The following is a 143,166-nucleotide window of genomic DNA, read 5'->3' as shown; positions in this document are numbered from 1 at the left end:
GAACTCATGCAAGACCTGTTTAAAATGCAGTTAATGGAGATGGTTAAGGAGACTGGGCTACAGATAAGAATGGGAGATGTAGAACCTGCAGACGGTGAACAGGAACTAGCTGAGGAAACAGATTTATGGCTGCTGGAAAGGTGGGAGCTGATGATGGAATCTGCAGCAAGAAGAGCACAAGACAGATCAAAGCATAGTTGTTTTTTACATTGAATGTGCTTTCAAAGCTGTATCTGATGAGATTTGTGGAATAATGAATATACAAACAGAAAAAGTCCCCCATCTTCTAGAGACTGAAATGATCAAAGATTGGGAAAAAAGAAAAATGAAAATGATTTAATAATTTTACAGGCAAACAAATATGGATTATTATGTTTCTGAGCTTTGTTGGAACCAATGAAGAGAAACTCGCCACAAGGAACTGGAAAAATATTATTTTGGACATTTGAAGGTAACAGTAGTTAATGAAGAACTACATTGAGAAAAGAAGAATTTTGGATGCCTGAGACGAAAATTTGGGATTACCATCTTTTTTTAAAAAAAATTAACAACTTCAACATAACAAATTATCAAAACAAATAATCTTCATTATTCCCCCCCCCCTCCCCAGCAAACCCTCCCTCCCCCCTAAGACTTCCCTCAGCTCCTCTCTGATTTCTAAACACGTTAACCTCTGCATATTGTAAAATTGTATACATCCTTATATTATATCTGTCTACTATGTTAATCCTCAATAAATCCTGTGTTGATTCAAAACCTGCCAAGGAGTCCAGTTCATTTTGTTGTCTTCTTAAATAATTTAAATAATTTATAAAAGGCTCCCATTCTTCTTTAAAGTCACAGTTGTCCTTGTCTTGCAATTTGCATGTCAATTTCGCCATTTCTGCATAGTTCATCAATTTCTCTTGCGACTGTTCTTTTGTCGGGGTTTCCTCATTCTTCCATCCTTGTGCAATCAAGACTCTTGCCGCTGTTGTAGCATACATAATTTTTTTTTCCTTGGCAGTTCTTGTCCTACAATCCCTAAACATAAATGCTTCTGGTTTTTTTTATAAATGTCATTTTAAACATTTTCTTCAACTCATTGTATACCATTTCCCAATTTTTTAAAATTTCTCTGCATTCCCTCCTCATATGGTAGAAGGTCCCTTCCTTTTCTTTACATTTCCAACATATGTTTGACCCAGTTTTATACATTTTTGCTATCTGTACTGGTGTTATATACCATCTATACATCATTTTCATATAATTTTCTTTCAGAAGAGAACAATCTGTAAATTTATAAATCTGTTTTCCAGTTTTTCCCAATCTTCAAATTGTATGTTATGTCCTATATCTTGTGCCCATTTGATCATGACCGATCTCACCTCCTCATTTGTTTCCCATTCTAGCAGAATACTATATGCACCCTTCAGCAACTTCACTTTCCCTTCTATGACTTCCTTTTGAAATCTAGAAGTGGTGTAACTAAATCCTTCCTTGTTATCTTCTTTATACATCTCATGTAATTGCCTATAATGTAACCAACTCTGAAAATGATCTTTTATTTCCTCATACTCTTTTGAAAATTTGGGATTACCATCTAGCAGAATGGAAAAAAGCTGGATATTTCTAGAGTGTGTATGTTAAATATTTTGAGTAATTGATATACAAATAATTGGCAGATGGAAAAGTGGAAGCCTATTTTTTTCTTTTAATTTCCTGCCTCCCTCTCCTTTACTTTGTTTTACGATTGTTAATATTAGATAGCACTCTATTAACTTGGTTCTTATGTGTTTTGATTTCTGAAGATTTATATTTGGGATAAATGAAGATATACATACAGCGAGGTGATGGATCGAAGAGAGGGAGCTGTGTGAGAGACAGGCCAGAATGAATTTTCCTCAGGGTGTGAGGCTGAGGAAGGGGGAAGCGATCCCTGCTGAGAGCTGGGAAAACTCACTTCTTTGTATGTGGATTGAAGATTCAGCTATAATTATGATGGAGGACTATATACACATAATTCTGTGCTTTATTATGTGTCTTTTCTTGTTCTTCTCTCTCATCTCTTTGATTCTATTTGTTCTAGATAATATTTTATTGTATTGTGAAAACTAATTAAAATCTTTGTGTGTGGGGGGGGGGAGAATTCCCTCAAAACAGAGCTCTGTCCTCTGCAAAACAGGATACCTGGCCACCCTAGCTGCTGCCCAGTCACATTCAGTTTGCCCTGGTTTCTATGAGCAGGCCATCCAGAAGGCTGGAGTGGGGTGTCCCTCTTTAAAGACGGCTGGCACCTGTCCATGTGATGATGGGTTCACCACTCTCGGTCCAACTTCTCTTCAGTTAGCTTTCACCAGCCAGGAAAGGCAAAGTTCCAGGCAATGCGGTTGAATAATCCACATAATCAGGCTGCATTAACTAGAAACGGCCCCATAACACTGGACCACGCATTGCATTAGACACCTTGGCTGGATTTACTGTAATAGCATCTTAAGTCACTATGAGGTCAAGCAATAGTCCTCAGAATGCCTTGCAAGCTGCTTGCAAATCATCACCATGTGCTCCTGGTGCCCATCATTTCCAGACCACTTGCAACAACTCTGCCTAGACAACTCCTTGGTGATGCATGCTATGATTCCTTCACTGCATCCTTAGCTTAATTTGTATACAGCCCTTCATACATGGATCTCAGGGCAGCTCACAGGATAAAAACATGATAAAACCAAAAATACGTAATAAAAACATCAACAAAACACACTAGTAACCCCCCTCCCCACGCCCCATTGAGGTGCTAAAGATGTGGGATATAGGGGTGATGAAAGCTTTTGTTTTGATTATTTTGTACATTTTCTTCTATTAACAGGTGTTTTGGGGGAGATTTGAGCTGAAAAGCAGCACAGTATATAAAAACCCCATAATAATAATGTTCCAATAGATATCAAATTTTAATAGGTCACAAAAAACTCAAATTCAGTGAGGCAGTCTAGAAAACCCATTGATTTTTCAAAGCAACTGCTGATAACGTATCTGTTATTTCAGACTGGGTTTCATGTGAGTTTAGAAAATATAAAACATACTGACATTTTATGTATCTTGAGAATTTTTGCTCAGAATCATTTATTTTTCTGATCTAGTAGTATCATCAAAATATGACTGTATGTAATTATGCAGGCGAGTTGACAGTGGCACAAAGTTTGGTTTGTAAGTTGTCGTCATGTTGAAAGTAAAGCCTTTCTCTGCTGTTCTAAACATAACAACTTTCCTCCGTCCATCTTCTGAAACATATTTGGTCAATCCAGTTGCATTCTCTAAATGCAGAAAAAAGAAAAGAAAAGGCAAAAGTCCCACTTCATAAGCGTTCCTAAGAGAAAAAACTATTTGTTTTTTGCTATTTATCATTTTTTGAAGCATCGTGATGGATGAGACAATATATTTAAAATATGAATGGATTATTTTACACATATTTAACTTACACAAGGACACTTCAAAGTGCATTGCCAAAGCACTAATGATTGCTGCCATCAAGTTCTGCACAAAAACCTTACTTTGAAATATAGGGAGTTATCACTAAGTTGGTCCCAGACAATAAACAATTCAAAAATAAATAATTCAAGCGCATTTAATTTGACACCCATTAGCTAGTGTGGCAATGGGCAGAAGTTCTGCACAACTTCAGAGCTTGCAGACCTTTACCTTTAGGTGTACCCCGCCCCCTGCCCCAGTCAAACAGCTTGGGGAAGCTGCTTCTCCTGTTATAGAAGAAAGCATTAGGACATTTACAACATCAATATTTGAAGAAAGCAAGGCTCATCCGTAAAGCACCTATGGGTCTCCAGATGTTCCTGGACTGCAACTACCGTCAAGGGCGCTAACTTGAATAAAATATTGGGGGCTCCGGGTAAGCCCTGCCCCACATAATTGGGACCTCAACTCTACAATCTTATTATTCTAAGATTGGAAAACGGGGCGGGGGGAATAAGGGCTTTTAGAAAGCGGTGGGGGGGGGGGCGCGCGCTTCTTTTGGTGGGAAGAGGAAGGGGATAAGAAGAAAAGGGGCACTCTACACATGCTCAGAGGCGCTCCGGGGGCAAGCGGCCCCCGTCCCCATACGAAGGCGAAGGGTCCTACCGAGCACCCGCTCCTCCTCGGTCTTCTCCCTCTCCTCCTTCGCCTCCTTCTCCTTCGCCACGCGGGAATACGTGTAGATGTAGATGGAGCCCAGGATCGTCCACACGCCGAAGGTGTACACCATGGCGGGCCGGCTGCTCACGGCCTTCCAGGCCTGCCACAGATTCATCCTGCGCGACCTCTCCTTCTTGGAAGGGCTCCGGAACTCGAGAGACAGAGATGAGGGCAGGGGGGAGGACCAGGCCCGCGCTCCCCGCGACGCACTTCCGCTCCCACTTCCTGTCCTTTTATTCGCCCGTCTGGCCTCCCTCGCTCGTTGGTCCCTCGGACTTGACTCCGCCCCTTCGCGTGCCGGGCGAAATGCTTCATTCCCATTGGCCGCGCCTGGAGCCAATCCCTGCTCGCCTTTCCCTGCGACCCGGACGCGGCCGAGATGATGCTCTGATGCTTCTTTGATCACCAGCGATCATAATTTTTCTTATTCTCTTATATCGCCATTTATCCGAAAATTTCAAGGCGGTTCCCAGCATAAAATACAGAATGAAACCGCAAAGTACATAATAAAAACACAAACCAACCAAACCAGTAACTCCTCCTCCTGCAAATACATTTGACAGGACACAGAGGCGCTTCTGAACGCTCGTTGTTTTTTCAATAAACCTATTGACGGGGCTGCGTGGGGGAATTTTTGGTTGTAAGCCGTTTTGGGTTGCCTTGGGCAAGAGAAAAAGCGGCCAACGAATTTAATAGTAGTAATAAATGTCGGCGCGGAAGGTTTTAATGGCAGCTGCGGTTAAGCAGCACCGCGCCCGGCCCCAAATGGTAGAAGCAAAAACAAAATAAAACTGCAGATAAGGGTCTAGTTTTCTGGGGAGAATATAGTTGTCATGGAATAAAAATTCTAAAAGCATTTCTAAGAAAACTAATCCAAATGTTGTCCGCACCTAAAGTAGATTAAAGGACTCCGTCACGGCTGCCACCACACCCATGTTGCATGGTAGCCTGTTGTGGTTGGAGGAGGCACATTTTTAAAAAGAAAACACACAAACAAAACCCCCTGCGTTTATGCAGCCTACTGTTTTTATTACAGGCAGTGGCAGTCCATCACATTTCAGTGCCTGAGGTGAAATAGGAAGTATCTTTTCCTCACCCATCCACACACTGTTGTTTCCACCCCACTTAAGCCTCGCTTATTGGGGTCATGCGAAAACATCTGGGTTAGGGTGGGCCCTCACAGGGCTCTTGCAAGACTTGCCAGCTGCTGCCTCATCTTACTTCTCTGCTGCTGCAGGTGCTGTCCACCCACCCCGCTGCTGGAGAAGTGAGAAGGAGCTGCAGAAGCAGCTTTGGGGTTCCAGCAAGATCTTGCGGGGCTCTACAAGATCTCACTGGAAGCCACAGCTGTTGCTTCTTGCTTCTGTTGAGAGCAGGTGGGGCACCCATGGGGTGCTGCTCCTGGAACTTTGCCGCCCAAGGCAGCTGCCTCAGTCTGCCTCATGGACAGGCTGGCCATATTACAGGTGTGCACTGGGGTCAAGGCAGCTCAAACAAACTTACAGTGGAGGAAAGTGTTTTGCAGCAAACTGTGGAGGCAGTGGAAAAGAGGACTGTGAAAGCAGCTGAGGAGAGAGAGGATCAACATCAGGGCAATCTTAACCAGTCTATTCAGAAAAAAGTCAATGGGGTTTCTCTTAAAGCAGCAATCCTCACTCAAGTTGCTTCTTTGTGTAGCCAGTTTTGGGACTGAAATGCTAACAAGCAGCTGCCTCCCAATCAAGTAAATAAATAAAAATACATAACAGACTTACCAATTGTGATGAAGATAACTCGGTCCTGACCCGCTAAAATAAATCCTGGCTATGCCCGTGCCCACCCCCCTTTTTTTCTTCTTTCACTCCCAAGTAGGAAATCAGTTGGGTTGCACAAGATTGTGCAGTTGGGTTGTGCAACAACAACTTTCAAGGACAGGTCTATTCTCCCCCACTCCCTTAAAATACATACAGAGTGATGCAGTTTGAACTTTAGGGTTGTTAAGTAATCACTAATCACTCCCTCACATTGTCATATTCTGGCAGCAGTTCTAGGAGAAAGTGGGGCAGGAGAAGGTTAGAGTCTACTGACACGTCTGTTGCCTGAGCAGCCTCTTTTTCCGCTGCATCCTGCACACCTTCCTTCTTTTCAGAGTGCCTGACTCTCCCTCCTCCCAAGCCCTGGTTCCTGCCTTGTGGGTGGCATGACAACCCATAAATTGCTGGTCCCCTCTCCTGGGTCACTCCCCCGGTCCCCTGTCTTTGCCACACACACTTCAGAGCCCTGCCAGTCCCTGACACCAGTCCTGAAAGTTCAGACTCAAGGAGAAATTATTTGGAATATCTGAGCCAAATTCCTCCCAACATTCCCATTAAAGTTCAGACATGCCTTAAGTGTGACTGCTTGAACAATTATAAGAAAATTGATTAAATATGATACTGAACAAAACTAACATAAAAAACCTCACCACATAGGAGCTCAGGAATGACAATTTTGCACTCAGTAGTGACTCTTAACGAAGGGTGGGAACACAGAAGGAAAAGTATCATCAGTTCCATCCACTGAGTAATTTACTGCCTTATGCAGAAAGTCCAGTAGGAACCTGTCAGTTTTAGTGGGTGATAACTGTAGACAATTTGCTGCCCTTTAATAGTATCTGAAAATCTTTTGACTGCAGAAAGTGTTTCACATTGCCTAACTGTAGGGCTAGCCTTGCCCCTGTACCAGGTTTTGAAAGTTCCTACATTTAGCGGAATCTTTTTATATTGATTTGTCAGCCAATAGATTCTGTGAAGGAATCCAGGGCCCATTCTAAACAATACAGTTTGTATGGGGTGCTAGTCAGCCAGACTTACAGGACCTAACACTCTCTAATTGTATATTTCAGGGGGAAACTGGTAGCTGTAGAGAAAATAGTTGTCAGTTGCTTTCATCAAGTTTAGTAATAGCAAGGAATTCATTTTCCAGAATTCATTGGAGCATTGTCAGAACACCCTCCCCCTCAAAAAGGGAAAGCAAGCAAGCGCTGCACACTTTCCATAGATCACTGAATTACAGATTGCTATTGGCTTTTCTAGTGGAGATATTGTAGATGGATGTGAAGCACCATTTTAAAATAGGAGGTGCAGCTTCCATTCTGGTAATGAACAGGCAAGTGCATACTTGAATAACAAAAACTACAATAGCAAAAATGCATATTCATCTTCCTGTTTGTGTTCTGTCCTGCATTACACATTCAACCCAAAATATAGCAAGAAAAGCTCAATGGCATTTTTTTCTTCTATCCTGTGAAAACAGAAAAATAGCACAGTCAGATGCCGCCTGTAAATTTACTGCTATTTTTGGCACATAATACTCACATTCTTTATCTTCCTGTTCATACAACTAAGCTTTCTTAGCTCCCCATGGAAAACTCTGTGCCTTATTATAGTTGATTCAGATATATCACGTAACTAAATATGCTGAACACACAAATAAAAATGACACCTTACAGAAAGAAATAAGCAATTTATCAGGGATTTAATAGATTTAGTATTATTACTGTGGTTCACAATAGAAAAAGGTTAAAAATATCAGGAGCTGTCACATTGTCTCAAGAAATACTAAGTTGACTCACACTGAAAGATCAAGAGAATAAGAAGGCTGAACAGCTAAATGTTCATAATGAAACAACTCTTCCTCTTTTCTCCCTCACCAGCCACCAGCTAACATCATCAGCCTCTCAAGCCAGGGCTTCAGTAGCACCTCAGCCCACTCCACCAGTTAGAAAAGGTAAAGACTACATCCACAACTATAGAATGGCATAGGTGAATTCCCTTTGATTCTGGGGGCACAGCTCAGGGATTGTTCACATGAGTCAATGCCTGACATCCTTCGTGGCACGATCACAAGGCTTGAGGGCTGTTGCCAGTTCTAGTAGGCAGTTTCAAACTAGATGGATTAATGATTTCTCAACTCTAAAGCAGCTCCAGGTAGCCCTTCCTTCCCCTTCTAGCCTCCTAATTCACTGCACCTACTTAATTGTAGGCAATACTCTTGTGGGTAAGATATATTTTCAAAGGTAAAGTAAGAACAGGGGCTTTCCCCCAGAAGCTATTGGCCCCTTATACAGTATCCAGAGTATGTGCCCAGATTTGAAATTTACAGCTACACTAAACAGCTCATAAAAGCAGAAAAAAATCTTAATACCAATTTGGCAATGTTGGGTGTTTCTTAAGTAAAACTGTTTAGAACTTCTATTCAGTTCCTTTTAACATGCTCATGCCAAAGTTTAACTGCATTTATGCAATTAAGAAGTTAGCTAGTGACAGTGCCAAGCATCAATACCTTCCTCAGTTATTGTTATTACTATTGTTAAGTACAAGTAAAAAAAGGTGAGTTATAGGAGACAACAGGTGAGATAATTCATCATTTTGTAATAATGACATGAAGGAAAAGGTAGAATTGGCAGAACACAAACAAATGGAATACAAATAAGTTAACTCTAAAATAAAAAACTCCCTCACATCTTTGTTATGTAGAATCAATAAGAAAAATCAATTGAAGAGAGGGGTAGGAATGTTATCAGTTTCTTGGCAGGTTGAAATCAGTAGCATGATTCACTTAGTTCAATGATTTTTTGAGATTTCTTCAGCAGGTCAAAATTATGATGCACTTGAAACAGCCAGTTTCTTCAGATGATCCATGAATACCTGCAGACTAACATCATCTGTTAGGATTGGAGCACCAGATTCCTGGAAGAAGAAGAAGAAGAAGATACATTTTAACACCAAAACCAAAGCTAATGTAACCAGTCGGGGCAAGGGTGGTGGTAACTGGACAGATTAAGTGCAATTAACCATAGAATGCAAAGCTATCTAATTTAGCTCTACTAATCTATGCTACAATTTTTATTCTAATTTCTCACAGGCCTTATACTAGACAGACTTAACTAAACTTTTCTGGAAGGTTAGCTATGTTTACTGTTTTGCTACAACACAGACTAAATTTTGCAGCAACTTAAAGACTACATTAATTACGGCATAAGCTTTTGTCAACTAGAATCCACTGCAGATGTATTCAATATAATTCTGTTGCAGGTATATACACACAGATGGAATGGATGGTATAAATGCACCAGGATGGATAAAAATCAATGATTTTTTTTAAAAAATGTAAATCTGATTTTTAAAATTTAAATTGAATTTTTTAAAAAAACTAAAAATGATTTTTTAAAAAAATTAAATCAGATTTTTAAAAATAAAATGTTTTTGGAGGAAAAATCTTTCTAAAGATAGTTTTCTATTTAGGTTACATTATAGTCCAAAGGATGGGAGACGCGGGTGGCACTGTGGGTTAAACCACAGAGCCTAGGATTTGCTGATCAGAAAGTCGGCGGTTTGAATCCCCGCGACGGGGTGAGCTTTAGTCCTAAGAAAGCCAATTGGTATCCCTATATACTATCATCATCTACAATTCTGAAAGGGTCCACTTCTGGCCTTAATACTTACACACTGATACTAAGCATTTTTACTTGGAAGTGCTAACAAATTCAACAGAACTAACTGTAGATCTACTCGACTCCAACCCCATTAGCCCCAATAGTATGTCCAATAGCCAATGATGATTTAAGCTGGAGTCAGTTATCATCTAGAGGACCACTGGTTCCTCATGACTGATGTACACTATATTTGATTCCTGCCCCCTCAAAACATGGCAGAATATCCTAGTTCCAATTTGTGCATTTTTATGTCACACTTCTTACAGCATATTGGCTGTCCCACAGCCACTGGAAGACTGGATGAAAGGGGATGAAAACCAAGCCTCCTGAATACCAAAAACAATGCCCACATCCCTACTCCCTAATTCTGATGTAGTAAATTAAACTGTGAATACATATACAGAATAAAAATATACACTTTAAACACAGGAGTAGGTATTTCATTACTTACTTGTCCCCATGCATAGAGATTATTATGAGTCTGCGAAGGATTCACTTTAGACAAGAGAAAACGTGCCTATAAAAGCCAAAATGAGAAAGTTGGTTAGACATAATACAAAATGAAATCTCAAGCTTATCACTATATCCTAAATGTCCACGTGAATTTGTCAAGTGATTGCATGTACAGTGGTACCTCTGGTTACGTGCTTAATTCATTCCGGAGGTCCGTTCTTGACCTGAAACTGTTCTTAACCTGAAGCACCACTTTAGCTAATGGGGCCTCCCGCTGCTGCCGTGCCCCGCAATTTGTGTTCTCATCCTGAAGCAAAGTTCTTAACCCGAGGTACTATTTCTGGGTTAGCGGAGTCTGTAACCTGAAGCATATGTAACCCAAGGTACCACTGTATACTGCTCTTCTCAGCTCAAGATAAATAAAAAACAGGGAACTTTCACAGAAGAGGAACTTGGAAGGAAGGAAGAATTCTGCCACTACAAAAAACTAGTCTGCTGATTTTAATACTTCAAATGGTTACTGGCATATTTCAAGTCAATGATTAGAAAGAAGTAATACACATTTGTTTGGGCGATGACATCTCTCAAGTATGAAATCAGAGTTAAAATGATACATGCCTTCAACTGTAGATGACTGTAATGTGCTCAAGATGTTTGGGCGTTTCTCTTAGCTCAAAAGGCAGCAGTCTGCTTACTGAAGAAGCAAGCTAATGGCTGCCTTTCGAGCTAAGAGAAACTCCCAAGCATCTTGAGCACATTACAAAGCAGCACACCAAGCCAGCCCAGCTGTTTACTCTGAGATTCCCTGTTGCAGTGGGCAGGATACAACTTACTGATGAGCTTGTGTTTTTGGATCGTCCAATAAATATTTCTGTTGGTTGGTTGGTTGGTTGGTTGGTTGATTGATTGATTGTGTGCTACCTTGAGGGCTCTGCACACCCATGTTTGGACAGAAACCTTAAAATAAATTATATCCCAATGAAAAATGTAGAAGTTCACAGGATAAGAACTTGAGAGAATACTTGTTATTTTATTTAACCTCAACACTGGATAGCTCAGTCAGGTAGGACATGAGACTCTTGATCTCAGGGTTGTGGATTCGAGTCCCACATTGGGCAAAGATTCCTGCACTGCATATTTGGCATATGAGATTACATTATGAGGCATCCTGCCTTTGTTGGTTGAAGGAATGGATGACCTTAGAGAATTCCCATATTTTAGACTTAGAAGGTCATAAATAATATTTTTGGCTGGCACCCTTATTTATGGTACTAAAAGGTGAAAGTTCATAAAGGATTTACAAACCATATAATTATGAAAAATTTGTATAGAGTATGGGATAAAATTTATTAGAGGTAAGAACACCATTATGGCTCTCACTTCTGGAAGCTATAGCGGTAAAGAAAAAGAATATGGTAGAAGTGTGGACAACTTATAGAAATTTATTAAAACAAGAGCGAGGAGAGCATAAATTAAAGTAATTAAAAAAATTATCTGGGAAATTAACAACACGGTTACAATATCATCATCTGAATAAAGTATTTTTAAAAGATTGGAGTGTAATGTAAAAGTGTTGTCTAAAATGTATAAAACATTGGAATGGGAGACAAAGGATGAGCAAAATCCTCAATGATACACTGGGCACAGATATTGGTCATAGATATGGAAACATGGGAACGATTGTGGAATTTGGATATAAAATTTGCAGCATGTCATGGTTTAAGAGGAAAATTATATGAAAATTATATATCGTTGATATCTAATACCAAGTAAACTGGCAAAAATGTATAAATTTAAATCAAACAAATGTTGGAAATGTAAAGAGAAAGACGGTTCTTTTTATCATATGTGGTGGTATTGTAGTAAGGTTAAAGCTTACTGGGGAATGATATAAAGCGAATTGAAAAAGATGTTCAAAATAACTTTTATTAAAAAAAACCCAGAAGCTTTTCTTTTGGGAATTATAGGGACAGAACTACCTAACTTGTATAAAAATTTATTTATGTATGCTACTACAGCAGCAAGAATGTTACTTGCCCAAAAATGCAGAAGTCCCAGTAAAGGAAGAATGGCTACAAAAACTTATGGAATATACAGAAATGGCGAAACTTACCAGAAGAATAAGAAATCAAGATAACAAACTTTTTATAAAAAGAATGGAAATGGTTTATTGAATATTTACAGATAAATTGTAGACAGATAAAAACATTAGCAGGATTACTGTAATAACCTGCAGATTTATAAGAGTATATATTTATAGTAGATAATTAAAAGAGTAAGTTAAATGAATTTGGATACACAGAAGATATTTGGAATGTTAAACTGATTGTAAAACTAATGAAATGTATAAATTTGAAAAGTATGAATAAAAAACTAAAATAATAATAATAAAAAAGATTCCTGCATTGCAGAGGGCTGGACTATATGACCCCCCATGGTCCTTTCAAACTCTATGGTTTTATGTAGGCTCAGAGTGGGGAGGAAAGATAGTAGAATGTAAACATCTGGTACTAAATGAAGATGCAGAGGCTCCATTTAAGCAGTGGGGAATGCATAGTCAATTCCTTATTAAGCTATGAAGCAGACTTGGGCAGGTCTTCAGCTTTGATACAGTCATACCTCATGTTACATCTGCTTCATGTTACGTTCTTTCAGGTCCCGCGGCAACCCGGAAGTACCAGAAAGGGTTACTTCTGGGTTTCGCCGCTCGCGCATGCGCAGAAGCGCAAAATGACACCATGCGCAGAAGCAGCGAATCGCAACCCGCGCGTGCCGGTTAGCTGTATAGGATAGCTGCACTACAGGGTAGCTGTATAGAATCAGTGTTCTAAGGTTCCTGGAGGAATCTTAAAATAATCAACAGAACAGCCTCAGAGAATCAACAGATGAGCAAGTGGTACAAACTGTATCGAAACAGGCAACTCCCAGGAGTTGACATCCTAAGTACAGTACAGTATGACCAGTACAGTAACCTTTAGTGCAAGAAAGAAACATACATTTTATAGCGTTGCTGTGGTATTAATATAGCTGAAGATAAAACAAAATGCTTTCGGACTCTAAATAAAGACTAGGTATCGGGACCTGTTCAAAATCCACTTCTGCATATATTTCTGTTAAATTTCATCACAGACCTTTGTAATGCTCTGCCTTACCTGACTGCTTCCATGCTCCGTGTTAATGTAACGTGGCATTGGGAATCTTGTCTGCAGAATTTCTTGAGCATCATCCAGTGGAGCTTGCAGTAAGTGCTTGAAGTTTTCATATTCAGGCATATCTTGATAGCCAGCTTTACGCCACTGGGCAATAGTCTGAAAGGAAAGAGAATGAGGGATTAATCAAAGTATTTCAACTTTTATTATTAGCTACTGACAGACAAGCCTGTTTTTGCTTCATAATCTATGATTTGTGTTAGTGCAGAATCTTCATCTCACCTTGTTCAGACATAAAGGAGAAGTAAGATGTTTGGAATGGGGCCCTGTGCAGTCCCAGGCCTACATGATTCACATGGGAGCACAATCCAGAAGTGGCATGTCTGAGTTTTGCGATGGGACATGTTGGAGAGTATGGTGGCACCATTCACGTAACAAAAACTACCACAAAGATATCAACATTTTCAAAGGTAGGGGGTCCGTGGCTTGGCTTTTGAAAAACAGGAGGTCCACTTCCGGTGCAGCCGCCATGGTGAACAGTGGATCCCACGATAGTGGATGCCAGCCGTGCAGTTAATTAAGGATAATCTGGGAGTAATTATCCTTGCAAGCCCCACACCAGGGCCGGGGAGGGGGGGGGGAGCTTTCACTCGCGGATCATCCAATAACTGCCTCTTGTGCCGATAGATGCAGAGTGCATAGCACTGCACGTATTAGAAACTCCCCAATTCCATGAGCGGAGGCACTTCTGTTTCTATTAAGATGGATCTGAATTTGGACTTAAGAAACAGACGTGTTCTGGATGAAGGAGAAAGATAACTTGCTAAATGAATCAGCCACTAAGTGCCAAGGTTTTGATCTGGAGAGGACTCTCATCGTAACTGGAATGCTATGTAAGTGAAGGGGAGCCTTTGTTCTCTTTTTACATTATATTTACATTATATTTGCTGGGCTATGATTCAACAAGGCTTCACTGAAGAAGAATCAATTAATTACTAATGGAATGAAATTATTAATGGATTATAACTATATATGGAATGCAAGAGGGATTCAACAAGAAATTATAATTTTTTTTACGGAGAACTTGAAAGAATAGACTGTGTGAAATACTGTGATGACTTGTGACTTTGCCTACTAAAGAGGGCTCTAATTCTGATTTATTATGGTTTTGGCAAGACACCAGCTTGTTAGAAGGTTGGAAAGGTTCAAAGGAGACAATGCTGGAAGTAAGCCAGGAGTCACGGCTGGACACTGGAGTGCTTTTTGTTTTGTAGAGGCAAAATGGAGAAACTGTGACGTAATAAGAAATAAGTCCTCAAAGGAGGGGCAATGGTGAAGAGGACTGATTACAACACAAAGGAAAAGAAGAATGTAAACAAATATTTCACACACAAAAATACAAGATATAAATTCCCTCTGCAACTTAATGGATATGGATTTGTTAAATACAAGCAAAAGTCATCACACCAGTGGCTGCTAAAACAACGGATTAAGATCGGAATTGTGGCATTTGGACAAATTAAGAGAATTGGAGCAGGACCAAGGAATAACATCAGCTCCTGATAGCTGGAACACGGGAAGTCATCCAAAAACATTGAATTCAGGACTGATTAATTGGCTCTTTTGATTGTATTATGATTTGGTATGATTTGGTATTGTATTAATGTGGCCTCTATTGGACTGTTATTAATGAAAAAGTAATTATTATTATTTTTTTAAAAAACACACACGAAAAACAGGAGGTCCACAGTACTTGGCTAACCACTGCTATAGAAGATATTTCCTTTTCATAAAGGTCTGCTTTAACTGTGGTTTGGCATTATGCCTAAAGCCAAGAACATTGATTAAACACACACCCCACTCACCAAATTATAAAGGCACAAGGCAAGAGCATCTGGGAAAACAAACAAGAATATGGATCCCAGAATAATTATCCAATACAGTCGTACCTTGGAAATCAAACAGAATCCATTCTGGAAGTCCATTCAACTTCCAAAACATTCAGAAACCAAAGTGTGGCTTCTGATTGGCTGCAGGAAGATCCTGCAGCCAATCAGAAGCTGCAGAAGCCCAGTTGGACGTTCGGCTTCCAAAAATAGTTCGCAAACCACAACAGTCACTTCCGGGTTTGCAGCATTCAGGAGCCAAAACGTTTGAGAACTAAGCCGTTCAAAAACCAAGGTATGACTGTACATAAAAGATAATAAAATAGACAATATATTTTCAGGAGCTTGTTAAACTTTTTAGCACCTCACAGGAAGCATTCAGTTTCAACAAAAGGTTATCAGTACATTACCTCACCAAGGTAGATAACGATCTGGAAAAAAGAATCCATCAGGAGGATCCTGTCGGCAAGAATGCTGCTGCTATCCAAAAGTACAGGCTAGAAGCAGAAGAAAAGGAAAAAAATAATCACATTAATTTTATTACAAAAGTGAAGTGGAATATAGCTTTTGTAAAACCTCAACTTTCAAACAACAAAACTAAACAGAAAATAGGCAGATTCTCAAACAACTCATCTCCACCCAAAGAGGAAATCAAATACATATTTTTTAACATAGCATCTTTTACTTCTACCAAATATTAATAGCTACCATATTTTTCGCTCCATAAGACGCACCTGACCATAATACGCACCTAGTTTTGAGAGGGGGAATGCAAGAAAAAAATATTTTTTAAAGGGAGTGCTGAGCACAGCCTGTATGCGTCCCAGGCTCTGCTCAGCGCTCCCTTTCACGAGCCGCATGGAGCGTGTGTGCGGCATTTGCGGGCTTTTCCCCGAGTCCCTTCTCCCTCCTTGGGGAAAAGCCCCCAAGAGCCACACACACGCTGCACACGGCTCTTTAAAGGGAGCGCTAAGCAGAGCCTCCCACCTTCATTCACTCCATAAGACGCACGAACATTTCCCCTTACTTTTTAGGAGGGAAAAAGTGCGTCTTATGGAGCGAAAAATACGGCACTTCTCAATATTATGCTGGTATCTTCAACTCAAATCAAGATATATAACTTCAGCACACTTATCAACTGTTAGTAGATAGCAAAACCTCTGGACCCCACTATTAGTAAAGGGTAAAGGGACCCCTGACCATTAGGTCCAGTCGTGACCGACTCTGGGGTTGCGGCGCTCATCTCGGTTTATTGCCCGAGGGAGCCGGCATACAGCTTCCGGGTCATGTGGCCAGCATGACTAAGCCGCTTCTGGCGAACCAGAGCAGCGCACGGAAACGCCGTTTACCTTCCCGCCAGAGCGGTACCTATTGATCTACTTGCACTTTGAGGTGCTTTCAAACTGCTAGGTTAGCAGGAGCAGGGGAGCTCACCCCATCGCGGGGATTCGAACCACCGACCTTCTGATTGGCAAGTCCTAGGCTCTGTGGTTTAACCCACAGCGCCACCCGCGTCCCGGACCCCACTATTTGAGGGGCGCAAATTCCTCACCCTGTCTTTTAAATACTGTAACACAGATTTCATTTCATTAGGGTTTTTTTATTCTTCAGTAACTAAGAACAGAGAACAAATATTTTAGATCTTCTAACAATTTGGGATGCACATTTTCACCAAAATATACGCACAGTAAGATTCTAAAAACAAACATTTTGATATTTTGGGGTCTTTACTCCTAGCTTAACATGTGTCCCAAAATATACAGCTATATCTACTACAACTTTGGTTTGAACAAAAGCAAATCACCTCAGGTGGTCCATGGAATGAATAAGAATAGAGTATAGGCTGGATCATGATGAGAGACTGAGTCAGATCCTGTCTGGCAAAGTTATGGCGGTAATAGGAAGATTCATCTGGGCTGTTATTGAACACTTGAAGAAATGGAGATCGCCGCAAATGGAACATGAACTACATGGGATACAGAAAATGGTAGAGATTTTCAGTAGAATACCAATCAAAACTACTACCACAACATTTCCTCCTCTTTGTTTGCATTCAACTCTCTGAATTAAGTCAGTGAATGTCACACAAACACAGAACGCATCATTGTTTTAAGAATTTGTTTAATCATCATAAGAGCCTTGGAACCCCACTGTTATCTCCTATCAATTTTTTTAAAGTTCCAAAAAATATCCTCTTACCTGGGGATACAAAGAGAATGAATCAGACAATCTGAAAGAATTTGGATCATCTTTGTTGTATTGGCCAAACTTCTGACACTGTTGGAGATATATAGTAATAAAACCTTAAATGTTTTAAACAGTATAATGTAACATAACATAACAAGAAAAGGAATAGATTACATCATATTACCAAGAAATTTGAAAAAACATGTTTATGCTTTTTCACATAATAGAATAAAATTTGTCACAGATGGATTTACTAAAGCAGTTTAGTTTAAAATTACTAATGGAGAATCTGATCCTTAGATAATCGAGTGTTTATATCACATCAACTGCATAACACCAGGAGTGGGAAACCTGTGGCCCTCCAGATGTTGCTGGATTATACCTCTCCTCACCCCCAACCATTGACCAGGATGGCTGGGGCTGGTGATAGCTAGAATCCAATAACATCTGGAGGGCCACAGGTTCCCCAACCATGCTCTTCTGCACACTCCTGGAAACTGTCACTCATTCTACAATAACAAAACACACAAGCTCAATTTAGACACCTGAGAACTTTACTTAGTGGCCTGGCTTTGAACTACCATCTCAGCTAGCAAGGCAAGATATGAACAAGCATTTTGCCTGTACTCAGTGCCCCTTTGCTCTTCCCTTTGTGAGAGCCACAATTAAGTCAAGAAATCTCCAGTTAACCACACTTTCTTGTTTCCTTTGAATCAAAAAACTATAGTTCCTAGTTTTGGACAAGCCGGGATGTTAAACAATGGTTTGAAGCTTGTTAAGATCAGAAGTTGGGGGAACTTGGGTTAATTTAAATTATTATTAGTTCATATAAGCCAAGACCATACCATGGTTTAAATTCCTGGCTTGTTCATTGATCAAAGTTTACTTTACACGTACCGATTTATCACTGAGTTCAGATGTAATAGGAAATGCTGAATAGTTTAAAGGGGAAGGCCATTTATTTTGCTCTCTTTGTGGCCATGCCAGAGGAAAAGAGGTGAGGGGAGTATGCAAGCCTCTGAGTTGTGTAGGCTTGTTCTTGTAATGTTAAAATAGAGTTCAGAATTGTTTGAACTAGCCCAATGTTTTGGATTTAGCCAATGGATTTGGAATGGATTATTCAAATTTTGTTTCATACCAGCTGGGCTTTAAAAAAACCCCACAATCTGAAACATTCCCACCAGAATGCAGTCCAGTCAGCTTAAACAATAATTGAGTCCTAAGATTACACAGGCTTACAATTAATTATACTCACAAGTCTGATTAGCTGCCTATCCAGCCATCGTAGGACATCAGGCCCTTCCTCTGATTCAGCTCTATAGACACCGAGTCGAGCCATCAGGACAGCAGCTGCTTCTTGGTCAAATGCAGCTTCTATGTGCTGCAGCTGACTCTGTGCATCTGCCCAACTAATAACAGCAACAATTGGTACACTTAGATTTTTGAAGATTAAAGGACACACCGAACTCCCTCCCAAATTCCTGAAAAAGCATGCACACCCTGTATGAAGCAGCAACGCAATCTAAACAATATAAACATGAAGCCAATACCCAGCCAAACATCACCAAGTTGTTCTCACTTTCTAGCAACTGTAGTCACACGAATGCGCCTCTGTGTGCTGGAATGCTGATAATGTGTAACAAACTGGACAGCCCCTCTGCCACCCTGAGGTATTGGTGCATTGTGCTGAAAACCAGACAAACAGAAGTTTCCTTTAGGATATTTTAAGGGCAGGTTGAAAATATCATACAGTTACAAAATGAAAACAAAATAAAAGCAGTATGGCATACTCAAAATCAACAGTTTCTTGGAGCCACCAAAAAACAACAACACTGTTGTGCAGTGCCAAACTAATGAGAAATAGACTGCCAGTGTGATCTTATGAATGTTTATTCAGAAGTAAGACTCACTGAGCTCAATGAAACTCACTTCTAATAAGTGTTTAGGATTGCAGCTTAATCAAGTCTAATTAAGTACATTATGAGAAATAGTTAGAACAGGGTGGTGGCAACCCCCATGCAAAGAAAATAAGGATGCAGCTTGGAATCATACCTTCTTAAACTTGAAGCATTGCTCAAAAAAGAGCAGCTATAATTTCTGGATGAATAATTTGCTTGACTTGAGTAGCACAGTAAAAAATGTTTCATAATGCACATACAACGTTAAAGGCAAATAAACAAATAGGTGGGCTCACCTGGTTTACTACTTCAAAATAAATGGCAAGAGTTGTGGTGGGGTCAAGGCTACAAATCTTCCACTGGCTTGTGCCACCAATCCCAAGTTCCTATAAGAGAATCCAAAATATTCAGATCTACTCTGAAACCTGAAACATCTGTTTACATTATGGCTACAAATATGAACCATAGCTCATCTTTGTTCTTGCAGATTCATATGCCAGTTTAACCCCAATGAATTCAGTAGAGCTTGCTTATGAGTAGACATCCATTTGCTTGGACTGCTTACCGACAAACACCCCCCCCCCAATCATTCTCACATAGTACCAACTTCCCATTTCAGCATAAGACAGCCTGCTAAATCTTCTTCTCCCCACTTACAGAAGGCTCCCCCCAAAGCCCTCCAGCTGAGGGAGCCCCAATGCTTCTCTGGCTTGTGTGTTTGCCTCCTCGCAAGCAGGAGGGGTGGCCAATCTCTTTCCTCCCAGTAGATCATTCAGGAGGAAAGAGACCTGCTGCCCATCCCACTTGCTTGTGTGGAGCCAAACAAGCAGCCAGCCAGGCAGATGTGAGAGACTCCCTCTGCCTGGCTGACTGCATGTTGCTGAGCATGCCCCACAGCCCTCCTGTTGACACATGAGCCAGAGGGATGTGGCGCTTCTGTGTGCTTCTCAGTCAATGGGCAAGCCACCTTATCCGTGCCTTGTGGAGCTGGGCCGCCTGAGGCTGCTGATGAGCGCTGGGCCCGGCAGCAGCATTAAGGAGACTCTGCACTGCCTAGCTGACTTCACTGGGAGGGGAGGGCTCTGTCTTCCCTCCTGGGTGCACGGAGCCTGCCAGGCTCCCTCTGAGAGGCTTCCTCTACCTTGCACAGGCGGGCTACCTCTTTCTGCAGGGAGAAAGTGGTAGTCTGCCCGACTCCTGTGCCAAGGTGGTGGCAGATGAGGCAAGCACGCTAAACCGCTGCTGCCCTGGCAAGGGGGCAGGGGTGTGTGTGTCTAACAGAACCCCCACCCTATCTCTGGCTTGCGACGGAGGTGAGTTGGGGGCACCTTTAAACTTCTCTGTTGAGGGGCGCACACCCACACCTCTCAACAGAGAAGTCTAAGGGAGTCCCAGCCCCATCTCCACCTTGCAAGGAGAAGGCTGTCCCTTAGAATGAGTGAGTGAGTGAGTGAATGAATGTGAGTGAGTGAATTATTTGTGTCAGCCATTGGCCATAGTAATATAACATCAATACGATATACAAAGAATAGAAATAAAAAGTCAATTATATAAAATACATTTTAGGGTTTTGAATCAATAGTCAAATAGTGGATCTTATTCCAATTGCCCCAGCTAAAAACCTTGAAAGCTGACAAATTGTGGCACTGCATTCAACAGTCTCCATTTCCTGCCTGACCTCCGAAAGCAGCAGTGCGAAACTGGGTAAGATCAGTCAGCGGCTCCCATCAAACAGGTAGGTGGACGTGATGTCAGGTGACCTGTTTTGCCTAGAGGGGCCTTCAGAAGCCCGTTTCAAAGCACTAGCTTGCCCAGTACTTTGAAAAGAACTTCTCAAGATCCAATAATCAACTGATTATAAGTGCCTGAATGTCCTCATTGGCTGAGACAGGCCATCTACCTGCTCCACACCTGACTTCATATATGATGTCAGATGTAGGACTGGTGGGTATGGCTTGGCTGAAATGAACCTGTGGGTCAAATGGGAAGACCTGCAGGCCGGAGGCTCTCCATCCCTGTCCTAAAGAATAAGATAAATTATACTGGGTAACAAATGCAGAGTATTGGCAACAAACACACAATGTAGTATTAAAACACCACATGAAGGAAAGTGCAAAAAAAAAAAAAAAAAAAAAAAAAAACCCTGATAAAGAAATCAGCCAACTCTTTTCAATGAACTTATGCAAAAAAAAAGTCAACACACCTAATTTTATAAGGGAACTCAGCTCTCAAATCTGAGGCAACATAAACATACTTTTCCCTTCTGGAAAAGAGGAACACACACACACACACACACACACAGCGCATTCCTGGGAAAAAAGCAAAAGTAGGTATCATCCACATGCACCTAGGACCCTCGTACCTACGGGACCGCCTCTCCCGGTATGCGCCATGGAGGACCTTAAGGTCGATAAAAAGCAACACCCTAGAGGTCCTGGGCCCTAAGGAAGTCAGATTAGCCTCAACCAGAGCCAGGGCCTTTTCAACACTGGCTCCGGCCTGGTGGAATGCTCTGTCTCATGAGACCAGGGCCCTGCAGGATCTGATTTCTTTCCACAGGGCCTGTAAGACAGAGTTGTTCCGCCTGGCCTTTGGCTTGGAATTTGATTCCCTCCCCCTCTTTCTTTTTTCCTTTCTTCCTCCTGTGATGAGGCTGCATTTTAATGTTTTAATGTTGTATTTTAATCTTGTTTTTTAAGTTGCATTTCAATCAACTTGTTTTTATTATTGGTTGTTAGCCACCCTGAGCTTGGTCTTGGCTGGGGAGGGCAGGGTATAATTAATTTATTATTATTATTATTATTATTATTATTATTATTATTATTATTATTCCACCTGAAGCAAAAATCCAAGGTGTAATGTGGCAGGCTGCAGTTTTGGGGGGGAGGTTCTCCCACCCCCAGAATTGGATGCCAAGAACCTGCTTAGCAGCTGAACATCCTATATCCTTTCAATGAAAGCCTTCTTCATATGGCACAAGATCAAACCACATGGCAGACCTGATTTCAACTCTGCTACTCACAGCAACAAAAAGGCGGACACCTCCCCAACTCTCTATATCATTTTCTGTTGTACCTATAAGATAGCTACTCACTAGAAACTGAGCTGCTAATCTCCACAAGACTATTTAAGCAATACAGTGGTACCTCAGGTTACATACGCTTCAGGTTACATACGCTTCAGGTTACAGACTCCACTAACCCAGAAATAGTGCTTCAGGTTAAGAACTTTGCTTCAGGATGAGAACAGAAATCGTGCTCCAGCGGCACGGCGGCAGCAGGAGGCCCCATTAGCTAAAGTGGTGCTTCAGGTTAAGAACAGTTTCAGGTTAAGAACGGACCTCCGGAACGAATTAAGTACTTAACCCGAGGTACCACTGTATTTTATGTATGATAGCATTTGTGCCATTGACATGTCATCTAAATAACTTAAACAAACAGTAACCATACACACACTTACATTTTCAGAAACGCATGGCCCTTTTGCGTTTAGGGATACACATGGTCCAATTGCTCCACCAATCTTTAGCTCCCTAGAGGTCTAAAGTGAAAAGAAGGTTGAAGTAATCCTAAAGTAATAACAATTGTCCCCTGGGTCCCTTGAAGTCCCCTTAGCAACCACCCTAACCACAGCCTGATAAATCCTCCCCACAACACTCCTTGTTTTCAAATTGTGAATTCTGCAAAGTACGGAAAGAGAAAGTGGAATTTTGAGAAAAAAATTGAATAAAACAAGACAATGTCAAGATATAGAGAACCTCTCTGTTAAGTAGGGCCATTACCCACTATTATGTGAAAATGTTGTACACCACCCCACTGTGAATAAGGGATCTTGAGTGAAGTTGGCAACTATATTATCAATTCCTCCAAAGTTAGGAGAGTGTAGCAGTAATACCTAACAAACTGCCCTGCAACTTCAAAATACAGCTGGTGTCTGCCACACTCACCTTCACTTCTAAAGAGGCCCCAAAAGCCATTTGGAATGCTCCACTGGGATCTTTGTTAAACACTCTCTGGAAAGTCTGCTTGAAAAGAGAGGTGTTGAAGGAGTCACCCATCGCCATATGACCCCTGAGAAAAGAAGGTGTTACAATGAAATGCTGCTGCTGGGTTACAAAACCTAAACCAGCCATCCTTCTCACTCTCCCACTGAATTCAAACTCTTAAGTATATAGGTGTGTGGCCTTAGTTACAGTTGAGTGTAATACTATAGTATGCAAAAGAAGAGGAACCCAGAAATTGGATTTATATACATGATAATGACTGAAGTAAATAACTGCAATTATTTCCGTTCTCCCACTCAAAAAACCCTAGACTGAAAACCTGTCCCTCCTAGTCATCTAAAGAAACTGTGGACCAATCCAGAAATTTATCCCTTCTCTATGATGTGAAAACAGAGAAAGGCACACCCTCCCGTTGAGGACTGAGAACATACCCAGTAAGATTTGCACAACATTTCATCTCCAGAAGTCCAGTCTGATCAAGAGCACAGGCGTAAATATCAATGCAGTGCCCATTGGTAGCTGCGCGATTAGCCAATGTCTCATAGTGCTAAGAAAACATAACAAACATTTTGAAGATATATTTTATTACCAATATGATTAAATATTATAATCCTAGAGCAACATGATGTCCTCCAGCTGTGTTGGACCACAACTCCCATCGGGAATTTGATGGAATATGTAGTCCAACAAAAAGTTGTCCAAATTCAACAGGTAAACAATAGCATAGGAAACTATGGGATTCAGAGTGCCAAACCCATTAAACCACGGGTGTCAAACTGATATGTAACAACTACTGAGTTCCAAAGCTTTACATGAATATGAGCATGCATATGTTAGTACATAGATTCATGGAGTTGGAAGGTACCCCTGCAATGCAGGAATCTAGTCCAACCCCTGCAATGCAGGAATATGCAGCTGTCCCTTATGGAGATCAAACCTGCAACACCACACTCTAACCAAGTGAGCTGCATGTGGCATAGCAAACCTGGAGGTCAGTTACCCCTAATTACTTTTGTCTGGGTATAACTGATTACCCGCAAGTACAAAAATTTGTGAAACAACCATTGAGGCAGGACTGAAAACTACAGTCTTAGCAAAAACAACTAGGGGGAAGAGAAAGCAGCAAAAATCATGGTCTAAAAAGGAGCAGCTGGTACAACAGACATATGAAAATTTTTCATCCAGGAACTTTATTAGAGATTTTAGCCACTTCAGCTTGCATTAAAAAACGATTTAGAAGATTATTCAAGAAGCAGCATGCACCTGACTGTTAGAACCCAAGGTGAACATTTCCATTCTGTTCAGAATGTTCATTCCATTCCATTCAGAAAAGTTCCTGAAACTACATATTTTGCTGGAAAGCCAGAATCTAGCAGAACCTAACAGAGAGAGAGTTTAAAGCAGAGACCAACTCTTACCTTCATAGCTTTTTTCATAAACCTGGCATTGTCTTTCTCTATATCATGCCAGGAACGGATGGGAGTTTTCAGCTCATCTCCTACCACCATGCCTGGCCCTTGAGTTGGTGGACCTCCTGTAAACAACATTATTCTGGCCCCAGTATTCGGAAATGTTCCCTTGGAGATGGGAAGAGAAGAAAATACACATGAAATATCAGCAGGCAATGTAGTCCGCAAAGGCAGTACAGTATACATCAACCACACTGGGGATTTTAGTTATTTTATTAAGAAAAAAAGAAATCCATTGAGCCTGACATTTTCATTAGGAAGAATAAGGACTGCTCATGCTCTTTTATCACTTTTCCAGCCTTATATTAAAATGGTGGAGAAGGTATCGCATACAGAAAGGATGCACTTTCAACACATCATTGTCAGATAGCAATCGCAAGTTATTACTTTTCATATATCACTATAAGCAATTCTAAAATATCTCATTTCCAAAGCAGTACAGTGGTGCCCCGCAAGACGAATGCCTCCGAAGACGAAAAACTCGCAAGACGAAAGGGTTTTTCGTTTTCTGAGCTGCTTCGCAAGATGGATTTCCCTATGGGCTTGCTTCGCAAGACAAAACGTCTTGCGCCTTTTTTTTTTTAAACCGCCAATGCATTCCTATGGGAAACCGTCAATACACATTGGTGCTTCGCAAGACGAAAAAACTCGTAGAACGAAAAAACTCGCAGAACGAATTAATTTCATCTTGCGGGGCACCACTGTATTGAAGGAACACCATACAGCATTTTTTAAAAATTTAGGCACGTTCAACAATATAAGTTTCAGATACTGAATGCAGTAAATAATTTTCACTTCCTTCCTCCACTAGCATAACAAAGATACCTCCAGTAATCCAACAGCAATCGACAAAGCTACTCCAGTGGATCGCAGGGGTCGCTTTCCCTGAGTTACTGGCCATGGGTCCCTTTGCAGTTGCCCTAGGAGATCTGTCAGGTTCATGTCAATTTTGTGAACGGGCTGCAAAAATCTACAGAAGTTCAGAATAAAAGTACACTGTGTTTTATTTTACAGAGAACAAACTTGATGTGTAAAGTTCTCAGGCTACTTGCATTCCTATCTTACTACTCAAATATCAGTAAATACTAGCAGAAGCAAGCTGGGCACTACAGGATACAAACTGTGCATATCAACCCAGACAGAACATACAAGATCACTTTTACACCCACACCTGCTCTAGCCTATGAAAGCTCATGCGTATCTGTTTGCTGGAGGACCCCAAGGGGATCAGCATGAGAACACAACAGCATATAAAAATTCACATAATTTAGGGGGGGGGGGGAGAGACACATCCAACTGCACCACAATATATGAATCAGGTATCATTTTCAAATGAATCCATATGCCCTCAAAGTGTTAAATTATTGATCCTACTTTAATATAACATTTCATATGGTGATTTCCCATCTTTTCAAACTGAAGGTGCAAATTGGATAAAATTGCTAAAAGCTATTTTGACCATAGCTTTGCCCATCATAGCTCAATCAGTGGAGCATAAGACTCTCAATCTCAGGGTTGGGAGTTTGAGCCCCACATTGGGCATTGCAGGGGACTGGACTAGATGACCCTCATAGACCTCCCAACTCTACAATTCTAAGATTCTGTAAATGCCACTTCTCTCCTAAATATATAGGAAAAGCAGCTGCTTCACAATAGCCAAAAATAGACAAATTTGATCCATGCAAAGGAATCTATAGAGACAAGGATCTTTAGAAGTTCCATGCAAGCCAATCAACTACATCCTTTTAAATACAGTTTGCTTTGCAAAACTATATACCTGCTTGAAATAAGAGGCTGCTCCTGAGGCTGGTGAGGTCTTCCTTGTTGAACAGGCGCTGCAGGCCTTGTAAGACCCAACATATCCTGACAATCAAAACACATATCAGAATTGGAGGAACCCAGAAGGCTGCACTTTAAAATAATTTTTGAGGGGCAGACAAGGTTGGGTTAGGGGTTTTTATATAAAAGTTAAAGCAAAGCATACCTGTATTTGTTTTGAAGTTAGATCCTTAGTGCCTCTGAAAACATAACTTTTGGAAATGCCTTCACAGCTCAGTTCATGAACCTGTACCATTCTGCCGAAAGTTATCAACCCCACAAGAGCATCAGGAGGCAGCAAACTCAGAGACATCTGTAGGGACTCCTTCAAAGCTTGCAAGTCCTCCTCTTCCAAACATGTGTCCACCACATAAAGAAAGATCAGGGGTGTCTGAGGACCACGCTTGTGTGGGAGGAAAAACATTTATTTACCACATAGAAGTATATACAATAGAATACTTCCTTTTTTCCTTACAGAAAACCATAGTCTAAACACTTTAAGATTACTGTCAAAGAGATACTAAAGTAAACACAGTGGAGTTTCAAACACAGCATACAAAGGCTTACCTGAACTATATATTCAATTGTGGAAAACTGTGGCATAAGCTCTGCTGGTTGATTCACTTCAGATATCCCTGCATATGCTGGAGGAAACTGGAGAAACACACCAAAGATTAGGACATACATCAAAATATGTCAAAGCTCACTTGTAATGCAACGTATATACAAGCAATTATATTTCAATAAAAAATGAGAATTTAATACACATTCTACAAAAATGACAGCGGCCAATTTGGGATGAATTTCTGATTAAACTGGAAATCAGGCTACAGGATTTGCAAACTAGCTCAAGTGGTTGGTCAAGGTAACTTACAAACTCAATTCAGACATCACACCAAATCATTATTAACACCAAACGTATGTATGGTTTAACAGGACATCTGACTGACATGATTTGGAATGTGTTTGCAAATTATGGTTTGTGCAAACTCCTGGTCTGGCATGATGTATGAATTGACTATTGGAGATCAACGCTTCTTGAGCCCAGTGTGCTGAGCAGCTGGAAAATGAAAGCAGTCAAGCACCTCTAAAACACAGTTTTCCTATTGTAGGTTTAGAAGCTCAAGCTTCAGTTAAGGTTCTAAACTATGATTCTAAACTATGAACCAGAATTTGGTGCTATGTCTGAATTGAGCCACTGTCATCTGACTAATAAAGGCAACATATAATGATGCACCTGGTTCATAAAGACAACCAAATGCATGGCAAATACTGATGACAGCTCAATAACAGAAACTAAAAGTTTTTATGCCGCATTTTTGTCAATGTCACTGGTCAAAGTTGTACATTCGCAGTACACATTAAAAAGGTATACTGATCTGGGCAAATGGGAGAGTTAAGTTAGTGAAGATGTAACCCACCTGGTTTCGCTGAAAGCAGAAGTTACAAGCCCAAAGCTTGGCGCGGTAATCAACTTGACTGTAAAAAAGAAATAAGGTTGTTAAAATCCTTGTGATATATCAAACTTGCGCTTTAAGGGAATATATGTCAGGGTGCTCCATTTCTCTCTCAAATAATTGGTATTAGGTCTTTGATACATAGCCTCAAGGTAAACATATGACACAACGAAACTAATGATATTAAGAGAAAATTCCTACTACTGGCATTACCTCATAAAAGCTAACTTTAATCTCTTCATTTCAGTTGCTAGTAGCCAATAAGAGTACTTTCAATTAGTGCCAATTAGGCAAATGTACATTTTTCCAGCAAGGAGAGCTATTTTGACTGGCAAGTATCAAGGCATCTGTGTGTCCCTTCCTGGAGTGGGACACTTTTTCAGGCTTGCTGTTTGCCCTTTCATTTAACCTGTTAGCCTTTGGACAAGAGTAAGTACTGCCAGACCTGTTTCCTTACATTTGCTTTGTCTTAGAAAATAAATAGTATCCTTGTGACTCCAATGCCATACATACAATCAGTCAGTGTTTAGGTTTTGTGTGTGTGACAGGATTGTGCTTCTGCTTCTCTTGCCTACCATGCATGGAGTCTTTCCCAGTTCTCTCTAGCTAGATTCAGTGTTACTTGTGATCAGGGTTCTCCAATTACATTTAAAGAGAATACCCAGGTTTACTTCACACATAACGCAAAAGCCGGACTTTTTGTGGGGAAGCAATTTGCAAACAAGAAAAGGACAGAGAAAAAACACACTCAGTCCTATAATCCAATTATGAAACCACAGCTAACTGTGTATCTGTATTAGGCTTATTAAATTTATATAAAAAATACTGAGGTTCCAAGCTTACTTTTCAATCTGGAGCTCTAACTACAACACAATGGGCCAAATATCTACCTGGTGCAATTGTGTTGCCTAGGATAGTGTGTCTGGTTTCTAAGTTTTGACACTTCTCATGCATACTGCAGGGCTTACGTGCTTGAATGATTAAGGTTTGCATCGGAAACAGAGGCACCAACTCCTAGGCACAAAGTTGTCTTTGGCCCCCTCAATATTTGTTGGCAGGGGTCTGAGCCCCCAAATATTGGGGAGCGGGAGAGGCTGAGCGTGGAGCAGAATCAGTGTCCACCACTCAGGAGGAGCCACCAGCCACTGAAGCTACAAGGCTCTGGGCTCCAGGCTCAACATCTTCCCGATGATGCACACGCGTTGTGTGTATGATGTCACATGCACGCAATGTGCGCCACACCTGTGACTTCACAGGTGTGCAACGTTGGGCCCCCTCAATACTGGGAGATATACGGTGCCTCTGACCCAAAATCTTATTCTCCCTTCTCTTAATATACTTTGGGTATGCCAACCCAGTTTTAACATTAATGGATCATGATACAATCTTAATGTATCACACAGGCTTGCCGATAGGACATGGAAGAATCTGCTATACTGTATGTTTAAATTACAAAACTCCAATTTAGGGCTTTCTTTACTCTAAGAAAAATGTGCAGTCTTGAGCTTTGCAGAATAAGGTCACTAACAAAATATGGCTCCACTGAAACAATAGATGTTAAGGAAAGTCATACCAAAGTGGATTAAGTACAGTTTTGCAAGTTGGTCTGCTGCATAATACTGGCTCATACTGGACAGGCGGCAGGTCTAATCTTTCTTTCAAAGGAGTCAGTAGACAGGCCAGTGGGACAACCATTCTTGTGGCCTCCAGTCGGCTGGAGGGCCATATGTTCCAGCTGAAACGCACCCCATCACGCTCTTCATTTTGCTGAATAAACTCCAGGTAAGTCGCCATAGAATAGCAATGTTTCTGCAAAGACAGACAACAAATTTGTTCACAACTATTCGGAGCCATAGATCCATAGCAGCAATTTGACAGGTGCTTAAGATTGCAATCTTAATCAGACTCACCTGGAAATAGATCCCATTGAAATCAGCAAGGCTTACTTTTGAGTAATACTTGGTATCAGCTGGTGTCCAAACCAGTAGGGCATACCATTTTAGGGGGGGGTTGAAACTTAATTTTGGCAAATTTCTTCACTGAGGGGTCTTTAAAATATGTTTTTCATAGAACTGTAGAATCTTATAGTTGGAAGGGATATCAAGGGTCATCTAGTCCTACCCCTGCCAATGCAGGAATCTCAGCTAAAGCATCCATGACAGATGGCTGTCCAACCTCTGCTTAAAAATCTCCAAGGAAGGAGAGCCCACCACCTCTTGTAGGAGTCTGTTCCACTGCCAAACAGCTCTTACTCTTATTCCCGAATGTTTAGTCGGAATCTCCTGTCTTGCAACTTGAAGCCATTGGTTCGCGTCCTACCCTCCAGAGCAGAAGAAAACAAGCATGCTCCCTCCTCCATGTGACAGCCCTTAAGATATTTGAAGATGGCTATCATATCTCCTCTCAGTCTCCTGTTTTCCAGACTAAACATACTCAGCTCCTTCAACCATTCCTCATAAGGCTTACTTTCCAGACCCTGGATCATCTTGGTTGCCCTCCTCTGCACACATTCCAGCTTGTCAACATCCTGCTTAAATTGTGGTGCTCAGAATTGGACACAGTATTCCAGGTGTGGTCTGACCAAGGCAGAATAGAGGGGTTCTGTTACTTCCTTTGATCTGGACACTAGACTTCTCTTGATGCAGCCTAGAACAGCATTCACTTTTTTTGCTGCTGCATCACACTGTTGGCTCATGTGAAGCTTGTGGTCCACCAAGACCCCTAGATCCTTTTCACATGAACTGCTAGTAAACCAGATGTCCCCCTAGCCTATATTTATGCATCTGCCTAAGTGGAGAACCTTACATTTGTCCCTACTGAAATTAATTTTGTTAGCTTGTGCCCAGTTCTCCAATCTGATAGGGTCATGTTGAATTCTGATTCTGTCTTCTGCAGTATTAGCTATCCCTCCCAGTTTGGTGTCATCTGCAAATTTGATGAGCATCCCCTCAATTACTTCATTTAATCATTTATAAAGACATTTGAACAACAACGGGCCTAGCGCAGAACTTTTGGGTGTGATGAATTTGAATCTACTGTTATTTTTGTGACTGGACAACATTTAACTTGGTAAGTCTATCTTTGATTAAAAAAACCACAAAGTGCTCAGGAAAAACCACAGAAACTTAATATTACTTTCTGAAAATGTCAGAGAATGTGGAATATATAACTGAAAGAACTTCAGTGTCATTTTTAATAATTTTTATGCAACCTTACACACAGGGGGGTTTTTCAGTTGGAACTCACCAAAGATCAGTTCCGGCCCCTCTCAGGGGGGTGCCATTGCCATTCTAAGAAAACACGGGAGGCATTCACAGCGAGTTCTGGCCTCTTTTCTCCCAGAAAATACTACTGCTTGTACACATTTCGCTTAGCAAGCAAAACCAAATTATAATAATTTAACCAAAATAGCTTTTGAATTCCCAAGTCACGCTACAACTTTCTGGCACCCCTCATTTTTAGAATTTGAAAGCTGGAATATTCAATATACCCTAAATGCACTAGTTCTTTTACCTTTACTAGTTGAGAGAGCAGGTACAGTATGTGTTTTACAAGAGTAAATCATCTTTCTTCCGCACGCAATCTCCCCTGCACGTAGAAAGCTAGCATGTAAAGGAGAAAGCGACAATGGCCTGCTAGTTTTCTAGGCGCGGGGAGAAGGGGCTGCCGCGTCGGAGAGGAGGACACGTAGGCCCCAAATGCCCGGCGCTGCCCGGTCCCTCCCCGCCCCGAGAGCCCAGGGACCCCGCCGCGCCCCCACCCCCAGCCCCCGAAGGGCCAGGCCCTCGCCCCGGCGGCCCCACCTGACAGCGCCAGCCTCGCTTCTGTCCCTTCCGCCGCTTTCAGCCCGTTTTGCGGAACCGCTGAAAGGACACCTCAGCGGCAGGCTGCCCGCAACTAAGATGGCGGAGGCGGAGGCGGCGCACACCAGAGACGTCGCAAGAGCTCTGCTCGGCGCCCCCTTGGAGAGCCACGTCTGAAGTTGAGAAAGCTTTTTAAAAAACAAAAACCCTACCTATAAGAGAAACTGGACTTAGGTGTCCATGCGAGGAGGCAGAGGGGTGTCTTTCTCCAGAAACGAAGCAAAGCTGAGAGCTTGTTCTAAGGTCCTGCTGTTGGACTATTTCTTTCAGGCTTCTCCCCCTTCCTATATCTATGGTCTCGATTCCATTGCCGCTTAGCCATTGGCGGATGCGTCCCCTACGGGGCTTGCGTCATCCTCGCCCGCGACTCCGCCCCTGGGGAACTGCCCGTTTTCAACATGGCAGGCGAGCTTTCCCCTGAGTTGAGTAAGCGGTTGCTAGCGGGGCCATAGACGCAGGAGGGGCGGGGGAAACAGAGTGACCATCCCTTCGATGTGGAGGCTGCTTTTGACTACATTTACCCGCCCCCTGCGTGCTCCGCCTGCTCATAGTCGGGGAAATAGCTGTGCATAGAAAGAGGGAAAAGTGAAAGCCGTGATTTTGGGCGGGGAACCGGCGGCAGATTCTCTCTCCCTCCCCTCACACCCCGCAACCAAAACCGGATGAGGGACTCCGTGCTGAGATAACGGCATTGCAGGCGTTGGACTACATGACCCTTGGCATCCCTTCCAACTCTAGATTTCTATGATTCTATGAATTTGAGGACAATGAGCTACATTTGCTTTCGAATGTGCATTAGCATGGTTGTTTTTTAAATGCTCACACTAAATAAGGACTGTTAGACGTAGCAGGAAATTTGTGTTTTGAGGGAGGTGCAGACTGTTGCCCAGTCACAACTCCATGGAAAGAAATTAATTTCTCCATTGATTCCTTCGGGCAGTTCTCACTTGCATCCCCGGGGACATTTAGGACTTGTTTCTCAGCCGCACAAGGTTCCTTCCCTTGATGTACCTATGCGCTCTCTGTCCCGTTCCAGCCATTCCGTTTCACCCACTGCTCATCTTCACCTTCCAGCCACATGATATCCCCTGCTGTTGAGTTGTTTTGGTGCTGTTTTGAGGTTTATTGGTTCCCTCGGTTCCCCCCACCCCGCTGCAGATTTGTTGCCATTTTCAAACCTCAGGGCTACCCTAAGTCTTCTGATACCACTCACTTGTGGCTGCCTTGTGCAGTTTGACTACACAAGCACAAGTCCCGCAAAGTCTCAAATCAAAATCCGATTATGAGGTTTCCCATGTTACAAGTGGGATAGGGGAGTGGAGAGGGTGTGGATCACACAACCCCCCTCTACCCTGATCACATACCAGAGTCTGATAGTCCCTTACTACAGCGCTCCAACCATGACTCTAACAAAGCCCACCTTTTCAGTCTTTATTGGCAAAAACATAACTTCACTGATCAAGATCACAGTACAAATACTTTAAGCCAACATATCCCAAAGGTTCAAAATAATAGGACGAGCAATTAACTACTTATGATTGGTTCAGCACTATTGAAGCATTTTAGGAATACAGTTCCTGGCAGCCTCGGTGATGGTACCCTTAGAACAGCAATACACATGGCCTGCATGAAACTGACTTCAGACAAGAGGAAGAAATAGCAATTTTTATTTATTTTATTTTTTTACATTCAAGAGATATATATCAGGGACAAACATGCCATGGACAAAGAAGTATTTGACATGGCTCCTAGTTTGTCTCTATGTGAACAAATATGTCCTGCAGCGGCACTGTAGCAACTGGGTGTTTTAAAACAGAAAACATGGAAGATAAACATGAGAGGAGGTTGAAATAAATAAATAAAAATGTCCGGTAGTGTTATGTATTGAAGTTCTCACCCTGGGCTAGCTGGGGGATACTGTAGATAGTTATGCAAATGAAGGATCAAAAGTGACGTTCAGTGATTGGATAGTTTTTATGCATATGAAGGATCGAAAGTGACATTCAGTGATTGGATAGTTTTAGAAAGTTGCTACAGTAACTGTTGTTCCGGAACTCTATATAAGCAGGCTGACTGAGCCCTTCAGTTCAGTTCTGTTCTGCCTCTGAATAAACAAGAGCTGTTTGAAGAATCGCTGTGTCGTCTGATATGTTCGCCCACAACTTAACAGGTAGCACTAGAAACCAACTCTCTAAGGTGCTACTGGACATTTTATTTATTTATTTCGACTGTGTCAGACCTACCTGAATGAGAGGAGGTTATTCACTGTAAATAGCAGCTCAGAAACATTTCACAAAAGCTCATTTATCTAAGTCCCTCGTTTAACTGACCTCTCCAATTGGAAGTAATTGTATTCATCAAGCTTTTTAAAACCTCCCTCTCCTAGTCCTTTGGGACCTTCCTGCTCATGAGGCCAGCTTCAAAAATAGATGGAATAAGAAGCACAGGGAAGGAGGAATTTCATAAGAATACCAGTACACATTTTTTTTCTGTCAACCACTGATTCTCCAGATAATAAGGATTCCATTGCCGCAGTCCCTCTAATGAGATCAATACCGTGATGAATAAGGCAACAGGACCAAACAGAGACCTCTGTCTCTCCTTCAGATCAAGCACCTGGTTAAAGGGAAGGAAATAAAGAATCATCAGTGCTTTTTTTCTTAAAAAATATTTAGGGGTACTCTCATTTTCCTACTCATATTGAAATACTGCCACGGACACCATTACTTTAAACTCCATTTGAAAATCTACTGCTGCAACTGATCAGAGAAAATAATTTTAATTCTATCTGAATTAAAGAGAGCAACTGACATACAGGAAAAAATGGGGAAAGAGTCTATTGAAAACCTAATATTATAGTGCAACAAACTGAATGGGAATGGTTGTTCAAATTCATACTAGTAACTCTAATTAGTACCAACAAGAAGGAAAAATAATTTCAGAACAACTGACCAATGGTAAAGGTAAAGGACCCCTGACAGTTAAGTCCAGTTGCGGACAACTCTGGGGTTGCGGCGCTCATCTTGCTTTACTGGCCGAGGGAGCCGGCATACAACTTCCTGGTCATGTGACCAGCATGACTAAGCTGCTTCTGGCAAACCAGAGCAGCGCATGGAAATGCCGTTTACCTTCCCGCCGGAGCGGTACCTATTGATCTACTTGCACTTTGACGTGCTTTCGAACTGCTAGGTTGGCAGGAGCAGGGACTGAACAACGGGAGCTCACCCCGTCGCAGGGATTTGAACCGCTAACCTTCTGATTGGCAAGCCCTAGGCTCTGTGGTTTAGGCCACGGCAATGGTACTTTCCCCCATATAGAATGAATAAAATATATTGCCAGCGCTTGCTTTGTAGGAAGTACATTAAAATAAAAACATTCTGGGCCACTGAATATAATACAAGAAACAATAGGGTATGAATTTTGAAATTCCGAGAACAAGTCTTCTGTGCATGATACGGTCAGGAGTTAGAAGCACAGATCTTCAGTTGGCATGCTTATTGGCTGGTGTTAAACTTTGCATTACCTACCAATGGGGGGGGGGGGGATCCTTTGGCTATAACAGACTAATTGAGAAAATTCTGGGAGATAGCATTAATGACAAAACAAACATCCAAAAGAAAAGCTTTAAGTAGTAGCCAATAGGACTAATTCACTGAGATATAGGCTTTGTTTATCCAGTTCTGGAATGAACAAATAACAGACAACATTTCCCCATATAGGCTCTTTCTCCTTAATATTGCTGTTTATTTCCCCTGCTCTCTTCCGGATTTTTTCTTTCTTTCTACACATTCATTTTTTTCCTCTCTCTTACAATTTCCATTGTATAAGCAAATTATAAAAATGTGGTGATGAAACAAAATGTGTCATCTGAATTTCTACTATGCAGAAGACTGAGGCTGTTTCTGAGTGTTTTTTAAAAATGGTATCCAAAGATCCATTTTCTACCACATGAGTACAAAATGATATTTATCAGAACTCTTTCAGCTCTTTTCGCTATCTGAGGTTAGGTAAGTGGTGACCATGGAGAGGTTTTTATAGCTTGTGGTTTGTTTGGCACTCACCTTCATAAGTCTTCGGTGTCAGGTGGGGTGGTATTTGCCCAGGTATTTTAGCATGTTTTATAGTTGTTTGCTGTTGCTTTTACTGTATTGTGACTGTTGGATCTTGCTGATATGTTGGAAATTGTTACTTTCTGTGGTATTCTTGTTCACCTTATTATTTTATTGTGTGCATATGGACAGTTTGTTAATCAACAGAAAAAGCAATTTTGACAACAGAAAAAGCAATTTCCTAAATCAAACAAAAGAGGGAAAGAGAGGAGAAAGATGGACTTATATGGTTAATTTTAAAAATCCCATGCTGTGGGTTGGAGGTTAAATGTGGAGTCTCTTTCTAAAGAGGCTGCTGGAGACTGTACTGCTTGAATTAATTGAATCTGTAGTAGCAATGCTGTTAAAATGATTATTCTCCGGAGGAGCAACAATATCCGGAGGGTCACTGGTGGTAGTTTTCCACCACATCTCTCAAAAATGGCTAAATTTTCAAACCAAATATTTAAAACTATTCATTCGCTTCATTCCTGAATCTAAAATTTCCCACCATTTGTTCCAGATTTTTGTTTTGTTTTTTTGCATCTGTCTGTGCTCTTGTGTGCAGTGCTTGCTACAAATTTATGGGGTGCCAATCATGAAGGGTCAACTGATTTCATGGGATGGATCCAAAAGAGGGGAAATAATATGGTAGACTATTATGAGCGTGAGGCACACAATAGAGTAGCCTGTTAAGAGCTGACCACTTTCTACTCAGTGGCCATGTGGGTTAACCCACAATGCTATGCCGTCTTCCACAGCCACTCAGAGGGCCTGGTAGTCAGACACTCCACTTTTGTATATATGTTCCTGATTCCACTCATGAAATGGGTGGGAAATATAGGTGGATTGTGGGGTAAGAAGATCTCTCATGTAGATAAACGTGGTAGAGACAGTTTGAACACTGTAGAGAGAATGATGATGGAGGATGGTGGATAGCCCAAAACTTGTGTCACATTATCACACTGAACACGTGACCAATTCCTGAAATACATTTGGAGGGTCTACACCACCACAGGTGCTGCTATGTGGTTAGTTTGTCAGTGATTGCCCCATTGCTCCTGATGTGGCTCCCTCCCAGATGTTGGTGAGTTACAACTTCCATCCGCTCCCAGCCCAGCCAGCATGGCCAACGGTCAGGGATTATGAGTGCTGGCATCCAGGAACATCTGGAGGGGACCACATTGGCTACACCTTGCTCTGTAGTGACAGCGTTGGCAGAGAAGGGTCTCCTTTCTGTTGGATGTTCCAAGGATGGAGTATCAGTATGGCACATACATCACCTTGGAGACTCGTCCCCAGAAACCTGCAGTAAGGGATAATTGCCTGACTCTTGCTGTTGTGCTTTGTCAGGGATCCTTTGAAGCAGAAGTTATGATTAATGAGCAAGGCGTGATACACAGAACACAGCGGCAGCTGCCAGGTATTCAGCATCCCAGAGTGCTTTTCATCTCCCCCCTCAACAACTGAATGTTTTCAAGTGGGTCTGTGGCGAGTCAGAGCACCCTGCGGATAATTTGCTGTTCTCTCAAATGAAGTGGGGCAAGGAGTGTGAAATGCTTTAAAACAGATCCCGTTTAATCAGTTGTGCGGAATCATGTCAGAAAGGAAGGGCACAAACTGAAAACAGAGCTAGCAGCACTGCAGGCAGAAAGTTACCCTTTCCCAGCCATTCACAGATTCTTTCCTTCAGTTGATTTCATTTTAGATGCTAAGAAAATGATTCATACTGCGAGGTCTTGCAGCTGTCAGAAGGAGAAAGCATGTGGGAGAAGAGTCGTTTGCTGCATGCATCTTGTACAGCACTTGCTAGTTAAAAATATTAAGTTGAATAGTCCAAGTATTGCTCTTGCCTGGAAAGTAGAAACCTGCAGTCAAATATTCTGGGATGCTCAGTCAGTAGAGTATGAGACTTAATCTCAGCATCATGGGTTCGAGCCCCACATTGGGCAAAAAATCCCTGTGTTGCAGGAGGTTGAACTAGACGACCCTCTTGGTCCCTTCCAACTCTACAGTTCTATGAAATGATAGGCTGCTTAGTTCAACTCTACTGTATATGACGTCCAGTACCATAACCCATTATAACTTTGCTCTTATTGCCCCCTGAGCATTATCAGATCAAACACCCCTCCGTGTAAGGATTTTATCAGATTTAAAACCTTTGAGGTTTTAACTCTAACCAAACTGAGAAGTAACCGAAATAACAACAACAAAATTCCTTCCAGTAGCACCTTAGAGACCAACTAAGTTTGTTATTGGTATGAGCTTTCGTGTGCATGAACACTTCTTTAGACGAAAGCTCATACCAATAACAAACTTAGTTGGTCTCTAAGATGCTACTGGAAGGATTTTTTAAAAATTGTTTTGGCTACAGCAGACCAACATGGCTACCTACCTGTAATGAGAAGTAACCCTTTTGGCAGACAGGTTTGTTCCCTGAATGATTGGGATGTTTGTGAACATACAATGCCATCAGCACAGTCAATCTACACCAGAAGCTTTACTCCTAAAGTACAAGGTAATGAAATAGAGAAGCAAATTACTTGGATTTTTTTTAAAATATATGCTTAGTGCCACAGTTCTTGTCATAGAATGGGTATCAGGGCTGGCCCAAGACATGTTGGCACCTGAGGCAAACCACAAAATGCTCCCACCCATGTCTGGAAAGAAGGGCTGAGTGATGATTTACCTCAGAAACGGGGTGGGGGGAATCAAATCAACCTTACCTGATGGTTGAAGGGGGAATTAAAGGCTGCTGGGGAGGGGAGAGGGGCCTGCTCTGTGTCACGCTGGGGTGGTGCAGAGCCCAGGAGACCCCAGAAGGCAGCCCCTGGGAGACCAGCAGCACCTCCTGTTCACCAAGAGGCCACTGAAGAGGTGGCATGCGGGGAAGGGGGCTTCTGAGGAGGCTGCAGATCTGGCCTCCAAGAAGGATGCCACAGTCATCGGGGCAACTGTGGAGGCGGAGGTGGCAGTGGCAGCCGCGGCGGCGGCAGCAGGCAATGCATTTCCTGGAGATTGGATCTGTTGTTCTTGTGGATCCTGCCGCCTGAGGTGGTCACCTCACCTTGCCTCATGGGTGGGCCACTCATGACTGGTATGAGACTGACTGTGGGCCTGCCCAGCTGTCTTGAAACAAGACCAGCCTGCAACACCTCAAGTTACTGCTACCACCTCTTCATTAATTTGCTTGCCTGGTGAGAAATGTTAAAGTGATAATCTCAAAGAGATGTACCGTATTTTTCACTCTATAAGACGCACCAGACCATAAGACGCACCTAGTTTTTGGAGGAGGAAAACAAGAAAAAAAATATTCCGAATCCCAGAAGCCAGAACAGCAAGAGGGATCGCTGAGCAGTGAAAGCAGCGATCCCTCTTGCTGTTCTGGCTTCTGGGATAGCTGCGCAGCCTGCATTCACTCCATAAGATGCACACACATTTCCCCTTACTTTTTAGGAGGAGAAAAATGAGTCATATAGAGCAAAAAATACAGTGTTGCTTGCATCCCAATCTCCAAGTGACCAGATACTCCAGGGGTTCCAGCACTTTCCCAGGGTTTGGTTTCCTTGCAGTTGCCTCTCATGGCTGCTTCTAATATTTTTTTAAAAGATCATGAAGAGACTGTTAAGCATACCTGCCACGTCTGGCTCTTACCTCCATCCTTGGGAAAACTTCACCAGCTACTTTTCTGTGTCTTTGGGCCACTATTAAAGGTTCGTGAGGTGAGGGGAGAAGGTGCAACCATATAATGTGGGCCAAGACCATGGAAATAGTGCTTCAATTCTTCTTTTAAGTTAATATGCTGATTTCCCCAGAAGACACAAAAATTAAACGTCAGCCAGTGAACATAGCAGGAGCCTTTGTTGCTTTGTGAGTTAAGATGATTGCAGTTTGGAAACTTTTTTTTAAAACAGAACACCACTTTTGATCTTACTGCTCTTTATGCAGAACATAAGCTCATTATCAAATTACCGTATATTCTAGTAACATTTCAGGTTATTTTTTACAATGAATATTTGCGGTATTAAGAGTAATCTTTACCAATGAATAGTTTCTACATGGGTGCATGGGTGTGCAATGGTGTTTTAAATGGCTTAAACTCTTTATGTGGGATTTCAACTCATATCTGAATATTTGCCACCCACCACTGAACCACCTACTGATTCAAGTATGCAAATCTGCTAACCGTGCTACCAGCTGCACTAGAAGAACTCCAGCCCAGGAAACACTGCACACTGCGAAAATAACAGATAATATGGAACTGCTTGAATATTGGCATGTGAGAGGTCAAGGACAGAGAAGGGCCTCCATGAGGCAATTCTGCTTGTTTACAGAAGTTCATCTACTGCTTCACTCAGAATCAATAATCCTGCAGCTGCATCTGTCTGCAGGTGCAAAATGCCCTCTACCCTGGAAGGAAGCCACCTGTCAATCCTAAAGCATTTGACCTGCAGTGCTGTCCTCCAGCCAAGCCAGAGGGTTGGTTTTTCAATCTCTGTGCGTCTGTGCGCCGTGTATCTAGAAATATGCTTGCACTGGTGATGGGACTTCTAATCGTTTGATTTTTATTACTAATCATCCTTCTCATTTTCTGTTTATGAGCAAAAAATATTTACATTGCCTAGCTCACCAGCTAGGAATTTACCAGATCAGAGTCTCCCTGCACCCCACCTCTTGGAGGAGGGGGAGTCCTGTAGAGTTGTCTTGCAAGTTTATTCTGGGCATGAAGAAATTATACTTGAGCACTAAAACAAGATGTCCTACAAGACGGGGAGGGGGGTGGCTCTTTGCAGGTTTTGCAAAACACTAATAATAGTCAAGGCCCCCCCCCCAAAAAAATTGCTCGTGTGGGGCAAGCAGTGGCTTGGGAAAGGATTTGTCTCAGGATGGTGGCAGGAGGGGAACAGGTTAACCATTCTTCCTCCAGAAATACAACCCAAATCCAAATGGAGCCTTTGCACCTGCTATTACTTTTTAAACTTGCTATGCCTTATTCTTGTACCTCCACATCGTGTCTGGTTTGGCAAGAACATAGGAAGTGCCTTGCTCAGTTAGGCCCAGGCCATTCTACAGCCAAGCTCTTGATGCAACTGCTTATTTTCTGACTTTTTCTTAGACTTGCAACCCAAGGTTTTATGTCACTAATTTCTCAGACTACTACACTACCCATCCAATGATGCGAAAAAGCTTTCCTTCCTCGCAATAACAAAATATTTCTGCTTCTGATCTTAACCTTGTTTTTTCCCTCTACTCCTGCCTCGCCCACCATGTGCACACTAATTTTGGGAAAGGCCGGCTGGGTCTCCCATGTGGAGAGTGTCAGTTCGGCCCCGCAGAGCAGGTGACGTTGACTGGCTTCCCACATGCATTCCCACTTAATCACGTGCCAAAAATAGCACCGAAAAGTGCTGGGGCGGAATGGGAAAATCCCCACTTATGCGTGTCCTGTAACAGAACCTCAGTGTAAGTGGCTTCCACAGGGGAGCTGCAGAAAAATGTGGATGGTCAATGTTATATACTGAAGTTCTCACCCTGGGCCAGCAGGGGGATACTGTAGATGGTTTTCACTCAGGTGCACATATGCAAATAAGGGATTGAAAGTGACATTCAGTGATTGGATAGTTACAGAAAGTGTTACAGGTGTGTTGTTGTGGAGCTCTGTATAAGCAGGGTGACTGAGCCCTTCAGTTCAGTTCTGTTCTGGCCTGTGAATAAACAAGAGCTGTTTGAAGAATTGCTGTGTCGTCTGATATGTTCACCCACAACTTAACAGTCAAGAGAGCCGTGGACTCAAAAATGTTGAAAACCACTGATTTAGGCAACAGGATAAAGGGATAGGACTCCAATACTGGAAAAAGCAGTTTTCAGAAACCAGTGGGAGAACATTTCGACCCACCACTATGCAACTGTCCTTAAAGTGACAGTTCTTAGAAAAAAGGAACATCAAACAGCTCCCGTCACATGTTATTCGTGTGAATGGGCAATTCAGGTAGTAATTGCCTGACATTAGTGTGGATGCTTAAGGTGCAAAAGTCTCCTTCTGTGGACTTCCGTGGTTGTTCTAGGTTCCAGGACTTGGGTAAAAATACACACAGGCTTCCCCAATTAAGATGTTCACCCTAACGTGTGAATAGCAGCATCAGGGCCAGCTGCACATCCCTGGGGACAGGGATGCAGCCCTTTGTACCTGTTATGCCTTCACTTGAATAATGTATAACGAGGGCTAAGAAGTTCAGTCCTACTACCAGTGGCCTAAATTTAGATAATGGGGTCTCATCCCACTTACCAATGTTAAAATGTCTGTGTTAACATAAAAAAATAAGGTTGCCATGTTTTGAAGAGCAAAAAAGAGGACACATTTGCCGACTTCTACTTTTAACTATGGATCTCTATGGCAACTGTCATCATGAAAAAGAGGACTTGTCCTGGAAAAAGAGGACATATGGCAACCATTTGCATAAGAAAATAGTAACTCTTCATATAGCTTATGAAGTGGACTCTAATCCACAAAAGCTTTTGCCATAATAAATCTGTTTGTCTTTAAGATATGACAAGATCTAGACATGTCTTTAAGTTACACTATAAATAAAGTCCAGCCAAAGATGCACAAGGTTTGAATAAGGGTCACTTACAATCTTAGGTTTGGGGAAACTCAGTCTGACTGAGAGCGCAAGAGAACATCAGTGTTGAGAGCACTGCACTTTCGACTGTGGACAGGACAGTGCCAGTCTGGTCACTGCATATATCAGAAGTATGCAATTAAGAAAACTCATTTTCTGTTCCTGTGGATTAAAGGACATACAAGCCCCAAAAATACATCCTATGTACCTGCAGCACTTATTGGTACAATACATATATATGCTATCAAATGCCCTTGTAGGAAATCATACCTTGGTCAAATTACAAGAGCTTTTGAGAAATGTACAAATATAATATAATATAATAATAAGCTGGAGCCTCTCAGGGAATGTTTTTGGACCATAATAATATCATTAATTTCTTCTTTGGTAATAGACAAGCTGAACAAACACAACACTGAGCTGTTATTTAAGAAGGAAGTGTGTTGTAGTTGGAGTTTGCACAATTATAACACCCACAGATTTTACTGAACAACATGATTTTATTTCCCTACTTTAGGAGGCTGCTTTTCTTCATCTTTTCTACAATAATTTTGTTTGTCAATTTCGGCATTTCAGACCAGCATAATGCTTGTGGCAAGCGCCTGCCCTGGGCTGCCTCAGACTTCCTGTGTCCTCCAGATGTTTAGGACTACAGCTCTATCACATGCCAATTATTGGTAATTATGGGAGCTGTAGTCCAAAATATCAGGAGGCACCAGGTTGGAAAAGTTTGGGCTACATCATCTGCTTATTTCTGAGATCTCTTCATTTTTAATTTTTTGCAGCTAGTATCCTCCCATTTTCCTTCTCCACATAGCCCTGGCTGTTAAGGATTGGTCACGGTTGGTTAGAGAGGGGAGTCTAGTGAGGTGGAATGAGTATGGCCTGGTGGAGAAAAAGGGCCACGCACTTCCCTTGAAGACACTGCGGAAAGTGGGAAAATATGGAAAACTCCAGGTCATACTCAGACTGGGCAACCCTTTCTGAAAGCTGCTAGTTATTTCTTTAGCAACTTTTCTTTAGGCAGCGCCAGTCCAACAAAAGTCCTCGCTCTGAGCACTGCAGAACATTCATTTAGGATGTAGTCATAGCAACACTTGAGGTGATTATTATATTTTTGAACAATGTCGGGTAACAATCAGGTAATTGTAAAATGACAAAGGAGTGATGATGTATCTCTGGCTCAGATAATCATCTATTGGAAGTGAAAGACAAGGGCTGATCTAAATGCCACTCATGGTGGGTGAGATTTTTGGGGTGATTGCCGCCTCCCAGAGCAGACCTCAGTAAAGTTGTGGACGGAATGAACAGATTGGGGGAGAGCTCAAACACAAAAGAATATTTCCTGTATGTGGATCTCTATCAATTTTCCTGTATAGTGGTACCTTGGGTTAAGTACTTAATTTGTTCCGGAGGTCCGTTCTTATCCTGAAACTGTTCTTAACCTGAAGCACCACTTTAGCTAATGGGGCCTCCTGCTGCCGCTGCACCGCCAGAACACGATTTCTGTTCTCATCCTGAAGCAAAGTTCTTAACCTGAAGCACTATTTCTGGGTTAGCGGAGTCTGTAACCTGAAGCATATATAACCTGAAGCGTATGTAACCTGAGGTACCACTGTATAGGCTCTAGTATAGAAATTAGGTTTAGTAAAACACTTCCCACTAAAAAGTCCCAAAGCAATTCACAACGTAGTAAAAAAAAAAATTACAGTGATAAAATTTGCAGAGACATATTAAAAACAGATTTAACAATACCATGTTCTAGTTATAGGAAGCAGAGCCTGGTGAGATGGAGGAACCACAAAAGGATGGCACCTGGTGGGACAGCAAGCTTTTGCTATGGTTGGAGCCTAATGAACATGGGTGTTGAAATGTAGGTGGGTTGAAGCATGACCCAAGGGCAAGGTTCAGCTGTGTGTGGCCAGTGGGCTTGCTGGGGTGCTGCTGCAGCAAGTAGTCATAGGGGGCCATGAAGATGAACCACCAGAGCGTGCGGGGGACAAGATCTGTGGGGTCTGGTGCAAAGAGGCCCAGCAGTGGCTTGTGGTCTGTGATTATTGTGAAGTGGTGGCCATAGAGGTAATTGTGAATGAAATATACTCAGAGTCAAGTGTGAATTTCATGCTCTTTATTCAGCTCATAGTAGCAATGAATGAAACTTCCCCCAAAACGTCTAGCTATATATACATTATTTACACAATGGCCCCCGCATGATTGGCTAATTCCGGGCTGTTCCTGTAGGCCAATCAGGTTGCGGATTCACTTCCTCAGGAGCCTGATTGGCTGCTCCTGCAGGCCAATCAGTCGCTGATTCACTTCCACCTGGAGCTGGATTGGGTGGCTCCTGCGGACCAATCAGACTGCTGCATTCTGGATCCTATTGTTCTAGGTTTCAGTACATAACAGTGAAACCTCTTTACTCCAGCCACGACCGCCACAACCTCCTTGTCAATTTGGGCACAGTTCCACTCAGCTGCTGACAAGGTCCACAAGCAATAGGCAACCAAAGCCTCCTGGCCAGCCAGCGAGCAGTTGCTGAGCACAGCACTGAAGCCGTATGGGGAAGCATCACAGGTGAGTACCACGAGCAGGGACTCATTGAAGTGGGCGAGCACACTGTCTGAGGAAGCGAAACCAGTAAACTCTGGTGTGGATAAGCCCTACATAAAAAACTCGGTTCCAGATTGTTTCTTCTTATTTAAAACACCTCACCATCTTTTAACATAATAACTGACATCCTAAAGGAGAGATGAGTAATGCTCCAATCTTATTGTTCAGAACATTGCTTTGGTAGGTGGCCCTATAATTAGCATCTACCAGATGCATCGCAGGAGCATTTTACAAAGGTTTGAGCTAGTGCTGCTGTATAAGTGCCAGAGTGGAAAGTATTTAGAATCCCTTGACATAAAGTGATACAGACAAGGAAGGGATAGTATATCTGGAGGCAGATAGTATAACTCTAGTCCACCAAGAAATTTAAGAGGCATTTAAATAAGGTTTTGGAGTGGGGATGGGGATGTCCCACTGCTTCATTTTTAAGAAAAGAACATGTTTACAAAGAGGTTGAGTGGTAGATAGTCCACACTTGGATGTTATCTCTCTTCTTGGGTTTCTGTTTACCATCCCTCAGCCACGGCTGAGCACTTTTGGGAAACCATTACCAGCAGTGTGGGTTTCAGATTTGTATACAGAGGCTTCTGAGGAATTCTGAAGTTGCCCATCTCGGTCCTGTGACACTAAGGTTGTACTATGCCACCAACATTGACAGTGCAGCGTCTTAACACGCTTTCATTTGCCTTCAGCCATAAAATGGGGCTCATAGTGCCTCTTTTGAGGTTTACATGTACCAGTTCTCTAGCAATGCTTGATTCCAGAGGGTAGGGTTGATTCAAAGGCTGTAGGAAAGTTTTTGCCACCACTGATTTGGGCCACTTGCTCTCCAAAGAGATAAAAGAAAACTAATTTTGTAGACAAGTTCCCAGCTTAAGGTCTGTTTTAATTTAATATATTTTTCCTGTAAAGGATTACTGTCTGTGCTGTGTTCATTTGTGCACTAAGCCTATTGCTCCTAAGAGTGACTGATTTCACTATTTTAGAAAACAAATTCACACTTGTAAACATGCAGTTTAAAAATTTGCATGGTGCAGCACAACAGCCAGCTTCCCAAAAGCTCAGTGCAGAATTTATTTCCCATCGCCACATTTCTTTGGGAATAAATGACTTTCCATATGCTGAGGAACAAGAGTCTGTAGAGTGTTAACAAACAGACTGTGAAAGAGCATCCTTTTTGGCAGACTTCTTCTTAATTGGTGCTTGATTAAACAATGTGCAGAAATGTGCTGAGGCACTAACTTTCCCTGTGAAGTTCAATACACTGTCTGCTCAGGCATTATGAACATGGGGAATATTGGATTTGCAGTCAGGGAGGGCTCCACAGATCCAGACAGATCTGCTGTAGCAGCCCTCGCAAATCTGCCAGCCCTTGCGAAGCAGCAAAAGCTGAGTGATGGAATTCTTACACCCCACTCAACACCCCCAGGACAGCAGACTCTAATGCGGAAGGAGCCTTCCAGCCAGCAGAGTTATTTGCGATAAGCAAGCCGCCAGGCTATTTATTAATAGATATTATGCCTTACATAAAGTCTATGAAGCAACAATAGAACAGCTCTTTTAGGAAAGGATCGATGTGGGGTTCATACACCCAGCTAAACCTTAAACTGTTGAAGGTAGTTTGGCATATTCACATCCACTCATTTGCAGTAAATGTAGACGCTAATATCTTAAAGCGACTTTCCTGTTATTCTTCTGGAGCATTCGTAACTTTCAAGAAGAAAGCTGTGCTCTTAAACTAACCTTTGTCAGTCCTACATTCATTCCAGATCCCTTTGTGCAGGGCCGTATTAAAGGTTTTGGGGCCTTTTTGCCACTTTCTGCTTTGAGAGCCCCCTCCCTTTTTGTCCATTTAAACTTGGCTACCTCACTGTTCAGAGTCATACACCCATTCAGATGCACACAGAAATCCATTTGCAATCTTCTTGCTTGGGCCACTTCACACACTAAGCAGAGACACATATTTGCCACTGAGTAATCAATACACTGTACAGGCAGGGGCAGCAAATCACAAGTAGAAGGGGCAGGTGAGGAAAAGGATAGCAGCACTCTTGTGCTTTCGGTAGGAATGTAGAAGAGGGTGTACCTTACATGCTTCTACACACCTATTAAAGATACAAAAGTCTTGCCCACTTTTCCACCGTTCTAATCACACTTTCCTGCTGAGCACTTGTGTATAATATATTTGTTTGCAAAGATATTTTTAAAGATGCATCTTTAAAAATCTTAGGTGTGCACACGTAATGTGTGAAGCAGGCAAAACTCTTTTTTTGGGGCCCAAATAAATTATACTTTGAAATGTCACACACAATGTATTGAATGTTTTAACCAATCCTAAGCATGCTTACTCAAAAGTAAGTTAACAGGGTGTGTTTCCATGTTACTGTGCTTATGACTGCAGCACGTCTAATGTGGACTTGGGCAAGGAGTGGGGAAAAGACACTCCTAGCCACCACAATTACCCAAGCCTCCAGTGACGATGTTGCACCCAGCAGCAAGCTCCCCTTGTCTCTATGTCTGTCCATCAGAGGTTTCAATTTTTCCCAGTGACTTGGGCACTTTGGGATTTGTTTGTAATACAAACTGGTAATACTTTGTTTTTCTTTCCTACTTTCATTAATAAAGTCTGTTAGCAGTTTAAGTGCTGTGGCTGCCATGCTGTGTTGCTCCAGTGCTTCCAGGGTCCATAACACCTCACTTTCCCCCACCATTTCTCAAGGGCTCCTCAGATTTTGATATACACAAAACATAAAATCATCTGTTCATCTCCTCAAAAAGTAAGCTAAAATGTTATTGGGATACACAAGGCTATTGTTTGAGAAAAAATACAATTCAGTGAGCATTGTCATGGACTGGGTGGACTCAGAAAAATGGTAGGAGGCACCATCTGGAGAACCTCCAAAGAAAGAAGGTTCAGAGCCCGGGGACTGTGGTGAGGATGGGTGGACAGAGGGAGAAGAGGAAGCTGAGAAGGTAGTTTAGGAGGTTTAATGAGCAGGGAGAGGTTGTGGAAGAGAACAGTCCAGAATCAGAAGTAGAGAAAGAAGCAGGAGAGGAGGGGAGTGAAAGGCAGAGATGAGGAACGCTGGTGAAGAAGCCAGGGTGTTTCTTCTAATTAAGAGTTAGCTCCACATACTCTGTGTGAGTTATTGCTGGCCGCCACTCTGACAGTATATGCACAGGCAAGCTTGTGCTTGTTATGAAAGGTGAAAAGGTTTGCAGAAGGTTCATCAGTAGTGGAGAGAGACTTTAATGGAATTACAGACTCCAAAATGGAGAGTCCAAATAGGAGTTCTAGGTTCTCTGGTTTTGAGGTGAGAACATGAGTCAACACTTGGATCCAACTGCTTATCACCAGTTAATAATGTGGCAGACTCACCTTGCTAACTGTCCCCTATTAAATATAATGCACACACCTCACTGTACACCAATTAATACAAAGCTGTACAAATTTACCACAGGATGTCTAGTGGGGGACTTGTGGGAGGGAAAACTTTATGATTAGAGCCTCGGGCATAAAATGATCAAACAAACAAGAAAATTTTATTAAACAAAATGAAGGTTTTGAAACAAAGTGGGTCAGGAAATGTGGTCTTTCAGGTAGATGTTAACTTATTTACGGTACTTTAACTAACTATAAGATGTCTCACTGTAACACAGTGTTACAATCAGAGTTTCTCTTAACCTCTCTTTACTCAAAATCAGTTACTATACTTCAGTTTCTGTTACTTAACTATGACAGTTAAATACTTTGAACATCATACAGTTTCCTTCACCGATTAATACTTTGGTTCATGAGTGAGGGGCACTTTCCCTCAGTTGCCCACTCTCTCAGCAATCCCGCCCCTGAGGTATTCCAAACAGACCCAGGGGATCCCCTTACCCCTTCTGACTGAGTTGGGAGTCTTCTGGACTAGACAAACTCTCCCATCCTGGCTAGACTGAGACCCAGGGAGCCTGCATTCTCACAGGTTCTACCTCTCCCGGTTCAGTCACAACCCTCCCAGAACACTCCGGCCTGTATACCTTTCCCAGACCCTCAACCCACTCTCCCTATCCAAGTCTCCTCAGTATGGATGTTTAACTTAACTGAGAACCAGTTCTCCCTCAATCAAATCCTATCCTACTCCCTATCTCACCTCTTAAATCCAGCCCTATCTCTTAACCCAAGCATAGGCAAACTCAGCCCTCCAGATGTTTTGGGACTACAACTCCCATCATCCCTAGCTTACAGGACCAGTGGTCAGGGATGGTGGGAATTGTACTCCCAAAACACCTGGAGGGCCGAGTTTGCCTATGCCTGCCTTAACCTGAGCCTTAGCCTTATCTAAGCCTCTCCCTCAGAAACTGCTCCTTTTATTCTCCCTCCCAAAGTGCTGCTCCTCCCTCTTCTGTGACGAGCTGACTTTCTAGCCAATCAGAGAGAGGTGCCAGCATTCTGGTGGAATTTCAGGGGGACTGCATCACTGACTCTGGTCTGGCTCTGCTGGCCGTCACAACACCCCTCCAGGAGAACAACGGAAACCCTAATTGTCACCAGCAAGCAAAAGAGGGGGAGTGAGAGGAAAGAATAATCAATCGATAAGAATCCTAATGAGGGTCAAGTTTCCAAAAGAACTTGACTGTCCAGTTTATTTTGGAATCTGTGGTTGATTATCTGATTGCAGTGCTTGCAGTTGTTGTGAGCATTCACGCGATGGGAATAGTTAGTTCCATTGATGCTATAATGAGGTGTGCTTTTATACAGGCTTTGTTAATTCAGCATAATAGTCACTGAGCACTGAGCAATACAAGAACAATGGGCACATATGTGATTTATTGATGTTGTATGTGGATAGATCCAGCTCAGAGAGTTGCATTTTTCTTCCTGAGTGCAGGAGGCATTGCGCTTGTAATACAAAGTCTGCATACTGAAGAGCCTGTCTGCCTGGAACACGTGCCTCTTCAGAAAAAAATCAAATTTTCCTTCCCCTTCCACTGAGCCAAGGAAAGTTCCGAGCAGTCTTTTCAGGAAGAGTTAGCACTGGGAACGTCTCATTTGAAAACCTGTCTCTTTACAAACCTTCTTAATCTTGTTGCTCCCATTGATCTGTGGATCCAATCTTGTATGCTAGAGACACAAATGAACGATAGATCTACCCTGCTCCTTTGTAGGGAATATATAGCTATTTACAGCAACATGCAAAGGTCATGCTGGTTCCTGTTCCTTTAGCTGTTGTATTTGAAATAGAGGATTTTAGCAGTCCCCGCCCCCCATTCCTGCATAATGTGGCACTTGCTGAAACCCCCTTCCATACCTTGGATCATTTGATAAGAACTCGCAATCTTGACTCTATGCATGCTGGCAGAAGGACAGTGCCCCTTTTTGCTCCGGACACAGGTGAATGTCATGTTTGACAAGGGTGTAAACCCCAAATGGCTCCATGAATTGCCAGACATGGAATGCTGGCTGGGTGCTTCAGGCTTTTGTGTGCATATACGCTGTTTCAAAGCTTGACTGCATACATGCTTGATGGGCGATGGGTAGAAATACACCTTCTTTCTTTCTTTCTTTCTTTCTTTCTCTCTCTCTCTCTCTCTCACACACACACACACACACACAGCATGGCATGTAGGGGAAATTTTGTGGAGAGAATTTTGTGCATGTCTCCACTTGCAGGCAGATTCTTGATCTGTTTCATATCTGATCCAGATTTTTAATTCAGATTTAAGTACACACATGAGAGGGCCAAAAGGCCCAGCAGGCCGGGCATTTATCCTTGCTCTGGGCACAAGGCCAAGTGCTGCTATTGGTCAGTTGGTCCTGCACCCAGGGGAACACCCTCTAAATTCCTGCCACCATTGTCCAATTCGGCAGCAGCAGGACAACCCGGCCTGCAATAAGCTGGTTCACAGTGGAGGCCTGGGACCCACCTGCAAAGCTGCTCACCCGAGAAGGGCAAATGGAGGCTACAACTTCCCCTCCAGCCAAGACTAGGCTTACCCAATGCCTATCCGCCAATCAAGGCGTTATGGAGTAAAGAAAATTCAGTTATTTTCTGCTTGTTTTTCCTGGCACTATCAAAGCTCACATATGGCAACCTTTGCTTGCATACACACAACTGCGCAATTACGGCTCCCATACAGAGCACTGCGTTCTTCTTCTCTACCATCTTTCAAAAGAGAGCCCCTGATTGATGTCTTGTTCTCTTTTGAAAGGCAGCTCATGTTCTTCACCTGAGATGCTTGCAAAGAAGCTTTCTGGAGTGGCAAAGGCTGCTCTTTACTCACGACGACACATTTTGTTGCTTGTCAGGGATACCCGAAGCCTTCTTAATGCCAGGCTGGTAGTATTTTCTGAGGTGGCTTTCACCATCCCTGAAACTGCTTTTTCCATACTGGCGAGAGGGGGGCATGAATTAGTCCTGCTTTTAAGCGTTAATATCTCCTGTTAGTTCATGTGCTTCATTGTGCAGTAGTAAATTGCACACAATTCTGTTTTAGCTTCAGGGTTTTTAAAGAATTAAAATACAATAAATCAAAATAGGAATCTCTGGTTTCAAATTCCGCTTATATAGGGTTGCTGTCATGGCATGTGGGATTTACTTCTAAGTTAGCATGCAAAGGTTTATATGGCAATGTCTGGCAGCTTCCTGAAAAGTAACTTAGGATGTTCTCCTGTTGTTGTTGGCATCCGTCTGTCTCAAGAGACAATGGAGGGTACCTCCAAAGGTGAAGTCAAACCACTAGAGAATCACAGCGCCTGCTGTGGCTGCAGAGACAGGTAAATCGTAACTGCTGCCCCCTGCATTGTTTTTGTTGCATTCCCACCACCCAGACAACAGGACCCTGCTCTTGGCCTTGCATGGTCCAAAGGAAAGCAGAGCAATACACTTGGCACCAGTTTGGCTACAGGAGTTGCTGGAAGGAAGTGTACAAGACACCAACTGTCCAACCGTCTTAGGGTTTACTCCTTTGTTTTTTTTCTTCCCAAGATGTCCCACAAGGGTGCAGACAGTGCTTTTTCTCAGGGGGGACTCGAGGGGATGCAGTAGCAGCACCTCTTTTTTGTTATTAAAAAGTGTGGATCTTACTGTAACAACTTCATGGCAAGTACCTCTCTTTCTAGAAAAAAGCACTGGGTGCAGGTAGTGTGGGGAGATGGTTGTGTGCTTTCTAGGATGTGCTGGTGAACCAGCAAGACCAAACAGGTTTTGTCAGGTGCGAACCAAGAGTCAGATCTGAAGATATCCCAGAGACTCCTCTATCGTGACAGAGGTTCTCCTGCAGACAAATCCATGTGATATTTCAAAACTACAGAACTAAGTTTGAGTAATTAGGGAAAAAATATTATGATCCTCAAAAGATTTTTTTGGAGTGGTGGTGGTGGAATCAACATGTGGATTGGTGGCTTTCCTTTGGGAGTTCTGGCTTCACAATCCATTTCTAATGTGGACTTGGACAAGTAGCATTCTCAGCTCTAGGACCCTGTTTGTAAAGCAGGGTAGGTATGATATGTGGAAACGGAGAGAATAGACCTTGTAGGGCAAGGCAAAAAATAAATAATAGGATTATTGTGGGAACAACAAGTAGCTGTGGAATGATTGTGTGATCTGGGCAAGATGACCACTCTACTGCAGCATGGTCTGCTGCACCCCAAGTGGGGCAAGCCTACATAGGCATGCGACATTCTTATTACACTGAGCCAGCAGTCACCACACCCACATATTACACAATGGAAACAACTGGACAGCATTTCCACCCATCTTGCAAACCACAGTGAAAGCATCAAATCAAAAGCCCAGTAAACTGTGTTACTAGCAGCTATCCCATAGCCACTAAAAGTTCCAAGCAGAAGAGATAGAAAGCTTCCCTCAAAGGCACGGTGGTTAGGAATGTAACTGGCAGGCTCAAATTAAAATTCTGCCTCCAACTCCATCAAGTGATTTTTCAGGGATTGATTTTATACTGAGCAATGTATCTGTAATATTATAAAAAATAAATACTGTGTAGAAACATATACATACCCCAAATAAAATGCCCTGTCATTTAGTGAGGGAGGTTGTGGTAAAGGCCCAGAATTTTATAACAAAGTCTCTTGATTTTGGTATGGGCTTTATATATGGACAAAAGTTTCCTGCAGGATATCTTGTAAAATGGCTCTCTTTCATCACTTTTGTCACAGTTGACAGTAGTCTGTTCCCATTTTGCTAACTGACTGTGCAAAATCTATCAAGGTAAAAGCCACCTGCTCCCCTTATAACAAGTAGGCAAATTACATGAACCAACATCTGCATTTCTTATATTTTTAATGAACTTCCTTAACTTGCACAAAAATAGTTCCACATCTGTATGCCCTTTAATTTCAAGCGGCACTTTTTAAAAATGGAAAATAAACAAATTCAGTGTTAACAGGACCTTAGATTAACAGCCTTGGTTAAAAGCAATAAATAGAGATAAATACAATGGTTCATTGCAACAAGTGGTTTCACAGAAATCTGCAAAATGCTAGGTAAGATGTTGCTTCAGGAGATCAGAAGAACATCAAAGAAATAGAAGCACAGTAATACACAAAATAGTGGGACGCAGGTGGCGCTGTGGGTAAAACCTCAGCGCCTAGGACTTGCCGATCGCATGGTCGGCAGTTCAAATCCCCGCGGCAGGGTGCACTCCTGTCGTTCGGTCCCAGCGCCTGCCAACCTAGCAGTTTGAAAGCACCTCCGGGTGCAAGTAGGTAAATAGGGACCTCTTACCAGCGGGAAGGTAAACGGTGTTCCGTGTGCTGCGCTGGCTCACCAGATGCAGCTTGCCACGCTGGCCACGTGACCCGGAAGTGTCTGCGGACAGCGCTGGCTCCCAGCCTACAGAGTGAGATGAGCGCACAACCCTAGAGTCTGTCAAGACTGGCCCATACGGGCAGGGGTACCTTTACCTTTTAATACACAAAATAAATATTATTTTCAGTTGATTTTTATTAATTAATTCTTTTCAATATGCCCATTGCCCACTTGAGTTTATTTTAGGCGAACATCGCAACTAGAGAATGGGGAATGTATCACAGCATGACTGAAAGTCCATAAACCAAGAATGAAGGTTTGTGCCATCAGGCTGACACTCCAGGGTCCTGTAACCAGACCTCTTGGTCCATGCTGTGATGTGGAACTCCATGCCTTGTCATGAAATCTGTGGACAGGCTTCTTATACTTAGTTGCAGGAGAGGCCCCTTTGTTAAGAGAGATGCTGCCAGAAAGAGCTGCATGCTTTGCAAGCCAGTCATTTTCAGAGTGGGATCAGGGCCAGCCCAAGACACTTTGGCACCTGAGAGGGACAAATCCTCTTGTTAGCAATGCACCAAGAAGCTCAATGTAAGCTCCACTGAAATGAACAGGAGCTGCACAAGAACATGACTGTACTTCTGCACACCTCATTTTGGTTTCAACGCAGCTTGCACAGGAAGCTTTCTCAACAACTTTGTTCCATAAGTTCAACACCCCAAATCTGCTGCCCTCAGGCAGCCACCTCATTTTGCCTCAACTCTGGATGTGATGGACCAGAAGAACGTATCATTTTGAGTTTGTTCTTTTCCTATACGGCTCCTGCTATTCCTATATGACATTCACTTTGCAGGTAATATTTGAGCCATGGTCATGAATATGCACTGTTTCATCTTCTCAATCACCCAAAGCCGAGAGAGGAATCACCTTTCTTATGTAGGAAACAGTCAGCTGTGTGGAGCTTTAGGTCTCTACATTCAGATGCCTCTCACCTTTTGACAGATGAACCTCATGTTCAAGGGTATATATGCGACAGAGCTCCCTTTGGGTTTGGTCCAGCTCAGGACAGCAACGAGCTCTGAAGACGTATATCTGGCTCTCAGGAAAGAACCTGCATTTCTTGGCTTCTTGCAATGACTGTACTGCCAACATTCAAAGTGAGCTGGAGGGGGTGTATAGATCCTGAACATTCTTCTTCAGAATTCAAATCGTACAAAATTACAGCAGCCCTTCGTACCATCAAAACAAGTGATATTTGAAATGTCATGGCCTCCTGTGGCTTTCTACAGCTGTCCACTTCTTTGAGTTTCATATGTGATTGTTTTTGGACAGGTACGCTATAAGCGCCACGGCAACCCCTACGTAGATGCCTGTTCCAATAGTGATGGACAGCACAGCCAGGAAGAGGGCTCGTCGTGAACTGGAGCTTGCATGGTGGAAGTCCCCTTTAGCAATGGCTTTGTTTGTCTGTAGGGGGATGAAAAGCTCACTTTAGTAAACCTGGATATGGTGCACTCTTCAACTTTAAAGAGGAAAATTGATTTTTTAGACTTTTTTTTTTAGTATGCTGTATAGTTTGGGCTTTTAAAGCTGTTGCTAAGGTAGAAATAGCCAAACAGTACAAAGTCAGATCCATTCCACCAAGCACAGGAGGATAAAGGATGGACTGGTGCACTGAATAGGACTTTCTGAGTTAGTAATTTAGTTGTCTTTGCCACCTGGCATCCATTTTTGGCATAAACAGATGAGCCACATTAAGCTGCAGCCCCACTTCTTAAATGTCAAATAATTCTGACATCTCTTTTACAATAATGTGCTTTATCCTGCACTGCCTGGATGCTTGATTCAGTGGGTCTGTTTTCTTTTTAGGTGGTTCTTCAACTCCTGTCAACTGCATTTTAATGAACACAAATGGTGAAAGGCAATTACACTGCAGCTGTTCTGTTTTAAAATTACTGATGAGTTAATTTGCGATATTATAACTGAGCATCTAAATGATAACACTTAAACTATTATAATGTTGAGACAAGCATGTCTAAATAAACATGGTGTGTTAAATTATTGCTCGGCTAATAAAGGCCAGGTGAAACCCTTTTCTATGTGCCATGCTAGATCATAACAGAACACCTGCTTTGCATGCAGAATGCCATAGGTTTAAGCTTTCAAATCTTCAGTGGTATACACCCCCCCCGTCATTTTCCATGTAAAGGATGCCCCCATGTATAAGACAACCCCTATTTTTTAAAATCCAAAATGAAGAAATCAATATTTTAAACATGTTGTAGCATGCTGTAACTAAAGTAGGTCATTCTGCCGTGGTTAATGGCAAAATCTTGCCTGTGAGTCCTAGAAAAACTACCCCATCTTGCAGGCTTTTCCACCTGGCCTGGGAGGGCAAGACCCTGACTGACTCCAACTACAAAAGCTGAGCCTGCTGAACAGACACTTGGGCTGGGGAATTGCTTTTGTCACGTTTGTAATTATGTAAATCGTTTCATGTTGCAAGCCGTCTTGAGCATGGTTTTAACTACGGAAAGGCAGCATACAAATTAAATGATGATGAAGAAGAATATCTGATACCAGAGACATCTATCTCACATGACCTTGAAGGACGACACTGTCACCCCCCAAAATCAACCCTCCTTTGCTGTCCTGCAGGACACCTCTGCAGCGGCTATGAGTTCCAGCACTTTCCTTTCTGGAGAAAAAAAAACAAAAAATACTTGGCCAGACTGTGGTTGGCATCAAGATGACTGATGAGCCAATTTAACACAGTCTTCAGGCTGAAATGTTTTCAGTAGCAGGCCAAAAGCTTTAATAAATAAAAAGCAGGCACAAAACACCGACGGAATTCTAAGTTGGGGGATTCCGCTCAGCAGCCGCACAGGGCAAGCCAGCTTGTTCAAGAGCAGACAGAATTAAAGATAACAGTGCAGACTTCCTTGTAAAGGTCTTGGATCCTTCAGCACCGATCATCTTTAAATGTCTATTGCCTAGAGCAGCCTCACTCATTAAGAGCGTCCTCACTCATTAGCCTTGGATGTCTCCACTATTTTAGTTTTCTCTGCAGTAATGTATTTGTAATAGCACTGTGCAAGTGGCAGAATGGCAAGCCTGACAGCAGTTCATAGGGGCTGGTGACATTTATATGATCATATGTGCCATGTGCTTGTGAAAATGGGTATATTTTTAGGGATTTTGCAACAGAAGGAAGCCAGTTGCTTAAATCAGTCTATAAAGTGACTGTCAAATTCACAGTAGCAAGAATGCACATTTGAATGACTTCCTTCCACCCTTTAATTTTATTTCTAGAGTGCTGAAACAAAGTAGGTGCTCTGTATAAAACACAAGCCAGTGTAAGATGAGAGACACTCAATGGAAGGAGAGAGGTGGGAAATAATAAAGGTGCCAGGTGAGAGAACAAAAATTTGAGTTTCATAGTGCAATCTATACATGTGTACTGAGAAGTAAGCTCCTTTGAATTCAGTGTGGCTCCTTCCCAGGTAAGCGGGGACTAGATCACAGCCTTGCACAGGCATTTAAAAATAGCAGTGGAAGGAACCAGGTGGATTCTCAGTTCTATCCTGCATTCACAATGTTGGCAGGTGGGGAAAATGCACTAAAGAGCCTCAATGCTTTTTTGATCTCTCATCAAAAATGGTCTTGAATGCATTCTAGGATCAAAAGCCCTGCAGTCTGAAAGAAAAATTAAGGTGCTTACAAATTCAAATGCACCAAGAAGTATAGACATTATACATTAAAGTGCCCCCATTAACTTCTGTCCCATGTAAGCAATAACCACATCCTGAATATTGTGTTTGCTTTCAACTTATGCTTCATGCGCCCACATTTCCCCTTGGTCTTTCAGTCCCAATTCTCTTCTTTTGAAGGGTTGAAACTTCCAGAGATATATCAAATTTTAATAAGCTAAGCTTTAGAATTCTAAATTATTACTTATGACAACCAACCTCTTGCATGATGAGCTTATCTTAAATACAATCTTGTGCATATTTAGCCTAAAGTAAAGCCATCCAAGCACCTGCGCTGAGAATTTATCTCCTCTATTTCGTGAAACGGAAAGAACTCCTGAGTACAGTCGATAAGGCAAGCTTGAAATATCAAACCAGGGAGGGGAATAGTTGCTACACAGAAATAAAAGTGGGGGCGCAAGGTCATCCTGCCCCCTACATACTCAGCTCTGTCTGCCCAGTCCACGGACGGTTTCATCATGCCCTCAGCATAAACAGGGCAGCGCATGCCTGCACACACTGCTAATGGAGATAACAGAATTCTACATTACCTCATGTGACAAATAGAAGGCAGCAATTCCCAGTGGCCAGAAACAGCAGAGCATGGAGAACACGCTGAGTCCAAGATGGTCCCTGGGCGGCATCATAAGGAAATGGTCTTCACTGTCGGTGTCACTTGAATAATCGCTCTGGAACAGCAAGAGGAAGGGCACGTAAAGAGGACACTGATTAGAGGCAAGTTCTCATTGCCTGCCCCTTTTCGATCTACGGTCATTTATTTAAAGTTTGCTATATAGCGGGGATAGCTTAGCTGGTAGACGATGAGGCTCTTGATCCCAGGGCTGTGGGTTTGAGCCCCACAAAAGATTCCGGCACTGCTCGGAACTGGATTAGAAGATCCGCAGGATCCCTTCCTTTCAACTCTACTATTCTATATCTTAAGAAGATATATTTTTAAAATAACTCACGAAAATTGAACTGACTAGCCAAAAGCTTCTTAAAAACTAGCAAACCTTATTAATAATACTGTTGTGAATTTGGCTGCCCTGACCACTGGGAATAAGCAACTGGAACCTTGACAAAAATGTATTCTTTCCCAGCGACTGGGTGCTTTCTCAGATGAGGGTGGGTGGGGTCTCAGGTGGGTGCTCTGCAGTGGGAGGGGGTGAACTAGTGAAAGAGGCAGCTTGCCTCAGACCTGGAAGAAAGACAGCTGAGAGTCTGTAGCTGAAACCGGGGATGTGGTTTTGTGAAAGCTGCACAAGTTGCCCTCAGAGAATCTGCTGCCTGTTTTTAAGAGTCTGCTTGCTTCTTATAGGCTCTGCTTTATTTATCTGTATCTAGCTATATATCTAGGCTAACATTATAAAGAGTCCTTAAGGCAGTTGGATGGTGCCTTGTACGCCTCCTTCCGGCAACTCTTGAAGCCAAGCTGGTGCCAAACGTGTTGCTCTGCTTTCCTTTGGGTCACATCAGTGAGGACCTTCAGGCTTGCACCCTGGGGCTGGTCCCCCCCCCCCCCGCCAAGGTGCACTCCATTGTGTCTCGAGATAGGCTGTCTTTGTAATTTTTTGCTGGGATCTGTCTAAGTCTGCAGTGTGCTCTTGTTCAAAGAAAAGTAAACACTGGCTGTAGACAGTGTGTAGCACATTTCAAATGTTAAAGGCAGGTCAATATCATGATTATGTAAAATGAATTGGGGCAGGTAAGGTAGAGACTGGTGGTTTGTTAAGGCTACCTATTGAGGAGTCTCCCCTCTTTCATCTGCCTCAGGCCCTCTGTAAGCCAAGAGACCTGTGTGAGTGATTATGGTGATCCTGAATTTCAGAGGTGGGCTGCATCATAAGTAAGCCATCAAGTTCAGACTGAAAGTCCCCTAAACCTAGAGAAGGTGATGTAAAGCCCACAGGCTGCATTCAGTTGTCCTTCCCAGGAAAGTTACACCCTCCCTTTTCCCAGAACCACCAACACACGGATGAGTCACCACATGGCAGCAGCAGAGGACTACATGGATCATAAGGTTGCCACTTTGTGAAATGAAAAACAGCAACACTGGGAGATGGTTTGGTTGCATAGGAAGGAGGCTTCTGAGTCACAAGGCAGGTCCCAAAGCACATCCATCTGATGAAGCCTAGTGCGCTTAGCCAGGTTGAAGAAATGTTGAGAAAAACAAGCTTGCTCCGTTCATTTCTGGGAATTGTTCCCAAAGCAAAAAACAAAAACAAAAACCCAACAGCCAGGCATTTCCCCCCTAATCAATTGGCAATGTTAATGTTTCAAGGGAAATTCTGGGAGGGCTGATGACCGTTTACTTCTATTCCAGAGAGTTCTATTTCATTATCTGGGGAAGGTAAAAAAGGTAAAAGTAAAGGACCCCTGGACGGTTAAGGCCAGTCAGAGGCGACTATGGGGTGTGGCACTCATCTCGCTTTCAGGCCAGGGGACAGCTTTCCAGGTCATATGGCCATCTGTCACAGATGCTTTAGCTGAGATTCCTACATTGCAGGGGGTTGGACTAGATGACCCTTGGGCCCCTTCTAAGGCTAAGATTCTAGGATTCTAAGAAGCCAGGGTTAGCCTGCTATATGTGGGACTATGAGAAAGCATTTGACCAAAAGGGGAATGCAGTCAGGCTTCATCTTTATGATTAGCATTATTTAGAACTTGCACATTAATCATGGCTGCTTTTGGAAAAAGAAAATGGGGCACATCACAACCACAACCAAGCTCTTTTTAGTTGTCGTAGCTTCTCAATGGCAGAAAGCTGAACAGATGCTCTTAACATTCTACTCTATGTCCACTTTCTCCTCTCCCCTGTTGAATTAAGTCTCTTTGCCCTCCTAGGCAGGCGGTTTTGTGGACGGGCTCTGAGCTGCTCTAGTGAACCAACGAAGAGCAGGCAGGAGGTCTTGGACGTTGCCCTGGGTGTGGGACCAACTGACCAACAGGGGCACTTGGACAGAATAAACTGTGGCCTGCCAGGCTAATTGACCTCTTCCTTTTGTTGGAACTTTGTGCAGCAGTGGATCAGGACCTGCCTTGAGACTCAGCTGCGGATCCAGGAGGAGTGGCTTCTGTCCAACGCTCAGACAGGGGCTAGGGCCATACCACTCCTCAAACAGGGACCTCTTGGGGGCACCCCTATCTGATGTAAGTCATAGGGTGCCCCCACCCCCAGTTGGGTTTACCATCAGACCTCCAACAGATGGGCTGGAGTGGATTAGTGGGCTTCACCCAATGCCTATTGCCAAACCTTCACATCTGTAACCAATAAAGCTGTGGCCTTAATTTACCCCCTAAATCATTATACTGCATTTCGACTGGTTTTTTCACCTAGGGAATGGGGTGGCCTTGGCACACGAAGGTCAGGTTATGTTTTGCATCTGGAGAGGCCTTTAGGTGCAGTGCACCAATAGCCACCTTGTATGTTCTTGGAGAGACGCGGGTGGCGCTGTGGGTAAAAGCCTCAGTGCCTAGGGCTTGCTGATCGAAAGGTCAGTGGTTCGAATCCCCGCGGCGGGGTGCGCTCCCGCTGTTCGGTCCCAGCGCCTGCCAACCTAGCAGTTCGAAAGCACCCCTGGGTGCAAGTAGATAAATAGGGACCGCTTGCTAGCGGGAAGGTAAACGGTGTTTCCGTGTGCGGCTCTGGCTCGCCAGAGCAGCGATGTCACGCTGGCCACATGACCCGGAAGTGTCTTCGGACAGCGCTGGCCCCCGGCCTCTTTGAGTGAGATGGGCGCACAACCCTAGAGTCTGTCAAGACTGGCCCATATGGGCAGGGGTACCTTTACCTTTACCTTTATGTTCTTGGAGAAGGAATTTAATTTGCTGCTCTGGACTCTGTCTGGAAAATGAAGACTGGTTTGTTCTATTTCATCTCTTGCAAAGGTAAAGCCAACAAAGACCGTGAGGATTTTTTAAAATGACGTCTATACTATAAAATTCCACCACCATACTGAGTGAATTCTGTAGACATTCAATTGGCCCAGGCCCAGCAAGCATTTGCTGCGGAAAGAGAGACTTTTGGATAAAAGAGCATGGCAGCTCAAGTGAAGAGCTCAGCGCACTGACACCTCCCATGAAATGTTAATCTAACTTTTCATAATTCAGAACTTTGGTATTCAATATTTCTAAAATCTTAACATCTATCAATCAGCAATAAATGGCTGAAAGAAATACTAATTTATTCATAATCATTTGAGGTTGTAGCCATTATTCAGGCATGGCAGCTTCAGAATGGCCATAAATAGTTTAGTGCCTGAATAAAGTTAATCTTCAGCCCCCCTTCCTGATTTGCAGTGCAATCCTGTACTGTCTCAGAGTTCAATGGGGCTTCTCCCAGGTAAGTGTTATAAGACTGCAGACTAAGACATTTGTCTGGGAATGTGTGCTTTGTGTTCTCAGTAGTCTGCACTAGCTTTCCCACCCCCATCACCAGCCTTCTTGAATATTGAATGTGTGTGTGTGTGTGAGGGAGAGGGAGAGGGGGCAGAGAGAGAGACAGAAAGACGTGACTTGGCAATTATATAAAAAGCATCTCACACACGTGCAAAATCTCAAGGTTCTGTCATGCTCTCTAGAATAACTCCAAAGCCAGCCTGGGTTACGATTGTGCCTTCAGCAGGGTAAGTGAGGAACAAGAAAAAAGACTGAACTTGACACGATGACTTAAGGCTGAGGAAGAGGTTCTCAGTAGATAACCTTCACAACTAAATTGGAGAGGAGCTATGGTGCGTTCGTGAGGAGGGGTGAAATTCATGAAAGCGGGAAATATTTCAGGGGCAGCCAAACTGTTTGAAATGTTCAGCGCGGGCAGTTTTCTCATGGGTGACAGATGCAAAGTAACAATTTCTTTAAAATAAAAACAAAAAAGAAAAGATATTGGTGGTGCAGCTCTTCTCAATAGCCATCAGCTGGCAGCTGCCATTTTTGTTTCCCAGAATGCCTCAGACATAGCATTATTCTGGACTTTCTGGGAAACAAAAATGGCAGCTGCCCACTGGTGGATACTGAAAGGAGCCCCACCATTTGTGGCATCAACTCTTCAAAGAAACTGGGGAGGGGGGAACTGCTACTGCTAATAATTTCACTCTGCTGGAAAAATCACCGAAACCCTCTTCCATTCACCTTCTGTGCATAGTGTGATGAATTTAGAATAGTGGCAGTATTTTTGCTCGGCCATAAATCAGTCCACAGGTTTACTGATTTTAACTTCCAGGAAAGTTTGGTGTCGCAAGGGCAGGGACTTCAACTAGCAGCTCATCTGCCAGCAGTTGAATCTCCAGCCCTCCTGCTGGTTGATGTGTCTAGGGAGGCTGCCAATATGCCACTCCTTCTGCCCACTGTAGCTAGCATGCCAGTCTCAAGTGACCCTTCTGTGGGGATATCTGAGAAACATTTCACCACCACCACTTGAATATGGACCCTGTGAGCATGAGGAGCCCACTTCAAAAAAGAAAAGCAATCAAGTGACCACTCTGCCCCCACAAATGTGCTCATCCCTTGGCATCTGAGCATACAGTGCAAAGACCAGCAGCAAAGAAGTCTATATCTGTGGGTATATCTGCATGTGTGAAGACTTCTGCACAATTAAGAATCATACACAACTGGGCATCCAGACTGTGTGAAAGTCTTCATGCATGTATGTGTGGCTGCTGGGGGCAGAGGAAGCTGGCAGTGTGGAGGGTGGGCACTCAGTGCGCCCTTGCTTCCATCTTGCACGCTGATTCAGTACATCAGCAGCTCTTCTGAAGGGGAATAGAATAGAGCGCTGAGTCTATAACAGGTGAACCAATACCAATAAATATATAATTTGCTATTGAAATTATCTGGTGAAAGTACCAGCTCCTAGCTACCAACCAGGAATCTAGGGAGAATTCCTTCTCAGCCATGCCAACTGGTGACTGACAGCTTGTTCACAGAAAAAGAAAGTGTCTGACAGAAATAGACAAGGAGGTAGGCTGGCAAGAAAGCCATGGCTAGCATCAGGGCTACACCTGAAATTTATAGCCCAGGTGTGTATCAGAAACAAGTTCCTACTCTGGTTGGCATGCATGCCTCTTTATCCTCATAACAGTCCTAGGAGGTGGATCAGGCAATGTGATAATGGCTGGTCCAAGCTCACACTGTGCGGGGGATTGAATTTGGGTCTCCTCAAACTAAATGCAGCACCCGCAGCCACACCATGATAAATCATTTAGTTTCTTCTCCCCTCAATTCCAATACTTGCTCTCATTCAAATGTTTAGTAAAAAGCCTTCAGATCTGTAGACTAATCTCAAGATTACTGCTGAGGCTGAATTAAAAATATTTCTACATGTTTCAGTGCAACCACAGATTATTATTTTCCTGGAGAAAACAGAACTCTCCGGTTTATCAGCATTTTGCATTGTGTAGATCAGTACTGTGAACAAGAACCTCTTAAGAGCGAACAGTTGAAGATGCAATTGAAGACAATCTGAGTAACACTAAAAATAAGAACACAAAAGAATTTTGGAAGCCGGCATGAAACCAAGTAAGGAGAGACACTTTGGATAAATATCCAAATTAGGAGGCATTCTGAACTGTGTTTTGGAAGGACACCGTTGTTTAAGACAAGGGGCGGGGAAGATTTTCCAACCTGAGGGCCACATTCGTTTGAGAGCAACTTCCCAGGGGCTTTGTGCCAGCGGAGGGTTGAGCCAGAGGCAACAGTGGATGGAGCAAAGGACTGTGCATTTGTACAGTCGGCGACAGGCCTCGCCCTCGCTCTCTGTGCTGGCAAGCAAGTGGCATGATCACACTTCAAAGACACATTCCAGCCAGGCAAAAGTACTTGGGAAGGGCATGGAGAGGAGGCGCAGCCTAGGGGGATTCCTGAGGGTTGGGTGAGGGGGCCCACCAGGCCTGAAGCTCCCCGCATCCCCCCGATTTAGGCACTTCACTGAGAGTAACGGTAGAAAGTATATTTCCAAGGAAAAGTCACTCAAAGCAATGCATTAGCTGCCAACAGAGAGGAATATTGCCTATGAGAATTAGAATCTGAACTCCAGTGTGTGGCTGGTGACAGTATCGCCAAAGAAGCAGCTCAGAGGCTTGCCAAGCGAAGAAAAAGGCTTGGGAAGACTTTCTTTATTTGAAGGGCTTTGAAATTGAGCCATTTAAGACTGTGGTCCCCCACTCCCTTTATTGATTTTTTTTACCTGGCTGAGAGAATGAGGAAAGCAAGATTATTGCCGTTCATGGACTGTCTTAATTAAATTAAGCCAATCAGCAGACTAAATATCAATGAACCCAAGTTTTAAACCTGGGCAATGCTGGAGTTTTTTTGTGCACATGGACTGGTGTCAGTGGTGCACTTGGATAATTTTAGGCTCTGGAGTTAATGGAGGATTCCTGTTTTGATGGCTACCACTTTGTTTACTTCAAAAAATGGCATCCATCTGAGTTGGGCTTTGAACCTCTACCTCAAGTCCTGCCCTGATGGCGCCATTGGCTGCTGAGATAAAGGAAACTAGATTTTGGTTTTGTTGTTGTTTTTAAAATTTTGGCTGTGTGGAGAAATACCCCTGGTTTCTCTATTTCTCTTGAGGGCTACATTTCAATTAAAATGATAGCACAACTTTAGGGAGGGGAGATATGATTCCTCCAATCTTAGTAAAAAAATAAATAAATCAGATATTCAGTTTTACTTTTTTCTGCTTTTGCAAAAAGAAAAATCAAGAACATCTAATGACTGTGCAATGGAAAAGAAATTGCGCCAGCATCCAGACCTGCATGATTTCATTATATATTCTATACACATTTTGTAATTTGCTTCCTTATTGGCATGGGACTTTTTGTTGGCTGAAGAATGTATTGCTTGTGCTATTTAATGTATAGGAGCAAGTCTTTGGAACAACGTCAGGCAACTAATATAATTGTCTGCCAGAGACCCTGCATCTGAGCAATGACATTAGGGATGGCAGGGTAACTAAGCAAGAATATTAATTCCAGCACAAATTGTATTGCAGTGCTTTAACTGCTTTCCACAAAGATGGAGACAGCACACGAGACTCCAACTGAAGTAAAGTACCTTTGAGTCTCATTGATTTCACGTGTGCTTAAACGTCTCCCATTGAAAACAACTGAAATTAAAACTGTTTCACTTTGCTGCATCGGGCTCTGCAAGGGAAGAGTCTCATTTGCTTCCAAAATAAAAAAATTAAAAATGAAAGACACAAAACAATAGCAGTCTATTTTCCCTCAGTCTTTTAGGACATCTCATAGGGTTGTCACCTGTCCTGTATAATACAGGATTTTCCTGTATTTCAATGTAAAATGCTATGTCCTGTAGTGATAGTCTGCCCTGAATTTCATGTATTCTCTTTCTCTCTCTCTCTCTTTCTGCCAAGTTAGGGATCCTCTCCAAATGCATGGTTTCAATTGAAAGGGTGTGTGTAAGATCATGTATTTAAGCTCTGGGTAGCAAAGAGAGAGAGAGAGAGAGAGAGAGAGAGAGAGAGAGAGAGAGAGAGAGTGTAATGGATCTTCCTTTACTCTACACCACACGGTCAAAGGCAGAGGATTTTGCAAGTACCAAGCAGGGAGCCAAATATTTACCTGTTTCCCCACCTGATGTTTCAGGACAGTCCCAAGTGTAGCCTAAAAATCCACAGACTGAAGATGACAGTAGTTTTGAGGGGTTTTACTTGTGACTTTTAACTTACACTGAAGCCACACACCATTTTAAGAACTGACATCGTACAAGCTTCATTTAAATACATGTGTTGACTGACAACCACTCTGAGCAAACTGAACATGTTTCAACTATACATATTCTCCCACACTAGTCATAATTAAACACATAAACAGCAACACATAAATGGCAATACACAAACACTAGAATCTTAGTGGTGTCATCTGAAAAACAGAAACCAAAACTTATTTTAAGTTTGTTTTAAAATATACAGTATTTTTCAAAACAAACTCACCACTTGAGCAGGGAAGGATTCTCAGACTGCGTAATTCTGCTATGTCTCTGCACTGGGAATGCGTGACGGAGCCTATCACACCTAATGGAGAGATGTAGCAGAATTGCTCACCTGCAATGGAGACCAGCTGGAAGGGTGGTAGCCCAGAGTAGCCACTCAGGCAGAGAGGGAACGGGCAACCTCTTTTGTGGGTGGTCCCTTTGGACTCCAAGTAGTCTTTAATCGTGTAATAACAAAGGCATGCCATTGGACCAGATCACATCATAGAAAAACTCCTGCAACTAATGACAAGAAGACCTGCCTGACCTCTACTTCCTGGAAGTCATCCTCTTCTTCCGCTTCATAGGAGAGGGTATGGATCTTGATCTCATCCGTGGAGAGGCTAACAAATTTGCCATCAGAGTATCCTAGGCTGTCTTTGGTGGGTGACCTGTCTTCAATGAAGGTGGTTTCACAGCACTCCGCACTCACACTCTCTCCCCACGACCGCAGCATGCTTTCCGAATAGAGGATGATATTCGGGTGGTAGCGGGACTCCACTGTCTGTGGTAGTGTATTGGGGTCAAGGAGTTGTTGCACCAGGTCATTCCGTGGGTAGCCTGGAGAGTAGAGAGTACCAATCTGCCGACTCTGATACTGGGGGGTGGGGTACACAGACACCAAACCTTCCCTGCCCTCAGCCATCAAGTTTCTGGTGTTGATCAGCCCATTCCTCTTCTTAGCATCAGCTGCTTTGGTGTGCTTAAGGACACTCTTCTGCTCAGCCAAGCCATCCATCCTGTTTTCCTTTTCTTCTACCATCTCACTGAAGTGGAATCTTTGTGGACGATTATCACATGGGATGAAGAGATCCTATATCCTGAGGCATGAGAAAGGGAATAAACCACAAATTAGCACAAAAGCCCCATTCATCCCTAGGCCTTACAAATCACTTTTCCCGGGCAATTTGCTTCTTGTGTGGAAATGATAGGGCTAAAAATTATTTCACCACATTGAAATATTATTTCATGGCATTGAAAAGATACTGTAGTAAAAGGGCTAAGAGACAGAGCTGTTAACCATCACCATCACTATATTTGTATGCCAGCTATTCCATACATGCTCAAGGAGGCTTACAAGAGGAAAAGGTTTACATAATTATCACTAAATGGACTTAGGTAAGTTAGTGTTCACTCAAACTCAGCACCTGCTCCCCCTTCTGCAAGATGACAATATGGTCTAGACCAGGGGTCACCAACCTAAGGCCCAGGGGCCGGAAGCAGCCCACGGAGGTCGACTGACAGGCCCACGAGCCACCCCCCAACTGAGCTGCCCACTCACATGCTGCGCTAAACCGGCAGAGTGCAGCGGGACAGGGGACTTGCTTCCATGGTGCCAGAAATCGCGTCTGCGCATGCGCAGATGCCGAAAATCGCGAGTGAGCCTGCGATCCGGCCCACAGAGGGATCTCTGCGGGACCGATCCAACCCAGGCAAGATAAACCTTGCTGACCACTGGTCTAGACCCCTGTTTCTCAAACTATCTGATGTGGTGGACTAGCAATTCCGCCAACGCCAATGTGCCAGGGACCAGTACCAGATTTGGTCCCTGAAGCACCCCCCCCAACCTTGGGTGTCCCTGACGAATGACAACCAATGGCTTGTGGACCATTACCCAATTCATGAACCACCACTTTGAGTAGTCCTGGTCAAGAGGGACTGCTGTTTTACCCCCACCATGTCTCCTATGTTCTAACACCCAATTTCATTTGATTGACAAATGTTTACACACTTGTATTAGCATGGGAAGGGAAAGTCAAGCCAGAATTGCAAAAACTATTTTTAGCAGAACCTTTTCATGTTGTATTTGGCACTACAATGGCATAACCTGCTAAACGAATGTAGATTTATCAGGCAAATCCGGGCTGCATTTCACACAGGAATTAATCTTAATGCTTAAAATCTCCTTTCACAAGCAAGATAAAAAAGGGATTCTCAGGAACATTACAGAGTCCTGAAATACAAAGGTTTTAACCATGTATGTTTGACATTAATTTCTGCAGCGAGAGTATTTTTCACCCTTCTCTAAATGTGCAGGGTGGGTGGGAATACACTCCTATAAAGATTTTTATACCATGTCTGGTAATGTGTCCCAATGACATATGAGGCCAAAAATATTCTGTAGAACTTGCTCCTCTTATCACAGTTGCTGCAGTGAAGGGTGAAGTGGCAGCCTCAAGCTTCTCCCTGCTGCACAAGCCACCTAGGGCCCTTCCTGTACTTTAGCTATTCATTCACTTGTGAGATTTGCACCCCGCCCTCCATCCTAAGACACTAGGAAGGGTAACAACAAACATACAAATCCACAAACAAAGTCCTCTACCCACTCATCAAATCAGATAAAATGTCAACTGTCTGTCGGCTTTTCTTTTTACCACAGAGACCACCTCCACAGCATGCAAAACATCTGAAGCAAGAGACAGATCTGCAACTGGCACCTAAAGATAGCGCTGGCACTGGGACATGATTCTGGCCTACCCAGAACCAGTCCCTTTATATGACAGAGCTTCACTAGTCCTCTGTCATGTAAAGAGGTTGCATCTCCCTTCCAATACACAAACTGGTATTCTGACAGCTCCCACCATCTCCTTCCTTTTGCTATCTTGCTTGCTTCTTCCTCCATCCCCGGGCATTTTCTGTGCTATGCACAACCTCAGTGAGTCACCTGTCCATCAGAGCCCAAGCTGCCAATATTGCCTTGTCCCTTATGCCCCCCCCCCCCCCCGTGACCATCCAAGATGCTGCACTGCTTGAAGAGAACCCTAGGTTTGTGCCATGAACTCCTAGGCTAATCTCACTTTCTAAAATTATTCATTTGCTTTCTTGAAGCACCATTCTGCTTTCCACCTCTGCCCTCTTGCCTCTTATCCTTAAAAAACTTCCAAAAAAAGTGGTTGTTGGGGTTCTTACATGTCTATGCACCAGACCCAAAGGTGCAAAATGAACACTCAAGCCCTTCAAGGTCCTATTAAGCAGGATTGCTTCCAAATAATTCTTAAGGACCATCTGCTTTTGGAGTTCCCTGATAACACTGAGGAACACTAGGTAAAGGGACCCCTGGCTGTTAGGTCCAGTTGCAGATGACTCTGGGGTTGTGGCGCTCATCTCACTTTATTGGCTGAGCGACCCGACGTACAGCTTCCGGGTCATGTGGCCAGCATGACTAAGCCGCTTCTGGCGAACCAGAGCAGTGCACGGAAACGCCATTTACCTTCCCGCCAGAGCGGTACCTATTTATCTACTTGCACTTTGATGTGCTTTCAAACTGCTAGGTGGGCAGGAGCTGGGACCGAGCAACGGGAGCTCACCAAGCTAGAAACATCTATTATTGCAGCCTGTGAGCAAACTATTGGATACCAAACCAAGAAACACGAGGACTGGTTTGATGAGAATGACAGTGGGATTGAATGAATGACTGACAAGAAAAGGAAGGCCTTTCAGATCTGGAAAAGAGATAGAAACTGCGCCACTAAGAAAAATATCTATGCCAACGCTAAGGCTGAGGTTCAAAGAAGAACCAGAGAATAAAAAATGTTGGATAAAAAATGCTCAAGAGATCCAGCACTGAGCCCACATTCATGATGTACAGAGTTTCTTTAAAGCCACAAAGACCATCTATGGGCTATTAAATTATGGTATAAACTTCCTGTGCTCTACAGATGGTACCACATTTCTAAAAGATAAAGAAGCTATTGAACTGCACTGGAAAGAACATTACCAGCATCTCCTTAACCTCAACTCCCCCGTAGCTGCTGAGGTGTTCTCACAAATTCTGCAAAAACAAATTAGAGATGAGCTTGCAGTATCTCCAAATCTGGGAGAGTTGTGTACAGCTATTAACCAAATGAAAAACAACAAAGCCAGAGACCTGGTGAGATACCTGCCAAAGTCTTCAAAGTGGGTGGAATTTAACTTACACAACAACTTCACAATCCCATCAAAAAAATCTTGGAGAGAGAAATCCTAGCAGACTTTAGGGGTGTCAAAATTATCAATCTTTTTTAAAAAGATGATCAAGCGGGTTACGGAAACTATCAAGGCATCTCTTTATTAGCTGAGGCTGGTAAAATTCTTATAAAGATCTTAGCAAACCGTCTCTTAACAATATCCAAGGCTACCCTTCCTGAATCCCAAAATGGTTTTGACCTTATAGGGGAACAGTGGACATGATTTTCACCGCTCGACAGCTTCAAGCAAAATGCAGAGAGCAAAACCAAGCCTTGTATATGGTGTTTATTGATCTGACTAAGGCCCTTGACACTATAAATCGTAATGCCCTGTGGACTGCCCTTCTGAAAATTGGCTGCCCAGATAAACTTGTGAACATCCTTCGGCTCCTCCATGATAATATGACAGCAATAATTGCAGATAACAATGGCTCTCAAAGTGACCATTCACAGTGGAATCAGGTGTTAAACAGGGTTGTGTTATTGCCTCTATTTTTTTCATTGCCATGATCCTACACTTTGACGAAGGGAAACTCCCCACCAGAGTAGAAATCATATATCGAACAGATGAAAGGTTACCATAACTTCTGCCATAGAACTTCAGTATGCTGAGGAAAATGTAGTGTGTGCACACTCAGGGGGTGACCTCCAAACCATCCTAAATATCTTCGCAGATGCTTACAGAAAAAATTGCCTATTGCTCAATATCCAAAAAACCTAAGTGCTGTACCAACAAGCACAAAAGAACCCATCTGCAGTGCCACAAATCCAACTTGATGGTGTAATGTTAGAAAGTGCTGATCACTTCTCCTACCTGGGCAGTTATCTTTCCACAAGGGGGCTACATTGATGCTGAAATCCAGCATCGCCTGAGCTCTATGAATGCAGCCTTCTCCCAACTGAAGTGCAGAGTATTTGAGGACTGGAACATTTGCAGGGAAACCAAAATGATTGTTTACAAAGCTATTGTACTGCCAACCTTACTGTCTGCTTGTGAAACATGGACCACTTAGAAATGTCATCTCCAATTCCTCGAAAGATTCCATCAACAGTGTCTCTGAATTTTTTTTTTATATCACTCGAGAAGGCAGGCGAACTAATGTCAGTGTATTGGAAGAAGCAAAGATCACCAGTGTTGAAGCAATGGTTCTTGAACATCAACTTCGCAGGACCGGTCATGTTGTTTGGATGCCTGATTTTTGTTTTTGAAGGCAACTAATCTATTCCAAACTTAAAAATGGAAAGCGTAATGCTGGTGGTCAACAAATGGGTTTAAAGACTCTCTCAAGGCAAATCTAAAAAAATGTAGTATAAACACTGACAATTGGGAAACAGTGGCCTGTGAGCGCTCCAACTGGAGAACAGCCTTTACCAAAGGTGTCATGGACTCTGAAGACGCTTGAACTCAGGATGAAAGGGAGAAACGTGCTAAGAGGAAGGCACGCTTGGCAAACCCTCACCGTGATCAACTCCAACCCGGAAACCTATGTCCCCATTGTGGAAGGTCATGTGGATCCAGAATTGGCTCCACAGTCACTTACAGACTCACTGTTAAGACTGTGTTTATGGAAGAAAATCTTACTTGGCTACGAGTGATCGCTAAAGAAGAAGCTGTGTTTGAGGGCAGCTGAAATTTCTGTTTTTTATCCCAAGGCAAGCCCAAGTACCCTGCACTGGAGTAATTCGACCACAGTCCAATTGTGCACCAATGACCACTCTCAGTTTTATTTATTTTTTGATGGGTTTTAACTTGTGAGTTAGCTGCCACAACAAGAACCTTTTGGCTGAGTAGCACAGTGTAAACAAAGTACAACAAATATACCAAAGCAAATTCTAATGTATGATAATTCCTGGTTTTAGGTTTTAAAATTATCTTCTGAATTAATTTTTTAATCCTCCTTGAGATAAGCATATGAGAGCATAGCATCTAATTATAATATGTAAGTGACAATCTGTCTTGTAGTCACACTTTACTACATTAATTTAAGAAGCTAAGTTTGCAAATTGCCATTGAATTCTAAACTGGTTTCTGAACCTGCAGACATGACCAAAAAGAGTGCAGATGAACACAGCTACCACTAGTCAGTCACATGCATTATGCTCCTCCTATCAAAGACAGTGAGGGTGACTGGCTGCAACACTGGTTGCCCCACTGACTGCCAGGGTTGATCTGGCTGATTTGCCAGGAGCCCCCTGCCTCCCTCACCACTCAGTGTGCTCCTCCTCTCCCAAAGCAGTGAGCTCAGTGGAAGAGGACGGATATCCCAAATGGAGAGGTAAGGATTCTGCTGCATCATCTAGTTCATCTAGTCCAGGATCCTGCTTCCGAAAACGTGGCAACCCTAAATTGTTCACACCCAGCTATCGGCATGCACCGTGCGCTTTGAGACTGCAATGCAAAAGCTGGTTTGCCTGTTAACCTTCAGTGTGAGGAAACACGTACTTGTTTTGCCTGTAGAAGGGAACAAACTCTGTTGCACCACCAGAGATACAAGAAGACCTAACCCATTCATGTCTTAAGTAGCAGAATAGGAACCATTCATACTTCGTTTACCAGGGTATATCAGCTATTTTCTCTTCATTGGCTTTTTTTTTTTTTTAAGCTAGGTGCCATATCACAAGAAGAGGTTTCTCACTTGCTGTTCAAAACATGTGACAATTTAAACCAATCTTGGGAGCATCTCATTCCTGATCTCTTTATTGGCCTCTGGTGGAAGATTTACAGAGGAGTAGCTGCAGCAAACAGGACAGAGCCTTGCGTCATAAGCTTTGTGGACTACAGGCCACTTCAGCAGATGCATGAAGCTATGGCCAGAGGGCAATGAAATGCAGTCAAGTACAGACAGTGATATTTATGTAATTAACAGTACGTAATTTGCAAACTGTTGTTGATATCACAGATAGTCTGACATTGGTAAACCAATTTAAATCCTTTGCTGGATATCCCCTGAAATCTTGATGGATAGTATTGCAACTCCACAGTTTCATGCCAACGTTTAAGCTTCCACAGGATTCTAAAACAAGTAAAGCAAGGTCTGAAAGACATGCATTTTCACCATTAGCAGAGTAATGTGTGAATCTACTCTCTCACCTTCTGCCCCGCGAAACAGACTACTTAGAGTTAACGCTGATGCTCAGGCTCAGCACCACACAGCTCTCCCCATATGGCAAACAGCTTGGGCGAAACGTTCACCATGAGCAGAAGCTGCAGTTTTGCATGTTTCCACAGACAGACTCACTCAAACTCTGTGGGCACAAAATCAAGCTCTTGTGCTTCATGTTAATTAAATCTATATTTAAAAAAACAGCCTTTGCCTCTGTTTGCAATCATTAATGCATTAGAATGCTGTTTGCTACAAAAGCACACAATAAAATAAGGTAATGGATTTATCTAATGCAACACTCCTGGAGAACGGTCACTCAAGGGGAATTCCTCACCACCTCCACACTGCAAGCTCCTGCATGCTCCCCCAAAAACAACACCTTTCTCTGGGGGGGGGGGAGCTCAGGAAAGGCCTGGAATGCCTCTCTGTGCATCTGCTTGCTTGGTTTTTCCATCCCACCCCTTTCCTAACTCTTAGGAGAGGCTCTTGGGTGCAGGGAGAGAGACTGCAGTGGAGAATTACCGTATTTTTTGCACCATAACACTCACTTTTTTCCTCCTAGAAAGTAAGGGGAAATGTCTGTGCGTGTTATGGAGCGAATGCCTACGGGTCGCAGGGGGGATCTGCTGCAGTCGTGAGCAGAGGATCCGTGGTTCCCCTTCCTTCCCTCCTCCGTGGCTCGCTTTGAAACAGCAAAGCGGGAGAAGAGCCGCTGAATGGGGAGGAGAGAGGGACAGAGAGCCTGCTTGCTTTAAAGGAGCAAAGCGGGAGAGGAGAGGAGCAGCTTACACGAGTGTAAGCGGCTCCTGTCCGGTTGGCTCCTTTAAAGCAAGCAGGCTCTCCTTTTCTCCCTCCTCCCCACTCAGCGGCTAAATAGCAGCAAAGTTTTTCAGCGAGCCGGGGAGGAGGGAGAGAAGCAGAGCCTGCTTGCTTCTCCTCTTATACCCCTCTTCTGCATTATTAACAGCATCCTTCTCCACCCACCCCACATGTGTTCCTTGTCCCTTGAGTGTTTTTCCTTCCCTCCCCACTTAAAACGTGGTTTCAAAGCATGGATCCACATGGATCCTCAGGATTTTTGCACTGGGTCACCCCAAATTCACCATCAGATCACATGTCTGTGGCCACAGCATGAACCACAAAAATCATACATCCACTGTTTCATTTAGAATATTTTTTTTCTTGTTTTCCTCCTCTAAAAACTATGTGCATGTTATGGTCGGGTGCGTGTTATAGAGCGAAAAATACGGGTATATTTGTGTGACTCTACTTGTCCTCACACAGCCATGGTTACTTACAACCTATTAATAAGCATTTATACAACACTTTTTTTTTAGCTCTCAAAAAGTAATTCACAGCAATCCTTACCAGCCCTTATCATCACCACTGAGCTAGGGCTGGGGAGCAGAGGCTGAGAGGATTTGCCTAAGGGTGTCCAGCATGATTATGGCAGATTTGAAGGGGCGCTTTCTGATTTGCTGCCATGCTATAAGGGCTTCCACCTGCATTGCAAATGCAAAGAAACCTACTCTTTGTGGCTTCGCAGCTCCTTGCCATGGCCTCAGCTGGTGTTTAAGGGGAGGAAAGAGACCACCAGGATGCATTATGACCCCAAATATGCCACCTAAGAAGCAATGCGCTTGATCAAGTCACTATCTGGATAGAAAGTGTCCTTGCCCTGAAGCAACTGAAGATGCCCACTTTTATCACAAATTAAAGATTGATCAAACTAATATGGCATTTGTGATGATAAATAGTTCCTATCCTTCCTATCCATATAGGTTTATTATTACCTCACTCTGAAGGTGGTGGCGGTGAAAGGCTAGATGTGTAGTGAACTCTGCAAAGGTCAGTCTCAATCAATTTGAGGTTTGCTCAGACTTAAACCTTAAACTTCATTGTATTTTTGCTTGCTCATTGCAGACCTCCAGTTTTTCTGACATTATGGCCTCCTGTGTGTTGCAGCAGAAATGGCTTCCGAATTATATAGAACATTTGTTTGGAAAATTAATAAGAATTAAACTCAGAAGTGCACTTTGGCATCCCGTGGATTATTTCTGCTTCAGCAGAATGTGCTTTAGTGACAAATAGTGACGGCATGGGGGTATACAGCCCCCCTAAAAGGTGCCTGCATCCAGTACTGAATGGATGTTACTGCTCAATGTGTCTGCACAAAAAGAACAACAGCTAATTGAATTGTCATGTGACAGGACCCTTGAAGATATTTTTTGGAAGTTAGGCTATTCAAATTTTGGCTTCATGCCATTAAAATTACTCTAGTACTATCCTGAGCTTGCTGATGAATCAATAGGTGCAGCGGTGAAACTACCGGTAGGTTTTATTTCACCCAGGTCAAAAACCCAGATTGGCACTCCCCTCCGCCCCCGTACATTTCTATACATACACAGGCTGGGAGCCTCAATGACGCCCCTCTGGTTAGCCCCCCCAGCTGTGGCTCTGCCTAAAAGTTTTTTCAAAAACCTGTCTTTGAGACAGGTTTTTTAGCAATGTATTAATAATGTGGGGCTGCCATACATCTGGATTTTGCCAGACATTACCAGGATTACAAAGGTGGAATTGACATCCGGGGGGGATTTCTGAAGTGTGGCCCTTTGTCCTGGATCTTAGGCAAGTCAATTGGAAAAGTGCATTTTTTTGGCGTTATTGTAAAAACAACACATCTCAACAATTTTTGGGGTGTCCTGGTTTTTACCTTTTGAAATATGGCAACCCTACAATAATGATCTGAGACTATGTGTAACAATCATCACACCCCACATTGACCTACTTTTGGCAAAATGCAAACTCTGACATCCCACTGATACTTGCCAAAATGGGCTTCATCCTGAATAAAACTACTAAAATTATTCAGGTTGTTATATTGAACACTACTTGTGTAACCTGTATGTATTCAGGAAAAGTATTTATAACCTTATGAAGCAAAAACTGTGAATAACTTTTGTAAATACTATAAATATTTCAACAAATTCCACATTAACAGGAGCATTATGTAAAAATTTTACTTGGTTGTCTCAAGAATCTCAAGAATTATTTATAAAAAATAGGCAAACCTGCAGTGAAAATGCATGAAACCGACAATGGCTGGAGAGCCAAGGTCCAGAATTCATATGACAATAAATCAGTGTCACTATATCAGGTAAATTTGGAGTTGTGGGTTACCATGCTAGAACAGGTGTGAACCACAGTTTGGTCAGTGTCACTGAGTCTTTTTTCAGTCAAGACATTTTGGCATCTATTTGTTTCTCCATTTCCTTCTCTGCACTTTCAGTGTAGATGCATTAAAGTGCAGAAGAAAGAGTTACAATTTGACATTTACGGTATCACCATTTGTCCTGGAAATGCAGTTTAGAAGCTTTTCTGAATTACTGCCGCTGTGGTTATGGGGACCACCTGAAGGAACGCCATAGAGCACTGGTGGCCCATGGACCACAGCTGAAGAATTACTGCAGTAATGCATTGGATCCATTTTTAATTGGCAATAAACAGCAGTTTCACCCACACAATCCTATAGACCTCTACTTACTTCCAGCTTCCATTGAATTTTGTGGGACTTCCAAAATTCAGTGGAGCTTACAAACAGCTGCACTTTTACGTGAGGGGAGAGGGACTTTCTGCTGGCCATCAGGCAATGGCTCTTTCCACCTGCCTTGCGCCCACCCCCCCTCCAGGCCTGGGAGTCTTCCTCAGACCACGACTTTGAGAACAGAAGGCGCAGCTGGGAAGAGAGGAATTCAGGGATATATATTTTTAATTTTAAGAATAATTTGTGTGTCCTTGTTTCTCAATTTCATCATTTTATATGGTTTTGTATGTTTTGTGGTATTTTATGCATTGTGATTTGCTGTTATTTCTATTGATTATACATTTTTAAAAAATAGCCTACTAGTTTTTGTATAAATTTGTTCCAAATATTGTTGTCTTTATCCAAGCAGAGTCTATGTCTGTAAGCAGTCCATTCATAAATTGCAAGTTCATATTATCAATCCACTGATTAAAGGAGATTATGCCTTTAACTAAAATTTTCAGAAAAAGAATATTCTGCTGTACTATATACCTACTGTATGGAACTTAACCACTGGACAACGAAAATGGATTTTACATGCTCTAATGGTAGCCAAGAAATTTATATTGATGAACTGGAAGAATAAATACATGATCTCCTTTATTGATTATAGATTAGTAATTATTGTAATTGATAAGTGTAAACAATTTAATTATTATTTGCTGATGTTTAATTTTACTGTTTACTATTAGATCATAGAATCATAGAATCATAGAGTTGGAAGAGACCACAAGGGCCATCGAGTCCAACCCCCTGCCAAGCAGGAAACACCATCAGAGCACTCTTGACATATGGTTGTCAAGTCTCTGCTTAAAGACCTCCAGAGAAGGAGACTCCACCACACTCCTTGGCAGCAGATTCCACTGTCGAACAGCTCTTCCTGTCAGGAAGTTCTTCCTAATGCTTAGGTGGAATCTTCTTTCTTGTAGTTTGGATCCATTGCTCCGTGTCCACTTCTCTGGAGCAGCAGAAAACAACCTTTCTCCCTCCTCTATGTGACATCCTTTTATATATTTGAACATGGCTATCATATCACGCCTTAACCTCCTCTTCTCCAGGCTAAACATGCCCAGCTCCCTTAGCCGTTCCTCATAAGGCATCGTTTCCAGGCCTTTGACCATTTTGGTTGCCCTCCTCTGGACACGTTCCAGTTTGTCAGTGTCCTTCTTGAACTGTGGTGCCCAGAACTGGACACAGTACTCCAGGTGAGGTCTGACCAGAGCAGAATACAGTGGCACTATAACTTCCCTTGATCTAGATGCTATACTCCTATTGATGCAGCCCAGAATTACATTGGCTTTTTTAGCTGCCGCGTCACACTGTTGGCTCATGTCAAGTTTGTGGTCAACCAAGACTCCTAGATCCTTTTCACATGTACTGCTCTCAAGCCAAGTGTCACCCATCTTGTGTTTGTGCCTCTCATTTTTTTGCCCAAGTGCAATACTTTACATTTCTCCCTGTTAAAATTCATCTTGTTTGTTTTGGCCTAGTTCTCTAATCTGTCAAGGTCGTTTTGAAGTGTGATCCTGTCCTCTGGGGTGTTAGCCACCCCTCCCAGTTTGGTGTCATCTGCAAATTTGATCAGGATGCCCTTGAGTCCATCATCCAAGTCGTTGATAAAGATGTTGAATAAGACCGGGCCCAAGACAGAACCCTGTGGCACCCCACTAGTCACTCTTCTCCAGGATGAAGAAGAACCATTGATGAGCACCCTTTGGGTCCGGTCAGTCAGCCAGTTACAAATCCACTGAGTGGTAGCATAGTCAAGACCGCATTCTAATGGATTATTGAATATTGCTTTATTTGATATAAGTTGTTTATATAAGTTCTTTATTTGATATAAGTTGTTTATTTTTAAATTGTTGTGACTGTTTTATATTGGATCAGATTGTTGCTATTAATGTTTGATGTTTTATTATGTTTTTATATGAGTTGGAAGCCACCCAGAGTGGCTGGGGCAACCCAGACAGAAGGTACTTATTATTATTATTATTATTATTATTATTATTATTATTACTGCTCTAATAAGTTTCAACCTGGGGGTAAGGCCCACTGAATTCATTGGGACTTGCATAAGAATGTGTTGTTAGTCGTTTTCACAGAAGTTTGTTTCTGCATTCTAAGCCAAAGGAACTTCCTTTAGCATCTCCCCATCAATCTTCACCCTTTGGGAAGGAAGCAGAGAGCGCGTTCCCGATCACGTCCCTTGGGGAGAAACCACTGGAAACGGTGGTGGAGCTGAGCGCGGGCGACAGGCAGCTCTCCGCCCGATGCACCCGGCCAGCTGGCAGCCTCTCTTCCGCGGAGGCGCCTCTCTGCCGCCCGGACGCCCGTGGATGCGTCCTGCTCAGGGGCTCCCGACGCGCCTGCGCTTATCTCGGGGTCGCGGGTTCGAGCCCCAGGCGGAGCATTGCAGGGGGCTGGACTAGATGACCCTCCGAGTCCCTTCCAGCTCGACCATTTTGCGAGCCCAGATTCACAGGTGGGGAATTCCCGGAATGGATCTGTCCCAAGGGACCGCTTCTCGGAGTCTCCCAGGGCAGCAATGCGACAGGAGAAGCGGCGGCTCGGGGGAGCTCAGCCCGCGAAACCACGCGGGGGCCGGGCGAGCGCCAGGGCGCGCACATGCCTCGCCTGCCGAGAGAGCGGGGCTGCCGACTTCGCGTTGCCGTCGGAGGACCCGGCGCCCGAGGAGGCGGCGACTCAGCACCGGAGCCCTTCCGTCGAGGGTCCTTCCCCGCAGTGCTGCGCCACTTCGGAATTGCGGGAGGCGGGAAAGGCGCCGTCTTGGCCGGGGCAGAGGCGGGACGGGCGCAGACTCCATCTCCCCCCTTCTTCCCTCCCGGGACTTACCTCCGGGCCAAGCGGCGGCCGCAAGGTGACCTCCGTCGGGCGGGCCGTCCGGGCTGCGGCTTGCGGGACCGGCGGCCTCACCCTGCGGCGCCCCCCAGCAGAGGCGCGCAGAGCGGCGGCGGCTCCGGGCAGGGCAGCCCCGCGGCGGATCGCGAGCAGGGGAAAGAGTCGCCGCGGCAGGTGGAGCTGCCGCATGTCACGAAGGCTGCAAGCCGGGGCGCGGCGCCGCCGCCCGGGGAGAGCCGACAGCGGCCAGGCGCTGCTGCTGCTGCTGCCGCATCTGGGGCTTGACAGGAGGAATTTACAGCCCTGCACCGAGACTCGGTTCGGCGGGGGGGGGGGGGGCGCAAAGATCCCCCCGGGTCCTAGAGGGAGCTCCGGGCTGGGCAGGCGGCGGGAAGCGGCGAAGCGGCGCGAAACGTCGGCGCCAACCCGCGGGACGCCCAGCGCCGGAGAAGGGAAGGCGAGCAAACGTGGTCAGGCGCCCCGCCAGCCCAGCAAAGCCTTCTATCTACGGCACAAGACCAACAACATCCCAGCTTCCTGTGAAACAGGCAAATCGCATTACTGCAGGAGTAAGGAGCAGCCGGCTAGAGAGCAAAGGCAAGCTGAGCCCCAAAGTCAAAGGCCTTCTGAAAAAGAAAGATCACTTTTCTCCTGCTGAAAAGGGCAGGAGTGGAAAGCTAAAGGAACCTCTTTTGGGAGAGAGTAGGCACAGAGAAGACCCTGCTCCTTCCAGGCCAAACTATGCTGGAATGTTATGCTCATTGGCCAGAATGCTGGGGTGAAAATATTGTTGCATACCAGTCTCCCAATGGTGCAAGACTCCAGGGGTTCCATTTGCTTAGCCAGAGTTTGGTTCTCCAGAAGAAGGTTGCCTGGTCAGTTCAACAATTGAATCCTCCGTGAGATTTTAACCCTTGCTGGATCCAGGACCCCAAGGGACTCAGGCATCATACAAGCTAACCCCCACCAACTCACAAACATATAAATTGGGGGCCAGGGGTCCGGATTGGCCCTGATTCAGGCAAGCTCCTCCCTGCTTCCTTGGCCACCACTCTTCAGTAAGGATACCTCTCAGGAAATAAAAGAGACCTGTCTCTTAAACAACCCACTGGACAGGATCCCCATGGACGTCCTCTATGGGGAGCCGGCCTCCAGCACCAGGCCAATTGGCAGATCAACTCTGTGTTAACAAAAATGTCCACAAATGTGACATGTAGGCCGGCAACTTCAACATCACTGTGTGGGAATCCTTTGCAGACGACCATGGTACCAGTCAAGTTCATAGCAGTGATGGGGGGAGGACGACCACTGGGAGGAATGCAAAGCAAAGAACTGCTGCAGCAGCACAACTGGACGCCTTAATCTGCCCCAGCTGCAACAAAACATATCTGTCCTGTATCAGTCTCTACAGCCACAACAGATGCTGTAACCTTCCAACTGCTTGCTCTGACCCCCAATGGATCACACTCCTCCATTGTTTCCTGGGACAGAGGGAAGCCAGCCATTTTGGTCTCTGGTAGGGATGAAGGGGCCTCCACTGTGGGCAACTCTGCTGGGCGTTGGAACAAGGATTTATTCTCTGTCTTGTCCACTCTTCTCCAGGGCGTGTCTGCAAGGGAGGCTGGGAGCCCTGAAGACATCCAGGGACAATGATTTCTGAAACAGCTCACAGTGTGAGCTGAAGCCTCCGTCCAACCCATTTTGGGCAGGACTAGGAGGAGGGAAGGAAGGCACTTTGTCCCGAAAACCAGACCTGTACAAACAATGGCATTAAGGCCATTGGTTTATGTTCGTTTTTTGAAATTCCAGCACTTTTTAGTTCACATAATAGCCTTAAACGAGAGAGAGCTAGAAACTTGACATTCACTTTCCATCCTCTTTATTTAAAGTGGGTCTATATGGTCTGGTTCACATTTTTTAACATCTAGAAATATCCTATGTAAGGGATTTCAATGATAGAAACATTAGAAAAGCTTATATTTGCTAGTGAAAGGTTCTCTGCATAAAGCGCTTATCATTCCAAGGCCACAATCCTGCACAGAGTTAAACACCAGAGCCAGTGTGGTGTAGTGGTTAAGAGCGGTAGTCTCGTAATCTGGTGAACCGGGTTCACGTCTCTGCTCCTCCACATGCAGCTGCTGGGTGACCTTGGGCCAGTCACACTTCTCTGAAGTCTCTCAGCCCCACTCACCTCACAGAGTGTTTGTTGTGGGGGAGGAAGGGAAAGGAGAATGTTGGCCGCTTTGAGACTCCTTCGGGTAGTGATAAAGCGGGATATCAAATCCAAACTCTTCTTCTTCTCTACAATCCTGTGTGCACTTCTCTGGAAATAAGTCCCATTGAATTTGAGTGGGGATTATTTCTGATTGAACACGTTTAGGATTGCTCTGCACAGGACACTGAAATCCATTGTTATGACACAGATCTTTGGGTAGAAGCATGGAGGACCTTACATACTGTTGACCCGTATTTGTGACTTTCCTTTTGAATCAAAGCCATTTAACCATTATAAATGCAAATGTGTATGCTTCTATTTTCCAAATACTTCACTTCTCAGATGTATGTCTGAGCACAATTCCCCTCCTTTAAGCACATCTTGGAAGGAGAGTTGGGTGGTGGTGCTGAGGGGCACACACCTCGTGTGCATCTGATTCTCCTCAGTGCTGCCTGCCTCTGCTTCCTGTCCTTTTGCTCATCTGCACCACAGACAAGGCAAAGTGTGAGGCCAAGGCAGCCAGAGGGTTGCCCAACATCACATCTCACCCCTATTTTTAGAGAAATTTTAAACACATTTCTGGTTTAGTGCCAGAGTGTCAGCTCAGAAGTGTGAGTGCCATCATCCTCCCATTTTAGAAAAGAGCTAGAATGGCCAAACTCATTTAACTTATGTTCAGAATACTGATTCCCCAGTCCTGCAATCATGTTAGTTGCTCTTTGAGATGCTTTAGCTCTAACCTGACTTTCCTCTTCAACATTGAATACACAATGACAGATGAGACTTGCCTTGCGCCTGTTAAGAAGACTTAAGCGGATGCTTCCAAAAACTGTATTTTCTCCTTCTTTCATCACATTGTTGGCTCAAAATTATGAAACTGCTTCAATCTGCACATTTAACACTTCACATAAGCTACTTGTTTTTATGTGCACAATCAAGACTGCAATGTGACCAGGTGTACATTTACTTTGCTTGTGTGAACAGAAAATTCAGATGCATTGTTACATATGCAAGTTGGGTCTGCTTCACATCACTGATAGCAGATTCCTTCCCTTTAGTCATAGCTACAAGGCTGAAGTTGATTCTCAGTTCCCATTTCTTCTGATTCAATGCAGCGTTGCTTAAGTACCCTGAAGAAAGGTTGCATGAACACACAGACACACACTGCTCCCTAAAATAAGTTTCATTGTCGCAATGAAGTGCACACAACCTTCCTTGTTCACTTTTTGTACCCCTTACATAGCCATTCTTATAACATTGGCTGTTTGCTGTAATATGTGATTCCCAACAGCTTTGGGTAAAGTAAATAGATAAATTAAAATTCAAGATGATGAAAGGAAGTGATAAGATAGCTTTCCATGTTAGGTTTCGCTCTTGCTTTATAATATGTGTGTGAAGTGCATTTCCCCCCAATTATCATTCCCATATTCATGAAGTTATGGAATGCATCCTGTTCCTCAGAGGCCTGTCTCCTCAGTCACTTGCCACTGCCATAATACATGGAGGGAAGGGTGCAGGCCTGAATGTGAACAGCCAGCACATGCCTTGGAGCCAGATGAGATTTCTGCATATATATATATACATTGATGAAAACTCCTCTGTCCTCCACACACAGAGATGTGTGAGGGCTCTAACCCAGTGGTTCTCAAACTTTGTTATTGATAAGAAATACGCTGGAAAACAAAAGGAAACAACTCATAGCAATCTTTGATTTATAGCATAGAACACAACTACATTATTATGTGATCAGGGGACACCCAGAAAGTATCAAGCAATGCAGCTGCATATGAACATGAATCTGGACAAAAAAAAAGTTGTCGGAGCCCGAGCACGATTCAGAATCACCTGAGCACAAAAAAGTAAAATTAAAAATCAACCCCCCACCAAAACCAGGCGATTGCTATAACCTGTAAAAAATCCCCCAGATGGGCATGTAGCCCCCTCCAAAAGAGGACATGTGCAGGATTTCCTTTCTTTTTTGTTTGCTTTGTTACACAAGAAAATCTTTAATAAAAACTAATTAAAAACAAATCAAAACAAGGATTGTCCTCAGTATCACTTGATGCTCTTGCTCTCATTTTGAAAAGATATCTATCCATATTCTGCAAATAATTATATATATATATATACTACACTACACTACACTACACAATATTGAAATGTTTAATTGTTTCTTTGACTGTCCTAGAATCTTCCAGGCACATGTGCCATCAAAGTATTGGTGCTGACCTTTAAAGCCCCAAATGGTCTCGGACCAGAATACCTGAAGGAGCGTCTCCACCCCCATCTTTCAGCCCAGACACCAAGATCCAGCACCAAGGGCCTTCTGGCAGTTCCTTCCATGCGAGAAGTGAGGTTACAGGGAACCAGGCAGAGAGCCTTCTCGGTGGTGGCGCCCGCCCTGTGGAACGCCCTTCCATCAGATGTCAAGAAGATAAAGAACTACACAACTTTTACAAGACATCTGAAGGCAGCCCTGTATAGGGATGTTTTACTATGTTTTTATATGTGCTGTAAGCAGCCCAGAGTGGTATTATTATTATTATTATTATTAGGAGAGGGGTTGGAAGATTGTATTTTGTGACAATCCTGTAAAATCCAACGTTAATATTACAAGGGACATTTCCCAATACCAGGGGCGCCATCTAGTGGGGGCTGGGAGCCAAGGCCCATCTCCAAAATTTCCAATATCCCACAGCCTGCCAGCCCCATTGGGTCTTCCTGCAGCTAGTGGAAGGCTGCCCCAGCCTGCATGGTGTCCGGAAAAGCAGTGGGGACTAGTGTGCTTCCACCGCGTGAGGTTCCACTGGCCTGCACAGCATCTTCCGACGCTGCGTGAAGGGGTGATGCATGTGTGAAGGGGTGTTACGCACATATAAGTACATAAGCCTAGCTGATGGGAGGTTTTGCTTCTGCACATGAGTCTGGCAAACTGCTCTGAGCTGAAGCATTCCGTCCTCACCCATCCTGGAATGTTCAGTTCACATTGAGTTCATGAAACATCGTACCCTGACCTGTTCTTAATGCATGGTTGACCACATCTATGAATGCGAGAGTTATGCCCTTTTAAGTTTTGCTATATCAATCACTAGTAATAGTTTAATAAGGAGGTTTTCATACCTGTCCAATTCTGTGTTCTCTTTCCCAACCTTTAATCTATTGGTGATTAATGCCTATATGCAACCTTTGCATATGATTTGTGTTAACCAATCAGCAACAAGCACATATGTGACAATGCTGTAATATTCAATAAAAGGGACTCTCTGAGACATGCTCGAGAGATGCCTCCCATATGACACTTGTCACTTGTCTGTCGTTTATTTCAACCCAACACCTAGCGCTCTTCCCTGTGAAGAGAGAGTCTGTGCTAAGCAGCCTCCTCTTTGTGCAAAGGAACTTAGTACATGTCTGTCACTCCGTGCAGAGAGAGCCTTCCCCTTTGCTGAATGTGTGGCCAATGGGAGTTAGCCTGTGAGGGCTAACACAAATGCTATAAGTCTTTTAATGCTGATTAAGCTTCAGGTTAAAATAAAATAAAAAATAATATTTTGGGGCTTTCCTTCCAAGCAACTACATACCAACAATAATATTCACAGGGGTGTCCTTCAACCAGGGGTGGCGAATCCCTTGGGGCCACGGATCTATGGTCAACTTTCTGGGGGCCTCATGTCCAAAAGGGTGTGGCCAAAATGGGCTTTTTAACAAGTTTAAAAGACAAACCGGGCACAAAACTAACAATAGAATCTCAGTAGGAGACTTGCAGAAGTGGTTAGTGTGTGTATCACACCCTCCGACATTCTTCAGGGACATTTCTCCCTCCCTTCCTGACCCTCCTCAACCTCCCTGCAGAACATCTCCCAGCAGAGGAAGGGTGAGTGCCACCACCTCTGCACCAACGGCACACAGCACATGCCCTCCACTGTCCTGAGAAAACCCCTAATCCTGATTTTATTTTATTCTTTGGTAGATTTACGAAAAGAAAAGCACACACCAATAAATTTTAGACAGGGGCAAGATTAGACACACACACAAAAAACAGTTTTTAAATCAAGGCTCCTTGTGTCTTTCTCCTCTGCCTTTCTTCCCACCCAGGGTGGCCCTGCCTGCCCCTCAGAGCCAGTGTGTCCCATAGGGCTGGGCCACAGCGGCAGCAGACCCCCCCCCCATGCTCTCCAGCAACCACTACAAGCTGCCCAAGGGAGGAGGCCAGCAGCTGTGTCCATGGGTCCCACATCTGCCTGGAGTATTGTGCTTGACAAAAGAAGTGTTGGCTTGTTCTACAAATTGTAGAACATGAAGTGTTTCCCAGCCAAGCTACTCCTTACTGGTTTTAAGGCAGAACTGGGTAAATTTATGAAGGGTTTTCAACTCTGTTTATTCTGGCATGTCAATTGCTAGCCCGTAAGTTAATGGAAGGCACCTTCATGTCCACATCCTCATGTGGGTCACCACCTTTCTCTGAACATGGCAGCCACAATTAGAGACAGGCGGGACGTGTGGCAATGTGACACCGCACCCCAGTGAAATGATGTTTCTGAGCAACTTGTTGAGTGGGTTTAGTTTCAGAAGCCTGCTGCGTTAAACCAGGGGTCCTCAAACTACGGTCCAAGGACCAGATCCAGCCCGCCAGGGTCCTGAACCCGGCCCATCCAGGGTTGGCAGAGGAAGATGAGTTCTCTTGTGTTTGGAGGAGGCAGTTAGGGAGGGAGGGGGTTGCGGAGGAGAGAGGCGCCCCTGCTTTTGCCTGGGCAGCCTGGGCCTCTCCCTGCCCGTCTCCCCCCCCCCCCCGATGGGTTGCAGCCGTGGGCAAGGAGGGGCCTGGTGCGAGGGCCTTGCTGGCGCTGCAGCACACCGCACTCTCATGCCACCTCCCGGGGTGCCCACCTCGCCCCTGGCTGTGCCATTGGTTCTGATGCGCCTGCAGGGCTGTGACATGGAGTTTGTGATATGCCAGGTGACAGTGACGATTGGGGGTAGGAAGACGCACGGGCAAGTTGGCGTGTGGGGATTTGGGGTTGGCGGACAGGCGTGCAAGCTGGGCGGGTGGATGGGGGTTAGGGAGACACGCGGGCAAGTTGGGTTGTGAGGATGGGGCTTAAGGAGACACAGGTGTGGGCTGGGTCATGGGGATCTGGTTAGGGAAGCACATGCATAGGCTGGGTCGTGGGGGTTAGGGAGCCGTGTATAAGCTGGGCTGTGGGGATGTGTGTGTGCAGGCAGACACGTGTATAGGCTGGGTTGTGGGGATGGGGGCATGGAAGGCCCACAGGTAGACTGGGCCATGGGGGTGAGGGAGATCCATGTTCAGGCTGGGTTGCAGGGATGAGCATTAGTGATACTGACCATCTCATTAGCCAAAAGCAGGCCCATACCTCCCATGGAAATGCTTATAAGTTTATGCTGATTAAAATACAGTGGTACCTCGGGTTACATATGCTTCAGGTTACATACACTTCAGGTTACAGACTCCGCTAACCCAGAAATAGTACCTCGGGTTAAGAACTTTGCTTCAGGATGAGAACAAAAATTGCGCAGCGGCGGCAGCAGGAGGCCCCATTAGCTAAAGTGGTGCTTTAGGTTAAGAACAGTTTCAGGTTAAGAACGGACCTCTGGAACTAATTAAGTACTTAACCCAAGGTACCACTATAGTTCATTTTAAATATTGTATTGTTTTTCCTGTTCTTTGTGCACTACAAATAAAATATGTGCAGTGTGCATAGGAATTTGTTCAAATTTTTTTCAAAGTATAGTCCGGCCCCCAACAGTGTCTGAGGGTCAGTGAACCGGCCCCGTTTAAAAAGTTTGAGGACCCCTGAGTTAAACTATTTTACCTGAGAGGAAAGATGGGGTGCTTGGCATCGTCCTTACCACACAAAACAATAATGCCAAGCACTTTGATCACAAGTCTCTGCCCACAGATCTCGCTGCCTCTGACAAAGAAGCGAGGAAGGACAATCCTGACACAGTTCCATCTTGGTTGATTTTAGTCTTTTTTTAAAAAAACCAAAACCCTCCAAGTTTAATAGCAAAGAAGGGATAAGACATCTTACTCTTTCATACTGCTGCCTTGTTCATATGAGGTATAAACAGTGTCTTCAAAAATGAGTGAACCCTGTTTGTTCTCCAGCAAAGATACACCTCTCTTGAGGGAGACCAAGGGAGCTCCCCCCCCCTCCTGACTTACACCATCACCACATGATGGACATTTTTATTATACTTCATTTTTAGAAATCCCTGTCTCCTTTCACTTCATTTTCCTCTAGTGCGAAGCAGGGAGGTACCACCATTTCTGGCACCTGGGGATGCAACTACGCTTCCAGATCCTCAAGTGGAGAGGGGAGTGACACAGAAGACACACTCACACCACCTTAAAAGGTAAAGGTACCCCTGCCCGTACGGGCCAGTCTTGCCAGACTCTAGGGTTGTGCGCTCATCTCACTCTATAGGCCGGGAGCCAGCGCTGTCCGCAGACACTTCCGGGTCACGTGGCCAGCGTGACAAGCTGCATCTGGCGAGCCAGCGCAGCACACGGAACGTCGTTTACCTTCCCGCTAGTAAGTGGTCCCTATTTATCTACTTGCACTTAGGGGTGCTTTCGAACTGCTAGGTTGGCAGGCGCTGGGACCGAACGACGGGAGCGCACCCCGCTGCGGGGATTCGAACCGCCGACCATGCGATCGGCAAGTCCTAGGCGCTGAGGTTTTTCCCACAGCGCCACCCGCGTCCCCACACCACCTTAGGCCAGCTCATAATCCCCAGTTGCGCCAGCTTTTTATAGTCAGCTGGCAGGGTGCTTCAATCTTCACAGGGTCCCTAGCCTTCATTTTAAAGAGCAGCCTCCAGGATGCACCACCAAGACAGATCCCACCCGAAAGTACTAAAAGCATCCACTTCTGTTGGCTCCACCAATCGGAGGTCCACCGATCCACCAACCTAAGGCAGGAGACTGAGAAGAGACATGATAGCCATCTTCAAATGTCTAAAGGGAATTTCGCATGGGAAATGGAGCAAGCTTGTATTCTTCCATTAGGGAAGGTAGGACTCGAACCAGTGGATTCACGTTACAATACAATTTTGACTAAACATCGGAAAGAACTTTCTGATGGCAAGGGCTGTCCAACAGGGGAATGGTCTTTCTCGGGAGGTTGCGGTCTTCTTGGGGGTTTTTAAGCAGAGGTTGGATGGCTTTCTGCCATGGATGCTTCAGTTGTGATTCCTGCTTGCCGGGGTTGTACAGTGCTGGATAACCCGGGGGATCCCTCTATGATGCTATTAGGATCCCTTTTATAAAAGAGAGAACTTTAATGGCACGGCTTCTCCCCACAGGGCCACCAAGGATCAGAAAAGCTGAAGAAGAGACCCTTCCTCAGAGGGAGACCACCGGACCCGCCGAGGAGGGGAATCCCTCCAGAGGCCCCGCTTCGCCTTCTGCCCCGGCCAGGTTGCGGGCTCTGCGCGGCTTCAGGCGGAGCCCCAGGAGCCGCTTCCCGGCCTGGAGGGCAGGCTGCGCGCCGGACCCAGACCCGCCTGCCTTCCGCGACCAGCAGAGCTAGGCCGCCGGCTTCTAACCCGGCGGAACCGGGGCGTCCCGGGCGCCGCGCTCCCCGCTCCTCGCGCCCCGCCCCGGGCGCCCCCCTCTCCCGGGCGCCCCCTCCCTCCTTTGTTCTCTGGGGCCCCGCCTCCCCTCTCCCCCAGCTCGCCCATTGGCTCGCGCCGCCGCCACTCGGGTGGGGGCCCGCTCTGGCCCCCCCGCTCCCCGGCCGGGAGAGAGAGCGAGAGAGCGAGCGGGAGCGCGCGGGGCTGGGCTGGGCGTCTCCTTCCCTGCGCCGCCTCGGCCGCGTCTGCAGCCGCCGCGGGACCAGGCGGGCGCCAGGTAAGGCGGGCGGGCGGGAGGGGGGCTCGGCAGCGCCGCGCTCGGCTCTCCGGCGAGGCGAAGGAGGGAGCCCGGCGCGCCCCGAGCGCGGAGACAAAAGGCGGCCTCGGGGATCCCGGCCGCTCCCTCCCTCCCTCCCGGGCTGCCAGGCCGGAGCGCGGGAGGGAGATGCGCGAAGGGAGGGCGAGGGCGCCCCGGGCCGAGGCCAGCCGCTCGGGAGGAGCCGTCGCTCCGCCGGGCAGAAGCTGCCTGCGCGCTCCCCGCTCCCTGCGCCGCGGCGGCGGCGGCGGCGTCTGGGAGGATGGCGGGGGCGCCGGGCGCAAGGCGGCAAATGCTGATGCACTTTGGGGGATTCCTGTCACGGGGAGCAAGGCAGGAGCGGAGGGTTAGGATACTGGAAAGGCTCTCGAGGAGCCTGACTGCCTGCCTGCCTTTCCTTAATGGGAAGTCTTCAAAATCCGGCCAAAGTTAGTTGTGAGTGGCAACACCCATTGGAGGCCGAGGAATGGGACTCTGGGTCATGACTGAGCGAAGTCACGCAGAGTTAAGCGGATATCCTGTGCATATCTGCCTAGAAGCAAGTCTGTGTATTCAGTTGGGCTTACTCCCAGGTAAATGTGCGGAAGGTTGCCCATTGTGTGTGTTTGGCTCCTGATGACTTCTGGCAAGGAGACTGAAAAGTGCAACCCCCAGTAAGCAGCACTCGTGTCTCACTCAAGGATCAAATGACTTTAGCATATCTAAATAGGGGAATTGCTTCCAGGTGACCAGGGATGCATTTATTATTATTAGTTTGCATTTTCTTCTTCCTAAATTAGCTTGTCAGTATGCTACAAATTGCTAACATACATATTTGTAAACAGGTAGGTTAGTAAAAATCTTTGAGGTAGCAACTTTTGTGGACTTACTAGCAACGGGATGCTACTAAACACAGTTACTAAAGCCTGATAAAATCTGACCACCTGGCTAAAGGAATAGTTAAGCTACACTGCAGAATGTGTCAGGTTAGTTCCAATTAATAAATTTGTGAAGATTAAGGAAAGCATATAATTGAATAATGGATATGAAAATAATTGCCATCCTTAAAAGTATATTAGAGTAAGAAACGCAGAGCAATTGTCATTCTTACAATTTATTTTCATTCTTTGAGAAATTGTTTTAATTTCTACTCTCAAGTTTTCCATTTAAAAATACAAAATTATAGCATAACACATACTCTAATTCTGTTGAACCAATCGTTAAGATTCAAAACTTTACATACTGTGACTCTGGTTCCCTAACTCCTTAATCCAACAACATATTTTAATTCTGATGATTTCCAGGAATGTGAGCCTGAGTACTGGGTAGCTGTAATGTTTGGCTTTAGCATCTTAAAAGGAAGTCAGTGTCTTAGCAGTCATAAGGAACTGTAGAAAAATGGAGACTGATTTTCAGGTTCAGCTCTGGTCCAGTCCAGGCCAAGACATATTTAAAAACAATTATGCTAAATTTGGGACCCATAGACTCATCGGATTTGCAAGAAAGTTATTTTTCCATTGAAGTGCAGTCCACTTAAGGACTACTTTGCTGAGATATTTTAGTAGCCAACCAGAGTACCCAAATGGGAATGATATCCTGTTCACTCAACTCCCTGAGCTCTTGTAACCATAAGTGAAATCTGAAAGTTAATTGTAAGATTGTCCAGTAGAAAGATGCCAGAAGAAGACATATTGCCACACAAACTTGAAATGATGGCCATCAGTACTTGTTATTAACAATGCAGGCCAAGTCCCCAAAGGTTTGACCCGAATCTGCAAATGTGCTCGCCATTGGCAATCATACTTTTTAATCTGGCAAGTGCTCCCAATCTGCTCCGGAACCTAGAGGAGGGCAGGGTTCCTTCCCATCCTCTCACTGAACCCTAAAAACACTTGGAAAACAGTGGGGCATCTTTGTGCTTTCCAAGCGTCTCTGAACTCAGCACAAGCTCAAAGAGAAACTGCACCCTTATTTGGGCTCCAAAGAAAGGCAGAGGCTCTCCCTGACTCCCAGTGGCCCTCTTTTCTTCTGCAGAGTCCTGCACTAAAATGGAAAATATCATGGCCTGTAGGCCAAACAAGCCAATTGCTCAACATTTAGCAGAGTTAATTTCAGGTATAACTTGGCCTGGATTTAACCAGAGCAGAAAATCTGCTCAGAGCTGGGAAGAAGTTCCACTGGTTCTCAAAGGGTTTAGAATGCTCCCAAATGGGCTGTTACCGGTTTATTAGGCCACATGTGAGCAACTGTCAGCCCAGGGGGTGCATTCTGCCCCTGATCTCTGTTGATGCCTCCTGGTTGCCCTGTTCTTCCATCTCATCAGAGTCCCTTCCTACCAGTTCCCTGCTCCTTTTTCTGGTCTTTTAAAAATGTGTTTCCTCTCTTTCTGTGAGGTTGGAGAAGGAACAGAATTTTACTTGATTAAAATATAATTTATGCTTGGTTTTATTTTGTTTATTTCTGGTTGTATGGTTTAGGGGAAAGCTGTGTTTTCCCCAGGTGACTGAGAACAAATTGGTAGCCTTCTGTGATTTGTGCATCTGTATAGAAATTACTTCCATGTACTTTGTTAGAACCATAGCTATATTTGTCTGCTATAAAAAATATATTAAAAAATCCTCTGTATACTTAATTTGAGACCAATCCTATTATATTTGGCAGGGCTTGCTTTTGAGAAGAAATGAAAATTTTAATTTGAGGTAGTCTTTCTGAAAATTTTAGGGTGGTTTTTATACCAAATTAAATAATTCCATCATTAATCTGCTCTGCATCTCCTCCTGTATGACCAATTGTCATTTTTATTTCAGATTCAAGTTCAGTTCTCCACGTTCCCATATCAGTTTGCAACTTAAAAAAAATCATTGTGAAAGTTTTCCAACATTTTATTGCCAGTCTCCTAATATTTGCATGTAATTTTGTTTGATTTACACATTTTTGCAAATATAATGCATTTTTATATGCTACTTTAACTAACATATGTGTATCCTTATGCACATTTTTATATGCATCATTTGGACGGAGAACAGCATCACAAAATTTGGAGAAGTTCAGATTTAGAAGGCTAGCAGTCTTTGGGTTTACATATTAGGCAGGTTCGCATTAAGATCCGAACTGAATTTCTCAATAAGTTAGTTGGGTATGACCCATTATTATCTTTTCCTTTAGGCAAAGGATTGAGCAGAGGACCAGCAACTAAGAGCTGCAGAACAGGGGGATCAAAGAAGAAAAGCATTTTAGTTCAGCAATTTCCTCTAAATCGGAGATGACTAATATTCTTGGAGTGAGGGCCAAATTTGTCCTTGGCCAACTCTCCAGGGACCTCATGCTAGTGGTGGGGTTTCCAAAAGTGGGTGTGGCCATAAGCTCACATATGCGCTTTAGGATGTGCAAGCATGGGCAGACAAGCACAAAAGGCTCCCACCCACCTCTCTAATCGATCTGATGACCAGAGTAGAGGCAGTTTACATCCCTATCAGTGTGCTGGGCTCTATCTCTGCTCACCCCAATATCTATTTTAGTTCTTCATTTCTTTATTTTGCTTGTGCCACCAAAATCTGTAGGGTCTGAGGGGCAGAAAAAATTATTGGGGAGTTCAGATCAGGACCCCAAACTGGGGTTACCCTCCCCTTCTCTAAATTATTTAATTCCCTAACCTGCAGGTAAAACTCGATAACTTCTCTGTTTGACTTTGATTTGACCTGGCTGTTTTGGTAAGCAAAATTTGACTTTGATGTAAACTGTAACTTGCTAATATCTGGAAAAGGCTGTAGTTATATATGACCATCTTATTGATAACATTGCTACCACCAGGGGAATTTGGGAGCCAAAATGCAGCCTTATCTGTCTATTCAAATTAATGTCATTAACTCTTACGTCCACAATATATTTTGAAGACGCACTTGGAAGCAACAAGATTCCAAGGTCTGAAAACAAAAAATGGGTTAATGACAAATAAGCTAAATATTGCTTAATCTAAGGGAGGTAATATATTTTCCTGCTTTTAAATAACTTTACGTGGACTATTGCCTTTCAAAAGTGTTTTGGGACTGAAGTATGGAGCACAGTGGACCCAAAATTTGTGGGGTTTTTTAGGTTTTTTTTTTTAGGTCTTCTACAGTTAAGTCTTTGTACATAGGAAGTGGTGTTGAGGACTGAAGTAGGCTTTTGGACAATGACCTCCTGAGTGTATAGCACATTTGCTTCAATATTGGTTGTAGTTGCATTTCATAAGGTGGCGGTTGTTTGTTACCAAGTACTGTATTCATCGCCCCATAGGACGCACCGGCCCATAGGACGCACCTAGTTTTTTTGGGGGGAAATAAAGCAAAAAATTTTTATTTCCCCCCCAGGTGCGCTGCGCTAATCCCGAAGCTTGGGGCATGCAGAGCTCAGCACGCCCCAAGCTTCCGGGTGTCGGCAAGGTCTCCGCTAGCCATGGGAGAGCACGCGGCTCTCCCAGGGCTAGCGGAGCGCTGCGCCAATCCTGAAGCTTGGGGCGTGCGGAGCTCAGCGCGCCCCAAGCTTCTGGGTGCCGGCAAGGTCTCCGCTAGCCGTGGGAGAGCTGGGTCTCCCATGGCTAGCGGATAGCTTCCTGAAGCCTGGAGAGTGAGAGGGGTCGGTGCGCACCGACCCCCCTCGCTCTCCAGGCTTCAGCGAAAGCCTGCATTCGCTCCATAAGATGCACACACATTTCCCCTTCATTTTTGGAGGGGAAAAAGTGCGTCCTATAGGGCGAAAAATACGGTAGTTCTCTTTGAAGCTACTTGCGAAACCCACAGACAACAATTGGATCTTAGAGAATGAAAGCTACTCCCAGATGATTTGAGAGTTGATGATGATAATAGAGCTAGGAAATGAATGAAGCACAGATTAAAAGGAGGATGTGGAATGAATTATAACCTGCCCTTTTTTTTTTTGCTGGTGTTGCCTTTTAAAATCAACTCTTATTTTAGAATCTTGAATGTATGATTTACATCTAGTTCCTTGACACATGCTTGCACAGCCCTTAACTTCCAGACTATGTGAATCGCCCTGGGACCTCTGAGTATAGAGCAGTATATTATTATTATTATTATTATTATTATTATTATTATTATTATGTCAGTGACCTCTTTGGAAGGAATGCACAAGGTGGTACGGGTTGGCAATCATTCAAATTGTGGTATGGTTGGCCGGTGTACTCACTGTGAAAGAATGGTCATGGCCTTGACAAAAAGAATCATAGAACAGTAGGGACCCTGAGGATCATCTAGTCCAACCCTCTGCAATGCAGCTGTTCCATATGGGGATAGAACCTGCAACTCTGGTGTTATTACCACCATGCTCTAAACCAACGGAGCTATGCAGTTTTCTTAGTGTCCCCTTTCTCTGGAATGGACAATTCATCTGCATGAATAGGGGCTTGGACCTGTGCACCACAAGGTGTGTTTATATGTGTGTGCGGTTTTTGGGAAATGAACGGGTAGAAGAACATAAGAGCAGCCTGCTGGATCAGGGCAGTGGCCCACCTGGCCCAGCATCTTGTTCTCACAGTGGCTAGCCAGATGCCTCTGGGAAACCCGCATGCAGGATTTGAGCGCCAGAACACTCTCCCTTCCTGTGGTTTCCAGCAACTGGGGTTCAGAAGCAGGCAGAGAGAGACAGTTTAGTAGGGGTTAGCTGAACCTGAGTGCCACTTTAGAGCAGTGTTTCACAACCTTGGGTTTCTAGCTGGTTTTGGACTACAACTCCCATCATCCCTAGCCAGCAAGACCAGTGGTCAGGGATGATGGGAGCTGTAGTCTGAAAAACAATTAGGGACCCAAGGTTGGGAAACAGTGCTTTAGAGCAGCCTGCCTAGTTGGATTGATTCTCTCTGCTCATAGGACCACTTTGCTTATACAGTATATTTGTAAAATAAAGAAATATTGTAAGAATGCCCTAAATCCCCAGCATAGGTGCCGACTCCTAGGGGCCAAAGCAGTTTCGGCCCCCATAATATTTTTGGGGGGGAGTGGGCCCCTCAGTATTCAAAGGATGTGTCTGGCGCTGGTGTGTCTGATCTTTAGTGCTTTCTCATTCAAAGAAATTTTAACCTTGTTGTGCTGTCTTGGAACACCTCACCACTTGGAAATATGTGTGCTATGTACTAATATGGTGGCTGACAACAAGCAGGTGAGGATAATGGTGCACTATTTTGTTAATGGTGTGCTCTCTCTAGGGGGAGATTTGTCAGCGACTCTTGCCAGAATCATTCTTACCTTGAGAATGTGTTACTTTGATAAGTTCGGAGCATGTAAAGAGGAATTGATTGCAGTTGTTGCCCATAAAATCAGACTAAAATTTGCTGATGTGTTTCCTACCAAGGTGAGCCTTTGGTTGGTTGGTTTGGTCTGCTATGCTTTCCCCTGGATTCTGTGGTTATAAAAAAGTAAATGAAACTGGAGTCATACCAAGGGGGAGCCTAGGAGGCTGGTGCTGAGTAACTGCATCTCCTTGAAAAAGCTGCCACCTTGATCTGGGGACCAGTTCACACTTAAATGTAAGCAGTTGTGCCCTTCCCCAAACATAGGCCTGTTTTGGGAAACACTGGGATCTTCCCTCTTAAGGCGGTAGACCCGTCAATTGACTGGTGAAATGCTGACAGATGACTTTCTTATTTGGCTGTTGTCCACTGTGTACATGACAGCTTAACTTTTTATGTATTGTGAATAGCACTAGAAAGAACGATTTTTGCACATTTTTGTTGTGGTGGAGATGGGGTGTGTATGCTCGTTTTGATCACTTCTGGCAAACTGATGCCTGATGTAATGTTTCTTTTAGAGACTTGCAGTCTCTCTAAGCTACGCCCCTCTGCATTTGGCATATAGCTGCTCAACTTTCTCCAGTTAGGTGTGGTTCTTGTGTTTTGGAGTGTTAAGTCAAAGAAACTCCTGGCATCTGAACTTCATTTGTGGAGAAGTAGTGCAGAAAAGGAACAAAGAGGTATAATGGCATTTCAAACAATTTGCAGAATTGTAAACATTTCGCTTGTGTTCTGCTGGATTACTTGGCTAACAAGATCCAACATACTGTCTTTTGAAAACTTGGAACGTTTTGCTATGGTATCGAAAGACACCTAAAAAAGTGATGTGAACAGAATTATGTTTTACTCTGGTTACTGTGTCAACTTCAAACTTACGTATGTTGTTTACAATTAAAAGATTGAAAGCACAAGATAAAAGAATACAACATGGAAGTTGAATCACAACAGAACAGTGTAATGTGAATTATCTCTGAGCATTGATATACCACACTGAAATTTATTTATGACATAGTTCCCTCTTGGAAGTTCAAATACCTAATCCATACCCTCCCTCGTGTTAATGGAGGATGGGGTGGGGAGAGGATTATGAAATATATTGTAATGTGATATCTGAAGCAAGACCTCTGTAAGATTTGCCTCTACCAGTCATTTGTGTGTGTCACAGCTGTTTTCTACAGACAGTTGGCAGCTGCACACTCAGACAGACAGGCCATGCCAAGTCCCATAGTGACCATTTTCAGCCATATGTTGATGAAGGCTTGATAACGTTGATGGTAATGGGGAGACTTAATGAAGGATTTTCCTTTTTTCTCCTTTGCCAAGAAACATGCCCCCCCCCCAGCAAAATAAACCTTTCCGTTATACTTCTAGTGGTAGGTTTTGACTTGGTTGTACAAAATATAAAATCATTTAAATATTTAAGAGGGAACTCAAATGTGTAATTCCTTGTGGAGGGCTAAGGATAAAATCAAATGAAAAGTGCTACTAAGAATTGCAGGTTGACAAAATGAAATGGCAAATAAAGTCTTCTGGCTCTTTATTCGCAAAGGATTCTGTTGGTGCAGAAGTAATTGAAATCACATAAAAGTTAGAAATGTGTGTTTGTTTGCAGTGTTTAATAATTCAGTGTGGTGGTGTTTTAAGGAAGACAGATGGCAGCAATAGCTTCTTAATTCTGATATGAGCCTTATTAATTTTCAAGTGAGCAACAGAAGCAGCTGGCAAGACGAGAAAATCCATCCCAGTTGTAGTGTGGTTGTCATTGCCTGAGCCAGAGGACTCAGCTGGGTGCAGCCCTGATGGCCAACTAATGAGAGTCTCAGTGTAGGACAAACATTCCTCCTGCCTTTGAGATGGTATGGGGATCAGCATATCAGCGTATTTATCCATATTTTGTTTACACTTAACATTTAATATGCAGCAGATATGTAGAGCTGCTCATAATGTGTGTCTCATAATTGGAAATGCATGCTCCATCTTTTCTTAACGCAAGAATTGTCCTGGTGGAAGAGACCAGAGCTCCTCCTCACTTAGCGTTCTGCTTCCAACACGGCCAGCCAGATTTCTCTGGGAGCTCACAACCAGGGACTGACTACTTCTCCATGAACATTGGGAGGGAGGTTATTGGTTTGTTTTGTTTATTCTGTATTTTTATGCTGTGAACCACCCTAAGATACTCAGATGATGGGCATAAAAAAATGAAATCTAAACATTTCTAATTCCTTTAAAAGCAATCTAGGCTTGTGGCCATCCGGGTGCTTGTACACTTACATCTAAGTGTTCATATACAAAATTTTGTTTCTGAGAACATCTGAACCAGCCAACCGAATTAATCTTTACATTCATTTTTTTATAGTCTTGTTGAAAGTTAGGCTTGTTCATTATGGGAGGGCTGCCCCATTTGTGTCTCTGCCCTCATTGTATGCTTTTTTTTTTTTACTTTTCATAGAAGAAATGTGCTGCCACATCAAGGGTGAGGATGAATATATACCACCTGGGAATTGACCTTCCCCTGTGATCTCTCAGTTGTACTGCTTTCCCCTAGGCAACATAACAACATCTTCAATAACTGTATCTAATTAAACCTTGCTTCTCAGAAAGTTACCTGGTTATCTTTATGGATAGCCTTAAATAAAGGGTGATGTAGTTTGATAAATAAATCTAGCAGTTGATTTTTCCATGGCATCAGAAATTTTATGGTCAATAAATCTGTTTTGCTTTTTCCTAGAGAACAGACAATATTAACTCTGTGTTATACTGTCAGTACATGAAAGATTTGTTCTAATCTATTAAGGCTCCCAGCATTCCGTCGCCTGGATCATCTTAGCTGCTCTGCTTCCTTTTTTCTGTGCCTTTGCATATGAAGGGCAGGTTCAAATGTTACTAGAAAGCTCAAAGCTCTTCCTCATGGTTCCTCAGACACCTAAAAGCTGTTTACATCACACATTTACCCAAATATGTGCAGTGTCCTGTTTCACCATCATCATCTGCCACTGTAGGGCACTTTATACCCATCCCACCCCTTGGCTTCCACATGTTAAATGTTTGTAGATGAGCATCAGTAAAGGGAAGAATGTGCTCTAGTCTAATGAAGGAGGCAGGTAATTCTTGAACTGGCTTTGCTGCAAACTGTTTATCCCTCTGTCCAAGAGATGAGCACTTTCTGAATCCTCAAAGATCACTCATTTTCCTGACAGTAGTCTAGAGGCCAGAAGTAAGGTAAAGGTAAAGGGACCCCTGACCATTAGGTCCAGTCGTGAGCGACTCTGGGGTTGCGGCGCTCATCTCGCTTTATTGGCCGAGGGAGCCGGTGTTTGTCCACAGACAGCTTCCGGGTCATGTGGCCAGCATGACTAAGCCACTTCTGGCGAACCAGAGCAGCGCACGGAAACACCGTTTACCTTCCCGCCGGAGCGGTACCTATTGATCTACTTGCACTTCGACGTGCTTTAGAACTGCTAGGTTGGCAGGAGCAGGGACCGAGCAACGGGAGCTCACCCTGTCGCGGGGATTCGAACTGCCAACCTTCTGATCGGCAAGTCCCAGGCCCTGTGGTTTAACCCACATCGCCACACGCGTCTCATAGAGGCCAGAAGTATGTTGTGCCAAATAAACAGACTGTCAGTGAAGGTGGACTATAAATGCAGAAATGTGAAAAATGGCATCAAGATAAGGGTTAGAAGAAATTGGTTTGGGTGGTGGATTTACCAGTTGGCCATCTTACCCCATCCATAGAAGTGTGCTTTCCCTTCAGTTGCTTGTCACTGGATTGCCTTGGTATAAATACCATTCCTACCTAAGGGGGAACTGTTGTTCAAATGGTCTCAAACAACAATAGACAGGAAGCTGCTATGTACAATTTAAACCACCACCAGCAGCTTCCTTTTACAGTTCTGCTAGGCTGCCTGTTCTAAATGTCATTTTTACGCTTATTTTCATTATATGAAATTGTTTTTATTTTGTTTCAGCCATGGAAGAATTAATAGTTGAACTACAGCTGTTTCTTCAGCTTCTGGACCATGAATACTTAACAACCACAGTCAGGGAGAAAAAGGCAGCTTTGAGTAACATTCTTCTGAGGATACAGTCATCAAAAGGTTAATGCCAGGTTTATGTTATTAGCATATGGCATGGGGTGAGGCAAGACTGTGTTTAACCCAGAGCACTAGGAAAACAAAACCTCACCCAGTTCCCCCCTCCTCATTTTGTTGCAGTCTGGCTTACATGTTCTGCACCCGAGTAGAACAGCATTTCCAAGTGGTCAGTCTTGCAGGGGTGAACCTTCTGGTGGTTCCCTCGCTGCGAGAAGTGAGGTTACAGGGAACCAGGCAGAGGGCCTTCTCGGTGGTGGTGCCTGCCCTGTGGAACGCCCTCCCAGCAGATGTCAAGGCAATAAACAACTGTCTTACTTTTAAAAGACATCTACAGCCGGCCTTGTTTGGGGAAGTTTTTAATGTTTGATGCTGTATTGTGTTTTTAATATTTGGATGGAAGCCGCCCAGAGTGGCTGGGAAACCCAGCCAGATGGGCGGGGTATTAATAATAATAATAGAAGAAGAAGAAGAGTTTGGATTTGATATCCCGCCTTTCACTCCCTTTAAGGAGTCTCAAAGCGGCTAACATTCTCCTTTCCCTTCCTCCCCCACAACAAACACTCTGTGAGGTGAGTGGGGCTGAGAGACTTCAAAGAAGTGTGACTAGCCAAAGTCACCCAGCAGCTGCATGTGGAGGAGCGGAGACGCGAACCCGGTTCCCCAGATTACAAGACTACCGCTCTTAACCACTACACCACACTGGCTCTCAATAATAATAATAATAATAATAATAATAATAATAATAATAATTTATTTATTAGTGCTGAGGGCAGGGATTATGGTCAAATTGGGCACAGACAGTTCATGCCTCTAACAGGGAACAGGAGTGTTTCATGGAGGAAGGAGGAGGGTTAACTCTTCTTTGCACAGCAATTAGGCTTGAAAGCAGCTTCTCATTCAGCCCAATGAAAGGCTGCTTTCAAGTCTCATTTCCCTGTGTGTGAGGGACTTCTTTTTTAAGGGGTGGTGGTGTCACAGGGCATGGAGAGTGGAGGGTTGACCACTTACTTTCTGACCCTTCTAAAACTGCCACCCCATGGCATTTGGTCTTGAAAACAGCCATTGGTTTCAGTTAAAGGCTGTTTTCAAGGGAGGAGGGGGGGTCTTTGCACTGGACAGGCCACAACTCTCACTCGTGCCCCATTCCCAGAGGAAAGATTTGCATCATTCTCTTCATTCCTCAAGCAGGGGCAAGAGTGCCTTCCCATTCTTTTCTTTGCAGCTTCAAGGATGTTCCCTCATGATAAACTTTAGTGGCTTCTTAAAGTAAGGATTCTTAACTCCCCTCTTGTTTTCATTTTCATTTAGCAAGTCACTGCCCTTGTAATGTGTTATTCCTTCTCTCCCACACCGTGTCCTATGTGTAAGCTTTGAGTTGATGCCATGGTAAGCATCACCAACTCCATTAATTAATATCAATTTTACATAGTCTTTTCCCCATCCTCACATTAGATTTTGAAATAAAAGAAAATGCACAGAAACAAGAGGTTACCAGCAACTTACCTGCTCCTCCTCAGATGCCTCTGCCAGAGATTCCTCAGCAATGGCTGGTGAGTATATTCTAAGTGTTTGCTAATGAAGAGATCTTTCTCAAATTTTTTTAAATAGTACAGCTTTGGAATTCGTTTACCTATTTGTTTATTTGAATGTATAACCTGTTCCCTCATATGTAATTAAAGCGTGAAAGCATATCCAGTAGGATGATTTGCCATACCTTTCTTGCCATACCTTCTACTTGTATAGCAATTTGACTTTCACTTTGAGCTAATACTGTCCTTAACAGATTATCCACCAGGTCTTCCTGTTCATACTTAAATATCATTGAAACAAATTTGCTTATTGACTATTCCCAGTGTTTTGTTTTCAATGAAGATACTACACCAAATTTTCACCCAATTTTAATTGATTTCCTTATTTGATGCCTTAATATTTTGCAATATTGGATAGCTGACATGTTAATCAGTCTCAGTTGTTTTCATACTTTTATCTTCAGGGAATAATTGCTCTATTGACATATACCAAGGAATTTGTCTGTGTTCTCCACAGAATCCCTGAACATTGTACAAGATGCCGCAGTGTGTTCTTGGGTCTTGTACTCACTTGGGTCTTGTAATATTAGACAGTATTTGACAGCTAGCGTATAATTTTATTTAACTTGCAGCATTTGATAGACTATATTTGTTAATATTTAGTTGTTATTTGATAATATAAGTTGATAATTAGTATTTTGACTGTTGATAATTTATTTATTTAGGAGAATTAAAAACAAATATAAAAATACCACTAATTTCCCATTTTAACACAATGAACAACTAATAGTGAAATTCTTCCAGGTATGGCTGAAGAGAATTAATCCACACCACATATTGTTTCAGGTCCCACTTGCTTTCTTCCAATTCCCAGCATGAGTAATTTTTACTTGTATTTGTTCATTCCACCACAGCTGTTAAAATAGCAACATGATAATGTTTAGGGATCTCCATCCCTCCTTCTAATGACTTTCTCAACTCAGTGATTTTATTATTCTCAATCAGTCTCTTCAACTTGGTTGACCTGCATTTTTATGGAAAGCATCTGACTCATCTAGGCACATTTTGCTGTGGACCATCTTTGTAAATGCTGCCACATCTTAGCCCTAGGCCCATGTGATATTTTAACTGTTGGGCAAGTACTTTGATAACTTTATTCTTGAATATTTAACATCTCTGTCTTTCCATTTAGAATCATAAACAATTGTGTTATTATTTTAACTGACTATCCGTTGCTTGGTTTTGCTTGATTTACGTTACAACCAGTAGATTTGCTGAAATTGTCAGGCCATGCCATCCTTTGGCGCTGTGTGGGACTAAGTCCTTTCTGGTAGGTCCCCAAACCAGGGGATGAATGATGCCAGCCCTGGAGGTGGCATAGTCTGGTCCCTTTTATTTCCCTCCCATTGCTTTCAATAGAAGGCAAATAGTTAAAGTGGGGGAAAGGAAAAGGGTGGAGGGACACAATACCACTCCTCCACCCTGTTGACTAGACTAGCAGGTTCTCTTTCCTTCCTTAAGATAACAGCCTTGCAGTAGCCAATAAATTCTCAACTGATACAGAGTCCATCATACTCACTCTCTCTCTACTTTGTTACACATCGTCTTGATGTGGAAGACTTCCTGTGCTGCTAAGTAATTAGAAGAACACTCAGATCACATTTCCCTACCTTAGAAGCAAAGGCAGCTTAGCTGAGTGGTTTGCTGTAATTACACAAAAGCTGCATTTGGACGTTTAAATGTCCATGCAGGATTCCTAAAGAAGTTGCAAGATCTGAACATAATGTAAAACAACAACCACAACACCTTGATGTTTTCTTTTGGCCATTCAATGTGCTTCACTTTTGTGGAGCTGCCCTTGGGTCTGTTTCGGAAGCTCCAGATGGTGCAGGATGCCGCTGCCAGATTGATGATGGGAGTTTCTGGTTGAGAACATGTGACTGCGTTGTTAAAGCAGCTGCATTAGCTGCCCCATCTGCTAATGAGCCACGTTTAAGGTTCTTGCATTGATTTACAAAGCCCTGGACAACTTTGGGCCAGGATACCTCAGGGACCGCCTGGACCCTTATATTCCAGCTCAGCCGCTGAGATCATCTGCAAGAGAGGTTCTGGTCATTCCCAGAGCTGGTGAGGCTTGTTTGACAGCAATGAGAAATTGAACTTAAAGTGTCATCGGCCCAGTCCTGAGAAACACCCTGCCAACAGAGAGTCAGGGGGTGCCTTCTGTGCCAACTTCTGAATGCCTGCTGAAAAGTTTTCTGTTGTGCCAGGCCTATGTAGGCAATTGGGAGTACACCCCCCACAATGGTCTGTTGATGCTTGGTTTTTTGGTTTTAACTTTTTATTATTTTATTGCCTGCTATTATGTTTTTATATTGTTGTAAACCGCTGCAATAATAGTTTTTTGATACAGTGGTATATTAATATAATACAGTGGTGCCTCGCAAGATGAAAAGAATCCGTTCCGGGAGTCTCTTCGTCTAGCGGTTTTTTCGTCTTGCGAAGCAACCCTATATAGGTAGCAGATTAGCGCTATTAGCGGTTTAGCGGCTATTAGCGGCTATTAAAGGCTTAAGGGATTAGCGGATTAGCTGCTAAAAGGCTATTAGCAGCTTAGTGCCTTAGAAAAAGCGGGTGGGGAGCGAAAAAAAATCTCAAGAATCGCAAGACATTTTCGTCTTGCGAAGCAAGCCCATAGAGAAATTCGTCCTGCGAAGCGCATTGAAAAACGGAAAACCTTTTCGTCTAGCGGGTTTTCCGTCTTGCGGGGCACCACTGTATGATATAAATATTAAATAAATAAATAAATAAATAATGACGAAAATAAACTTTCCTCCCCCATTTAGCCACCAGATAATGGTCCACCACCATTACCTTCCTCATCCCTTCCTGAAGGTTACTATGAGGAAGCAGTCCCACTCAGTCCAGGAAAGGCTCCAGAATATATCACATCCAGTAAGTAAAGGATACACAACTGAGTAAAGTCAACTGCAAACAGGAAAAAAATGCAAATATATAATATATTTGCACAAAACTGATAAACCTGTTTTAGCTAAACTAGATTCCATTTCATTTGTTGGTAGGATTGAGAAGCTAAATGTTGAGCCTGTGACACTTGATCAGTATTCTAGTTTACCTACCAAGAATTACTTTTGCTCACTGTATGCTACTCAAGCATTCAAGACTGTCTTGCACTTTTCAAATGATGATCCGCTTGACCTTTTTACCAAGCAATTCTAACTATAGGAAGCCAGCAGAATCTACTCTGGGTAATTTAAACCAGCATAAATGAAGCTGGCATAAGTTGCCCTTATTTCCAAACTCCATTGAGGAACAAGGCTACTGCTGGCTGAGCTGGCCTGAGTCTGGCAGAGGGAAAACAAGCCTTTAAAATAGAGTTTGACTTGCACCACCTTTTTTGACGGTGTAGGTTCCATAGGATTATAGAGTTGGAAGGGATCCTGAGGGTCAGCTAGTCCAATCCCTTACCAGGATCTTAGGTCACATGACCAAGCTGAAGGGGGTTTGGAATAGGTGCAAGTCGCCCATGTGTTATCCCACCCAGCCACACTCCTTTTTACACTGGCCTCAGTTCAGCCAGTTTTGGCTGAGCTGGGATAGGAGACTTCCCCTGCTGTGCCTCTGGCTAAGCCAGGATAAGGGCTCGGCGAGAAAACTTACTTATCATCCTGGTGGATCGTGGGTTTGAATTGTGCTGTCACTATATCTGTGGCTTCAGTGTTAGAAACAGAATGCCTTTGAGCACCAGTTTCTGGGGATTCTGAGCGAGAGAGGGCTTCCCATAGACATCTGGTTGGCTCACTTAAGAATGTCGCATTGAAGTCATTGTGGGACTGCACAAACTGATTAAACATTTGCTCTTTCATGGGCATATAAAACTTATTTTATGTACAAGGAGGCAGGCCTGGGATTTGGGTGTCTTTCAGATCAGCATTTTCCTTCTTACATTATGCGGAAGTGTAGTTAATGAGAGAGGGCTGGACAACAAGACCCTTAAACATTTGAACCAACTTCCCAAACAAATAGGTTTAGGATTCTGCATTTCTTCCTTTGTTTTATAGTTATTGTGGCTTTGGTTATTATTTGTAAGCTAACTTTGCTAGTGAAAATGTAAATGTGATACAGCCATACCTTATGTTACGTCCGCTTCATGTTACGTTCTTTCAAGTTATGTCCCGTGGTGACCCAGAAGTACCGGAAAGGGTTACTTCTGGGTTTTGCCGCTCGCGCATGCGCAGAAGTGCAAAATGACATCACACGCATGCACAGAAGTGGCGAATCACAACCTGCACGTGCGCAGATGTGCTGCTGCGGGTTGCACTCTTTTCGCAACCAGAGGTACCACTGTACTTCTATAAAAAGTTACTCAGTAGAGTTACATCTATTGATCTTTTAATCTGCTGATACTACTTAAGAAAATGTTTTGATAGACACAAGATCATTCTGAGCAGACTGTCTTGTTCTAAATGTTGCTTTGTTGGAATGTGCTGTTTGGTTAAGTTTATTTTAATAGAACTCCCCACCCCACCACTTTTGTTTTAAGATTACGATTCTGATGCTATGAGCAGCTCTTACGAGTCTTATGATGAAGAGGATGAGGATGGGAAAGGGAAGAAAATGAGACACCAGTGGCCTTCTGAAGAAGCATCGATGGACCTTGTTAAGGATGCTAAAATCTGTGCCTTCCTTTTAAGAAAGAAGCGATTTGGGCAGTGGACTAAACTGCTTTGTGTGATCAAAGAAAACAAACTACTGGTGACTAAATTTATGTTTTTTTTTTGTGATAATGCCAGTTATAGTGTTTTGAAACCTGGGAAAACTATCCATGAAGCTGTGAGCCACCTGCCTGAGTGTGCTGGCTGACTTGCTGCTGCCATTAGTCATGGATTGGCTCTCTTTCCCTTCAGAAACAGGGACACCTACTCAATCTAATAGACGCCTGGTGAAAACATAACCAGTAGGACAACCCACTTATCACAAAATCCCACAGCAGCAAAATTTATTGCCATAGTGCAAAAGCTTTGTGTATCAGAGTACTAGAATTCAGCTGGGGCTTCTGTTTCATTACTAGTTTTTCTGACAACAAATTTTATTGCTATTTTAGAAACCATGACATGGTCTCAATATAGTTGTGCTAATGTTGATGCTGTTTATCTTTGATTAGTGGAAAGATGAAGCAAATTTTTTTTTAGCTTTAGATTGGAGCTGCTTTTTGTGCACAATGAAGCTTTGTCCTAATATCATTCTTAACTGTGTGTTTAGTGCTATAAGAGTTCAAAGGACCAACAGCCTCAGATGGAACTTTTGTTGAGTGGCTGCAGCATTACATACATTCCCAAAGATAGTAAAAAGAAGAAGCATGAGCTGAAAATCACACACCAGGGGCAAGATGCTTTAGTGCTTGCTGTACAGAGCAAGGAGCAGGCAGATCAATGGCTGAAGGTACGTACTGCAATTTTAACCAGTCCCATTTCCTATAGTGATCTTGGTGCCATAAAAGTGTGTTTAAGAATGTGAGTAAACTTGAAGATCTGTTTGAAGTGTGAAGTGTTGGCACTATTCCATTACTCGTGGCGTTGGGGCATGCAGCAGCGTTGGCCCATGGTGTGGTGCAGGTGGGTCTACATTGCTCTCCCAGCTTCCCAACGCCATGTTTTGGCTGCTGCTTACTGAGAGGGTGAGGTGCAGGCAGCGCAGCATGGTCCCCCACACTGTGGCAGGAGAGTCAAATTGGCTCTGCCGCTGCGCATCACACTGAGCATCATGCTGAGCTGTTCATGCCATGCCCCTTGGTAAGTAGCAGCCACACATGGTGTTGGGGAGTTGGGAGGGCAGTGCAGCTCCACCCCATGCATCCTGCCAGCTGCTACTGGAGGCATGATAATTCAGCCCACTAGCATCCTTAAGCCATACATAAACATTGTATGACATGGCTCAGTGTGTTGTTGTTGCTGCTGCTGTTGTCCTCCTCTGAGGATTAGATCAACTGGTGATGTGACCTAGTGCTCATTCATCTTTTAATCTGCTCCTGCCTTATCAAATTTTCACTCCCAGCTTATACTTTTTGTTGTTTTACTTTTTTCTGTTCATATGTTTGGTTATTTAAAAAAGTATAATTATTCAGGTTTCACTAACGATCCGAAGTAGTTGAAATATAAATGGCCCTACTTTTAGCTAAAGTTTGTCCTGATTCAGTTCACTTAAAAGTCACCAGATTTCACTTCCCTTGTTCCATTGGGACTTTGTTCCAAACAATTGCAGCTTGGCTGATGACTGCACATTGTAGAATGTTAGGGCTATCTTTTTGCAGGTAAAAAGTATTGTTTCTCTAAAAAGCTAAGGCAAAAAGTGTTACATTTGTATTTATGATTCTGTAGCAGCCACTTAAATTTTTCCTGCCTTAGGGGGGCTCTAAAGCGTCCATTTTTTGAAATCCAACTGCATGCTGACAAAGCACAATAGAAAGGCAGGTGATTAATTTTGGCAGAAAGTTGTCCTTGACCTCAGAAACGGAATGAGCTCAATGCTACTACTCTTATCAAGGCACTTTTGCCACATAGTAAGCAGTTGCCTGTAATTGCTAAAGTTCAGTTTTTCATATACTTCCACCTCCTTTGCAGTGTTGAAGCCTAAATTAATTTCAGAAGGACTCTCAGGCAAAGAAACTTTTCTCCAGTGGCTCTTGAAATTTATTAAAGCAGTTTATGAAGAATTCTTTCCCATTTGCTTTTACATGCTGTTTCGTTTGCAAATTGGCATTCTGATTCATGCCCGTTTGCACAAGGGAGCAGCTACCTTGTAAGGACTGAAGGGCTATTTTCACACTGCCTGTTCTGCTTCAGAGACCAGATACACTGGCTGGAGTGGAAGCCTGTCTCACATGCAGCCTTCTCTCATTCTAACTCCACTCCTTCCTTGCAAATGAGCTACTTTGCAATACAGGAACCTTCCCAGAATCGGACATCTTCATTAAATGCCTTATAAAATGTTGTGGTTTAGTCACCAGTGTCCCGCTTGGTGGCAACTGGCAGTGTGAATAGAGTCACATCTTTCCCCTGCTTGCCCTATCGTAGAGTGTACTGCGTGTCTCCTTTAAAGTTTTGTGTTTGAATCAGCAGGTTCCCCACTAACTCTCCACACAGCCGGCTGGTGCAGCCCCTTGTTCTTTGCCTCAGGTCTGTCATGTCTTGTGCCGTCTTGTCCTGTCTGGAATCCTCCTTTGATGGCATCTCCTCCTATGTGTCCATGCTCCTTTCCAAGTTGGGAGTCCTCTTTTGAATAAGTGTGTTTTGGAGCTGTCCTGGTAAGCTTCAGAGACCCTTTGATCTATTCTGGAGCCTGCCTACAATGTCTGCCCTTTGTTTTGCCTTGTAGCCTGAGCTCAGCTCCTGCTCCCGACTTCCTGCCCTGCCTGCATGATGGCACCTTTTCGGTTCTAACTGTATATGCTTCTTCTGAGTTCCCTTTGTGTGAGCCTAGGTCCCGTGCCTACTTGTTTGTGCTGGATTCTTGCATAACACTTTTCCCAGATCCGTAAAAAACCTTCCCCTTGCATGTTACTTGAACTCTGATTTTCATCAGGTTATAAAGTCTACTTCCTTGGTCTAAACCAGAAAAGGGTTGGAGGAAAGTCTCTTTCACAACATTGATTTGTAGTATTTGTCCCTTGCCTTTTGATCTCAAAAACAGAATTGTTAGTTAAAATTTCTGATACAGGATTCACTCCCTCTTTTGTCTCTCTGTGCCCAATTTCCTGATAAGAGCTTAGCCTAAGTGCTGATGTTGGTCTCTGAGCTCTATTTGGGTTTCTGAATTATATTGTCTGACTTCCTCAGGTTGCTTAAACTATTGGTAACAGGTTCTTGACACAGAGTGTGCCTCAAAATGGAAAGCTACTACTGTACCATAAACATCAGTATGCCTACCTACCTTCCTACTTTTTATACACACACATATATATACACTCTGGAGCACTAGGAAGGTTCAGATGGATCGGGCAGGTTTGTTTGCTTTCCCTACTCTATGCTCTGCTTATTTGTGGGGAATTTAAGATAATCTTCTTTTTAAAAATACATTATTCCATTTCCTTTGCCTTTCTCCTTTAATCTCTGAGGTAGGTCTTCCTAAGTATAAGTAGGTGAGGCACATGGTGTTGTTTCATTCCAATACTTAAGGATGGATTATGTAGCCAAGAATCCCAAAAACTGTTGCAGATTTCTAATAGTTGTCTTGTCAAAGCACTTTTAAGTGACTTCATTCTAAGTGTGTGTTTTTTAATAATAATTTTTTATTCATTTCCCAAACATTTTTATACAATCAACTCATATTAACTCTCACATTCATCAATTTTTGACTTCCCTCAGTTTCTCTGCCAATCTTTCGTTAAAATTTCTATTGTTAACGCATTTCTGAACTTATTATTGCCTTTAACCATTCCTCTTCCTTTCTCCTACTTTCTTTTTTACAATATTTCTTAATTTTTCACAGAGACTCTTCAAAACCAACAAGCATTGTCTGTGCATCACATATGCTATTCAGATAATCTGTAAATCTCCCCCAGTCCTTGATAAACTTTTGGTCTTTCTGATATCGAATCTTCCCAGTCAGTTTATCCAATTCCGCATATTCAGTCAGTTTCATTCTCCATTCTTCCACAGTTGGAATTTCTTCCTGCTTCCATCTTTGCGCCAGAAGTATTCTTGCAGCTGTTACAGCGTATTGGAAAAGTTTACAGTCTTTTCTATTGATTTCATTACCTACCAATCCTAGTAAGAAGGCTTCTGGTTTTCTAACAAATGTATATCTCAACATCTTTTTCAATTCCTTATATATCGTTTCCCAGAAGCCTTTCACCTTTTTGCATTCCCACCACATATGATAGAAAGTTCCTTCTTTTTCTTTACATTTCCAACACTTGTTACATGTTTTATACATTTTAGCTAATTTAACTGGCGTTATGTACCATCTATATACCATTTTCATTACATTTTCCTTCAACGCGGTACACGGCGTAAGTTTTAACCTTTCATTCCATAATTTCGTCCAATCATCATATTGTATATTATAACCAAAGTCTCTGGCCCAATGTATCATTACTGATTTCACCTCTTCATCTTTTGTATGCCATTCCAACAACATTCTATACATTTTAGACAAATTTTTATACTCATTATTCAATACCTCTATTTGAAATTTTGATTCTTTTCCTTCATATCCACATATTTTACAATCTTTTTTAAACATTTCACTAATCTGGTAGTAGTGCAACCAATCATAAACAAATTCTTTCACCTCTTCATAAGTCTTCATTTTCCATTCCCCCCCCCCCTATTACGATCAATTCTCCATAAGTTATCCACCTCCCCCTCATGTTATCTTTTTCACACTCATCACTTCCAATGGTGAAAGCCAATGGGGGAGTCTTGTTTCCAACAAATTTTTATAGCTCTCCCACACCTCTATCAATGATCTTCGGAAGATGTGGTTTTCAAATCCTTTATGAATTTTTTTCTTTTCATACCACAAATATGCATGCCACCCGAATCTATTATCAAATCCTTCTAAATCTAACAACTCTCCATTCACTAATTTAATCCATTCCTTTAACCAATAGAGGCATGATGCTTCATAATATAGTTTCAAGTCTGGCAGGGCGAAGCCACCTCTTTCTCTCGCATCTGTTAATAACTTAAACTCATTCTAAGCGTTTTTTGCACATTGTTCAGTGAAATAAAATAAATCTTGCTCTTCAGATTTGACTTTTGGATAAAATTGGTCAAGTCTTGTTATTTAACATACTCACTGCATAATATACACCAAAATTCTTCTTTAGTCATCTGCCGCATATTGTGAAATAATCAACCATATATCTATTCTGATAAAATTCCTGGGGAAAACTTTGCACCTTTTACTTTTCAGTAGCTGTTCTGAATTTTTTTTGTGTGTAGCTGGGGGAATAATTTATCATCAAGGTTTTCCAATGGTTCCATCAGTGAAAGCATTTCAGCTTGCCCAACAGAATGATCTCCCCTCTCCCCCTGCACAGGCTGTTCAGGGAGGGTCTCCAGGCCCCTCATTGGGGGATACGTGGGGGAGGAGAGGAATGTCTCATTCTGCTAGTGTTGTGCATCTGCTTAGTTGAATCAGGTCCAAAGTGCTTTAAAATATTTGTTTAGACATCATGATAATCCCATGTGTGTTCATAAGTAAACTGATTATATTGATTTTTTTTAAAAAAACAACAACCCAATGTTGGAGAAACAGCATACGCAAAGTTAGTATATTCAGAAATAGCAAGCAGGAGTCATTTTGGTTATAGTGTAAAATCTCAACATTTTATTTAACTTCCAACAAAAGACAGGGAAGAAAGAAATATGACTCTCTGTGTATTGTGATCACAATACTTCAGTACTGTAAATCTCAAAGCCATCAAATTACAAACGTTTTGCAACAACTATGGCCACAACAATGGCATTCCAGCTGTTACCTTTCCTGAAGTGCCACTCTTGTCAGAAATGTGTCTCATTCAGCAGCTTGTTTCAGGTTCTGAAAAGGTTCTTCCAGGTTTTCTAAACAATTCTAGGTATGATGTAATAAGATGGAGTTTTGGAAAAAATCCTGTCTGGACCATGTGTCGCATATCACACAAATTGTGTAATTCTCGGGTTATTTTTCAAGGGATTGGTCCCCCCTCCTTCCCAGTCTTCATTCTCTTAAAGCGCCACCTGCTGTCACCTACGTACTACCCTTTGCAAATATTCACAAGGCGTTAGGGTCAACTAGAGGCTCTTTCTTAAGTACAGAATTAAACTAGCACCATCCCATACTTGAGCTGGCATAAATACATTTTTATAGTTATCAATGGTAGTTTAGGCCATTCTTGATTTTTCTTGATAGGCAAACATTATGAAAGCCCTAATCCTTACTTGGACAGAAATGATGCAGCTACACCCATTAGTCCTCTGGCTGTTGCAAAGGGCTACCATGGCCTCCCCCTCACGATGTAGTTACAGGCAAGCTTCCAGGTGGAGCTGGTGGTGGAGAGCAACCTTCTAGTCTCTGGTCAGTGAGTGGGGCCAGTCTGGTCTTTCCCTTTCCCTGATGTTCTTCCTGCTAGGGTGGGGTGCAACCTGCCATTGGTCCTTAGTCCTGTGGATGGGGCTGGCAGGGCCAGAGTGCCTTTGCTTCCCTTCTGGAGGTACAGGACAGCTCTGTATACCATGCTGACATCGCCTGAACTTTGTACCACCTCAGCAGAAAAAGTACAGAAACCTATGTTTTCTCCCTGGTCTACCTTCAGGCACCCATGTCTTAAATCTGAGAGGCAGGAGGGAGACAACTTTTCCAGGGCCTGTCTTACTTAGGAGCTACTCTTTCTTCAGATAACACATCTTCCCTATGTGATTGCACAGAGTTGACAAAAGCAAGTTTGCATTTACCCATAGCTGCTTATGTACATACATGGGCGACCTTCTCTTGCAGTAGTATCCGGTATGAGTTATCACGGAGATCTTTCTTGCAGTAGTTTCAACAGTGCTGAAATGCAGTATCAAAAGATACCTTAAAAGGGAAGGATAATGCCCTGAACAAGCCTAGCCTCTTGCTGTGTCACTAAAATATATGGCTTTTCATTTTATTTATTACTTGGATTTCTAGCTTGCACCAACCCCTTCCTTCAGACAGGATAGAAATACCCACCGAAGCACAAATAACACAGTGCAAGGATTACTATTACTCTACATCTGTTTTATTTGAACAATTAAAATCAGCCCAAGTAAAAATCCCTTACAATTTATCTAGAAACTATTCAGGGTTTGACATGTCTTCAGTTCCATGACATGCCTCTTTTTGCTACCTTGGCCTGCAGATAGTGTAGTCAAAATGGTGGTCCAGGTTGATCTTAAGGATCACAATGCAGCAGAGTGGAGAAGGTGACCTCAGGAGTTCTGCGTGGTCCTTTAGGCCTTCACAGGTCAAAACCATGATTTTCAGTTACATTCAGAAGCTGGTCGGATGCTGGTGCTGCAGGATCTCTTCCGCCATTTTATAATTTTCAGTTTCTTGATGATTTCATTGTTTTTAATTTGTTGATTTGTGCTTGAGGAGCATGGTTAAATCAAATAAAATTGCCACTGCAGTGGGATTGAGGGTGTGCAGGTCTCTACCCACAACCCACCAAAGCGTCCCTTGTAGCGATCTCTTTTGGATGGAAACAGCTGTCTGGATGACAGTGAGGACTCTGGATCCCTTCCTGCTCTAGTGGTGAAATAAGGCCTTTGAGAAAACGCATGACTGCACAGATACAGCTCCATGATCACTGCCAAGTTATTTCTTGTGTCCTCTCTTTGACTTCCATTATTGTGTGTGGCCAAAACTAATTGACTCTGTGGGATGAGCAGATGCTGAAAATATGAGCAATTTTGTCAGGGTCATGAAAGAGGCAGCAGCAGAAGTGCAGCTTTTTTTGTGTAAGTACATTACATTTGCAGTAAATGGAAGTACACCCATTTGAATTTTTTGGAATACTTCCTAACCTGTTTTAGAATTCACATTTTTAGATAAAAATGCTTAGCACTTTGTCCAACAAATCAGGCTTGTTACTCCATCTTTCCTACTAATTTTTTTAAAAGAAGGCGCTTTGAAAAGAATTAACTAGTCTTGTGGGGGTGCCTGTGATACACAAGAAAAAGTTGTTAAGTATAGTGGTGTTGCTGAAAAATCCATCGAGATATATTCCAGAGTGGCAGAACAGAAAATCCGTATCCCATCTGGCTATAATGCCAAAATAAGTAGGACGATCTGGCTGGCACTAGAGGGAAAAAAGAACTCATTCTATTGTGATGTTGGGAAGGAGGTTTCATGCAAGGACATGTCTCCATCCCAGCCCCGTCTTCTGTTGCTGTCAGGAATGACTGGTGAAAACAGAAGTGGGAGCGGAAATTTCCCATGTATGCTTGTTCGTCTCACACCCAGAACTGAAATCAATCAAGTGAATACTATCTGTATTTACTGTTGCTGCTGCTGTTTTCATTCCACAAATGATATGTGATGGATTGCCGTCCCCGTGCCCCCCCCCCCATTGTGCTTCTTTGCATTGAAATAAATGGCGTGGAACATGGGTAGGCAAACTAAGGCCCAGGGGCTGGATCCGGCCCAATCACCTTCTAAATCCGGCCCACAGATGGTCCAGGAATCAGCATTTTTTTACATGAGTAGAATGTGTCCTTTTATTTAAAATGCATCTCTGGGTTATTTGTGGGGCCTGCCTGGTGTTTTTGCATAAGTAGAATGTGTGCTTTTATTTAAAATACATCTCTGGGTTATTTGTGGGGCATAGGAATTTGTTCATTTTTTTCTTTCCAAAATATAGTCCGGCCCCCCACAAGGTCTGAGGGACAGTGGACCGGCCCCCTGCTGAAAAAAGTTGCTGACCCCTGGCGTGGAATAATGCAATGACAACATAACTTACATAATTTACACTTGCTATAAAATTGTTTTGATATGGTACATGATGCTTGAAAAAATAATAGCATCAATGGAAATTTTAAAAATTATGAAGGGTCAGACAACTGTTGTAAGCTATTTCTATAAATGGTGGTTGTGCAACAAGGCTAAGAAGCGAGATGGGTCAAGCAATCCTAAGCCCTGCTCCTGAGCAGCAAGACTGAGGAGAGTTAAAGGTCAACCCCATACCTGAAGTCTTGTTGGCTTGTTCCAGCCAGGGCAAAAGGGGCATTTGTGTGTGTGTTTCATCATTTTTTCATACACCTCTCAGGGGAATGGACTATATTGGGATCCATGGCTGTCCCTGCTCTGCTGCATTGCTGTTTCGAGGCTCCTACATTGGATGACCTGTATTTAATGTGTCTGACACAGTATTATTTGCCTCAGGGCTGAGTCCTGTTATGTTGGTTTGCAGGGCCCTTTTATGCAAGCCTTTCTCTGGCTCAGATTTGGGTTTAGCTATTACGGAAGTTAAAACCTTCCACCTCTTTACCTTGTGGCTCCTCCAAGACATGCATAAAGAAGCTGACTAAACATAATGGGAAGTATAAAAAGATGGCATCCTTGAGAAGTATCAGAATTCATATTTTTGGGGTATTTATGATATTTTCAAGATAGCAGCTAACTACAATCCCAATGTCTAATATGTTCTCCTCCCCTCCAGTACAATATTTTCAGTTTCAAGAAAAAATGGCTCTTTTCTTTTTGCATTTCTTTGAAGGTAATTAAGGAAGTTTGCAGCAACTATATTGGAGCTACAGATTCAGATGGACCTTCATCTAATTCTCCTGTTCACAAGACTGAACTGGAAAAGGTAATTGTACAATAAGACTACTGGAAAATGCAGTGTATGAGTGTTGCACCATGAAATATGGGTAGTTAACCTTTTCTGAGAATAATGGTTTGGTTGAGAGTCTCTTCATATATGTCACTATCTTAAATGAGGATTTCTACATTTTTAAGTAATACATTTTTGCTAGTTGTGTGCTAATCATTTCAGGCACACAGACTTGCAAAACAAGCACCCTTCCCCATGTCTGTTTTGAAAAAATTGGAAGATTGCTGTCCTTTTAGTTTTCTTGTTAATTACCTTTCATTTTTGGTTTCCTGATCTGCCTGATCTTTAAAGTCAAACATGGTAGACAAATGATACCCTCCAGTTTCAGGGCATGAAGCCCAGGTAACCATTGGAGACATACCATACTTTCCCGTGGATAAGATGAGGTTTCCCCCCTTAAAAACCATGCTAAAAAGTGGGCATCGTCTTATACATGGGTAGTGCATAGGGTGGGCGTTTGATTGGTTGCTGTCAGCGGCTGTTGTGCGTGTTATTGGTTGCTGCGTCAATGGGTGGTGTTGATTGTCCAACGCTGCAGCAACTGGGCAGGCAGTTGGCAGCTTCTGCTGGCGAGGGGACAGACGGGAGGCGGATTTTGAGAGGTGTGTGCAGGTGAGCAGTTTTTGGCATTCCCCCCTTAAAAAGCTCAACAACCCTCGGTAATCCCCCCCCCCCCCAAAGCTCAACAGCTCTGGGCAGTCCTCCGCAAAAAAAGCTTTGCCATCTCCCCCCATTTTCTGAAATTTCAGTCCCCCCAAATAGGGAGCATCTTATACATGGGGGGTGGGTCTTATCGAAGAAAAAGCACGGTAATTTTCCTCTGGGCTGCTTTGCTTAGTCCTCTGGGTGTTCTGCCCTGATGTGCTGTGCTGCCCAGGGCATTAGGGTGATGGAGGAGAGAAAGGAAAACTTAGTTTCCATTCACTGCTGCCACTGTTCCTGCTGCTGCTGCTGCTCCTGCCTGCAAGTTAACAGAACAGATGAGGAGGAGATGTGTACTTTGGGTGCTGGGGCATCAGCCTGTGTGGAGGAAAACGAATTGCAAAAAAGTAATTTTCTGTTACTGCAAAAAGGAAATGGGAAAAATGCTTTCCCTCAAAACAACTGCAACACACTCGTACAGGAATAAGAGCAATCTTCTTCTGCAACTGCTGTGAATGTTGTTTTTGGCACAGTGAGCTCTGACTGTTAGTGAGCACAGAAGTTATAAGGACAGGCAGGATTCCAGCACCATTATTCAGATATTTTCAGGAACATCAGCACAATGAAGGAATGCTTAAATTTTGGAGCATAGTGAGATCAAGGACTAAATATATGCATAAAGAAAATGAATATAGAAATCCCTGGGAGGTGGAATGAAGAGAAAGAGGGCAAAAGGTGTACTGTGAAAAGATTTAACAGCTCTTTTCAGATGTACATGTGGATAGGCTAATTTTCTCCCTGTTATCTTTTCGTAGCACCACAAATATAAAAAGCATTGTGCAGTAAGGCTGCTATCAGTTGGGACCTCTGCATGACTGGGAGTTCTGAGTCTACCCAGAAGCAGAAGCAGTAGCAGTAGCAGCTGTTCATGGCTGGGCTCCTTTCCTGCAGGCATCTTCTCTGACCCATGACTATCCAGGGGCAGGCCAGTCACAAGTAAAAGGGTCATAGTTGTGGCTGGGTGGGAATTTAGAGGTGAAGCCAAAAGCTGCTAAAAAAGTGGTTTTAAGGAGGCATTTAATCGCAGTGCAAGTGATCTGGTGTCAGATAAAGGCTAGAATGAACTCCCTCTTCTGTTAGGAGAATAGCAAGAACACTGAGGAGAATGGTCCAAGGGCGGTCAAGTAAAGGCCATGGGCAGAAATGTAATGGGAAATAAGGGCCGAGGTATAGTCTCTATTAGGAAATGCAATGCTTTACATTTTGTTACTGAGCTCCACAGGACTCCCCCGGGTCATTTATAAATAACTACAGAAGGAAAGTAAATCTGGACTGTGGTTTATATAGAGAGAATCAAAGCACTTTGATCATTTTTTACAAAAGTATTGTACAGATAATTCCACAGTGGAGGAATAATGTGGGTTTGAGTGGGTTTGACAAATATTATGTATTTAATGCTTCTGTGAAAAGGTTAATTTTTGAAAATAAATTATTGACTGTCTCAAATTTGTCCCATGGCCAGATAAATAGTTGGCACATTCTGATTCATAATACATCAGTTCCAATGTGACCCCATTACTAATGACCTAGTTATTTTCTCCTGCAGAAACTATCTTCAGAAAGACCAAGTTCTGATGGTGAGGGGATTGTAGAAAATGGAATAGCTGCCATCTGTAATGGAAAAGAGCAAGGTAATATGCTACTGACAGTGTTTGAGTCACACCATAAAATGTTCACAGTATTTTAAGTGCTGGAAAGGTGAAAAGAAAAATGGAATTTTCATATACATTCACTCTGAGGAAAGGTTCATTCTGCCAGCTTGATTCATAACGATGTCCAGTTGTATCGCAACGTAGCTGAAAACCTGTTCCTTAAGCTCAGGAACCACCACACAAAATTTGGTTACAATATCTTAAGAGGTCTCCAAATGCATAGACAACAACTTTCCAAAGTATATAGTAGATGCCATGCTGCTGTTAAAGATGCAGGTGTGAAATTTTGAAATCTTGCAAGACTGACACATGCATGCTTTTCTTAATAGTAAAGAGGAAAAAGAGCTCTAAGACCGATTCCAAGGGCACTGTGTCTAAAGTAACAGGGAAGAAGATAACAAAGATAATTGGCCTAGGAAAGAAGAAGCCCTCCACAGATGAACAAACCTCATCAGCTGAAGAAGATATCCCAACTTGTGGTGAGCAACTTCCCATGTTGTTACCTGCAATTAAACTTGAAGGGCAACAGGTAGAAAAAGCTCCACCAAACTTCAGTATTTAGTGGTGTTTCAATCTCCTAGGTTTGCTGTTGTTACGTTCCTCTTTCACCCACTGAATTTGGGCTCTGATGATTTAATAGTAGCTTTAAAGATTATGGCATCTCCACTCTCATCTGTGTCCCAACTTCAAATGTGGTTGAGAAGAAGGTTCACTTTCCACAAGACCTGGCTTGCTTTGTATGGACCACAGATCATAATTTAAAACAAATTCTGGTCTGTTTTTAAACAATCCACCTTCAAAGTATGGGTTATGAAGCTTAAAAACTCTTCATTTTAACCAGAATCTTTGATTTGCAGGTATTGACAAGCCAGGTTTTGTGGAAAGTCCAACTAAACTCTGCTGAATTCCTCCTGGTTGCTGTATAGGAGTTGTTGAGAGAGAGAGAGCCATGTGCTTGTGGCTGTGTCTTCCTGCGCAAGAACATAGTGCTAAAACATGGTTTACTATTACATGCAGCCCCTTTTTATTGCTCTCTAGTACTTTTTCCATCTCTACAGTGTAGAGAAGTGTGGTGCAGTGGTTAAAGTGCCATCGTAGGACCTGGGAGACCAGGATGCAAATCTCTACTTGGCCACGAAGCTGACTGGGCGCCCTTGGGCCAGCCACTTCCTCTCAGCCTAGCCTACCTCGCAGGGTGGTTGTGGGGATTAAATGAGGAGAGGAAGAACCACACACACCACCTTAGAGAAAAAGGTGGGATATAAACGCAACAATCAAATAAACACACCAGAAGTGGGTCCTCATCCACTTTCAAGCAAGAGTAATAGAGAAAAATGCCCCAAGGTTTTCTTCAAAGTTTCCATGGCATTCTACAGAGGCAGCCGACCTTGATGCAGTAGCAATCATCAGAGATGCTTGGCTGTGTACCTGGTTCTCCCTTAGGTCTTTGAAAAAAAAGACAACATGCTAATGCGGACTTGTGTTGATTTTGATTAAGCAACTCATGGTGGGGGCAGTCCTGCTACCCCACCCTCAGTGTCCCTGAATGTGCTGGCCTGCCCACACCAGCCCCCAGCTTCCAGCCCTGAGTGGGTCTGAAGGAGGCTTCTAAGTGCAGTTGAATCAAAGCACTTGGAAGCCTCCTTCCTGTTCTCAGTTTTCTGTTGTGGGGAAGATTCTAAGCACACCTGGAAGCCGCCTTCAGACATTTCCATTGAGAGCTCTACTTTAAAAGAAAGATGGAAGCTGCTGCTTCTGCTTCTTGGGGGAGAGAGAGCACATGTCTTGGGTGTGCGTTGGACAGTGATGCAGCTGCATGGTAAATACTTGCGCTGTCTCCACCACCCCAGCTGGAGAGTGCCCAAAGAGAGATGTCTTTTCTGTGGCTCAGTTAAGCTTTAGTTAAAAGCACCCCCTGTTTCAGCTGTAGTATTTATTTTTCAGTTTCACATCCTTAATTTTGATGAGCACCAGAGTTGACTTGATGTTTTTAAAAAATGATTTTGACGTCCCCCCCCCCCCCCCCGATAAACACAATTATGATACAGCTGAGATGAACAACAACCCTAATAAGCATTGGTGTGTCAAATCATTTACATATTCATATGACTCTGTCCTGAGGTTTATACACCTTACACAGGCTGACCAGTAATACAGCCTTGTGGGTATATATCATTTCAAAGGAGCCCATGGTGTTGTGGTGACACAGCCACAGGCACTCCTTTGCCACTGCAGAGAGAGAAGGGCATTTGTATGACCACAAGTTTGCCATTGATTTTGGGGTCTTTGTGGTGGGTCCAGTTGAATGAACTTTTTGGTTTTTTAGTGGAAAGTGCCTGTCTTTGTGTTTTGCAGGATATCTTAATGTGCTGTCAAATAACCGGTGGCGTGAGCGCTGGTGCAGAGTGAAAGATAATAAGCTCATTTTCCACAAAGACAGAACAGATCTAAAGACCCATATTGTCTCTATTCCTCTCCGTGGCTGTGAAGTTATTCCAGGACTGGACTCCAAACACCCCTTGACATTCCGCCTGCTTCGAAATGCACAAGAGGTCGCCGTATTAGAGGTTAAGTTGTTTAGTGTGCTTATCCTTTGCCAATAGTGACATAAGCAAAATCCCATTCTCTGACCAAACAATGTATGCCATACCTAGGAAAGTCTCCAATTATATGTTGGAAGCAGGATTTCCTTTGTTCCCACTCTTGTCCCACACTTTTCACGGTTGGATCAATTTACAGCTTTCGAAACTTCTTTATTATAGTGCTTCCATTATTTAAAGTGTCTAATAATTGCTTCTATTTGGGGGGAAATTGATCTCTCTTCCAAATCTTATCTGTAGGGCACATCAGTCTCAAGATTACCCTAATTTGCAAGGCAGTGAACTATACTATTGAACTATAATATCAGGCCAGAAAGTGGCTTAGATGGATTCTCTCTTCAGTTCTTAGTTTCCACTTCTCACTAAGTCCCTGAGGAGAAGATAATCGGAAAACAAAATAATATTTACATTTGAATGTAGTGCTTCTCTCATTAACCTCTCTGTATGATTGTATAATGGCAATACTGCCATCATTGCCTATGCTATACTATAACATAGAATCATAGACTTGTAGAGTTAAACCCAAGGGTCATCGAGTCCAACCCCCTGCAATGCAGGAATATGCAGGTGGCCTGTGTGGGAATCTAACCTGCGACCTTGGCATTATCAACACCATGCTCTAACCCAGTGTTTCCCAGCCTTTTTCAGACCACAGCCCCCTTACGACCTTGGTTCCTTCCTGTGCCCCTCCCCAGACATAGCCAAGGGGGGGTGGGGCAGCTGCCCCCCAAAATAAGTAAAAATCAATACAAATAGGATATTCTCCCACCCTAACGAAAGTCTGCCCCCCCCAGCAAAAATACTGGCTACGCCCATCCCCCCCACCCTACAGGTAGAAAGGTAGCTATTTAAATGTTTTGTTTGTAAATAGAACATGTTTTATTTTTGCAATTTTTATACAAAATATAATTGCATAAAATGATAGGAACATAATGAAATATTGTTGAAGCAGAAAAAACATAAAATCATGGAGCTGGAAGAGACCCCAAGGGTTCTTTCTAGTGACCCCCCCTTGCAATGAAACTCAGCTAAAGCACCCAAGACAGATGGCCATCCAACCTCCGCTTAAAAACCCCCAAGGAAGGAGAGTCCAGAACCTCCCGAGGGAGATCCATCTCCCATGTATTATAAAAAGTAAGCAACACTTATTTGACCCAAGTTAATTGACACAGAGAGGGAAACCTACAGATACAGTCCAAAAGGCGCACAGGGGGTTCTGTATATATCGGAGAATTTAAAAAGCAAGTGGTCCTCAATGACCTGGTGCAAAAAGATATTGTTATGCGGAGGAGCCCTGGCCACCTAGATAAAACTCACACACCCTTACCTGGGAGTAAGGTGCACTGAACTCAGTCCTGCTTTCTTCTGAGTAGACACTTTGGGGTGGATTTAACCCCCCACCTTGCAGAGCCAGACTGACTCTGCCGATGGGCCCTGCACCCCTTGACAACATCCAGTGGCCCTGATCCACTAGGCACTGGGGTGGATTGCACCCTGCGCCTTGTGGAGTCAGGCCTATGATGCCACAGGTCCAGCCCTTCCGGCAGCAACAAGCAGCTCAGTCTCTCCCACCCCTGCCCATTGCCACCCCACCACCGCACTTACCTGACCTGGGGGTCTGGATCGCGGACTCTGCTGGGCAAAATGGGAGCCTGAGCAATCACCCTCTCCTGCTAGAAACAAATCAGGACTGCTCCTGGAAAATGTAGTTGACAGAAAAGAGCCAAGCGGATAATAATTTAATAATAATTAGCCAATCAGGATTAGAAAAATAAAAATCACTTCTCTTCTCACTTCCCTCTGTGGCCCCCTAGCCTCATGTTGTGCGTGCCCCCCCCCGCCAATTTACATGATTTTCACCTTGCCCCCCATGGAGCAGCCCCAGGGGGCCATATGGCCCCCAATTGGGAAACACAGTTCTAACCAATAGAGCTAACTGGGGGGGGGGGTGCCATTCATCCGATGTGAGGGAGGTGGCAACTGGAGAGAGGCCTCTCTTTTGGGGTGTCCCACTTACGAAATGCTCTTCTCTACAGAGGTGCCTCTGTTGCCAATTACACTTTCTTTAGGCTTTTAATTTTGTGTAATTGTATTAATTGCTGCTTTGATCCTGCTTACTTGTTGTTTTTGTACATTCTTCTTCTTGTTTTTAGCTTGATTTTGGTGAGCTGTCCTGAAAATGTTTTTCTGTTGAAGAGTGAGGCATGAGTTCACTCGAATGCATTGTTTTTGGTAAAGAAAGAAAAGTGCACTTGAATGAAAAACGATGCCTTTCAAGTGACCAGAGTGCATGTTTGCCTGAAATTTCCCCATCTTTGTGTAGGCTTCATCTTCAGAAGACATGGGCAGGTGGATTGGCATTTTGCTGGCTGAAAGTGGCTCCTCTGCAGATCCTGGCACTCTGCACTATGACTACATAGATGTGGATGTGACGGCAAGTGTCATTCAAGCCGCAAAACAGACCTTCTGGTAGGAGGAGCTAAACCAGTTAAGAACATTTTCAGGAACTCTAGGTTCTTCATTGTTTTGACTCTATGCTCAAAAAGATGTAAGGAGCAATCCTATAGGAAGATCCTCCTGGATGCGTGGGTTAGGCTTCGGTGGATCTCCGGCTGGCCTTAAGGAGTTCCTCGCGGAACTGGGCTGTGTCGGCTTAACTCCCTCATCCTCTGCTCAGCCAGAGATGCACCTCTGTATTTCCTCCATCCCAGATGGCTAAAATAAGCTGATGTAAACCCTTAAAAAGGGGTGTGGGGGCAGGAGCAGAGAGGAAGGCTCCTTAGCCCCCTCCCCAGTCATGTAACCTGGCAACCAACTGGCAAAAAGAATGGTTAAAGGCTTGTTTTCCCTCTGCTAGGAACAGGCTGCGCAGCCAGCCATAGTCTGGCTTAATTTAGACCAGTGGTACCAGATTTGTCTGTGATAGCTTGAAGTTGTGAGTAGAAGCTGAAGTTATCCATTTCTAATCTATCAAACAACTTAAGCTACAGTCCGAAACATAGACTCATAGAATCATAGAGTTGGAAGAGACAACAAGGGCCATCGAGTCCAACCCCCTGCCAAGCAGGAAACACCATCAGAGCACTCCTGACATATGGTTGTCAAGCCTCTGCTTAAATTCAATTGAAGCCAGTGAGATTTACTTCTGAATGAAGTATCAGAGCATTGTGAAGTTATTGTTAAACACTCGTGTTCACTCAAAATGCTTCACAAAAAACCTGCTGTGAATTAGGGCAGCAGCCCAATCAAAGAAATTCTAATTGATTAATAATGTTGAATAACCAGTAAATTTGCATAAGGTTAAAAGCAGTATTTCTGAAGCAAGAAGCAAAGGAGGAGGTTTTTTTTTCCAGATGGTGCTTGCCAACTGCAGTTTTATAAGCACTGTTAATAAATGTATGTGTATTATTTTTAAAATATTCTGCATGATTCTTTAACATCGTTTAAAGTAAATTAAAAGTGTTGAAATAGATTAATCTAATCAATTAATTACATGTTGAAGACCTGCTGTCAACTCAAACCCCCTTTAAATATCAAATGAAGTACTTCTTCCCTGTTGGCTAACAGACCTATAATGATAGATGATAGCAGCCCCCATGGCAGTTTTCAAGTGCTATCAGTATTACCATGTGGAGGACCAACCTACAAAACTAGAGAAAGCTTTGGAAATCTTGAACCACTGCCAGATACTTGAAGGAGAAAACCCATGGTTTGGGGAGGAAGGGCCCACCCTGCCTTTCTCTTAGGACCAAGTTTTTATTAGTAATTCATAATTGGCATTTTTCTAATGATGTCTCAAGTTACTAAATTAATCAAAGCAACTTGCATATGCAGTATATCCATTTGGCCCCAGACTTGCCCAAAACAGCATTGGGATGCAGCAATCATCATCTGGCTACAGACAGGCCCTAGGGAAAGAGCCACCTTTGTATAATCAAGAGCATGTTTATAATGATTCTTTTCTAGTGAGGTGAAGTCCATCTCTTCCCATTATTTGTTGTTTTGGAGCTACAAGTTGTGATGAAAAAAGCAGAAGCCATTTGCTGACACCACTTGCAGCAACATGCTTCCTACCACTAGGAAGATTTAAGAGTATCATTTCATTTCTTAAAACTTCAGCCTTGTTCCTAAAATCTTGTAGTCATCTTTGGCCCTTTCCTTCAGAATCCTTCTTTCCAGTGCTATATACATAGCTGTATTTCCTTAAAATCAATTAATGTCTACAGGAACTGCTCTCCCACCGCCACCCACACAATGCATTGCTAAATGATAGATTCCTGGCTTACACTTCAGCCTGTGATACCATACTGGGTGTGTTTGTAATGAAAAACCCTTCAGTAGGCAGGGAGAAATGCAAGGAAGAATTTGAAGGGTGAATCATGTTCATTCCCTGTGTGTGCTTTCAGCATAAACTCTGTTCTGTTTTTGCTTTTGTTTTAGTTTTATGAACAGACGGGTTCTGTCTACTAATCCTTATCGAGGAAATGCTGCCAATGGCTATGCGTGTCCCAGCGGGATGGCACTTCATTATGACGATGTTCCTTGCATAAATGGATCAGTAAGAATTGATTTTTGTGTAGGTCAAATCATTTACGTGTGTTGAGCCCCCAAAGTCGCTTGTCAGAGTTTCACTGGGCATGAAACTCTGGGCATGCTATGTCTCAAGTACAGATTCTTTGAAAGTAGGGCATATAGTTTTAATACTACATGCCCATGTAAATCAGCATAAATATATACAGTTCAATAGTCCTCTATTAGCCAAAGCATTAATGCAACTCCCAGAGAAAAGTTTAAAGTTAAGATTTGATCAGATCTGAACCTCACAAACTAAGAATGAAATGAGAATGATGCTGCTGGTTCTGTCTCCTTCACCCGCTTTCTCTTCTCCTGGCTGCAAAGGAGACTTCTTGACTTGTTAAACCATTTCCCCATTATATCCAAACTAGAAAACTGTGCTTTAAGCTCTGTGTTCAAACCAGGATGAGAGTCTGGTTTCTAAGAAGCTCTTAAACTGCTTTGGACATCATGGGAACTGGTTTGAGGTCATCTCTACCAAAACAAACTGGTCTCTTAAGCAGCTTCTCTACATATGAACCAGGCCACATCCTAGTATGGTATAGCCCAGGGGTCTGCAACCCGCGGCTCCGGAGCCGCATGTGGCTCTTTTACACCTTTGCCGCAGCTCCGGGGCGGATACTAGCAAGGGGAGGAGGCGCATTGTGCGCCCCGACACTCCCCATTGTGGCGGGCGCTGTACTGGCTGTGACGTCGCATGGGGGCGGTGCATGCGTTAGTCACGCACCGTCCCGACGTCACCTTCCCGCCCGCTGTCAGATCGCAGCTCCAGAGATATATTTATTTTAAATGTCGCAATGGTTTTGTGGCTCCCAGGTTTTTTTCCTTCGGAAACGGGTCCAAGTGGCTCTTTTTGTCTTAAAGGTTGCAGACCCCTGGTATAGCCAGATGCTTGCTATCTCATTTTCCTTGCAGTTTTGACCCACCAGCCAACTTCTGTATCATTATTATGTCATTGGCACTTGTGTTGTAGGTTCAGTAAGGACAGATAGCATAAATGCTGCAACTGGAATCACAGGGCTGGATTGAACTAAATAGTTGTGGTGGCAGGAGCAAGCGCAAGGAGTCCCATTAGCACAGCAGAACGTTTTCTCTCCCCACCCCCCTGCCAAATTGGCTCTGGGGGGTCAGGAGAATCCCCCAGAACAGTTCACAGGGGAGAAGAGGGGAGATCATTCCACCTGGCAAGCAAAAATACTTGTGCTGACTGAACAATCCTAACAGCATGATGCTGAATTCCTCCCATATTATGGCCGTGTGGGGAATAGACCCAAGATGGCAGCCCCATGATATCCCTTTCAGTAGAGCCTTGATGAACCTTACTACAGCCTCCAAAAGTAACTCAAGAGCTGAGAGAATTATGGTAATTAAAATTAGAGCAGATCCTTATGGAGGCGATGCATGCTGAGAAGGAGATCTCAGAGATAACTCTCTAATGGTTTCATGTTTTCCCCCCAATGCATGATGTTTGTGTTAATTTACTAAGTATGTGTGTTTCAGTGGGAACCGGAAGATGGCTTTCCTGCTTCTCGTGGCAGAAACATGAGAGAAGATGGGCTTTATGATAATATGGGCCTGTACGATAACTTGCCGTCTCCGAAAATCTTTGCACGCTACCCACCAGCAGACCGAAAAACCAATAGGTTATCTACTGACAAACTGTCCTCTAACCACTATAAATATCCTGTCTCATCCAATCTGTCTTCTGCTCAATCTGTCACTAATACCTCTGCTGTGGGGAGGGGATCTGTGTCACAGGTACTGCGCTGCTTATTTCTCTTAATCTTTCTTTTGTGTGTCTCTGAGATAATGCACTGGCACCAAACGCTTGAAATTTAACCAAGGCGGCATGCTGCATTGCCAATTGTGTTGTTAATAGTCACATAAAAATGCGTAATATTTTTTGGAGGGTGGAGGAATCAGTGAAATAAAACACAAGCCCATCAACCCATGCTTTGCTCCCAGGGGATTCTCTTCGTTGGGTTAGTCTAGGTCAGAGCTACCAGACCACTGACCCTCCAGATGTCCTTGTTCTACAAGTCCCACTAACCACGCTGGCATGGGGTGATGGGAATTTGGAACCTAACAAGATCTGAAGGGCCACAGGTTGTTCACGCCTGGGCTAGATTTTAAAAGTAGAGCATGCACATGCACACACACATTCACACACAGGTGTTGGCAGTACTGTACTGACAGTTAAGAGTGCAGAAACCACATGTAATTCATACTGTCTGAGCCTTTCCACTCTGTTGTATAGGAGGCATCCTTCAGTTCCACAAGAAAACATCCACTAATCTTGAATACAAAAGTTACATTTTGAATCTGTATGTGTGCTCAATTCTATGCCCCATTCTCTTTTCAAATTCTTTCTGGGGTGTTATTCTTTCAGAAGCTCAAAACAGTCTGTGCATGGTGGGCATTTTCAGATTAAAAAATGAGCTGGTGAAAACCTTCACAAGCAGTTGGGCAGGATGTTGTTGTTGGCAAGGTAGCAACAACCTAGTGGCAAGGTCACCACTTTATCTTGGAATATATTTGAACTGTGGAGCATCTTTTTTTTTTCAAATGCTTTGGTAGCTTATCAATTAAGCTGCTCATCTGAATCCACCCCAAGGTGTTTCCTGAGCTATTTCAATTGCCTTTGTTTTTGACCCCTGGGTATAGGGCGGTATATAAATTCAAATAATAATAATAATAATAATAATAATAATAATAATAATAATAATAATGCTCATTGCAAACAGCTGAAAGCCTGTAAATTTTGATAGTAAACCTGATTTGCAATAGGGGTTGAATAATTTTGATTGCAACTGTACACGTTCCCCAAGTTTGAAATTGTTGTATGTAAAACACCTTTGAGGTAGAAAAGTCAAAATCTGGCAGTATAGTTACCGTATTTTTCGCCCTATAGGACGCACTTTTTGCCCTCCAAAAATGAAGGGGAAATGTGTGTGCATCCTATGGGGCGAATGCAGGCTTTCGCTGAAGCCTGGAGAGCGAGAGGGGTCTGTGTGCACCGACTCCTCTTGCTCTCCAGGCTTCAGGAGAGCCACACCGCCAGCCCCACAAGCTCGGGGGACAGAGGGGAGGCGGAACGCTGCCATCCCGCTGTCTTCCGACGTCGTTTGGAGGCTGGCAGCGGGGAGAAGCCTGCTTCTCCCTGCTGCCAGCTCCGCAAGCTGGGGGGACAGCGGGGAGGCGCAGCACGCCCAGGCTTAGCTTCAGCCGTGGGAGCCCAGCGCTGGGCTCCCACGGCTTGCGGAGAGCTGCATGTTCTGGGGGCTGGGGTCGGGGGAAGCTCAGGAATAATTCCCCCCCTTTATCCCCCCCCCAAAAAAATTAGGTGCGTCCTATAGGGCGAAAAATACAGTACTTTTGAAGTCAGTGTTGAAATTCTGCTTTTTGTATGCGAATTTGAAATTGACTTCCTTTTTTTTGGGGGGGGGGAGTTTCACACTGACCTGATTCATGCTTTACTTCAAACCATAGCAAAAGGGGGCAAGCAATTTTGCTCAAGCGTACCCCCACCAAACTTCCCTCCCTTGACTTCTTTCTCCAATGTCCTGGGGAGTAAACCAGCACTCATTGTTTGTTTCTCTTCCAACAGACCATGATGGTAAGCCAAAGGTTGTTTCTGGCTTACCTTGGTAATTTGTTAGGCGAGAAGTGAACCACAAATGCTGCTTTATACAAAACAGTAAGCCAGCACTTGTGGTTTGCTTCCTTCCCAGGTTCCTGAAGAGAGGGACAAAATGTGGTCTTTTGAGCAGCATGCACTGCGATTAATTAGCAACATAGATCCTTGCAAAACCATGTGGCACATTCTGAATGGTTCCTCAAAATTTTGAATAGTCACCTGTAGCCTGTGACTTAAGAAATGTGCAGTCTCACTCTTGTGTTGTGTTCTGCTCAGTAAGAAACTGCAGGAGCTTTTTGTTTTATCTTTGCGGCTTTAGAAGAAGCATCCTTCACAGCTGACCTAGTTTTTTAAACTTGTAACCTGCTTTCAATTGGGCAGCTTGGGACAGTTTTGAAGCTTTGTTCTAGGAAAAGTATAAACCCTGTCATTGAATAATTACTGCTAAATATATATTTAATTACTAAACACATATTTTTTCTATCAGTTTAAAGGAAAGAAGGCTTCTGCTGCTACAAATGGAATAATGGGGAAAGGAAGAACATTAAACAACCCACAAAAGAAATCAGAATCTGCTTCAAATGTAAAACGCAGCAATTCTAGTGAGTGTTTCCTATTTAAGGAAAGAAAAATCCACTTTTTCAGTCAGTTAAAATATTTTTAATGAGTTAACTGATTAATCAGCTACATAGAATTGTAGAATCTTAAGAGTTGGAAGGGACCCCAAGGGTCATCTAGTCCCACCCCCTGCAATGCAGGAATCTCAGCTAAAGCATCCATGGCAGATGGCCATCCAACCTCTGCTTAAAAACCTCCAAGGCAGGAGAGTCCACCACCTCTCGTGGGAGTCTGTTTCACTGCTGAACAGCTCTTACCATCAGGAAGTTATTCCTGATGTTTAGTTGGAATCTCCTGTCTTGCAACTTGAAGCCATTGGTTCGCATCCTACCCTCCAGAGCAGAAGAAAACAAGCATGCTCCCTCTTCCATGTGACAGCCCTTAAGATATTTGAAGATGGCTATCATATCTCCTCTCAGTCTCCTCTTTTCCAGGCTAAACATACCCAACTCCTTCAAGTGCTCCTTCATAAAACTTACTTTCCAGACCCTGGATCATCTTGGTTGCCCTCCTCTGCACACGTTCCAGCTTGTCAACATCCAGCTTAAATTGTGGTGCTCAGAATTGGACACAGTATTCCACAGTATTCCAAGGCAGAATAGAGGGGTTCTGTTACTTCCCTTGATCTGGACACTAGACTTCTCTTGATGCAGCCTAGAACAGCATTCACTTTTTTTGCTGCTGCATCACACTGTTGGCTCATGTTAAGCTTGTGGTCTACCAAGACCCCTAGATCCTTTTCACATGTACTGCTAGTAAACCAGATGTCCCCCTAGCCTATATTTATGCATCTGCCTAAGTGCAGAACCTTACATTTGTCCCTATTGAAATTAATTTTGTTAGCTTGTGCCCAGTTCTCCAATCTGAAAGGGTCATGTTGAATTCTGATTCTGTCTTCTGCAGTATTAGCTATCCCTCCCAGTTTGGTGTCATCTGCAAATTTGATGAGCATCCCCTCAATTCTTTCATCCAAGTTGTTTATGAAGACGTTGAAGAACAATGGGCCCAGGACAGAACCCTGTGCCCCCCCCCACTTGTCACTTTTTTCCAGGATGATGAGGAACCATTAATGAGTACTCTTTGGGTTTGGTCTGTCGACCAGCTACAAATCCATCTAACAGCTGCCTTGTTCAACCCACATTTTACCAGTTTCATTGCGAGAATATCAGGGGGGACTTTGTCACAAGCCTTACTGAAATCATGATACGCTATGTCCACAGCATTTCCCTAATCCACCAAGTTTGTAATTTGATCAAAAAAAGAAATCAGATTGGTCTGGCATGACTTATTTTGAGAATCCCGTGCTGGGTCTTAGTAATCACAGCTTTCTTTTCTAAATGCTCACAGACCGACTCTTGAATTTTCTGTTCAAGGACCCTCCCTGATATTGATGTTAAGCTCACCAGTTGATAGTTACCTGAGTCTTCCTTTTTCCCCTTTTTGAAGACGGGGACAACATTACCCTGCTGCCAGTCTGTACGGACCTCATCTGTTTTCCAAGAATTCTCAAATACAAAGGCTCTGAAATTACATCCGCAAGCTCATCAGGCCCTGGAGATCTGAATTCATTTAAAGTAGTTAGGTGTTCCCTTCTCCCTTCCTATCTTGGGCTGCAGCTCCTTCTTTACATCATTTATTCTGTTATCACAATGTTGAGCATCACTTTCCTTTTGGTGAAGACAGAGGCAAAGTAGGTGTTGAGTAGTTCTTCTTCCCCACACATACGACCTACCACTTGCTTGTTTTTCCTCTTACTTCGGACAAAGCCAAAGAACCTTTTTTTATCTTTTTTACCCTCTCTTGGGAGCCCAAGCTCATTCTGAGCTTTAGCCAGCCTGACTTTCCCGCTGCAACTGTTTGCTACTCCTCCTTTGTGATTTCCTTTCTTCCATTTCTTATACATGCCCTTCTTAACTCTCAGGTCATCTGAAAGTTACAGTCCTACCAGTTAGCATTTGGTAATGAATTTGGTGATTTCCAATTACTAGTTAATCACTGAACAACTAGGGAACTTAATTAAACTCTCATCTTCTTTTCTCAGTCTTCCTGTTAATTACTTAAGAATTTTGGATGGCATGTTTGCCTCAGCCTTCCTGACTGCTCTTTCTTTGGTCCAGGTATTTAAACCCACGTGGGTTTGATTCCTGGTGTGTTTTACAAACCACACAAGTGACAGACATCCCAAGGCTGCAGGTGTCATGTGTGGTTCATAAACATGCCGGGAAGCTAAAACAAATGTGCCGAAAGGTTTACACCCCTGGACCACAGTTGGCGTGGTTACAGCAACCACACTGGGAAAGAGATGTGACAAGCAGAGATCTTGGAATACGGTTCAGAGTTTTGGTGGCTACATTTGAGAAAGGATTTGTATGCCTCGGAAAACAGCCACATCTGCTGGATGGCTGTTAGAATGTCTGTGTTGGGACTTAGCTTTTTGATTAATAAGAACCTGGGGAGCTGCCTTATGCTGAGTCAAGACCCTTCATCCATTTAGCTCAGTGTTGTCCATGTGGCCGTGGCTCTCGAGGGCAGTGTTTCCCGAACTTGGGCCTTCAGCTGTTGTTGGACTGCAACCCTTGCCATCCCTACCCAGCAGAAGCGGTTGTCAGGATTGATGGGCGTTGTAGTTCAACAGCAGCTGAAGACCCCAAGTTTGAGAAACCCAGCATAACCTGGAGGTGCCAGGGAGTGACCCTTAGCTCTCCCACATGCAAAGCCAAGGCCCCCATATAAGAAGGTAAGATTAATAGCATTCCTGCTCTCAGATGTCTAATAGTTCACCTTTATGTGTAGATGCTGAACAGTACAAATATGGAAAGAACCGTGTTGAAGCAGATGCAAAGAGGTTACAGACCAAAGAGGAGGAGCTGTTGAGGAGAAGAGAAACTCTGAGGAATCGCCTGGCTCAGCTTCGAAAGGAAAGGAAAGACCTTAGAGCAGCCCTGGAAGCGAATGCTGGTATGCTGGGTGTTTGATCTTCTTAGACCATTGTATGACCAGAATCTCAGGAAAGATACTTCCAGTAGCAGGAGAAGGTATATGACTAGTTAGTTAGTTAGTCTGTTCCCACAACAGAATGCCCCAAAGCAATATGCGGAAATAAAATAGGATAAAAATGCATAAAACACATTAAACAAAATCAGAAATATTATCATTGGTTCTTCCTATTACTACTACTAAATAATCATTAAAGGAGTCATAGGGGTAATGGCACCAGGACAGAGATGTAAACTCAACTAGATATTACAAAGGAGGAAGAAACCAAGATGGTATCTGGTCAAATTGCAGTAAGTCTTATGCCTCCGTCTTGAAGTTGCTTGCAGAGTTGTGGCCTCATTGAGTAACTAGGAATGTACAAATCTCCCCCTGCCTCAGATATCACTTACCTTGCCTCTGAATTTCAGGCAGGAAAACACTAATTATCCTTGAAGATAAACTAAAGAAGTTGGAAGAGGAGTGTAAGTTGAAAGAGTCTGAACGTGTTACTCTGGAACTAGAGCTGACAGAGGTGAAAGAGAACCTGAAGAAAGCTTTGGCTGGTGGCATCACGTTGGGACTGGCGATTGAGCCTAAATCAGGAACCTCAACTGCACAGGTACTTCCATTAAAGCAGTGGTTCCCAGTTGGGGATCCGGGGACCCCTGGGGGTCAGTGGAACACACCCAGGATCTCCGGGGACCCATCCCTTGCCTCCTCCAAGCGATTTCTTTGTCATTTTTGCATGGTAATATCACAAATTTTATGGTCTGTTCTAGCACTGTGCAGTTTTTCAATGTATTGGCCCAAACCGGTTTTGAAATCACATCGCAATAACGGTTTTGACCCGGCAATACGCAGCAATATATCACTCCTCGTGTGAGAGAGAGCAGAGCAGTCAATTTCAGGGTGTCGTCAATATCCCATGATGATCTCAGCCGATAACGCTGCTGATCTGAGCTGCCTTCCCTCCTGCTGACGGAGAACAGGGCAACTGATCGCCCTCACTTCAAGGCACTGTGGCACTGCCTTCCCCTGGCACTGAGGCAGAGCGGCTTTTCTCAGTCAGCAGGGCATCTTCGCTGGCTGCCCCGCTGATCGTGACTTGATGCACCCCCCATCCCCATCTCCTCCCACTCAAACCATGCAGTGGAAGTGACTCCCCTTCCTCACCTCCCCCCCCCCCCCACCATCCAATCTCCATGGCTGCTCCTTCCCTCATCCCCACGCCTGATCTCCAGTTTCAAACGTCATTATATATTGGAATATTGTGATGTTTAGCTGCTGATGTATCACGATGTTGAAAACCGGATATCGCTTATCCCTAGTCTTGTTTTTTAGCATTCCTAAAATTGTTTGCTTATTAGGGGCTAGCCAACATTTTGTTCAAAAAATGGCTTTGTGGTATCAGAAAATTTGAAAGTGGGGGGTCAGTGCTTGACTTTTGAAAAATAGGGGACCCTCAGTAATTAGCTAATTGGGAACCACTGCATTAAAGTACTGATCTTGTTACCAGATAAAGGCAATTAGTAAACCATCTCAGATCAGATCAGTCACACTCTGTAGTCCCATCTATACATTTTGGAAAGTCGTTTGCTCATGGTCCACCTGCACACCTCTTAAGCTATTGCATCCTAAATTTGCACGATGGTTCCTGAGACCAAGGAGCAGGTTTTGATAGCTGTCATGATTTCAAATGGTTTTGTATTCTTACAGTCTCCAGTTCTAAAGCATCAGACTCTGGAGAATTCACCTATCTCCAGCTGTGATACAAGTGATACTGAATGTTCTGTGCCTGTGAACAGTGCTGTAGTCCTGAAAAGACACTCCTCCTCCAGCACCTCTCCCTGCAGAGGCCATGTGCTTCAGAAGGCAAAGGTGAGATGTGCCTCCGCCTCCGATGGTACTCTGCCAATATTTACAGGCTTGGCTTATTTGCTTTTTGCCCACACTAGAGGAGCCAGTTTTCTGTCTCACTTTGGTTCTGAAAGGGTTGCCACTGTTCAGAAAAGAAAAAGTTAATGGCTATCTTGTCTTACAAGGCTGTGATTGCTCTTTTAGTTCACACTGAAGGGAAGAATAGTTGAACATTTTCAGTGACTCTTCAGTTTCCTATAATACACTCCTTGTATTTTGCTTTAAGAGCTGAAACTTAGTTAAATTATTGTATTTCCCACGGCTTACAAGAATGAGGACTCATCCAGACTTGCTCTTGTCCTGCCGCTTTCCCCAAGCAGACCTGATCTTTGCTACTGAATTGGAGCAAATTTCAGTTTGGTTTTCTACAGATTGGTATCTGTTCCTATTTATTGCTACAGAGTGGGCTTTTCTGGTGAAAGCAGTGAGGCAAGGGCAAAACCACTCAGCCCTGTGCTTAGGAGGTGTGGGACAAGCAGAAATCCACACAAAGCCATGCTTTCTAGGCTTGGGCCAAGCAGAAGTGCTTGATGAACCTTAGTTTTTCAAATACTTTCAAATACTTGCTCATACATGCTTTGTTGTTCTCAGTATGATTGCATACATTTCCCTGTTTATCCTATTTTTCATTTTCTTGATGATATGAAAAAAGTACGTTCTAAATTTTATCTACCTGTGGTGTGACCTCACTATTTTAATGTTGATATACATGAGGTCAAATTACTCAACTGAAACAAAACTGAAAATTGGCTCTACTTTGGTTTTATACAATTGGGATTAGGATTCATTCCTGTCAAAAGGTCTGCATTTTTCTTACTGGACTCTTGTTTTTGGTATTACATAGAATTCACTTCCCAAGCCAGGGGTTTATGTTTTTTTAAAAAGGAATTTACACTGGCAAGGAAATAACTTAAAAAGGGCAGTTTTAACCATGCAAAAACTTCCATTAAACTTCCATTTAAAAAATCAAATTACATAATAAATATGATAAATGTATTTTCACTTTAAACATGATTTAAAGAAATTTAGCACTTAAAATTAGCAGCAATCATCTCTACCAACTCTTGTGCCACTAGCAAGTGGAACAGTCCCTTTCTCAGAGTTCTGTTTTTGCTTCCTCTGTATTCTTGCCACTGTTCACAGGAGGCAAACACACTTCCCCTCATTTTTAACAGCCTCAGATCATTTCAGTTGTAGGTTCCCCCCCAAAAAACGAACTTCACATCAAGACTTGTGCCAGGATAACAACCGACTCCCTCCTTTTTCATTGGTTTCCTGTTTTGTACTTCACTGCAGTCCAGTTTCCAGTATATCTTTTTTCTGATGCTGTGATTCACATTTTTGTTACAAAGAAATGCTTTGCCCAGTAGCTGGTGGTGGGTACAGGAGAGACTAGTTGGACATTATCTTAGTCGCAGAGATGATGCAGTCTTCTTAGGACACTTTTCTTGTTTTCTTGTGGGAGTTGCTGGTTTAAAAGCATGAGGATTTTGTCCCACATGCTGCCTCAGAGGGAAGGCCTTTTTCTATGGTTTTAACAGGGTGTGTAGTTTTCACTTCAGGGTGTTTTCAAGCAAGCAGATCTTCATGTGGAAGGCATGGCATGCTGTCATGTGAGAAATGGACGTCTTGGACCAAGCCTAGTATATCAGATAAAATCCATACACAGTTTTGATTTAAAAGGGGGGGGGGGATTTTGCTTACACCTTAGGCCGCACCCTTCCTTAAGGAGATGGGGTAGGCTTTAGCAGTCTCATTTGTGATCTGGTCCTATCCAGTCCAGTTACTTCCATTCTTCTGGCTGGAAGCCAAGCTTTGAAAGGTCTCGAGCCCCAGTCTCCTACCCCAGAGGTAGGAAGGGAACTGGGCTGGATTCCACCACTACAGTCCTGCTCTATCAAGTTCACACATACTCCCCCAACAGGACCTTAGTTGCAGTAACTTCTTGAAATTGTATAGCCACATTACCACAGTGGAAAGCCTTTGGGCCTTATTCCAGCAGTGAGCAGGGTCAGATATACAAAGAATCACAGGATGTTAAATAGTACAATTATTTTTTCAAGTCAGTAAGAATTTTAGGTTCTAGAATTTCTTTCTGGACTTGCCTGATTTCTTCCCTTCCAGTAAGCTGCAGATAATGGAATAGCAGCATCTCTCTCTTGTGTATTAACCTCCTGTTCTAGTTCATGTGAAGTAAATAAAGATTTGACAAAGATTACTTTCAACTTGCATAAATTGCAATTCGGCCCCTTTTCTGCCTAGGCTGTGGCAGCCTGGAATACAGTAAAGTCCACTGAACAACTCTTGCATTTTAGATGTACTTGAGTCAAGTATTACATGACTTTGATATAATGTCTCCCCCTCTAGGAATGGGAGATGAAAAATGGAACATAAAGAAGTAAGATCGTCACTGGTGCCCTGTTTGGTATGGCTCAAGATGGACTGAAGAAGATTTACCTGCACCATGGTGTAAAGGGTTTGTCAATCCTGTTCAGTTAGTGGTCAATATGGGTTTAACACAGCCAAGAGGAGGGCCATCTTGAATGTGTCATTTTTGTTACTGTGACACTTCTTCCGGAAATAACATAATATAAAAGGAACATTTTAAATGGTTACGTAGATGGATCAGGTTAAACTAGCAATTGTGTTGGTTGGAATTTGAGATTGGCATGTTTCGGTACTCATTTGAAATAGTTTTAGATAGCTTTAATCATTTGGTACAAAATCAGATGTTGGCTCTCTGTAGAAGTTGCTGGATAAATGTGGGGATTCTCAACTCATTCAGTTCTTACAAGGTTTTTAAAGTAGAAGACTAAAAAACTGTAGCCACTGTGGAAGTCGTGCACCTGCTGTTTTCCATGGTGATTAGAGACCAAGAAGGATAACACAACTGAAATATTACCTTGGTACTAGTGTAGAACTGCTCCTCCCTGCTGTACTAGAAAAGAGCTTCCATCGTTTTTAAATGTTATTTTTGAAGATGCTTTTATTTTCTTCAAATGTTTTAGATGGATTCCCCACTCCCACAAAAAGCCCATAGAAATGGATGCCCCTTCACACAAAGTAAACAGGATCAATAACTCTCTACTTCAAATTCCCCTCCAGAGTTAAAGTTGTTTTGAGGAGGATATATAGGAAGAAAATAAGGAACAGTCTAAAGAACAACTAATGTTTCATTGCATTCAGAAACATTCCAAGGAAAAAAAGATCTGATTTTTTAAAAATGTAACACCCCCCCCCTTTTAAAACAATGCCACTTTTCTCTCAATGCTAAAAGGTAAAATTCTTTCAACCTCCAATGAATGTTTAGAATAAACCAATTTTTAATTGTTATCCTTAAGCACCTCTTCTCTTCAGTGATCTCTGCTTAGAAGATGGTCTGTGTCCCTGCATTTTTTTAAAGAAAACAATTTAATGTTTATTTTTCTAAGTTTATATGACGTTTCTTTTTCCTGCTAAAAGCATGAGTTGTAAGCCAAGAAGTTTGCAGCTGAAAACCCACTTCAGCTGTGAACTTGCTAGGTGGCCGTGGGCAGACTGCAGTGTCTTTGCCTCACCACCCAATCTGCAATATGGGGATAGTAGTAATAATAATAATCATTAATGATAATGATACTGGCCTGTCCTGCAGGGTTGTTGCAAATAATGTATGTGAAATGCTTCAAGCGCTTGAAAAGTGGAATATAAATGATCATTTATTATTCTGCACTTCCCAAAGAAATGTCTCATAAGTGTAACAAAAATTTCCTCTGGAAATACTCCTTAGTATATCTGTTGCCTCAGTCCAGAGTTTTGTGTGATCTTAGGGAAACAGCTGCTGTGCAGATGGGCTGCTCCAAGGTCTTTCCCTCTCCAGGCATATTGTGCAAGGCAGCTGGGAGGCAGCGTCCACTGGCAGGTGCTTCTTGCTCCTTCTGTTTCTTTCCTGAGAACAGACCAAAGGGACCACAATAGGGAGGTTTACAGTGTGACCCTAACCATGTCGACTCAGAAGTAAGCCCTATTGAATTCAGTAGGCTTACTCCCAAGTAAGTGGGGTTAGGGTTGCAGCCTTAGTTAGAAGGGTGTGTCTGCTCCCTGAATTCTTTTTTGCAGGCGGTCCTTCCAGGGAGAGCATCTCTTTATCCCTTCTATGGAGCTGAGTTCAGGTCAAGCTACAAGATGGCCAGGACACTCTCCCCCCCTGCTGCAACGCTGGCTGAGCAGGCTGCTCTTCTGACCTACCTGCCACTTTGGGGTGCTCAGCTAAGAGCCAGAGCAGGAACAATCCCTCCCCAAAGGACAGGTTTTCCATCCTGCCCTCCCCTGCAACTCAAGGGGGCCAAGGCACCCCATCACCATGTCAAGTAGGAGACAAAGCTCAATTCAGAATGCAAGCAATTTTATGTATGTATGCATTTTATTTTAATAAGATAAGTAGGGAGGGGGGAACTACTCAAGAGAGGTGGCACCAATCCTCTTTTGAGTCTTCTACCCCAGCAGTATCCTTCCACATAAGATCAGGTAGGCCCACACGGGACTTTCCAGAAAGGGATGTCAGACCCAAAGTGAAAGTTTCAGCCACCACCCAGAAACTGAGGATAGGGAAGGTCAGGTCGTAGGCAAATGGCACCTTCTGGATGAGTGCTGTGTTACAGATAAATGTAACAGGACATTTGTTTTATTTACTGTGCTTTACAAATCCAATGAAGGCACCCCATGGGCCGTAGGATGCTGAGATCCCTCCTGGTTGGTGGAAAGAGAGAGCTTTGATCCTAAATGGGGATCTGATGTTGGAGTTCTCCGCTGTGCTGTCATGACAGCTTCAGTAGCCAAAGGATCCACAGCCTCCTGGCTCCCCTGATGTCCCCAAACCAGGGAGAAAATTACGTCAGCCCATCAGTTCACCCCATTTAATTTCCAATGGGAGGGAAATTGTGTTTAAAAATCAAGGCCAGAGGTGGGGGACGGGACACCCTTACGTTCACCCTCCCTGTTGGCAGGATCCCTCCAGAACATGGAAGAAGGTGGATAAACTGACTTTGTTTTCCCCACCTTGAGATGTGGTATATATTGCATAGTAGAAGCAGGAATTAAAGCAAACTCATACAATCCAGCAGAATGTGTAAAATTGTAATCAAGACCAGCTCACATTATATGCTGAAATGCTCAGATCTTCCTCTGGTGCTAAAATGACATCATAGTTGGAGATACAATCCACAAATGGGGTGCTATGAATTAAAATGTCATCCCCCCGCCCCTTGCTGGCCACCACCTACCTAACTTTAATTGGCAGGGGCTTACGGAGCAGGGCCTCAAGTTTGGACAGGCTGGTGTGGTGAAAGGCGGCTCTTTTACACAGTCCTGCCCTCCACCTGCATGATTTCCATCAGAGGAAGGTTTAAAATTCCCATGAAAACTCCCAACATGTTCCTCGTGCTCCTGTGTTCCTAATCTAATCATTCACACTGACCACACTGTGAAGCTTTGAGGCACTGTCTTTGTTCAGAATGATTAGAGCCAGATTTGAGTACAGGACCGTTTGTTTTGCTGCATGTATATTGAATCTGCCGCTGGTGTCAATGGGCACCACTGCGCATACAAAGAATTAGAGGGCTTTGCTTCCTGCATATGTGACTGGAAAGGCAACCTACTGCCATAGTCCATTGGTGCCCTACTGACCAGCTGGCTTGGATTGTCTGCCTGTGGAGGGGAAGCAAGCAAAATATCCCCAGAAAGCCCATGCTTTGCTTTCATATCGAGGAAGTGATGAGGGCAGCTCTGCACATGCAAAGGAATTTGTATAAGAACAGCGTCCACTAGTGTCCTGAATGGAGCAGCCCATGGACGGGGTTGAGTAAACCCTGTAGATGCATCACTTGTTGCAAATTGGTCGCATAATAAGCTTTTTGTTAATTTCTGAAGCATGTGGGGAGGATAAAATGCTCCCTGAAGGGGTTAATTGTGGCAAGCACTGCCCACCTCTCTCATTCCATGTTCCTTTTTCCTTTAGTTGTCTGGCCTGTATGGCGGTTTGGCAGGGCTTTACAGACTGTGGTGTGCAGAAAGGTCATCTATATCCCACAAAATGTCCCGTGCAAGGAAGTGTATACAAAAGTTATTTTATTTAGGCAAATTATTTTAAACTAATTTATTTGTATATTTCATTAAATGTTTAATTTATAGATGTACATATTTATGATATATCCTAGACCTTAGATCAGCACGTTTAATAAGGATCAGCAGCTTCTGTTGCTGTCCCGTTTAAACAGATCACAGAGCACAATAACTAGAATAAATTACCAGATATGTGCAATTTTATTTTTCCCTTGTGAAACTTACTTTGAGCAGAGTGTGTATTCTAAATTTCAGTTGCTGCATCTTTGTATTCCCCCCGGTTGGTAAATTTCACTAAACTCAGGCCCAAGACAGACGTGCATAGCTTGAGGAGGGAGCCTGCTCTGCCTTTGCAGCTTTTTAAGGACAGGTACATAAGTGAATGAATGAAATGAAGGAACATCAGGTACCTCCTGTTCCCAGTAAAAGCAGGCTCAATGAAGTTCTGGTTGGCTAACCCTTTTGACAAGCACAAAGTTACCTCCTCATCTGAATTAGCAGAATACTAATTGACTGGTTAGTGTGGCCATCAAAAAACAGGTGTCCCTTTTTTTTTTGGTTAAAATAATAATATATATGTACAGTGGTACCCCGCAAGATGAATGCCTCGCAAGACGAAAAACTCGCTAGACGAAAGGGTTTTCCGTTTTCTGAGTTGCTTCGCAAGACGAATTTCCCTATGGGCTTGCTTCACAAGACGAAAACGTCTTGCGACTTTTTTTTTAAACCGCCAATGCATTCCTATGGGAAGCCGTCAATACACATTGGTGCTTCGCAAGACAAAAAAACTCGTAGAACGAAAAAACTCGCAGAATGAATTAATTTCGCCTTGCGGGGCACCACTGTATTGGTGCATTTTTAAGAAGGCATAAAAAATGCATATCTTAAAATTCTTAAGATGTGCAGAGGACTTTTTAAGAAAACACAAAAGCCTTCCCCAATAGCCGGGTGTGAATGGGAGGACAGGAACAGGGGAGATGCAGCATGGAGGAGGCGTCCCTGTCTTGAGCCTGAGAGGGAAATGAGTCCCTGTGTAACTACACACTGCTTGAGGAAAACCTTTCAGCAGAGTCAGGGTTTGTGTGTATTGCCCTTAATGCAGAAGGTGGGGATTTGTTTGGTATGCTGGCTTTGCAGGAACCATTTTTGTAACTGTATTATTGAACTTCTTCTTCTCCACGAGAGTTAGTACTTTTCAAAAACGAGGCATTGTAAAGGGATTGGGACGCCTCCCCACAGCCCAGTGGGAATCCTTCTGATGTTCCTGCTGTTACTTGGTTTTTGTCTTGGAAGTGCCAGGTATATACAAATAATGTACAGTATGGATTTATACAGATAAAAAAGCAGAAACAAGCCAAAACAGAAAGAACCTCTAAATAGACCATATTAAATGCTGTGAAATATACTCCACCCCTTTCTCGGTGTGTATGTTTGTGTGTGCGCATGCGCAGTATAGAGCTGTGGCAGAGCTCTGAGTGGCCAAGAAGGCCTCCTGGTGTGCTTCCAGGTGAGCAGCTTCATTGATTCTAGCTTGGGTAGAAGGGTTCCTGTGCAACCTTCTAGATAAACCAGTTACAAGCATTCTGTCATGCTCTGCTGCGACTTAGAAAAACAGAATCCAGGATAAGTCTGCAGATTGGAGAGAGATCCTCACCTGCCCCCCCCCATTCCCAGCATGCATTTCACACAGGCCTTTAGCAAAGGTTTTACTAATGATCAAGAATTGCTTTAAGAAAGTGGTTTTGTACACTGCATTTCTATGTTTGTGAGGACATTTTACTGATCTAGTATTCCAAAATAAAGTATGAATCAGGAACTGTTTTTTATTTTTGTTATGGAAGTTGTAATTTATGTTATTGGATGGGGTTGTGGGTCTACTTTTTAAATATCAGGTTATAATTTGGGGAGCAAGACTT

At 43.4% G+C, this 143,166-nt stretch overlaps 4 protein-coding genes and 1 long non-coding RNA gene across 14 annotated transcripts; 1 reads left to right on the top strand and 4 right to left on the bottom strand.

Annotated features, from left to right (window-relative positions):
- Positions 1-3,064: 3,064 nt before the first annotated feature.
- On the bottom strand, positions 3,065-4,575 carry SMIM26 (small integral membrane protein 26). Its single transcript, XM_083448875.1, has 2 exons — positions 4,111-4,575; positions 3,065-3,290 (listed from the first exon to the last, which is right to left on the bottom strand). The coding sequence occupies exons 1-2, from the start codon at positions 4,277-4,279 to the stop codon at positions 3,100-3,102; spliced, it is 360 nt and encodes a 119-aa protein (XP_083305001.1). The 5' UTR covers positions 4,280-4,575; the 3' UTR covers positions 3,065-3,099.
- A 3,065-nt stretch (positions 4,576-7,640) lies between these two features.
- On the bottom strand, positions 7,641-31,848 carry SEC23B (SEC23 homolog B, COPII coat complex component). Of its 3 annotated transcripts, none has more exons than XM_083448669.1 (20): positions 31,743-31,848; positions 29,513-29,748; positions 27,904-27,961; positions 27,050-27,136; positions 26,649-26,885; positions 26,442-26,527; positions 25,490-25,634; positions 24,614-24,772; positions 23,627-23,742; positions 23,139-23,262; positions 22,652-22,732; positions 19,489-19,578; positions 18,874-18,980; positions 18,550-18,703; positions 17,307-17,384; positions 16,912-17,073; positions 15,518-15,604; positions 13,225-13,380; positions 10,071-10,136; positions 7,641-8,873 (listed from the first exon to the last, which is right to left on the bottom strand). In XM_083448669.1, exons 2-20 carry the CDS (start codon positions 29,731-29,733, stop codon positions 8,784-8,786), a joined length of 2,304 nt encoding a protein of 767 aa, XP_083304795.1. In that variant the 5' UTR covers positions 29,734-29,748; positions 31,743-31,848; the 3' UTR covers positions 7,641-8,783. The 3 variants fall into 3 exon arrangements, with proteins under 3 accessions (XP_083304795.1, XP_083304796.1, XP_083304797.1); XM_083448670.1 differs by having other exon boundaries at positions 31,729-31,838; XM_083448671.1 differs by lacking the exon at positions 31,743-31,848 and adding an exon at positions 31,453-31,600.
- Positions 31,849-54,053: 22,205 nt separating this feature from the next.
- On the bottom strand, positions 54,054-80,311 carry SYNDIG1 (synapse differentiation inducing 1). 2 transcript variants are annotated; one of them, XM_083448482.1, is made up of 4 exons: positions 80,098-80,311; positions 66,879-67,431; positions 58,174-58,311; positions 54,054-55,340 (listed from the first exon to the last, which is right to left on the bottom strand). In XM_083448482.1, the coding sequence occupies exons 2-4, from the start codon at positions 67,371-67,373 to the stop codon at positions 55,182-55,184; spliced, it is 792 nt and encodes a 263-aa protein (XP_083304608.1). In that variant the 5' UTR covers positions 67,374-67,431; positions 80,098-80,311; the 3' UTR covers positions 54,054-55,181. The 2 variants fall into 2 exon arrangements, with proteins under 2 accessions (XP_083304608.1, XP_083304609.1); XM_083448483.1 differs by lacking the exon at positions 80,098-80,311 and adding an exon at positions 77,206-77,336.
- Positions 80,312-90,052: 9,741 nt separating this feature from the next.
- Positions 90,053-141,815, top strand: AFAP1 (actin filament associated protein 1). Of its 7 annotated transcripts, none has more exons than XM_083448636.1 (18): positions 90,053-90,191; positions 100,461-100,589; positions 102,039-102,136; positions 104,962-105,070; positions 106,680-106,891; positions 107,399-107,578; positions 116,361-116,453; positions 118,726-118,810; positions 119,161-119,310; positions 121,187-121,398; positions 123,755-123,900; positions 125,872-125,989; positions 127,507-127,764; positions 130,131-130,245; positions 133,055-133,219; positions 133,666-133,856; positions 134,954-135,115; positions 137,522-141,815. In XM_083448636.1, exons 2-18 carry the CDS (start codon positions 100,463-100,465, stop codon positions 137,546-137,548), a joined length of 2,448 nt encoding a protein of 815 aa, XP_083304762.1. In that variant the 5' UTR covers positions 90,053-90,191; positions 100,461-100,462; the 3' UTR covers positions 137,549-141,815. The 7 variants fall into 7 exon arrangements, with proteins under 7 accessions (XP_083304762.1, XP_083304761.1, XP_083304765.1 ...); XM_083448635.1 differs by having other exon boundaries at positions 90,107-90,191; positions 125,872-126,007; XM_083448634.1 differs by lacking the exon at positions 90,053-90,191 and adding an exon at positions 90,633-90,802.
- Positions 121,406-123,746, bottom strand: LOC310681261. The gene is made up of 3 exons (XR_014513178.1): positions 123,550-123,746; positions 123,037-123,127; positions 121,406-121,801 (listed from the first exon to the last, which is right to left on the bottom strand). It is a non-coding gene; the product is annotated as an uncharacterized lncRNA (long non-coding RNA).
- Positions 141,816-143,166: the final 1,351 nt, after the last annotated feature.

This window comes from Podarcis tiliguerta, assembly GCF_965153285.1.
Source record: "Podarcis tiliguerta genome assembly, chromosome: 7".
In the NCBI taxonomy this organism is placed as follows: Eukaryota; Metazoa; Chordata; class Lepidosauria; order Squamata; family Lacertidae; genus Podarcis; species Podarcis tiliguerta.
Note: the sequence above shows the minus strand (reverse complement) of the source record. Positions and strands in the feature narration are given on the sequence as shown.

What these genes read in the sequence shown, in the direction of transcription:
- SEC23B (XM_083448669.1), bottom strand. Translation starts at nt 29,733, where the DNA reads ATGGCGACTTACCTGGAGTTTATTCAGCAAAATGAAGAGCGTGATGGG. An exon ending in TTGCTGTTGGATTACTGGAG is followed by an intron (nt 24,773 to 25,489) that starts GTATCTTTGTTA and finishes CCCATCTCCAAG; the next exon opens with GGAACATTTCCGAATACTGG. An exon ending in GGCCATGCGTTTCTGAAAAT is followed by an intron (nt 19,579 to 22,651) that starts GTAAGTGTGTGT and finishes ATTCTCTTATAG; the next exon opens with GAACTTGGGATTGGTGGCAC.
- AFAP1 (XM_083448633.1), top strand. Translation starts at nt 90,697, where the DNA reads ATGGGACTCTGGGTCATGACTGAGCGAAGTCACGCAGAGTTAAGCGGA. An exon ending in TCCAGAATATATCACATCCA is followed by an intron (nt 105,071 to 106,679) that starts GTAAGTAAAGGA and finishes TTTTGTTTTAAG; the next exon opens with ATTACGATTCTGATGCTATG. An exon ending in CTGTAATGGAAAAGAGCAAG is followed by an intron (nt 118,811 to 119,160) that starts GTAATATGCTAC and finishes TTTTCTTAATAG; the next exon opens with TAAAGAGGAAAAAGAGCTCT.
- SMIM26 (XM_083448875.1), bottom strand. Translation starts at nt 4,279, where the DNA reads ATGAATCTGTGGCAGGCCTGGAAGGCCGTGAGCAGCCGGCCCGCCATG. An exon ending in CGAGGAGGAGCGGGTGCTCG is followed by an intron (nt 3,291 to 4,110) that starts GTAGGACCCTTC and finishes TTCTGCATTTAG; the next exon opens with AGAATGCAACTGGATTGACC.
- SYNDIG1 (XM_083448482.1), bottom strand. Translation starts at nt 67,373, where the DNA reads ATGGTAGAAGAAAAGGAAAACAGGATGGATGGCTTGGCTGAGCAGAAG. An exon ending in ATGACTTCCAGGAAGTAGAG is followed by an intron (nt 58,312 to 66,878) that starts GTCAGGCAGGTC and finishes TTGCTGTTCCAG; the next exon opens with AGCGATTATTCAAGTGACAC. An exon ending in CCTTCTATTTGTCACATGAG is followed by an intron (nt 55,341 to 58,173) that starts GTAATGTAGAAT and finishes ATCCCCCTACAG; the next exon opens with ACAAACAAAGCCATTGCTAA.